Below are 144,179 nucleotides of genomic sequence, written 5' to 3' on the forward strand. Positions count from 1 at the left end.
TAACTTTTTGACGCGGCGCCGCGCCCTCTACCTATGGCGAGAGAGGTCGCGCAGCTTGGCGTAGCCACGTGTCCTCTCCTCCCATAGGGAGAGGGCGCGGCGCCGCGTGAAAAAGTCACGCGCTGACGCGCTGCAACGCGTACGTGTGTTCAGGCCTTTAGGGCACATGCTCGAAGAAAAACCTGTGTTGTTATAATTGGAAGTCACCGCTTTTTATTTCGATAGCAATTATATGGACACTGGAGCCGCCGTATCCGTTATGGACGCAAAACTTAGCCGCTTACTTCGAAAAGTGACGACGCCACTTTCTGGGATGTCCCTCCGTACCGCCAGCTCCCAGAGTATTAGGCCTACAGCAGTATGCACTTCTCGCGTCGTCATTCAGGACGTTCTGTACGACGTCGAGTTCATCATAATTGCTGCATGCTCCCACGACGTCATCCTGGGATGGGATTTTCTCTCCCGCCACGACGCCATAATTCACTGCGCACCAGCCGCCCTCGAACTCTCACCGTTCTCACATTTGACGCCGGCAGACAGTCCATCGGCATTCACCAAGACTCTCGTCAAAGACGATACCAAAGTTCCTCCAAACTCGTCGACGGCTGCGCCAGTTTACTGCGCGGGTCTCTGCGACACCATTGCACTCCTTTCGCCATCTGACCGCGTTTGCACTAGGAAAGGGTTGCTGGTACCTTTCGCGACCGTGCAAGTCACTCAGGGTAGCACCGCTATTTTTGTTACCAACCCATCCCCGCACATTGTTACGTTGGTGCGAGGGGAATGTCTCGGCAGAATGGAGCCCCTCGAAGACGCACAAGTTCTGGACGCACCCGATGACTCGCACTGCACCAGTTCCCGTACCATCAGTGCCGTTTCCACGTCTGATTCCTCACCCGCGGATGTATTTGGTCCCTCCATTACTGACAACCTTACGTCGGTCCAGCGATCCCAGCTTCTGTGCCTGTTGGAAGAATTTCGTTCTTCTTTCGATGTCGGGCAAACTTCTCTCGGCCGCACGTCCGCTGTTACGCATCGCATCGACACTGGCGCCCAACCACCACTGCGGCAACGTCCATATCGCGTGTCTCCCACAGAACGTCGGGTAATTAATGAGCAAGTCGACGATATGCTTCGACGCGACGTTATTCGACCCTCGGACAGCCCGTGGGCGTCTCCTGTTGTTCTCGTTGCCAAGAAGGACGGTTTTGTGCGCTTCTGTGTGGACTACCGAAGGCTCAACAAGATCACTCGGAAGGATGTTTATCCGCTGCCGCGAATCGACGACGCGATTGACAGCCTCCAAGGAGCAGAATACTTTTCATCTCTCGATTTGCGCTCGGGGTACTGGCAAGTACCCATGGCTGATGACGCTCGACCGAAGACAGCCTTTGTCACGCCCGACGGCTTGTACGAGTTCAACGTCATGCCGTTTGGTCTGTGCAATGCGCCCGCGACCTTCGAGCGCATGATGGACACCGTTCTGCGCAACTTGAAATGGCACACGTGCTTGTGTTACCTGGACGACGTCGTCGTTTTCGCTCCGGACTTCTCCACGCATCTTCAACGTCTGCGGCATGTTTTGACGCGTATGACCAACGCCGGCCTCCAATTGAACCTGAAGAAGTGCCGATTTGCAGCACGGCAGCTGACAATCCTAGGCTACGTCGTGTCCAAGGACGGAATCCTTCCCGATCCGGCCAAGCTTCGGGCCGTGGCCGAATTTCCCAAACCTACTTCCGTCAAAGAACTGCGCAGTTTCGTAGGACTGTGCTCCTATTTTCGGCGTTTCATACGCAACTTTGCCACCATCATATCGCCGCTGACGAAGCTCCTTGGAAGTAACGGGCCCCTACATTCGTGGTCGTCCGAATGCGACGACGCGTTCGCAAAGCTCCGTCGTTTGTTGACGTCTCCTCCCATACTACGCCACTACGACCCTACGGCCCCAACGGAGGTACACACGGACGCCAGCGGTGTAGGCCTTGGTGCTGTTCTTGCGCAACGCAAACCAGGGTTCCCCGAATATGTCGTCGCCTACGCAAGTCGTACGCTTACTAGAGCCGAGACCAATTACACTGTCACGGAAAAAGAGTGCCTGGCGATCATCTGGGCCCTTACAAAATTTCGACTTTATTTGTATGGTCGCCCATTTGATGTCGTCACTGATCACCACGCACTATGTTGGCTGTCGTCATTGAAGGATCCCTTGGGCCGTCTCGCCCGCTGGGCACTTCGCCTACAGGACTACGATATCCGCGTGCTGTACCGCAACGGACGCCAGCATGCTGACGCCGACGCACTCTCGCGCTCCCCCTTGCGTGACGACAATACTTCCAGCTCAGTGTCTCACAATGCCGTTTCGTCTATCGACATTCACACCATCGCCACTGAACAGCGCAAGGATCACTGGATTGCCTCACTGATAGCCTTGCTGAGTGATCCATCGGCGACACCATCCACTCGCGCATTGCGTCGTCAAGCGCACCATTTCGCCGTTCGCGACGACCTCCTCCACCGACTCAATTACGGAGACGGCCGCCAGTGGCTACTTGTGATACCCCGAAGTCTGCGTGCTGAAATATGCGAGTCCTTCCACTCTGATCCGCAGTGCGCGCACTCTGGGGTATCCAAAACTTACCACCGCATTTGACAACGATACTTCTGGCGAGGGATGTACCGCTACGTGCAGAAGTTCGTCCGCTCCTGCCTCGATTGCCAACGCCGAAAACCTTCAATGCACGTGTCACCAGTCGGTCTACAACCATTACCTTGCCCTAACCGTCCGTTTGGGCGCGTGGGCATCGATTTGTATGGACCACTTCCTCTGACGTCGGCTGGTAACCGTTGGGCCATCGTCGCCGTTGATCATCTAACGCGATACGCCGAAACCGCTGCCCTCCCAGCGGCTACAGCGCGTGATGTTGCCTCCTTCCTGCTACACCGATTCATGCTGCGTCACGGTCCACCCCAGGAGCTTCTCAGCGATCGAGGCCGTGTCTTCTTGTCGGAAGTCGTGGAAGCCATTCTCAAAGAGTGCCATGCTGTTCATCGCAAAACTACTGCTTACCACCCGCAGACGAATGGCCTAACCGAACGCTTCAACCGCACGCTCGGCGACATGCTCTCAATGTACGTCGCCGCCGATCACACAAATTGGGATGCCATTCTGCCCTTCGTCACCTACGCCTATAATACCGCCCCTCAGAGCACTACTGGTTTTTCACCCTTCTTCCTGTTGTACGGAAGGCACCCGCTGCACACCATTGACACGATACTACCCTACAAGCCGGATCCATCTGATTGTGCGCCTATTTCTGACACAGCCAGGCTTGCCGAAGAGTGTCGCGAGCTTGCAAAGGCCTTTACAACGCACGAACAAGAGCGGCAGAAGAGCCTTCGCGGTGGCACCATCACTTCTGAGTCCACGTTCCTCCCCGGAGCGCTTGTATGGCTCTCGGTCCCTACCACTGCAACCGGCCTCTCTTCAAAACTACTGCCGAAATACGAAGGCCCCTACCGGGTCGTCGAGCGCACATCCCCGGTCAACTACCTGATCGAACCCATCGAACCAGCTTCACACATGCGCCGTCGAGGGCGCGACATAGTCAACGTGGAGCGTCTCAAGGCCTACTATGACCCACTCATAGTAACGAGCTGTTAGGTCGCCGGACGGCTCCCTTTTCGTACCCGGGGCAATTGTGGCGAAGCAATTGGTACTGTTCAACGGTTGCGCTCTCCAGCGGCTCCTAGTGGGTCGTCCTCTTCTAAACGCCTCTCGCGCTCGGAGCCCGTGCTTTCGCCTTGACTGTCGCCATAGTGCATTGTCACCGAGTGCCGTCCAATAAACAGCTTAACAATATAAATAAAAGCCACAGATACAAATAACTCGGAAGAAAAAATTCCGAAGCGCTCGACCGGGGTTTCAAACCTGCGACCCCCTCGCTCCGCAGCTCGCTGCCTTAGACAATTACGCCATGCCTCATTCGTTCTCCAGGATACTAACAGCAGAATACAAACGCACGCAGCGTTGGGTGAAAAACACGGGACGCCACACGTGCCGAAATGAAAATTATGCGAGACGCGGGCCATTATGCATCATTTCCCGCGCTGCGTTTACGTCGTATCGCTGGCGACCCACGCTAGTTTTCCAATTTGGGGTTGTAGCGCCACGCCACTCGTTGCCAGTCAGCCAAGGAAAAAGAAGAGTGGCTTGTGGTGGCGCGAGCTAGTGGGAAGGCTTTGGCTCTTGTAGACTTATGCCACAGGTGGGAAGAAACGAGACGGCTGAACCAGAATCGCAGTATATATGTTACACCGTGAGCAGAATCCTGAAGCTAAAATTGCAGCGCAAGCGCACAAGACACCCACGAACAATATCTCTAAACCGAAACGTGTAACAAGGATGATAGTGTATTAGATACGCGAAGACATGAAGTCATATTCTAATGGGTGTAGGGACAAATAAGTAAAGAAGAAGAAAGACATATAGAAGTGCGTTTTTGCTCGTTTTGTAACAAGGACGAAACAATTGAACATTATTTCTTATCATGTAACCGCTTCAATTTACTGAGGAAAAACATTCTCAAAGCAGCGTTTAATCGTATTAGATTGGATTTCATTACTTCGAATATTCTATCCTTGAGAGCGTCCTCATTAGGTCATTGTCACCGGGATGTCTGTTCAGCTGTACGAAAATTAATTGAATCAGGGCGATTTTGATTCTGAGTTTTTAAATTAGCATTAGTAATATATTCTAACTTTCTATAATTCATTTTCACATGTGACCACTTTTACCTATAAATTATTCGTTTCTTGGCCAATCCCCCAGAGTGGGTGTGAGCCATTTATAAAGGTCATCATCATCAGAAGTGTTTCGCCAGAGTTGGGATGTGCGCCTCCGACTTGTACTTTGACATACAGGGCGTGGTCGACCACGCTCGCGTGCTTATCTGTGGAGGGGGAGTTTTGTACGTCTTGTGCTTTCACCTCGAAGTTTACGTTGAAGCTATAGACCGCCCGAAGGTCGCTTTGCTCGCTGCAGTGGCCGCGTTTGCGAAAGAAGTGATCTGCTATAGTAGTAGTAGTAGTAGTAGTAGTAGTAGTAGTAGTAGTAGTAGTAGTAGTAGTAGTAGTAGTAGTAGTAGTAGTAGTAGTAGTAGTAGTAGTAGCAGCTAGACTAGTAGTAGCATCTTTATTTGTATTTTTTGCAATGATACTAAAGAAAAAGAGACAGAAGCAAAGGCGTTTTATACGCCTGACGAAGGCCTCTGCACCTGAGGCCCATCATTTCCGAAACAAGAGGATATTCACTTCAGTAACCAAGGCTCCTTTGCACGCACATTTTTCCAAACTTGCTCGGAAGAAGTGCGTTTTTAATGATCGAACATCCCATACAATTAACAGCGAATAGTGGCTAACAGTGCACCAATGCGTTCAGGCCCAGAATGAGCATTTGTGATTGGGGTTCATGCGCGTCCCGACACGGCAACGGAAGGCTCGCGCGAAGGGCTCCATGTTCATCAAAGGCACATTGCAGCGCGAACTGGCGGTCGCGTAGCGCGTCGACGTCGTCACCTCTGCAATCCGACACGTCTTCGTGCATCGGCCCACAAAGAAGAGTTGGTCGGGCGTCAGGTGCAAGCCGGGCAGCGTCCACTGTTTGCGGAACGACGGCAGCCTGTGGAAGGCGGCGTACGCAATCGCAGCACCCACGAAGTCCGCCAGGTTCTCCGAATCAATTGTATCGTCGAGCTGCAGATGGCGCTTGCGGCGTAGCACCTATAATATAAGCGTCGAAAAAGAAAGGTCCACAGAACACATAAACGACATAAAAAGAGGTCCGTAAACCAATTTTCAGGCCTCTTCACTAGTATACACCTCAAAAAACACAGTTTACTCTCTTAAGGGGGTTTTACCGCGTTTATAACTTTGTCCAGCTTCGCCCTGTCGCCTTCTTTTACAACGAATCTGTAGACCTCTCGTTGGTCGGAAAATTTCATGGCGTAAACTGAACACGCCAGGTTAAAGGGCCCATAAACCACCAACAGACGCTCGCATGCTCATCTGCTAGCAGATGCGCGCGCTCCTTGCGTTTTCACCTCGGACGCTGATGAAGGGCATTCGGACAGGTGGACAGACGAGCGGACGAAAGCGTTCGCTGTAGACTCGTGCACAACTGCAACGCCACAACTAAATTTCGAACTCTGGGTGGTTTAGGGGCCCTTTAACAATGGATGGCAAACGGCATATCTTTCTTTGCAGACAGGCATACAGCACAGAGCTCAGTATTTGTTTCAATAAAGAAAACCACAAAACAAGCATGAAAACCGCATGATGGATGATAAGGCGCCTGTGAACAATGGGAACACCTTCCCACGCGTTCCCGGTAAAGGTTAGGTTGCAGCTGCTTTGCACTTCACACGAGGGCTTCGAATGACGTCAAACGGCCCTACCCCCCCCCCTTTTATTGCGATAGCAATTATATGGACAGTCTCGGCTGGATTTTGCCGTCGCCGTCGCCGTCATGCACCGTATATGTATAAGTATGTATATATATATAAAAGCCCCAAAGAAAAATAATTCAGAAAAATGCTTCCGAAGCGCGGAATCGAACCAGGGACCTCTTGTTCCGCAGCGAGTGGCGCTATCCACTACGCCACGAAACGCAGATCCTCCACGTAGCTAACGGCGAGCGTTATATACATACCCTTTACCGCTGGACGGACTCACAGACGGCAGGCGATAATAAGCTTTCTTCATTACCAGCGAGATGGCGCTAGCAGCGCGACGGGCGCATTTAAAAGTCGTCGTCGAGCTCGCTCGCTTCTTATATTTGCGCAGCGAGAACATTGCCCTTCCGTTGTCTGCTCGCGCGGTTTTCTCGCGGCGAGGGGAAGAGGAATGTTTCACGCTTTCACCGTGATGTCCGCGCTCATGTTACCGAGCGTGCGAAAGTCACTCGAGCTGAAGGGACGCCGCTAAACGAACAAACAGAAGATGAGCGCGAACTATCAAGTGTCACAGCTCGACAGTTGAAGCACGCTAGTTTCCTTCGCTGCTTCGGCCGCCTTTGCAACAGGAACGCTGTTCAAACTGAGCGTATCCATTGGCGAGCCTCACTTCGTATAGCATTAATTTCTTGCTATCGCATTCATTGCTTCGCCCTTGCGGCGAAACTGTGACTTTTTTGTTTCGAGCTTTCATATATAAAAGGCAGACCGGTCCGTATAGCAACTCATTCAGTTCATTCAAAGACTGCTACGGGTAGACCACGGAAATTAAAGACACCAGAAGCACAGCGTGAATAAAATTCTATACGAAAGGAACAAGTTAGCATTGCTGAAAATGGTCGCGGAACCAATCACGGTCTACCATAGCGAACACAATGCTCTACCATTACTCTAAAGTAATAATAAAACATAGCCCCCATCAGCACGTGTGGTGTTTGATACAGCTTCGCTGGACGTCCATCCACGTTCGCTGAGCGGCCAATTTTTTCTGTGTCCGTTGTTTCTCGCTGTCTGTTCATTTACAATCATGTACCAACTCGCCCAACTATCGACAATGGAATCGACTATCGACAACACCCTTACGCCCTACGGAAAAGACATTTTTCACGAATCAAAGCCCATATCGTAGGTGGTTGTCAACCATTTAACCAGCCTTGTAATTGAAAAACAGTGAAAATTAAAGGCTACAATTACAACAGCATAGTAGGCGCACATACGCGCCCAACCGTACACACATCACCACAACATAGCATTGTAAAACATTATGGAGACAGCGCTCGCACTGCACAGCCATACACCGGCCATCTTGTATACATAGCCATGGTATCTTCAGCCGCCGTTCAGTGCCGGTGAGGGCATTCCTGTTCTACACAATTAAACAATATACATTCACAGAATACACGTAAATTTATGGCGTGCTTGTATATACCCTTAAACAGACAGATCTGTTAATCTAAACCCGTCTAATATTCAACACCTTTTTATCAGCGACTTCCAATTATCAGCTGGCACTCTGCCTTATGGGCCATAGGTGTTTCGATAAATATTACCTCATAAAGTGTGTTTTAGGTAAAACAATAACCCTGGCGCAAGCCGAAAGGCTATTTGGGGAAGCAAAACAAACTTACACCTCCATTTTTGCAAGTTCTCTTAGGCTAAAGCATGTTTTGCTTGCTTGAAATCGCTTTAAGGGTGCAGAGTGGTTGACAATGTAACGTGTAATACGTTATTATTGTGAAACTTCGTCATACAAGCGCACGCAGCAACCCGCTTAGTGCAACGGACAAACCTGTGAGTGGGAGCCGCGTAGGCAGATGACGTTATTGACGTAGTGCTGACGTGACTGTGGAGTGCTCCATGGCCTGAGCTGGTTGTCGTCGTCGTATTGCACGCCTAGAACGTCGTAACCATGAGTAATCTCATGCGCCATAACCTGGAGAAAAAAAATCCATTCGGTGTTGTAGGTACTGTGCATTTGTTGTCTTGTAGTCCGGGATTATGAACGCTCATGACTTTACATCACTGCGCCTCTGTTTTTAGAGGTTCGGAGCTTAAGTTTTGCGAAAAGCGGTATAGTAGAGTTAGTATACAATGTTGTACTCCCTGAAAAATGCTACCCCGTTAATTATGAAATGACACACAAAAAAAGAGAAAAGAGCGGTGTCATATACAATGATGAGGATATGTTTTTCCAATTCGTTCGACGTTACAGAAGGCCAAGCTTGCTTGATGCATAACTTAAAAATATCGCTCGTGTAACAAGATATGGAGAGCGGTTATTGTGATTTTGAAGATGAAATGTTTGTTAAGATAACACCACTGTATGAGCTGTTCCAAGATGGCTTATGACACTGTCACTTCAGTCCTAAAGGGGACGTGAGGCAAGGCGAGTTATGGCCTTGTGCTTAAGACAACGCTATCGCTGAATATGTAAAGAGGTGTAGAGTCTGCGTCGCTTCTTGATTGGGATATCTTTGAAAATGACGAGTTCTTCCACAATTCGCTAAGCATAAACGCCTGCGCAGCCCATTTTCACGAAACAAAGTAAATTCGCGCCTGTATGCCTGGTGGCCTAGAGCAGGCGTAAGGCGAGGATGGTCACTTGAAGGATGATTGGACGGCTAAGTTAATGCAGGGCCCTTGTGTCCGACAACTTGTGCCGGAGAACTTGGAGAGGTTCGTGTATCAGTGTCAATCAGGAAGGTCACAAGGTGTCGAAGGACCGGTGCTGCGGCATGAGGGCTGAGTTGAGTTAATTTTTTTTCGCCATTATAATGGTTCATACCAAGTGCACCTCAGTGGAAAAGAATAACGGGATAAAAGCTCTATTTCAAAAACTTGACAAGTCCTGCTATCCGCACATAACAAGGGCACCAGAAAGCCACGTACAACACTGTTCAACGTAGTGCAAATCCTGTGTTACGAAGAATCTTCGTTTACACATGATATACGAAATAAGCACAACACTAACAGTTCAGATTAAAAGAAGGGAGAAAAAGAAAATTCAGTGAAGAAAAGCAGACAAAACATTCAGCGCAGCATTTGCATTATATCATACTTTGACAGGCAACGTAAGTTTTCGTCTGTTAGTCAAACTTGCTTGGTGTGTTTGGAAAAGGGTAATGCAGGTTTTGCAAACCATAATTTGTACGCGCCCGCGGAACATACCAATGATCATTGGTTGGTCAGCGAAGTACTCACATCCCCGAGGCCTCCGTAGTTGAACGCCTCGTTGCCATTCGGGAAGAAGAATACAGGCTGCAACAAGGCGGCCGGCACAATGACGACGTTGGTGTCACGCTCGTAGAAGGCGTTCACTTTGCCGATGTCGAACAAAAAGTTGGTCTGATCCGACCACCGGCGATGCGTGGACACTGACCGCGCCTTGAGCCAAGGGATGAAGAAGCGGTCGCTCGGCGCGTCTGGGAGCCCCTCTGTATGCGTATATATTCGGAGACAACTTTAGGGGCAGCAACATTCTCACTGTTTTCCTAGCCCTCACCGGCCAGCGCTTATTGCATGCGGATCGGTTAGCCCAATCTGAAAAAAATTGTTGCGCAGAAGTATTGGCCACACAAAATCACATATTGTGGGCCTGCGAAGGCGTTTCATCCCCCCCCCCCCCCCCCCCCAAAACGATCCTGGCAGCTCCCTTAAGATCAGCTTGGGAGGAGCTCATTAAAACTTCAATTACGGAAAACACTTAGCTGTTGCTGCCTGGGACGAAAGGGTCGCTACCTGCGTGGAGACACCCTGAGAATGGAAGGGGAGAAAAACCTAGGAGGGAGCATCACGTGACAGTCTTGAAGCCCAGCCATAAAAATTGAAACAGAGCATGCTGGGAATTGTGACCAGGGCATGGAGCACGAGGGGGGAGCGGCGTCGAGGGAGGTTTGCTTGTGGAACTAGGCGCGCTCACTCGTCCAATTTTGTGTTTGTTTTCTCGTGAGCCCAGCAAAAAGAAAATGAAACAGGAGCATGATGGGAATTGTGACTTGAACACGAGGAGGCAGCGGCTTCAGAGAAAGTTGGCTTGTGGACGTTAGGCGCGCTCCCTCCTGCTTTTTTCCCTCCATGACCCTGAGGACCGCGCCAGCTAAGTAAATAAAGTTAATTCCTCCCTCCTTCCTCAAAGGTGGAGGAATACGCGCGTGCACCGACGGGCTCACACTCTAGATCATGGGTTCTCAAACTGGGTTTCGCGGAAGCCGGGGGTTCCGTGAACGCCATTTCAGGGTTCCGCGAGCGGTAAGAACGAATGCGACCCGCTCGCATTTTGCCGCCATTAGCCCCCAATTTATTGACTTAGACAAGAAATTAAAAAAAAAAAACATTACACTATCTCCCACTAAAGGGTACCATGTGGGGATGCGAAGCAGCGCATGGGTCGACTTAAAGTTTCGTTCATCACGGGCACCTTGCCCGATGTTAACGCGTCCTTGCAAGTGGAGCACACCATGAATTTACTGTAGTTGCTGTTGCTGTTACTCGTCTCGAACTCTTGTTGGAGCACGCCACGCGGGTTCATCGCGCGTCTGCTGAATCTCGTTTCCCGACACCATCACGTGATTGCTGAGAGAGTGTAAGGGGGAGAGGCCACAGCGTCTTATCCAGCCCCTTACACAGGCCTGAACGCGCTAGCGCGTGCCAGCGCGTTCTGACTAGGATACAACGCGTTGGTTCATCGCCCGTCTGCAGAATCTCGTTCCCCGACGCCATCGCTTGATTGCTGAGAGTGTGTAAGGGGGAGAGGCCACAGCGTATTACCCAGCCCCTTACACAGACCCGAACGCGCTAGCGCGTGCCAGCACACATGGTTTTGTCTTCGTTACGCCAAGCTAGGACAGCATAGAGCACTGCACGGGCCCGGGCCGGCCCGAAAGCCCGGGCCCGACCCGGCCCGCGGGCCGGGCCGGGCCGGGTAAGGGATTGTTGGATCGGGCTCGGGCCCGTGATACGGCGTTACGGGCGTAATTAACCGAAAGTATACACAGTACCAGTGAAAGTCGTGACACTGAAAGAAGTTCCTTAAACAATCTCTAGATAATATCTGGTGTGCGGCAGGTATCTTCACAATCACCGAAGGTTGGACAGTGTCTCCTTTATGCTCAAGGTATAAGTAGCTGAAACGGGCCGGGCCGGGCCAGGCCCGAACCTTTCGGGCCCGGGCCGGGTACGGGCCACATTTAAGAACACCGGGCCGGGCTCGGGCGGGCCGGAGCATGGCGTTTTCGGGCCGGGCCGGGCCCGGGCCGGCAAAATCGGCCCCCACAGCATACGGCAGCCCGCGGCCCTAAAGTGCTCTGCACGTATCATCATCAAGGCGGTCGAAGAAGAAGACGAAGAAGACGAAGATGGCTATGCTAGGTGGTAGAAAGCGGACTGTCGCCAATGGATCTACGGACACAGCCCCGAGCAAAAGCTGCTTCGCATCTAAAAAAATTTCATTACATTTTGCATTTAACGAAGGTATCGCACCTCCCCTACCCACCCCCACCTCACCGCATCCGATTGACTTCCTCTTGTTAAGGAAAAAGTTACGGGTTCCGTGTCAGTCTGGAAAAGCTATTGGGGTTCCCCAAGGCCAGAAAGTTTGAGAACCCCTGCTCTAGACTGACGACATGAGCCGGACGGCCGATGAGTCCGCCATCCAGCACACGAGAGGGACTGTTTCTTTAGTTGCAGAGGCACTCAGCGGTTGCGCTTCGTGGGCGGGGCCTGTCCTGCCTTTTAAACTTGTACTCGACTATAGAACCTGCAGTTTAAGTGAACAGATCACTTAAACTGCGGGTCGCTGCAGGCATGCTGATAGGTGTGCTTCACAGCAAAGCAAGCACGGTGCTCCCGCGCTTCAGGAGAGATCATGCAACCCATGTGTGCCTTCTTACGCAGCTTGGATGCGCGGCCACACTGTATGCCCTGGCGCTCCGCAGAGCGCAGCCACGCTGCGCCGTGTTTGTACTTAAAGAGGACGACCCCGCACATGTTGCATTGGTCGCCTGTATATTTTCTAAAGCAGACTTCTCTGCGCTCCAATGTGATTATTCTCAGAAAAGAGAAGATAAATCTGAGACTGGTACGAGAACATGCCAAGTTCTAAGGCATCTCCCATGTTCTCGTAAATAGGAATACGGGAGGTCATTGTTCCCTAATTCTGATTTTATTACGTTTTGGAAGTTGCCGTAACTTAAAAGTACGTTTATTAGTGTGAGCTGAAGTTAAGCTACAGAAACGATATGTGCTAAGATTACTAAGATTCTAAATAGTTTGCCAGCTCTAATCGCATCAAGTACATTTTCATCGAGTCTTATATTGACAGAGCGTTCACTGGAGTACATGTCGGTTCTATGTACGTCAGAATACCGCTTGAAACTCTTCGCACAGCGTCAGCGAGATTGCTTTAGCGTAGTCACCAGCGTTCATCGTAAAAACACTTAAGTGATTTTTTAAAAGAAGATCCAGTATTTAGGCAAAAAAAAAAATAACACGTCGACTCTTTTATGTGTACTCGCTTAGGGAGTTCACTTCACTAATAAAAAAACACCAGCAAGAAAAAAAACAGGCATAAAACGCTAATACGGTAGGAAATTGGGCGAGTTCGGATATAGTCATGCTGACTAGCGCAAAAACAAAACAAAAACAGAACAAACAAACAAAAATCGGCAGATCCCACGCCTCGTGGGAATCGGTTTTATGCGAAGGAGTTAGCAAATACTTTTATGCTGCATTTTATGGCTTCGAGCCAAGCGTTACGTGGTGGATCGACGTGTTTTTGCAAGTGTAGTAGCTGTGTGTACATCGCGGGCTTACCAGGCACGTCGACAAGACTGGCGTTTAAAGCGTAACTTATGGTGCGACGTAACGCCAGCACTCACGTTAGAGCACATACGGCAGTATTATCGAAACTAAGTGCACTTTACGGTGCAGTGATGTGAATACCATACGTAATTTTTGTTAATGTATTCCTCCGGGGTTGAGCAACACTTGAATACAGCTTGTTGAATCATAGGAATACAAATGTAATGCTTATTAGACTACTATAAAAACGGAGCCAACACTGTAACCACAGACGTTAACCTGATATGACGCCTGTATCGTACGAGTGCAAACACTATAGTGTTTATTGTTATCTCATAAAATTAGATAGCCAGCACCACAGCCACAATTGACGTTGCACCGATATTACGCCTGCATAGGCTGTTTTTCCAAAGCAGTTTGTAGACCTGACGTGGCTCTGTGGTATAGTATAGCCGACTGCCACGCAGAAGGCTTGGGTTCGATTCTTGCTGGGATCCTAATATTTATTCTTTGCATTCGTCGGGTCAGCGATTTTCTAAGCAGAAATCCTTCCTTGTCCAGCGAACAAAAAACTATCATCATCATAGAGGGGTATGCACCACAGAAAACAGATACTAAAAATGAAGAAGGCAACAGTTAGCCCAACAAATGGCTGCGAAGCGACTGCGGCGAGCCGAAGACCCCGAGTACGTACAGCGAGAGAATACTAGGGTACGGGAAAGGCAACGGCGGCTGCGAGAAGACCCCGAAGTGACGGAAGGCCTACGCCAACGACGACGTGCCCGTAGATCTATGAGAGGCGCGAACGCTTCGTTTCAGTGCGAGGTTCTGTCTCTGCAGTTTGAACATCCATACTGCAATGTCGTGTATGTGACTGCGCCCGTGGTTTAACTCGAACCTCTCTGCGCTGAGAATCAACGTAGAAACAACCTGCATCACCTAGCGAAGTCCTAGAAACAACCTAGAAGTAACCAGATTTGTCTTCAGAATCGTCCAATTTCGCTGCTTCTAGCCTTGCGCGGCTTAGTGCAAGCTTCGCCAATTTTTTTTTCTTAACGCTCTCGCATTTAAATTACCAATGACTGTTCCCGCCATTCCTGGGTAGACAAACTGACAATCACCTGTGGCGCATACCCATACACCGCGGCCCGTGGTAAACGGGTATGGGCCACACGTGTCTGGAGGAAAGGGTTTGACGACGTACGCGACAGGATTTTCACTTTATTCATGTCACGACCCAACAGTCATACTCGTCAAATCCTCTTACCCTCCTGTGCCGATTTCGGTTTACACCAAGTTAAGGAGGCGATCACGAGAGCACCCAGACGTAGGCGGCTAGATAGATACGTAGATAGAAACACTCTACGTGCCTAAGGTTAGCTAAGGAATGCTTCTCATTTAAAACACGCTGGACTAGAAGAATGTACACGCCTGTGTCGTAGTGAGTAGTAGGTAGTGGGGCATAACCGGTAGTGACTAAGAGTAGCAGACAGGATTCCAAGACAAGGCAAGCGCGCGATGGGGGAGGCAGTAGATTAGATGGGCAGATGGGATTAAAGGAGTATTGACACGATCTTGAGACATCGTAAAAGGGACGTTTTTCATTTCATTGTTATGAAGTGTTAGCGCTCTCCACACACCGGAGTCAGACAACACGTATGAAATATTTTACTTTGATTTTAACGTTTTCGTCGCTGAGCATCAGCAAGCTAGCCCCACCGCAATGGACATTATTCCGACGGTCAACACACTTCCACTGAGTTTGCGAACTCTGCGTCCTGCATGCAGCCTAAATCGCAGAAATCACGGTCGTGGCCACTGGACGATAATTCACTCATCGTTGCTTACGTGTACCACGAGCAGATGACGGATCTGCCGCTAGTACGTCACGATTTGCTGTTTTCCCATGACGTTACACTGCGATGAACGTCACTGAGAAGCCGCGCCCTCTGTATCGAAACCGGAAGCGTTTCTATTAAGGTAGTGGTATTACAAATATATTCGATTCATTCCCAGGCACCACAATACTCTTTTTAGGGTTTTCGACGCCAGTGTTCTTATTTAGAGCGACGATCCGGAATTATTTGGAATTCGTGTCAGTACTCCTTTAAGAATCTTGTGGGGATAACGTGGCTGCATGCAGCGAGCACTGAACCAGTTAATTGGGGGAACATGGAGGAACCAAGGAGGAGGAGCATCTTTCCCTTTCCCTTGGGATTGACCCTCCTCCTCCTCCTATGCCTTCTTCTGCACACCAGCTGCGAATGAGGATAATAATATCTGGGGTTTAACGTCCCAAAACCACGATCTGATTATGAGAGACGCCGTAGTAGAGGGCTCCGGAAATTTAGACCACCTGGGGTTCTTTAACGTGCACCTAAATCTAAGTACACGGGCCTCAAACATTTTCGCCTCCATCGAAAATGCAGCCGCCGCGGCCGGGATTCGATCCCGCGACCTTCGGGTCAGCAGCCGAGTGCCATAACCACTAGACCACCGTGGCGGGGCATGCGAATGAGGATGGGCAATCTGCCAAGCGACGGCGCGCAGCCCATCGATCACTTGTTTTGGCAACTAAACCAGTTACTGAGCGAGACTGGGCTTGGCGTTTGCCGCCCGTGTGTTTCCTTCATCTTTAGTGGTGGACCAGTGGCGAGTAGTGGGGGACATACGAGCTATGAGTTTTTTGCGAGCACCCATAACACCTACGCCGACACGAGTCAGGCAATACAAGCTTCGCTTGAATACTTTTACTCTGGCATATGTACTGAACAGTGTTACATGCCACCGAGATGAGAAAAAAGGAAACAGACAAAACTATTTCTGCGCTCACATTTGACCGAAACCGTGCACTTTTGCGTCTGCATTAGGGAAAAGGTTTGTACCGACAGATTTTTCGTGCCAACTCGACAAATGACGCAATATTACAGAGTACGGGAGAATGCTGACCGTAGTACTGGTCCACGTAGGGCTCATCCCACCTCTGCTCGGGGCCGCCGATAAGAACTTTCATATTGGCCAGCTTTCGCAGGGCCACGCTACGCTCAGTGCCGACAAGCCAGCTGGAGTTCTGTATCGCCGCACCGAAGGCCTCTCTGACTGTGGCAAACACGTCCAAGGCTTTGTGCACTGCTTGGGCGTTCACGGCTGCATGGTGGTGAGAAATTGTTTACATCTGTAAGAGTTCTCATACGATACACGTGTCGAAGTGCTGATTCCATCATGAATATTATCGCGAAATGCATTATTGACATTTCAACGAGACGGTGTTTAATGTTGCGCTCCACCAAGAATTTACCGGCGGCATTTCCGTCACGGAAACGCTTTGTAGGTTTATCCACAGTTGACAAGATCATTCCACTAACATAAAAGAATGCTAATGAGTATATGTCTCTTTTATAAGAATAGGTCATAACACGATCATGTCTACACAAAAATAGTTGCACCTTTGTTCAGTAGACATGCAATTACATGAATTTGTACAGTGTATATTACAAAATGTGGTAACAGAACGAACGCGTCCTTTTGGTATCTTTCCATAGCGAAGTTCACATCTTGGTATCACAGGCAATGCTCTGAAGCACAGGACACGGTGTGTTTTGATGTTCTCCTTTTACCTACTTTCTGCAAGCGGCCATGAGTTCGATTATCACTCCTAACCAAACTTGTCTAAGGGGCGTTCCTTAGCAGGCTTTAAGAGAAAGTGACGTGGAATAATAATATCTGGGGTTTAACGTCCCAAAACCACGATATGATTATGAGAGACGCCGTAGTGGAGGGCTCCGGAAATTTCGACCACCTGAGGTTCTTTAACGTGTACCTAAATCTAAGTACACGGGCCTCAACCATTTTCGTCTCCAACGAAAATGCAGCCGCCGCGACTGGGATTCGATCCCGCGACCTTCGGGTCAGCAGTCGAGCGCCATAACCACTGGACCACCGTGGCGGGGCAAAGTGACGGGAAAACCGGAAATGACGTCAGCAAACGAGCATTGCTACTTTTGTAGCGTCCGCGCGAAATATCGAATTCACTTCCCGTTTCTACTGCGCTTTCTATTTCGACTTAGAAAACAAAACACTTTTGTGGAACATATGTAGAGCAAAAGAAAGTCGAGTTGGGACTTTTCCGCTTGTCCTACAAATTTCTCATTGATATCTCACTTTCATTATGCTACTTGAAAACCTAAATAACTAAAAACACCAATATTGTAATTAGGCGAGGTATGAAAGAACGTCTCACTTGCCTCGAGCGACTGCACAGAAAATCACTTCAGTTTGGTCCAGCTACGTGGCACGTGGCCTCCGCGATTAGCTCCGGCAGCGCGCTAATCACCTGGGTTACGCGTGGCATTGCACATTTTCAAACTTTGGCATGCAAGGCACTATTGGTGTGTGTAAGAAGGATGTATGTATGTATGTATGTATGTATGTATGTATGTATGTATGTATGTATGTATGTATGTATGTATGTATGTATGTATGTATGTATGCATGCATGCATGTATGTATGTATGTATGTATGTATCCAGACCAAGGTGTGAGTGATAGCTTACCTGACTGCAAGTAGTGGCTGGTTAGTGCCAGTTCCATGACTTCGCCGACACGATTGTAGCAGCTGTACAGAGTTTGTTTGCCTCCGGTATCCAGTGGTGGCCGTGCGTAGGGAAGCAGCTGCCGAAAGAGGCTCCAAGCGACGAGGCAGCGCAGCCCAGCGGGTCCCGCGGACGGCAAGCCAAGTAGCTCCGCAAGAGCCGAGAGCAGCTCCTTCTGGTACGCGATCTTGTCGTGCCCGCCGTAGACGCCGTTGGTGTATCTGGAGAACATCTCCCCCCACTGGGCTGCAAATTGCGACGAACGTGGTGCGTACGCTTCGAAATATCATCATCATCATCAGCTTATACTTAGGTGAGACATTGACAGCTTGTCCCAGTTATAAAAAAATTAGGAGACCAGCGGTTATTTGCCTTGAGCTGTACATAACCTACTCCGCTCCGTTTATTTCTTCTTGACGTCAACTAGGATGCCGGCTACTTCCGTTAGCTCTCTAATCCACACCGCTGTTTTCTTGGCTACTATGAATTCGCCTATACACTGTCGCGTTACCACTGAGCCTCAGATATATCTTACAGAGTTAGGTAACAGCGCACGCCCGTAATCTTGGAGGCCATGTAGTACGTGTATACTCACTTTATAAGTCATGAGTAACTTCCGTCATGTGTCACTGAACATTGCTGCCGCTGTCTCGCCAAGTTAGGCGCATTCGTCACGAGCGCGCGTGAGCTTGTGCGCACACACCAGATTCCTTGGGCGCCGATATGAAGCAGGCGAAAAAAAGGTAAACCTCAGCGCTGTCCTTCGCCTCAAACTTTTCTCAGCCTGCATTTGTCTCCACTAATCGTTATTGAACAAACACCACCTATTTACTTGCGAGACTAAATCGCGGAGGCCCGAGTACGCAGTAGACTGTAAAAGGCGAAGCACATAAACATTACACAAGGTTACGCCATGAGCAGATGACTAAAAACAACGTGCGCGAATCACACTCAGTTTTATATCTAGAATGTAAACGGAAACATATATAAACATGAACATTTCAAAAGACTACGCGGTCTGCTCGATGACAGAAAAATCCAGTTTCGCAGCGAAGGCGAAGCAGTGAATGCGATAGCAATAAATTGGAATGTTTTACGTTGTAAGGCTAGCAGTTAACTGCATTAGCATTAGACGTGGCGTAAAACGCTAACTTATGGAAGTGTGGCCGCTGCACCGAGCGAAGCGACCTTCCTGCTGTCTATTTCTTTAACGCAAACACAGTAGAACAAAGCACGGACAAAGGTATGAGGCGTCTACTGATCTCTGTAAAGATAGTGCGCGCGCGACCATGCTTGCTCTATCAGAGTAGGCGGTTCCTGCCGGAGCCACGAAACTGACTTTCGGGGAAGCCATATGGGCCTTTCGCGCGGCGAAAGACGGCCGTCACGTTTCCTCTGCACTTGAGCCTGAATCGTCGGCTGCCCACGCTCGCTCTCACTCTCACAGAGAACACACGACCCGCGAGGCGATGTTATCGCAACTTGGGCTTTATCCGGAACCCCACGGCGACGCCGACGCCGACGTCAATAATCCGCCTGGAGCATCCATATCATTGTTATCGCAATAATAATAATAACTGTGCATGGGCATCACATTTACTATTAATGCATATATACCCAAACTCAGAAAAAATGACAAAGCAAATATTTTTTTTCACTAAAAGTGTACTTCTACCCTCAAAAGAAAAGCACAAGTTCTTTATTTACTGCCAGGTAAACGCAACACTGTGTTTTAAGCCGTCCTATACATATAGGACACTGCATTAGGGGTGCTATGTGCGGGTGTGGTAAGCCATGAAACATTTCACGTGCGCACCGACATTGCACTTCTTACTCTCCACGACGTCTTTCATACAATGCACGCGTTTGCCCGGAGAAAGCGGTCGGCATTTCACGTGCACTTCTTCCTCTCCATGGTGTCTTTCACACAAAGCACGCGATTGCCTGGAGAAAGCGGTCGGCACGTGGCAGCATGAAAAGCAAGCAATGTCTAGGCTTGCACACATTGAGAATGAGGCCTGTTTGATGTGCTGTAGGTGGCGCTAGTCATCAGCTAAAGAAATAGCGATGTTAGAGTGCGTCAAAGGAGCGTCCTATATGTAGGACACTGGGCATATATGGGTTAATTAATGGCCCGCTTGAGTGACCACTCTGCGAAACCTTGCCTTCATAGATGTTTCAGTATGTAATCTGGAATATCATATTTTCCCACCTACGTTATGCAAAGATCTTTTTTAGCGAACTTTTTGTGGTGCGTGCATTCAAATTTGATGCGACAACTTTTGAACTGACGCTGTCCAATGCTGTGTGAAACCGAGATCACTACGCGGTCCAGTATTTCGTTGCACTTCGTCTCTAACAGGATTAAAATTATATCCGTTAAATAGGCTGCAACCCGCGAAAGTTTGTGGCGGTTAGCATAATATTACCGCTCTAACACATCGTAGCCTTTCTGCAGCACTGAATCGCTTTACACTGGTAGTTTTACTTCTTCGCGCGATTTCGCAATAAAGTTAAATTGTAGTACACGCACCGGGCTCTAAGTGTGGTGGTGTCGTGAGTCCCATTTCTTCAATTGTTCCGATAACGAACACGGCGGCGGCCTTCAGGTGCTTGTTGAGCGACTTGATTACTGAAAAAAAAAGATGAAAACCCGATGATTACCATAGTCCCTAATGTGAAACTTGAGCGCAGAGGTAAGCGTGTTTTTCGGGTTGCCAGACAACACAAATCCAAACAGGACAAATAGTGTGCGTTTGCGAACAGGTAATAGATTCTTAAATTTACGGAACAGTGCGAAATTAAGAAATTTGGAGACATAAAATCAGCTGGCACAGGACAGGATAGAAAGTCGTTATTCATGGAAAGTTGCTAATGGGTGATTATGACAGCATTCTATCTCAAATAGCTTTAGAGAGTTGAGTGGCAGGAAAGAAGCACAGCACAAGTAACATTAACTCATATCCAAAAGGGAGTGTCATTCCAATAAAATTTCATTTGATAGTCGTTGTTGTTGTTATTAAAGTGTACTTTGGTGAAATTCATGTAAGGGTGCGCAGGTACTTTTCAAGGCGCGTTACCGTGACTTTATGTTCATACGCGCGACATCAAGATATCGATGTCACATAAAAGAATTGAATTTAACGTAAGTTTAGTCATATTGAAAGAATACTGAACAGAAAAAATATCATTTTTTATCGAGGAGGTTAAGTGTACCGCATTAATCAATTATATTGTGTTCTTTTCGCGCATCAGTTATGCGCACCTCGTATGGCACACCCACTACTCGAAGAAACTTAGAAAATATTTTGATCACAAACAGAGATAATCCTCGTTAGAGCAATGGAACCATATAAATAAAAAAAACACTCAGAATATTCTTGCGAGTTTTACCGATTGAATATTTTTACGAACACGGTACTCTAGCATAGAAAACCAACACATTGAAGCAAATTCTGTGTGAAGTTGATGCACACTTCTAGCGTATATTCAAAATTTTGGGTAGTCCCCGTCAGAGAAACAAATTGTAGCGAACAAATGCTTAGCGGCGCTATACTTCGCCTTATGCGCTTTGGTTACGCCTACGGTGTTAACGTTAAATACGTGAGAAGATCTCAGCTCGTGGAGTTTCTGTCACCATTACTTGACTGTGAAATGCAAAAAACACCTCTGTACTTAGATCAGAATCGGACAAGCGCACGCAAACGAAAATGCCATTATGCTCCATACGAGGGCTCACATTTTCAAGCGAACCTTGTTACGAGTTGCACATTTCGGCGTCGGCGAAATCTGTAAAAACGCACAACGCGGAAAGCACGGCACCGGCGAGTGTACAGAAATGCGGCCCTCAAATTAGTGCCGGTCAAATGCCTATTTGTATGCGCCGTTTTCCAGTAATTTATGCTCTTCTAGATCATGGTCTTGTCGGCGATCGGCCGTTCCGATTTGGCGATCTGACATTTTATCGAGGATACTTTGTCATTTCACGTCGCCACATTTCATTGTTGCCTGGATGTGAACGCATGGCCATCGTTGTTGCGTGTGGCAACTGATGTGTTGCGCTGCTCAGCACGTGGATGAAAGTTCAATTCCCGGCATGGAGGAAGGAAACACTCAGGCGTGAGCATTGCGCATTGCTATACAAAGAAAAAGTGGTACGTCAGGAACGTACATGCCAATCTTCGCTCGCACCCATTTTCCGGATGTGGGAAGGGCCACTGAATTTTTCAGTCAACGTCGCCTTGTTTGCCGAAGGTGCGGTCTATTATTCTGTAAATTTTTTTATTAGCAAAACAAACTGTAGAGGACATCTTACGCCTATTTTTCTGTCGTCGCGGTGTTGCGTGTAAAGTCCAGAAGTAAAAAATACTTTCGCGCGTGCGAGCTGTACGCTGCGCGCTCCAGGGAGCGCGAAAACCCCGCCACGGTGGTCTAGCATGGTTATGGTACTCGAAGGTCGCGGGATCGAATCCCGGCCGCGGCGGCCGCATTTTCGGTGGAGGCGAAAATGCTGGAGGACCGTGTACTTAGATTTAGGTGTACGTTACAGAACCCCAGGTGGTCGAAATTTTCGGAGCCCTCCACTACGGCTTCTCTCATAATCATATCGTGGTTTTGGGACGTTAAACCCCATCAATTATTATTATTATCATTATTAATAATATTAGGGGGAGCGAAAAGGAGGTGAGGTGAGCGCGCGGTAGCGGTGAGGCGACGAGTGTGGGGACCAAGGGCGGGCGAACAAACGCCTCCTTCCCTGGCTAGCCCGGTCAGGTTGATGTGCTAGCTGATCATGTGACTGAGCGGATCGGCGGTCTGCGCACGCTTTCTTGCAGGCTATGTGCGGCGGTCGCAAAAGTCGAATCTGTTCGTACGAGCTTAGCCGCTGTACTAAGCTCGTACTGTACACGATTCCCACCCACGGCAGCCGCATTCCGATGGAGACGAAATGCAAGAACACCTCTGTACTTAGATTTAGGTGCCCATTAATGTACTCCACGTAGCGAAAACCAGTGTGGAGTGTACCCCCTTCCCCATGACGTGCCTCATAGTCACATCGTGGTTTCTTCGAGTAAAACCCCATAATCTGTAATTGGCCTTCTCGTTGTAAATTTTGAATATTTATGGCTTGAATAGTGTCATGAAAGAGGCGTGCCAGTGGCTGTGATACACTTGGCGATGCTTACGCTCGTTCTCGTAGTCAAGTATCTTGTAAGCCAACGTCGCGTTTTGTGCACTGACGCCGTACGGAGCCAGCGCGGTGACGTAGTAGTTTACGGTGTCCTGGATCGATTTTGTAAGCATCCGGTGGCGGTGCATGTACCACAGGTCTTCTACGTAGCTTAACCTGAACTGGAGAAACACGAACATAAGATTCTCGCACGACTATACAATTTTCCCGTCAAGATAGCAATAAATTGAGAAAGATAGCGTGCAATTTTTAGGCCGTGCCATAACTTACTGCCTTTATTAAATTTATTAACGAAGTGACTTATTCACACATGAAGCAAATGATGGGGCACGTTTGTTAGCAGAGGCGCCTCTTGTAGCAGCTGATGCGTGTAGATTATTGACTTTTTCATTATGTAGCATTGGAACAAAGATTTCTGTAATACTGTGTAGACCAGGTTTGTTTTGTTCTATTCGAGTGTTACACAACAAGCGTACAAAAATTCCTTGACGCGCTCTTTAGTTATGTGGTGCGCATAGTCAAATAATACAGGAAATATGGGTCATGTCTGCGTCTTATCATCGACAACCGTTAAGGTCGCTGAGGCTTTAAGGTTTAGAGTTTAGGCAGATATTAAGGCAAATTGTTATACAGGTACATTGACAAATGTTTTAAGTAGATGTTGTGGGTGATTAACTTGTAGAGTTTAAATGCGCGAGATGATTGTGGCATCTGCCATAAATAACTCAATGCAGCTCACGAACGCGTTACAAGAACGTCAAAAACGCGTTTTTCCTGCGTCTCATAACGAACAAATCGAACGTCATAAATACAATCTTCCAGAGAATCGGTGCAATGCCATGCATCATTAGCCAGTATATTTCAAATACTGTAGGACACTACGGAAGTTTTCCATGGATCATAATTCTATTCATGCGCAGCGTCTCTAATGGCTCTCTTTAATTTTAGTCTGCTGGCACGTTTAGTCCTTCAGACAAATGTGAGGTCACGTTCACTTGCCTGTGCTTGAGCGTTGTTAGTTTACGCTTTTACGCGACAGCGTTTATGTTTACGCTATGTAGTACTTTAAGGCCAAGAAACAGGTTCCTTGTAAAGATGATCGGAATCAGGGCCAGAATGTTTTATTTTCCAACACATTTGTTGAGGGGTTCTACTGGCGAAAAGCTCCGAAATTCAGCTTGCATGTACCTGAAGACTCCCACATGACAGCAGTAAGTCTCGCATAGATACGTCATATAAGAAGTGTGGTCGAGCTGTGGTCTGAAAAAGAGGCCGCTAATTTTTGTGACGGGCGCTGATTTCTTGCACGCGTTATTTAGGACAGCAGCACTGGCACCACCACGAGTAAGCGTTACTGTACCCGTGATCATTCACCCCGAACTGCTAGCACCATGCCAGCCTAGGACAGCACTGTATTTTCTCGCCATGAATATAGAATTGTTGGAGCTCATCACCGCATTGATTTGCTGCCTCATGCTATGTTCTACAGCCTTCTATAGCACTTGAAGATATACGCTATAAACGCAAAATACGCGAATTGAAAGTAAAAGTGAAACGCCTCCTAGCTCATAATACCGTATATGGTAAGGTTGACTCGTAGTGCTACTGTTCAATGGCACCTTAATGCTTTAAGCAGTCTGGGTGGTCTCAAGCAATTAGATTAACGAAACAGTCTTTTCACGACTCAGTTCACGGTGTTTTAAAGTACATTCCACGGAAATTTCGTGGACGTGTGACTAACAGTTCTGAGCAAAGACCACTGCACAAATGAGCTGTCATATTCGAATAGGTTTAAGATGGGGTCTTTATCGCCTAAAATTTTGAAGTTTCGCATGACCCTCAATATAATCACGCGCGCGGCACTGCCTCGGTACACATCCTCGGTACTTTCGTTCACAAGCATTACAGAAGAGACGCTCGCCTATTTAAAAACTCTTCCAAAAGGGCTCTAGCATATTGCACTATTGATTGCTTCAAAAGTTTACAGTGAAACCTCGGTGATACGAATCTGACGGGACAACCAAAAATATTCGTACCATCCGAAATTCGTATCACCAGAAAGCATGGAAAATTAGCATGCGACAAAAGAAAGCTGGCGTACATTTTCATTTATTGTTTGTCAGGGCTGCGGCAACGTCACGAAGAATCCTGAATGAATGTCAGTTAAGGTTTAAGATGTCGGCAATCATACCAGCACTCGTAAATATACGGCCCGTACGCGCGCATTTAATTAACCAGGTGCGTTGTGACCCGCGACACTCGGAGGCCATGACGCGTCTCTGACGGTTTATTCTGACCGTAAGAAAAGTGTTTTTCTTACACCGTGATTCTGACGATTTGGCAGTGTGGCGCGCATGCCCACGCTTGCGTTCCCGCGCTCGCACCTGCTTGGCGCGTCTTCCGCGACAGCGCGGACAGCACCTCTTCGTACCTGGACGGTAGCGTAAGTTCGTATCAAACGTCGCTGGGTGAAAATCGGTTCGCAACAACCGTACTCCATTACACTTAGGCCAATGGACCTTGGCCGGGACCAGCGAAAAATTCGTATCACCCCGAAATTCGTATGAGCTGTGATCGTATCACCGAGGTTTCACTGTATTTACAGTTGATATGATCGAGCGGTTATCTTACGCTAGTCTTCCTTCAAAGGTCAAAAACACTAAAGCAACAAAACAAAAGAGACAAACAAATAAAAGAATTTGTATCGATACCTCGATAGACCTTTTGCCTTCGATGAATAAGCGGTCAGACAGCGTCGCATCGAATACGGCGGGAACGCCAAAATCTAGTGACGAGCGCATGACCATGTCCACGGGGTCGACAGAAGGGTCCAAGTGGTTCAGGTCCAGGCCAAGCGACGCTAGCCACACAGTCAAATCGCCCACCTGCAAACAATCGGATCCCTTGCAAGATATTGTCCGCGATAGTAAGGTCTCATGAGTCAAGGTCTCATGAGCCTTGTATGTCTCATGAGTCAAGAAGTTTTCGGCATTTGGCGAGACCTGACATACACCGCGAAACCTTGTCGGCGGCATCGGCGTAAACTCGAGTGCGGCAGAAGAAAAATCTAATAAAAGTCGGTCAAAAGTCACGTGATAGTAAAGTGAATGTGTCTGTGCAGTCAGCGTACCAAAAGTCGCACGAACTCAACGTAATATGACGTCATGGATGACGTGTCGTGATGACGCCGTCGCACAACATCGTTACTTGGTCAAAGGCGGGCCGATCACGGAGCCTGTGCGAAATTATGTAAGGTGTAGAAAGCTTGAAATATCTCAGGTCCCGGAGGCAGTGCAAAACCACGTTAGGCGCAGCAAGCTTTCAAGGGCCGGGGTGGGAGGAGGGGGCGATCACTACAGTCACTTATATGACAAAAAAATATGAAGAAAAAATATGGCTTTCGCCTACCAGTCATTAAGAAAAATGCATAAAGTACCACGTGAGTATTGCAGCATGAAAATTGGCCGCGTATCTGCGTGCTTCGCTGCAAATGTCGAAAGACGATAGTCTTCTGCCGGCCGTACTACAAGAGTCCTCCTCCTTTATGTTGAATGCCGCATCTGGCTCATAGCGTCGCATTTTCAGCGCAACCTAAGAAACATTTTAGGGGCGAAGCTCCTTAAAGTGGCACCCGTTAGTCCCTCGTAGTGCGTAACCAGTCATAACGCTAGTACCAGATCTTGACCTCCAAGGTGGTGCCGGTTGGAGATTTCTCCTGTGCGTTGTTGAACAATAAAAAATTCGCAGCCTGCGCGTTAACTAAAAGCCGAATTCTTCTGTCTCTCATTCCCCATTAGCAGCCATTGGTATGTTCCAGTAGGAAACGTTAGTAGAAGTGTCTAAAAGCCGACTTCCTCTGTCTCTCATTCCCATTAGCAGCCATTCTTTACCTCCAAGGTAGTGCCTGGTGAGATTTCTCCTGTGCGTGATTGAACAATAAAAATTTTGTTCAAAACGCCGTTGATTGATGAAATAAACCAACGAAAGACGCCAGATGTTTTCTAAAAGCAAAACGAAAAGACGCCAGATGTTTCTAAAGCAAAACGAAAAGACGCCAGCTGCTTAACGAAAGACGCCAGATGTTTTCTAAAGCAATGGTTTTCTAAACAATGAAAATTCCCAGCGTACATGTAAAATTAAAGTGAGCTGCAAGTCGTCATAACTCTCATCGAACCTTTAGTATAAACGCGCCCGATCTCACGTCGGTGATGATGTACTGGGCAGAATTCACGGAAGATTCACGGTTTACCGATGAACCTCCGCAGCTTCGCCCACTCATCATCATTCACTCCGTGGATATGCTGTGATTTTTGTCTTTAGAATTACTTATCTATGTATTTTCTAGTAAAGGTACACACCACCTAATACTTACGTATTGATGTTGCGCCTCAGATATGCGTAATATTTGCTTTTTGATCGAAAATACTCACAAGTATGAACGCCCGTACCAGTTCAAGATGGCTGGACGTTCAGATAGTGGTGAAACTTTGGCCGGGTGGCTGAAACGGGTCATGCACATTGTCTATATTGTAATAAGTGTGCGCATGCTAGTTCTTAGTAGCATGCATTAGGGGCACACTGTGAACTTCGACATTTCTGTTTAAACGTTTTATGTGTATTATGTTTCGTCATTTGTGTATGTTAATGTTCTTGTTGTACGGACACTGTTTCTAAATGTTCGTAACGTCCTACGATAAAATAAACTTTTTCTGAACAGACAAACGAAGATTTCTGCGTTTAAGTTCCCCAAGAAAGACTATCGTCTTTAAAAAAAACTTGGAGGATGCTTGAGCTTCGCCTTCAAGAGCAGAACGCGATGGCTTAATCGGGTCCCGTGCGCATCGCTTTCTCAATCGCGGTACATGCCTCCACCGTGCTGTAAGGAAACGGACAACTGTGCGCGTAACATCGGCCGTTTCAAACTATCCTAGAATGCCTACTGCAAATTAAGTGCCCACTGCGCCATAATTCTTCCTTTTGCGAATCAGTGAAGGGCTCAGTGCGCGTCCGTAAGGCAACAGGCAAACCTACGCAACTGATCAAGTTGCTGATGCTTTTACAGCTGATGTTGATCAAATATGCCTGAGCGCTTTGTAATGGGCGGTTCTTTAAAACACCCACTCGTTGCACAATTCACATGTTTTGACGCCTGGCGCGATTCTATACGCTTTTGCTACGCAATATGACATGCGTTAAGGAGACGCCCTCCACCACATGACATTCATATAGTGTTTTTTTGCCGAAGCCGTTTGAAGCAATTGCGTGACTTTGTGGTAGAACACCTGCTTGCCACGCAGACGGCCTGGGTTCCATTCTCGCTCGAACCGAAATCTATTATTTATTTTATTTGCCTCTTTCTCCATTTTTTGGTCACGGACAAGATGACGATTTTTCGCCCACAATCAACGACGCCGACACCGGAATTTGAGATACGAGTTCTTTAACGATGTCGCGCTAAACGTGACCTAATTGCGCTTCTAAGCTGGAGGGCGCGGGTTTGATTCCCGGCCCTGGCGGCCGCATTTAGATGTGGGCGAAATCCCAAGAACACCCGTGCACATAGATTTAGATGCACGTTAAAGAACCCAAAGTGGCTTACGCACATAAGCCCTTGCGTTTCTTTGTATTCTCCTTGCGCGCGGCTGGAAGTACAAAGGAACGCAAGAACGTGCGTAAGCAAGCCGCTTTGGGTCCCCGCATTTCAACACTCTATTGCCTCAGTGTCTCTAGCGAGAAGTGATACCTACCACAGTCGGATACAACTTAAGAAGGGCGGAGGGGCAACTCCCAGATGACCGAAGCGCGGCAGCCGATCGCCTCCACGACTAAAGAAGTAGTCCCACTCATGCACTCAGCGATATTCTCCGAAGGCGGGGTCACCGGCCGTCCGGTGACCTCAGACACAACACGTTCAAAGGTATGAGCCATTGGCTATCCCCTATCTCCTGTAATGATACGGCGCCCACAACGGCTGGCGAACACGCGCGGCTGGTCAAATACTTCCAGCCGGAGCCACGCAGCTACCCATCTGGCACTCCTCCATGCGGTTTCGAGCGACGGAGACGGCCGGCTCGTTTCATCTCTGCTTGAGCCGCTTTTGTCGGCAGCACGCTCGCGCTTTCATTGGCACAGAGAACATTCAACGCGTGGGGCAATGCCATCGATTTTGACTTTATACAGAACATGACGGCGACGCCGACGGCTTCGGCAATGTGCGCTTGGAGTGTCCATGTAGTTCAATAAAAAGAGTTCGGTCGTTTACTAACCTAGAGTGCTACGGGGCCTTTTATAACTTCAACATGGTGGTTATCCAGGCTTGCTGGTGCCAGCATATATTTATGTAAAAGCGCAAAAACAGCACGTAGATTACGGTACACAAGACACAAGTGCCGGCTTTCAACCTTTCATCTTTCGAAGCTTTCTTTAGGTAAAGGCACACCTACCGCTACAGCCTGTCAAGTCTTCTCACGTACTGACCTCGCTATGGTACAAAGAGGCCAGCGTCATGCAGGCCTTGAAGAGTGCCGCGGCTTTGTGCCAGGCTTTCTGTCCAGTAGCTGGCACGGTGGTCGCGTCAATGGCTGCAATAGTGGCGCTTCGAATCAGTGCTTCGGCCTGGAAAGTGAGAGAACGCTATTGCAGGCCTACATGGACAATGTGCACGCTACATAGCACGCTAAATGTGCACGCTACAAAGTACGCTTCATAGCACGCTAAACGGACTTAGGCACGCAATCCTCAGAACACATTCGCAAGCCACAAAGAAAAAACACAACTTCTCGCCTTTAATTAAACTGCTTTATGGCCAGCGAAAATCTACAAGAGCAACGTGCAAGAGTTAAGATATAGAATAAGTTGATGACATACGTGGGTTACGTTGTCTTCGACAGGAATATTCATTTCGTATTATAGAAAACATCATCGTTATCATAATCATCATCATCGTCATGACAACTACCCCTGCTGGAAGGGCTCTCCCGTGTTTCTGGAATTAACCCGGTCGTGTGCTTGCTGCGGTCACTTTATCCACGCAAGCTTATTAATCTCATCTGTCCACTAGCTTTCTGCCTCCCCTTGCTCACTTGTCTTCTCTTGGAATCCAGTCTGTTACTATTAAAACGACCAGCGGTTACCTTGCCTTCTTATCGCTAAATTCTCTGCCCATGCCGTTTTCTTCTTCTTGATTTTGACTAAGTTGTCCTTTGCACTCCTTTGTTCCCTGACCCTCTCTGTCCCATTCTTGTTCCTTAACGTTGCAATTACCATTTTCGTTTCCATGGCTCGCTGCGTATTTATCAGTCTAAGTTAAACCCTATTCGTAAGCCTACAGGTTTCTGTCCCGTAGGTAAGTGCCGGCAGGATGCACCTGTTATATACCTTTGTCTTGAAGAATACTGGTAAAATGTCATTCATGATCTGAGAATGCCTGCCAAATGCGCTCCACCCCATTATTATACTAGTTACTTTCGACTCATGGTTCAGATCTGCGGTCACTGCTTGCCCCATGTAGACGTATTCCTTTCCCACTTCCATTGCCTGTCAACCTAAAGCAAACCGCTGTTCTCTTCCGAGGCTGTTGGACGTGACTTTAGTTTTCTGCATATTAATTTTTAGACCGACCATTCTGCTTTGCCTCTTCAATGCAGTGATTGTGCTTTGAAATTCTTCCCCTAAGTTACTCAAGGAACAAAAAAAAAAAAAAACAAACAAAGACGATGTCCATGTGTACAAGCAGGACGAGTTTAATTTATGGCAAACATAGCTGTGCGCGCAGGGTTCTCCATTACGGGGACGAAGATTCACCACAGCGCCCCACCACCCCCTTCTTCCAGTGGCCGAGCTCGAATGAAAACCGGCTTTGCAATGAATGCGAAAATCAACATAAAGTGATGACGTACGTGCTTCTCACAGCGGCCCGCCTTTAGTCCCCGGCGTAACGCGTTTAAAAGCGGGAGGTAAAACGTGCTAACGGTGGTACTTAGTTATCACTCTGGGCTATTACTGCTTCTTACGTTATCATCCTGACTGTCTCGGCTGCTGTACAGATCTCTGTAGAACTCTTCCGCTACCGCAACTATTCTATCCATATTGGTTGTGACCTTGCCTTCCTTGTCCCTTAATGCATACATCTGATTTTTGCCTATGCACAGTTTTGTCTTCATAGCTTTGAGGCTCCTTCCGTTCTTTAGAGCATGCTCAATTCTCTCCATATTATACTTTCTTATGTCGGCTACTTTACGCCTATTGATTAACTTCGAAAGCTCCGCCAGCTCTATTTTGTCTGTTGCATTTGAGGCTTTCATGGCTTGACGTTTATTAATGAGGTTTTTCGTCTCTTGGGATAGCTTGCCAGTGTCCTGTCTAACGACTGTACCCCCGACTTCCACTGCACACTCCTTAACGATACTAGTCAGATTATCATTCATTGCGTCAACGCGAAGGTCGGTTTCCTCGGTTAAAGCCGCGTACCTATTCTGAAGTGAAACTCTGAATTCCTGGACTTTCCCTCTCAGATCTAGTTCATTAATCGGCTTCTTGCGTATCAGTTTCTGCCGTTCCTTCCTCAACTCTAGTTGAATTATAGATCTTACCATTCTATGGTCACTGCATCGGATCTTGTTAACTACTTCCACATCCTGTACAATGCCCTGGTGGACACACATTCTGAAGTCTATTTCATTTTTAGTTTCGCCATTAGGACTTCTCCACGTCCACTTACGAGTAGCCCGTTTTCTGTAGAAGGTATTTAAGATCCGTAAATTATTGCGTTCTGCGAACTCTACTAGTAACTCCCATCTGGCGTTTCTAGAGCCGATGCCATATTCCCCAACTGCATGATCTCCAGCCTGCTTCTTGCCTACCTTTGCATTAATGTCGCCCATCAGTACAGTGTACTGTGTCTTTACCTTACTCATTGCTGATTCTACGTCTTCGTAGAAGCGTTCAACCAGTTGATCATCATGGCTGGATGTAGGCGCGTAGGCCTGTACCACCTTCATCTTGTACCTCTTATTAAACTTAATTACGATACATATCACCCTCTCATTAATGCTACAGTATTCCTCTATATTACCAGCTATACTTTTATGAATAAGGAACCCCACCCCTAGTTCTCTTCTCTCAGCTAAGCCACGATAGCATAGGACGCGTCCGTTCTTCAGCACTGTATAAGCCTCATGTGGCCTCCTAACCTCACTTAGCCCTATTACATCCCATTTAACACCCTCTAATTCCTCAAATAGTACAGCTAGACTCGCCTCACTAGATAAAGTTCTAGCGTTATACGTAGCCAAGTTTAGATTCCAATGGCGTAATAGCCCAGAAGCAGTAATAGCCCAGAGGAATCTAAAATCCCACCATTATTTACAGGAGAAGTAAAGAAAGCCATAAAGGGAATGCAAAGAGGCAAAGCCGCTGGTGAGGATCAGGTAACATCACACCTGTTGAAAGACGGTGGAGAGATCACGTTACAAAAACTGGCCACCCTGTATACGAAGTGTCTCTCGACGGGGAGGATACCAGAATTTTGGAAGTATGCCAACAACATCTTGATCCATAAGAAAGGGGACGTCAAGGACCTGAAAAATTACAGGCCCATCAGCTTACATTTCGTTGTCTACAAGCTATTTACAAAAGTAATTGCTAACAGAATTAATATGACGTTAGAGTTCAATCAACCAAAGGACCAGACAGGATTTCGCGCAGGCTTCTCAACAACAGACCATATTCATACTATCAATCAGGTGATAGAGAAATGCGCGGAATACAACCAACCCCTATACATAGCTTTCATAGATTACGAGAAGGCATTTGACTCGGTGGAGACATCAGCAGTCATGCAGGCACTGCGGAATCAGGGCATCGACGAAGCTTATATAAACATAATGGAAGATATCTACAGCGGATCCACAGCCACTATAGTCCTCCATAAAGAAAGCGACAGAATCCCAATAAAGAAGGGCGTACGGCAGGGAGACACGATCTCTCCAATGCTATTCACCGCGTGTTTACAGTAGGTTTTCAGGGCCCTAGATTGGGAAGAATTAGGGATAAGAGTTAATGGAGAGTATCTCAGCAACCTGCGATTCGCTGATGACATTGCATTGATGAGTAACGCGGGAGACGAATTACAGCTCATGATTACTGAACTGGATGCGGAAAGTAGAAGAGTAGGTCTGAAAATTAATATGCATAAAACTAAAGTAATGTGGAACAATCTTGGCAGAGAAAAGCGCTTTGCGATAGGGGTCGAGACACTGGAAGTTGTAAAGGAGTATGTCTACTTAGGACAGGTAGTAACCGCGGAGCCGAACCATGAGAGTGAAAATAAGGATGGGATGGGGCTCATTCGGCAAGCATTATCAAATCATGAATGGTAGTCTACCACTATCCCTCAAGAGTATATAACAGCTGCATCTTACCGGTACTTGCCTACGGAGCAGAAACCTGGAGGCTTACAAAGAGGGTTCAACTTAAATTGAGGACGACGCAGCGAGCGATGGAAAAGAAAATGATAGGTGTAACTTTAAGAGACAGGAAGAGAGCAGAGTGGGTCAGGGAACAAACGGGGGTTGAGGATATCATAGTTGAAATCAAGAAGAAGAAATGGATATGGGCCGGGCACGGAGCACGTGGGCAGGATAGCCGGTGGTCAATAAGGGTAACTGACTGGATTCCAAGAGATGGCAAACGCGTGAGGGGGAGACAGAAAATTAGGTGGGTAGATGAGATTAAGAAGTTTGCAGGTATAACATGGCAGTAGAAAGCACAGGACCTGGTTGATTGGCGGAACATGGGAGAGACCTTTGCCCTGCAGTGGGCGTAGACAGGCTGATGATGATGATGATGACTTGGTTATCATTCAGTACCGACACAGGGGCTCCTATCACTGTGCAAGAAAGCGTGGTTGTCACGTTGTCTACATATCTATGCATGGGTCCTGACATGCTGTCAAGTAGTGTACCAGCAGAGACACAAGTGCGCTCACCTCCGAAAGGGCACCCTCCACGTGGCCCCAGTATTTGCCGCACACGAAGTCGTAGAAGTCGTCGCAGGGGTCGACGGAGAACTTGAGTTGCAGTCTAAGGCGCTCGCTCAAGGAACGGCACTCGTTGGTGTTGCATACGGACTCGGTTCCAGTCACTGTCTCGTACGCTGCGGGTCCAGCAGGGATGATTGGCGCGACTGTAGCCATGACTGGCACGACCGTCTTCGACGCAGTGGGAGGCGGTGCTACAGTAAGCTGCACAGAACACACAGAATGAACAACTCGACTTTGAACGAGAGGGCAGACCGACGTCGCACAGACTTATGCCAATTCTTTTACTCACTGCCATCGGCGTGCGCACAGAGGGCGCAGGGCGGGGGGGGGGGGGGGGGGGGGGAGTGGAATTGGTTCGGCAAGTACTTCATCTTTACACTGCGTTTGTAAGGGCGAGGTTGGGAAGAGAGGAGGTGTGGTACTGCGGTCAAACTACGGCCGCTTCGCCCCCAGCCCTCCCAAATGGAGACCCCTACACACGCCTGTGCACACTGTTATCCTGGTCAGGTTACAACGGGAGGCAATAAAATGTGCCAGAGTAGGTGTACTTTTATAGGCGTACTCGCCTCTTATGCTCCATCCCAGACGACTTCGGCAGTTGAAGAGCTGTCCTTTCTACTAACAGCACCCAACTATTGAGCTTTCGGACACTTGCCCTAACAATACCACGATGCTCTGGCCTTTTTTTCCTGCTCCTTATAACAACAGTTCATCTCTTTCCTGCCGGTCAAATGCCTTACGAGACTGGCAGCGCTTGCGGAAAGGCAAAGGAGGGAGGGGGATCAGGGGCGTAGCCAGGGGGGGGGGGGGGTTGGGGGGTTCACCCCCCCCCCCCAATTTTTCAGTTTTGCTGGCGTATATATACACGCGCACATACAAACGCACGCACAAACATATATAAAGTATGGTTGAACCCCCCCGAAAAAAATTTCTGGCTACGCCCCTGAGGGGGATATAATTTTCCTGACAGGGACGCGGCGCAATCAAGGTTGTTTCTTCAACGCCGGAGCCACTCACCTTGCGTGCTGTTGAGAACAAAAGGGAGCCCACTAGTGCGGTAGTGATCAGCAGCGGCACGACTCCGAGCAGGCAGAAAATCACCAGCCCGGTAGTCTGCATTTCGCTCTTTTCGTCCAACTCCCGCCATCTGTCGCTGGACGCGGTGCTTTCCACTCCCATGTGTGTGGGCTCCACAAGCAACTGGCCCTGCGGCTGATCACCGCACCGTGTTACACGTTAAGGGAGAACGTTAGGTCGAACGAGATTGCGATGCCAGACTTGGGAATCTGCTGGACTTGAGACAACTTTTATGTTAGTCCTCGGAAATCGTTACTTCAGCGACCGTTGAATTTCACGGCAATTTGGAATCTCAGGCTGTAGAACGGTTATTCTCATAGCTCACACAGGCGCAACCATGACGGCAGTGCTCTGCCGGTTGTTAAAGCTCGTAGCGAATCATTTGATTGTGCGGTCATGACACAAAGCATTCTCTAATAGCGCAGAATGTCTAGAGAACAAGGTAAAGTAGTGGAGAAGCAACAAACCAGAAGTTGTCTTATTGCGCGTAGAAATGCTGTGTTTCTTTATAGGAATGGCGATTGACTGAGAACGTATGAGTAAGGCTCCGTGTTATGGAGAGGGTAACAGGCTGCAGAATTTTTATCGTCCCTTTATTTAGGCAAAGCGTAAACGAAAGTCAGCACCTCTCCTTTTCAACGCCATTGTTACTGCTGACGGGTCATTAAGCATTGCTTGTATCTAGCGAAAGACCCGATTTTCAAGTTATAGCTTCCACTGAGATGATCGCAATCTATTACTGTCGCATGTTTTTTTTTTTGTCCACTGAAAAGCAAAACGTGGTGATGAAAACAAACTTTACGCACATTTTTATCAGGGGCTGCGATTTGTTTTTCGATGCCTTTTGTTATCATAAAAAAAGCCCCAGGTTTGTTCTGATCAGCCATGTGAAGAATCTTACTGCCACCGCGGAAACGGGCAGTCTCAAAAGATGCTCCACATCATCGTTCGTAACTATTCGTGTTTCTAGACTTTAGTGACAATCGCTTTCACTCCATTTTTTCGGTTTCGCTAGACAGGCTTTTTTATTTTTGGTGCCGCGTGGGAAGAGAGAGCACATTTTAAGGACTCACCACAGTATGAGGGAGGAAATACTGGGACCGATCGATGGGCCTCATGATCAGTCGTTTTCTTCTTCACTTCTCGGAATTTCCCCCACCGCGTGCAAATGTACGAATACGTACGGTACGACTGCGAGCACTTGGGGAAATTATATAAGCTTAGATGATCATATAAAAAACACAGCGCTGATTTAAACATGGGCAGGGAAACATCACACGATGACGGGCGCTGAAGCTTAGGTGAATTGTGTTTGCCCCGAGAGCTATTTTCGAAGCCTAATTTGTGGGCAATGATGAACAAAAAATGTTTAAGGAAAATTGGAGTTCAGATATAAGGACAAAATCTTATCTTGTGATGTTCTGTCAAGACCCACTCTTGCTCACTCCCATAAATACTTTAGGCAATAAGAGGAAGACGAAGATCATCGACCAGGCACTCCGTACAGAGAGTGAACCAGCGAGGCTGATGCACAAGGCCCCGGTGTTTATCAGTGGTTTAATCGCGACGCTTCATTAATATCTTCCTCAATTATCAGTTACGTGCGTCCATAAATCTTAATTTGTGTTTGCAGCCCGTGTGTTCCCTTCTTCCTTTTTAGTGAACCAGTGGTGATTAGGGAGAATTTGTGCAGTTTCTGTGGCACAAACGCTTTTACCCGCTGACGACTTCTTCATTTTTAGTGGACCAGCGGGGCTCGCCCAAGTTCTGTGGCACATACCCACTAGGAGTAGCAGTGGTAGTCATATAAATCTTCTTTCTTAGTTTTGCTTGTGAAGTCCCGGGATCCGGCCGGGATTCGATTCCGCGACCTTCGGCTCAGCCGTCGATCACCATAACGACTAGACCTTTTGTTACATCGGCGCGGACGTCAGCGACAACCGCGTCTGGAGAACAAAAGAACGGCCGCCGGGACAGCCGGCGGCCGTTCGCTTTGTGACACATATCCACTGTTAGACCCAATATGGTAACGTTACACGAAGCGCTAGCTCCACTGTTTGACCGAATATGGAGGCGGCGTGGAGAATGGGTGTCACCACCCCGTAATATATACATTTGTACAGCGCCCCCTGGGGCGAAGTATTGGGGTCGGAAACCGAAACCGAAACCCATGATACCACACCTTCGTGGAGAGTGTATGCTCAGTGTATTGCTGTTATGTAAAGTATGGCCAAACAACAAGAGCCTCCTTTTTGAGCCGAGTCAAACACGCTCACACATGTTTGGCTTGGCGCATTGCCGAAGCACGAGAACGTATGGAAGAAAGAAGACGAAGAAGAACGCAACAAAATTCGGTCACCGCGAACACAAATAACATTTTCGCTTACCTAAAATTATCTCTTGAGAATTATCCTTTTTTTTTTTTTTTTTTTCACTCACACATCCTACTGCCGCACGATTCGTGGCCGATCCCCCGTGGTGGGTTGTGCCATTCCTCTAGGATCAACCAACCAACCAACAGGAGCTGACATCCAGTCCGATTGGAGCCTCAGGAGCAGTCGCTGGTGCCGCGCACCTTGACCGCCTTGACCTATCAACTCGTATATGACGCACATTCAAGTGCACGTCGCGAGAAAGGCCGCTGGCTTCACCGCCGGTAGTCCGACCACGAGTCACGAAGACTTCGTGAAGCATCGTCAGAGAGCCAGCGATTCGGACGACTCATTGGAGAAAGAGGCGCCTCGACAATCCTCCAGCGACTCGGACGAAGCCGGTAATTCCAAGGCAAAGCGAGCTACGCCTCCGCTATCGTCAAGCAGTTCAGAGGACACGGCACGCGGCAACAAGAAGCCAGCGCACCGGGGATCAGGCAGCGACTCGGAGGACGTCAAGGCAAAACACCCGAAGACCACTGGGTTCGTCGTAGCGGCACACGATCTACACGCAGGCGGGCACAACGCCACTAAAGAATACGCAAAGGGAGCTACGCCGCAGCTATCGCCAAGCAGTTCAGAGGACGACATAGGCGAGAAGAAGAAACGCACACAACGGGGTTCAGCCAGCGACTCGGATGACGCGAAGGCAAAACACCCGAAGACCTCCAGGCGTCGCAAAGTGGCCGAGAGTACGTTCGTCGTTGCGGCACACGATGCAAATACAGACGGGCACAACTCCCCGCATCCCCAAGCGACGAGCGACGTAAGCGCCCTTGACGCGGATGACGTGGCGAAAGCCGGAACTGCTGTGGCGGCCGCCGCCGCAGCTGCTGCCGTCGCCATGCGCCTAGCGGACCAGCGGTCAGTCGAAGAGCCTGACGTGGCGCAGCGTGCGAGACAGTGCGTCGAAAACCCTCACGTAGCCTGCATCGTGGTTGCCCTAGGTGTACTTCTCGTCTACTGCCTCCTGCGAAAATAGCCACCCAGTCGACGGTGCAACCTTCGGCGTATAGCGCTCGTTGTCCCGCGGCTGAATACGCTGTAATTAAATGTGTGGATACGGTGAATCATCGCTGTGTGTCTCCGGTACTGGTAACCACTGAGCTGGCTCTAGTCCTTAGCGCTTTCCTAAAGCTGTTGCCATTTTAGAGACGAGAAATTGAACGCATTAACTTTGCACGAGCTTGCTGAAGGTCGCGGCTAGCGTAATCGTCACGAACATATGTGGACTGACTATTGCGCTACAATATATCGAGAATGATCTAAGGTTGGAGTAACTCCGCTTGGTGTCCGCATGAACTCGACCGGGTATGCGCCACAGGATTTGGGCGAGCCCCACTACCGAGTACAGCACTTGCGAGGAAAAGCAGACCGTGGAGGGGGAGAGTGGAGCCAAGGAAAGAGATGGAGAGGGATGTGGAAGAAGGTTGCAGCTTGGGGTGGGAGGGAGTAAAGCCTCGTAAAACGAGGAGTGCTCAAGTGAGAAGGAGGAGGGAGGCGAGCGTTAAGCGAACACTCTGCTTGGAGAAGTGGAGAGGAGGAGGGGAAGAAAATGAGAAATGGAGAGGGTAAAGCATAGAATAGCCATGTACACTGCAGTAAAGCAAGTGGATGGGAAGGGAAAGTGAGGGTGAGGAGGGGAGAAAGAAGGAGAGAAAGTTCCATGAGGTGGAACGCTGGGCCAATTGGTGCAACTTATTGTAGATTGCATGAGCGGGAAATAGCAGGAAAAAGGACGAAAGAACTTGACAAGACAGGGTCTCTAAATAGTCTTTCTAAATACGCTTTCTAAACAGTTAAAGCGCGGCACATATCAGTTCGGATAAGTAATCTTCCTGTTGGCCTTGTCTTTCTTGTGATAAGGTGGCTGCACATGCGCGATTTCGTGCTCTCGTGGGAAAAATTTTTTCAATAAATTTCAGTTGAAAGTTGAGCTTCTGTCCTGTCAAGTTCTTTCCTGCTTTTTCTGCTGTTTTCCGCTCATATAATCTACAGTTAGAGGAGGGAAAGGCCCCCAGCTCTGTGTCTTCAGCGTCTTCGGACCAATTTCTTTCCTGCCAAACGAAAATTCTAATCAAGTTGTTATCTAAATATCAAGTACGTTCTGCTCATTCCAATAATCTGTCACGCAATGCGCAGCTATCTTCGCAATTACTTACTACGTGTTTCGCTTTGTGCTACCTTTGAAGTTCCCCTCATGTGGCCCCGTTCCAAATTAGTACAACATTGAAGATTGAAGATGAGATTGAAGGGTGCCGTCTAAGGAGCATTCTAGAGGGGAAAAATGTTTTGAAATTACTTTATTGCTGGATTTGTTAGAAGGATTTAACGGGCCGGTAGCTATGGGGCCTGCACACAGGAGCCAATATCTTCAAAGATGTCGCCACTCCCACAATGATTTACTTCTTGCGGGCAAGTGCACATGCCCCATCTGTGAAATCGGCGTCGTAGAGTGTGTTCGCGCGAAGAAACAGCATCTAGAGCCAAAGCGAAGAAAGAGAAACGACGAAGCGACGAAGCATCGCCGACGAGGCGCGTGTCAGCCAATAACGACAACGCGGATAGGCAGATAATACAATCGACGGAAAAGAAAAAAAAAAAAAACGCCAGGCCTGCGCGGAAAGCGCAGCACAGTCACAGCGAAAGCTGGAAGAGCGGCATTTCTAGAGCCCGTTCTTAACTCTCTTGGAGCTACTAATACAAGTACACTAGCAAGGTACCCACTACGCCATAAATCACAATTTTTGTGAAGTTGGGAAGCACCTACTAAGCCAATATTTGTCATTCTGCGGAGAAGCGAGGTACCAGCTACACGTCTGTAAGGCATTATGTGCACTTTGTTGACGCTACGAATGAGGACGATGAAGAATTATGGCTCAGTCCTTTGTAATGGGTTGGAAGCTTTAAGCGGTCCACCAGTTATAAAATTTGCATTGGGTGACGCCCGGTCACTATTTCTCTCTCCCGCCGTGCTGTATAACATACGTTGACGAGAGAGAGGGGGGGGGGATAAAGAACTTTATTGAGACCCCTTGGAAATGAATCATGCGCCTATGGGCTTCCTTGGAAAACCAATACAAGTGCACTTGCGAGGAACCCACTGCGCTATAAATCATTGTAATTTTTGAGAAGTTGGGAAGCAGGCACTGTGCCATTTTTCGTCATTTTACGGAGAGCCGTGGTACCTGCTGAACGCATGCGAGGCATTATGCGCACTTTGTTGATGCTGTGGCTGATGACGATGAAGAATTATGGCGGAGCCCTTTGTAATGGGTTGGAAGCATTCAACAACCGACTCGTTACGCAATTCGCATTGTGTGACGCCTGGTTACAGAATTCGCGTTGTGTGACGCTTGGTGCTTATTTTACTCTTCTACCACGCTATATTGCTAATGTTAAGGCGGTTCCTTCCCGACATGAAGCCTGTATAGGACCTTTTTGCAAAGCAGCTTCAAGCACCGGCATGGCGCAGAGGTTGAATACTGGGCTCCCACGCAGAGGGCCCAGGTTCGAACCTCGTTCCATCCTTAAACTTTTTCTTATTTCGTTTTTTTTTCTTATTTCGAGCGATACTGGCTACGGACACCGGCGGCAGCGGCGGCGGACAACTACAGCGCCAAAAACGGCCGCTGAAGTGATCTCATAACAGCTTTCGCTGTAAAAAACTTGGAGGACGCTTTAGCTACGCCTTCAAGAGTAGAACGCGATAGCTTAATCGGGCCCCGTGCGCATCGCCTTATCACTTGCTAACCTAGCTTCTCGGTGCATGCCTCAATTATGCCGTAAGGAAATGAACGACTGTGCGCGTAACATTGACCGTTTCAAAGTAACCTAAAATGCCTACCGCAAGTAAGTACAGTTAAGTGCCCACTACGCCATAATTTTTCCTTTTGCGAATCAGCGAATGGCCCACTACGCGTGCGTAAGGCAACACGCGATCCTATGCAGCTGTTCACTTTGTTCATGCCTTTGCTGCTGCTGCTGCTGCTGATTACATATGTCTGAGCGCCTTGTAATGAGTGGGCCTTTAAAACACCCACTCCTTGCGCAGTTCACATGTTTTGACGCCTGGCGCGATTCTACGCTTCTGCCACGCAATATAACATGCGTTAAGGATACTCCTTCGACTGCATGACAATTCATAGAGTGTTTATTTAGGAAGCAGTTCCAAGAAACAGTGTGATTCTGTGGTAGAACACCTGCTTGCCACGACGACGGCCTGGCTTCGATTCTCACTCGAACCTAACATTTTTATCATTTATTTCATTTGCATCTTTCTAGATTTTTCGGTCACGGACAAGATGATTTTTCGCTCACAACCAACGGCGTCGCCGTCACTGACGCCGGCGCCGGAATCTCTGCGAAATAAGCTCTTTAACGCTATCGCGCTAAAATTGGGGCAGCTAGATACTAGTGGCATGCATCTTTATTGCACTATGCACCTTTAGTGCAGATATGCACCCAAACCTAATTTTATTACAATGCGAACAAATAGTCCAAGGTTGATAAATGCGTGATTCCCGAAGGATGTAGGCTTACCTTTATTGGCAGATATGATCCCAAAAACAATTTTCTCTTATGCGACAAAAACAGTCTACGTATACAAATACGTGATTTACAAAGGCTATAGACTTGCCTTTATTTGCAGATATGCGCCCTAACCTAATTTTATTATAATTCGACGAAACAGTCCAAGGTCGATAAATATGTGGTTTCCAAAGGCTATAAGACTTACCTTTATTGTAAGACATACATCCAAAACTAATATTTTTATTATTGGACGAAACAGTTCAAGATCGATAAATGCGTGATTTCCTAAGGCTATAAGGCTTACCTTTAATGTAACACATGCATCCAAAACTATTTTTTTTTGTTTTGGCAAGAAACTGTTCAAGGTCGATAAATACGATTACCAAAGGCTATAGTCCTCTTTATGGTCAGACATGCATTCAAAAACACTTTAATTATAACGGGACGAAATGTCTAAGGTCGATAAATACGTGATTTCCAAAGGCTATAAGGCTTACCTTTATTGTAAGACATGCATCCAAAACTAATTTTTTTGTTTTGGCACGAAACTCTTCAAGGTCGATAAATACGTGATTACCAAAGGCTATACGCTTCTTTATGGTCCAACATGCATTCAAAAACACTTTAATTATAACGGGACGAAATGTCTAAGGTCGATAAATACGTGATTTCCAAAGGCTATAAGGCTTACCTTTATTGTAAGACATGCATCCAAAACTATTTTTTTTTTGTTTTGCCACGAAACTGTTCCAGGTCGATAAATACGTGATTACCAAAGGCTATGTGTTTCTTTATGGTCAGACATGCATTCAAAAACACTTTAATTATAACGGGACGAAATGTCTAAGGTCGATAATTCGTGATTTCTAAAGGCTAACGCTTACCGTTATTGTAAGACATGCATCCAAAACAAATTTTTTTATTATGGGACGAAACACTTCAAGATCGATAAACACGTGATTTCCAAAGGCTATAGGCTTGAGAAATGCATTCAAAAATACTTTAATTATAATGAGACGAAACAGTTCAAGGTCGATAAATAGGTGATTTCCAAAGGCTATAGGCTTACGTTTATGTGAGACATGCATCGAAAACTATTTTTTTTATTATGGGACGAAACATTTCAAGATCGATAAATACGTGATTTCCAAAGGCTATAAGGCTTACCTTTATTGTAAGACATGCATCCAAAACTAATTTTTTTTTTGTTTTGGCATGAAACTGTTCAAGGTCGATAAATACGCGATTTCCAAAGGCTTATAAGGCTTACCCTAATTGTGAGACATGCATCGAAAACTATTTTTTTTTTATTATGGGACGAAACAGTCCAAGATCAATAAATACGTGATTTCCAAAGGCTATAGGCTTACCTTTATTGTCAGGCATGCATCCAAAACTAATTTTAGTATTATGGGACGAAACTGTTCAAGGTCGATAAATATATACGTGATTTCCAAAGGCTATAGGCTTACCTTTATTGTAAGACATGCATCCAAAACTAATTATATTATTACGGGACGAAACAGTTCAAGATCGATAAATACGTGATTTCCAAAGGCTATAGGCTTGAGACATGCATTCAAAAATACTTTAATTATAATAAAACGAAACAGTCCAAGGTCGATAAATACGTGATTTCCAAAGGCGATAGGCTTACGTTTATGTGAGACATGCATTCAAAAATACTTTAATTATAATGGGACGAAACAGTCCAAGGTCGATAAATAAGTGATTTCCAAAGGCTATAAGGCTTACCCTAATTGTATGACATGCATCCAAAACTATTTTTTTATTATGGGACGAAACAGTTCAAGATCGATAAATACGTGATTTCCAAAGGCTTACCTTTATTGTCAGATATGCATTCAAAAATACTTTAATTATAATAGGACGAAACTGTTGAAGGTCGATAAATGCGGGATTTCAAAAGGCTATTTCCTTTATCGGCAGACATGCACCCAAAATCAATTTTATTATAATGCGCCTAAACACTCCAAGGTGGATAAATAAGGATATAGTTCGAAAGGCTACAGGCTGCCTCACGTTGGACGTCGTGTAACTAAAGTGTCGGAGAGTCCGTGACGTGAAAGGTGGCACAAATGTTTTGCTCTCATCATCCGCTGCACTTGATTGAGCCATTGTTACGAGTCTTGCTGCTCGCGGTGACTGAGTGAGGTCTCATAATAGAATCCTGCTTGTTACCTTTACATCATGCTTGCTAACTTGATTGCTGCTTGAATGATCACTGCAGTGCGCACGGGAGACAAAACTACGAGCCTCACTTCAAGTACTTTCTTTAATAACAATTCTGTGTTGGTGTGAGTATAACGTCTTTCAGGCGAAACTGAAGCTTCGGAAACTCAAACTGCACAGTCTAATACGCATTTCGCAATCGCAGCAGCGTGCACATATCATAAATCTTGAGCGAAGCGCTCGAGTGTGATGGTAATCCACATTCGAACATGTCAAACAACAAGTCCTCGCTCTTTGTATTGGAAAGCATATACTTTCAAGGCCTCAAGCGCGCTCGATGTGGCGAATTACGCAATTTTCTTCGACGTACAGGCGTTCTGCAACGCCGCGTGGGACAGCGGTGATTTATGGCTCGCTTCGATCGTCCAAACACTTCTGTATTCGAGGAATTGTGGCCCACGCCCTTTGCTGAGAACACGAGGCACAACGCATTCACTCGTTGGTTGTCCAATACTATAATAATTCTTGCGAACGGCTCAGATTTTACAGGCTAAGCGATTTTCTTGGGTTGGAGCAGTTGCAGAAACGGAGGAAGCTTCAGACGAATACACAAGTTCAGACGTACACCAGCGCGCGATCCTTCTGACGCGAGAAGTATGGTCTTCCTTTAAGGCTTGATTGGTAGTCGCGGCAGCCAGTTGCACTGATGAACTATGAGTGGTCTGCAACGTATCCTAGCACTAAGGGAACGAAGTTTGCTTCTTGCAAGATCTCGTTAAGTTTACGAGCTTCCCGAGATTTCCTCATATGAGAGACATTTCCCTGTCCGGAAATGTCATTATTAAGTACTGTCGGGTTGCTAGCGACTGCGGGTATGAACGCCAGTGAGACGTATGACTTAAAATCTGTCAATACTGAAATACATAACCGTAGTTTACGTAAGTTCCTTACAAGGCTTCCGAGAATTCATCGAAAATCTTGCTCATGTATTCGTAGTGCAATTAGGATAGGCTTAAAATACACCAATTTCTTCTGCTTTGGATGTGCAACTAGGAAGGAGTGAACAGAATCAGCTGAATATTTTTATAGCTCAGTTACAAAGCTGCAAACGTGAAAGTGGGATTGATAAAACAATAAAATAATTTTTAGTTTTTATAAAAGTCACCGAGCTGTTCAGTTCCATAATAAGAATGAACTTTTTATGTGCAACACTTGATCCCATATAATTGAGTGCGGTACTCGCTGGGAAAAAAGTTCTCCGTTCCCATACATTGCGATGGTATAGTCCGCGAGAATTACTTTTTCCCTAAACATGAGCGCAGGCGTGCGACCCTCAAACAATGGTTTCGCCGTAAGAAAGCGCGACAAGTTGAAAGAATCGATACACTGGAGCTTCTGCTAACTACTTGTTCACATCAATATGTAACACCTACTGACTATACAAGCAGCGAATACCCAGTACGTCAGATACAAGAAACGCGTGACGCCGTTGTCTTGACTAAATGACTACATCTTTATTAATGATTGAATGTTGTCCTCCTTTACTCACTGGGAACCTAAATTATCATTTACACCATCTGCGTCTGCACAAAAGATACACAAGAACACAAGCAGGCGAGGACCTCTTCCCTCCTCCGATCTCGTCCTCGGGATCTCGCCCCTCCCTTCGAGGCAGGCCACATACCTTTAGCAGCCCGTATTAGCGGCTGCATTTTGTTCTGGACGAGTATAATGCGGTAATAAACTCGCTCAGGCAAACTTCCAACAACGTGGAATAACGTAGAATTATTGCGCATTCGTCACTACCTCTCCGCGATGGGGCGAAGTCGTACGGGCCGTGCTTACAGCGCTTTTGTGTGACGTCATACAAAAATTACGCGACCGTCTCGTTGCATAATGGCTGTTTATGCACGATTCGGTGGAGTGTAGTGTAGAGTATTGTGGACCCTAGAAGCAGTGGCTCATACCCACACTGGGGGATTGGCCAAGAACCGGTTAGTTCTAAAGGCAAATTTGAAATCGAAGTTCAAAGTTTGTTTAATTAATACGGAAAAAGTATAAGCGCATTAGAATTAAGATAATAATAATAATAATAATAATAATAATAATAATAATAATAATAATAATAATAATAATAATAATAATAATAATATAAAATAGAATTGAGGTGGAACATGGAAGAATATATTATGATACTGCTTCTACTTCGCCACCAGTCCTTCGACATTGGTCAGATATTTTAAGAGCGAAGCTGCTCTTGGACTGGCCTTACATGTCCATGATCAGTGATAAACCTTGTGGGCATCGTCAATTGGTATGCGCCACAGACATTGGGTAAATCCCACTACTCCCCACTGGTCCACTAAAAATGAAGGCAACAGTTAGCCCAGCAAATGGGTATGTGCCACAGAAATTGGGTAAGTTCCACTACCATAGTCACACCGCTTTCACGTGATACTTTGTGGTTATAAAAGGTGGGGCTATACTACCACCTCAAAGCTTAACAAAGAGTGTTCAATAAAGAGCAGTGACACAACATATCGGAGCATCTTACGCGAAGGCTTCTTTGTAAACCAGTATGTGAGAGTGGTATGGTCAAGACGCAACAAAACTATACTGCCACCTCAAAGCTTAACAAAGACTGTTTATTAAAGAGCAGTGATACAACATAGCTGAAAGAATTGAAAGACATAGAAATGCGTTAGCCTGACGAAGGGAACGCCACCAGCTGCGCTGTTTCATCGGCGTCCGCGAAGCGGAGCTGGTTGCGTTCTTTTGAGTGTGTGCTGGAATCATCTGCCTGTCCCTTGATGCCGCAAAACCGCGAAAAATCGCAACGTCAAAATGACGTACACGCACTAAACAGCTAATTTATATGCCGAACAACACCTACGCGAACAGGAAGACAGTTCCCCACTCTAAACGGAATAGAAGATGATTGCCTGCCGATCATCTTGGCAGAGGTTGCTCGTATCTGCTGTCAAAAATGAATTTATTTGCTTACAACTAGAATTCTGAATGCCCCGCCACGGTGGTCTAGTGGTTATGGCGCTCGACTGCTGACCCGAAGGTCGCGGGATCGAATCCCGGCCACGGCGGCTGCATTTTCGGTGGAGGCGAAAATGTTTGAGGCCCGTGCACTTAGATTTGGGTGCACGTTAAAGAACCCCAGGTGGTCGAAATTTCCGGAGCCCTCCACTACGGCGTCTCTCATAATCATATGGTGTTTTTGGGACGTTAAACCCCAGATATTATATTATTATTAACTAGAATTCTGAGTGGCGTTGTGACTCAGTGGATCCGACTTTGACCTTACATCGCTCAGTGAACTCTTCTTGTCCTGAAGATACATTTTTTAGTGGCTTGCTGGAAGCTGGCGCGATCGTTGCAAGCCACCGCACGATAACCAATGGAAGCAAAACCAATCAGAGACCCAGGCGCCACCCTCATTTCACTCTTCAGTTCTGCTGTTCAGGGCTGCTTGTGTATATGCTTGTATGTATGCTTGTATACATGTGGTTGCTTGTTTTCAAATAAAAGATTGTTTTAAGTCAGCGCTCGTGTGTGTCAAGCGTCTTCACTGTCCTCGTGTTCTGCGCATTTGCCCTGTGTCATGCTATAATAAAACCATACTGTTACCTCAAGCAAACAAAATGCTCCCCACTTTTGCGCAATTATCGAGTTATTTGAGCAGGTAGATGATAATAAATTGCGTCAAACCAACGAAAAGGAAAAAAATCGCCTGTAACTTCAGATAAAGTAATACGTATTTGCGAAAGCGATAACAGTGACCGAGGAGACTGTGTGCACTTGATTGCAACCTTAATTTGTTTGCGAAGTGATGTGTGTACGGGGGCTCAGATAGGGAAGCCCAGCATTTCACTTAAATTATGGGCTAAAAGAATGCGCTGACCAACTAGAAAACAGTTTGCTATGCTGTTCCAGTAGCCGAGGGGTAAAGTGCTCGCTTCGTAATTGAAGGGGTGGTGGTTCGAATCCCGCTGTCGACCTCGTTTCGAGAAGACACGAGGGCCGCCTTTGAAAATCTTAATTTTTTCGATTTTGTTATGTTTCGTCTCACGTTGATGAAGTATATATAGCTGATATTTTACTACTATTCACACCACAGCGGTAGCAAAGTGGCTGGGCATCTGCTTCCAAAGTGGGAAGTACGGGGTTCGATACCCAGTGCCGACCGGACACCCACCGGTTTCCCAAGGGGTAGAGGAGCACCCCGACCAGGCTCTCGGTCATTCCTGGGTACTTACCTCACCGGGCACCTACCGGTAAAATAGGTACAGGCGTACTTCGTGGTGGTGCTACGGCAATACGAAGCTTTAGTCGCTTGGGGGGGCACCCCACACTGTGGGAACTTGGCGGCATGGGACCACCGGGCCTTGCGGTCCCATGCCGTTAGTAACGTACCCCCTTTTTTAAAATTGAGAAATGATATTTTCCGAAAAAAAAAGAAAAAGAAGGTGATTTGGGTACTCCGTAGCCTACCCTTTGTTTTAAGAACCTGTACATACATTGCTAAAGCCAAGGTTCACAGATCACGTGGCAGGCACGTACGGTTCAACTTCGGCGGCAACATCACAATATGACTTTATTGTATCCTATCTATGCCAGCACTGGTATTCGAACCATTAACCTCTTGGTTACGAAGTGGACATCGTACGCAATCACCAACCGGCACGGCACATCTAATATTGTTTAGAAGTTAGTTTGCTCATTATTACAGCTCATTCTTAAAAATAAAAATGTACTTCCTAGTTCTAGCCTGTCTACCCACATCATGTCATGGCTTTTTTTCAGCAGTAGCAGGACTGAGGTTCGAACCACCGCTATTTGGGTTGCGATCCGAACACCTTACCACGCGAGCTACTGGAACGGCACAGAGAAGAAAGTTTAAAAGTTGGTCTGTACCTTATGCATCCCATCCTTCAGCATTAAATGTTAAGTGGGGGTCCGAGCATGGGTACACGCATTACTTCAAAAATAAATTTTGCTGGTCATCCCAGACAAAAACGGTATGGTCTTTGGAAATCTTCCATTTTTCGATCTTTTGTTGAAGTTTCATCCCACTTGAATAAAGTAGATTTTTGATTGAGTTCCAACCAAAGTGGTTAGGCTGTAATTTTTGGAAAATTTAATTTTTGAATATTTTGAATATTAACTTGTTCTGGATAAAAAAATTTTTGAGGTAATTTCCAGCCAAAAGATAAGCATTTTGGAAAACTTAAGTCTTTCGATGTTTTTCGAGTTTCATCTGAATCAGATAAAATAATTTTTTGGGTAATTTTCACCAAAACTGTAAGGCTATACCCATTGGAAACTTCAGTTTTTCGATACATATAAGGTTCATCAAATTTTGATGAAATAAATTATGTGGTAATTTCCAACCAAAAAGGTAAGGCTATACCTTTGGAAATCTTCACTTTGACTATAGTTTGAAAATTCATACAATTTGAATAATGTAAATTTGTGGTAATGTCCAATCAAAGTTTAAGCTATAACATTCGGAAAATTTCAATTTCTCGATATTATGAATGTTTATCCACTTCGATCAAATAAATTTTGGGGGAATTTCCACCGAGAGAGGTAAGGCTATACCATTTAGAAATCTTCAGTTTTTCAATCGCTTCAATATGATAACCCTATAGCCTCAACTTTTCGGTAAAAATTCCACCTAAATTTGTTTGTGAACTTATGCGTGCACGGGGGGCGGACAGGGAATCCAAGCATTTAATTTCAATTATGGGCTGTGGGAACCCCACACTGTGGGAACTTGGCGGCATGGGACTGTAGCGAGGGAGAGAAGACGAGAAAGACGTCGTGACGGCAGCCGACGTGACCGTGCCGAGATCTCGCCACTTGGGAGGCGAACGACCTAGGAGAGCGACGGTGGCTGCAGGCGTTCAGACCGCCAGGAGCCACAGCTCGTTCTCAACTGCTCACACCTCGAGAGCCCAGCATGAGCTGCGCGAGAGGCGCGGCGCGTAAGTGGTAAAAACGATGATGATGATTGTGAGGGATGATGACGCCGCTACAGCGACGTCATCATCCCTCACAATCATCATTGCGTTCCCATGCCGTTAGTAACGTACCCCTTTTTTTGTTGAGACACGAAATTTTTCGAAAAAAAAAGAAGAAAAGCTGATATTTTGGGGGATCTCGAGCCTCTTCTTTTTATGAAGAACCGGTCCGTACACTACTTAAACGAAGGTTCACAGTCTTGTTGCGGGCACGTACGCTTGAGCTTTGGGGGAAACATCATTATATGACCTCCTTATGCACAAGCAATACCAGCTCTGTTATTCGATCATCTTTTGGATTACGAAGTGAACACCATGCGCACTCATCTAACGGGACGGCACATGATATATTGTTAAGAAGTTGGTCTGCTCATTACTGCAGCTCATGTTCAAAAAAACAAGAATGTGTGCTTGCTCGTTCTAGCTTCGGTACCGACGTCGATGTGTGGCTTTTAACCCGCTATGCCGACACCGAGATTCGAACCACCCTCTCCGTTACGAGCTGAACACCTTACCACCTCGGCTATTGAAACGGCACAGACAATAGAGTTCAAAAGTTGGTCTGCACCTTATGCATCCCATCCATCAGCATTTGACGCGCCATCCTTCAGTAATTAATGGTAAGTTTGTGTCTTCGCGCCTGGTTACACGCATCACTTCATAAATATATTCGTTGGCCTTCTGGACTAAAAAGGTAAGGCCTTTGGGAAGCTTCAGTTATTTCATTTTGTCACGTTTCTTCACATTTGGACAAATTGAATCTTGGAGTAATTTCCAACCAAAAGGATAAGGGCTTTGGTTAGACGTATAGCCTCCAACCGACGGTAGATCCTTCAAAAGTCTCTCAATTTTTCGATATTTTGAAGATTCATGCAATTTGAATGAAATCAGTTTTAGGGTGATTTCCAACCAAAAAGGCCATTGGAAATCTTTCATTTTTATATTTTCGAAGATTCATCCAATTGGGATCAAGTAAATTTTCGGGTGATTTTCGACGAAAAAGTTCAGAGTAGAGCCATTTAAGATTGGTCAATTTTTTAATATTTCGATGATTCATCCAATTCAGATAAAAGAAATTTTGAGGTAACTTCCAACAAACAAAGTTGGAAACAAGCTTTCGGTAACCTCTCAATTCCTCGATATTTCGAAGATTCGCCCAATTCGGATAAACCAAATTTTGGGATGGTTTCTAAGCAAAAAGGTAAGTCAATTTAGAAAACTTCGCCCCGCCATGGTGGTCTAGTGGTTATGGCGCTCGACTGCTGACCCGAAGGTCGCGGGATCGAATCCCGGCCGCGGCGGCTGCATTTTCGATGGAGGCGAAAATGTTTGAGGCCCGTGTGCTTAGCTTTAGGTGCACGTTAAAGAACCCCAGGTGGTCGAAATTTCCGGAGCCCTCCACTACGGCGTCTCTCATAATCATATCGTGGTTTTGGGACGTTAAACCCCAGATATTATATTATTATTAATTTAGAAAACTTCAATCTTTCAATTGTTGAAGTTTCATCCAATTTGGATAAAATAAACTACGATTTTTTGATACTTAGAAGATTAATCCAATTCGGATGAAATAAACTTTGTGGTAATTTCCAACCAAAAGTCTAAGACTCTGGAAATTTAAAAATTTTCGATATTTTGATTATGTATACAATTTCGATAATGAATATTGCGAGAATTTTTAGCCAGAAAGGTAAGACTATAGCTTTTATCAATCTTGAATTTTCGACTTCTTGAAAATGATAGCCCTATAGCCTTCTCGTTTTGTTAAAAATTGCACCCAGGGCTGGCAGTATCATAATACAAAAGTATCGTGGTAGTATCTTAGAGATACCTTTCAGTATCTGTATTGCTGTATCGAGACACATTTGAAAAATGTTTTCGTATCTCAGTAGTAAAATGCATTTACGATGTATTGGATATATCGCGATACTGTGCGGGACACGGGTGTCGGGTTATTTTGTCAGAAATGAGGTGACTTGTTTCCAAGGGGGAAACGAAGACTTTTTTGCACAAAGGCGCACCGCCCGTGGTGATACACGGAGGGCGGCGAAGGCAGCCGAGAAGAGATATCACCATATAGCAAGACTTTCCGACCGTGAAGGCTAAAGACGATAGTCTTTCTTGGGATGCTCACAAATTTCTGTCTGTCTGTCTGTCTGTCACACGATTCAGCCACCCGGCCAAAGTTTAAGCGCTTGCTGAACGCCCAGCCATCTTGAACTGGTAGCTGCGTTCATACTTGTAAACATTGTCGATCAAAAAGCAAATATTACGCATATCTGAGGCGCAACATCAGTACGTATGTATTAGGTGGTGTGTTCCTTTACTAGAAAATGCATAGATACATAATTCTAAAGACCCCAGTGTTCCTTAGGCTGCGCTGAAATTGCGACGCTGTGCACGAAAAAGCCCTCTGCCGACGATATGGCGCTGCCACCTGGCAATAACTCTGGGAATAGCTTCACGGTTGGCCGCGGATGAGACCAGTACTCGTGTAGTACGGCCGGCAGAAGACTATCGTCTTTCGACATTTGCAACAAAGCACGCAGATACGAGGCCAATTTTTTATTAGATATAAAACGAACGTGTGCCAATGTGTACGTGTAGGCAGACATTTCTCGCTCGACAACGTCGTGTTGAGAACCAACAGACGCTGTAAAGAAGCCAGCCTACTTGAGCAGCTGCTGTTCCTTAAGTACAGTTAAGGCAACAACTTTCTCAGCAAAACAGATCTTGTGTGCAAAATGAATCGATAGTTCTTCTTACCTCACTGGGATTAGGAATTCTAGCGTTATGCATGACTTGCAAGTTTCTAGGCGCTGCAACATTGTTCACAGTATTATGCTTCACCTAATAATGGTCTTTACGGAGCACCAACATCCCCGCAATAAAGAAATAATCTAGGATCTGTATTCTTGCATCTGTATTCCTGTATTTGTATTCCGGGATACTTTTCTTCTTTTTCAAAAGTATCCCAGAAATATTTTGTTCCGTCAGACAGAAGTATTTCAGTATCTGTACTTCAGGCTTCGAGTGCATCTATTTCGACATCTGTAGTCCGGAATACTTTTCGGGGTATCTATGCCCAGCTCTGATTTACAGTCAACTGCAAAAGTTTACGGACCGCAGGATCTCTATATATAATTGGGGGTATTACGTCCCAAAACGACAATATGATTATGATGGACGCCGTAGTGGAGGGCTCCGAAAATTTTGGCCGTACTTTAACGTGCACCTAAATCTAAGAACACGGGCCTCAATCATTTCGCCTCCATCGAAATGCGACCGCCGCGGTCGGGATACCACAGGATCTCAGAAAACGTTGAATTCAGAAGCAGCCTGCAGCAATATCCAGTAAAACTGTACACCACGATGTTATTATATTCTAGCCGAGGGCTGTAATGCAAGTACCAAGCGGCGTTGTGAGGCTGCAGGGGTATTCAACATTTACTCAGATTTCATGGTCCGTAGTATTTTGTGGCACACTGTGCATGAATATGTACTCGAATACGTTAGGAGCGGTTGGAATATTTTGCCAGAGACAGCAGTCAGAAAAAGAAACCCTCATGGCGTGAAACCCTTTCCTAAACCTTTATGGTTTAGGAAATGACTAATTTCAAACTATTACTAGTGGTCTGTACAATCGTGTGTTCACGAAGGTGAATTGGCTTGTTTATTCATATTCCTTTTAGCATCGACTTCACAGAATGAGAACCCCTTCGCTTTTTGGAAAGTTAAATTTCCTGACTAGTCAGAAACCTCAGAAATTAGAACGCTTGCCTTAGGGCTAAAGTTTCTATTTCAGCGACCACCCGAATGCTTAACTATTAAATTAAAGGGAGTTGTCTAAGTAGGACGAAACTTTGGGCGCTTCGTATAATGAAAGAAGACATTTTTTTTAATATCAGTGAAAGTTTTTCAACTTTGGCAGAAAAACATTTCCATTATTAGCAGAAAGTAATTTGCGTCGATTAAACGGAGCAATGGCGGCACACACAGCACTTGGGATTATAATTTTTCTTCTGCAGCAATCTCTATTAGGCCAAAGCCTCTAATGATCAGAGGTGCATTGCATAATTCTGGCGGTGCAGAGTGAGTGACTGATGTCCAATTTCACGGAACCTTCTGCGCGACCTATATACTTGCGGCGTAATTTTCATTACGTAGCTACATAATTTCAAATGTAGTTGTCGTGCCTTTGCCTTAAGTTAGCAAGGTTCTGGTGCGAGTTAGTTAGTTCATAATCTGGGGCAAGGTTTTTTTTTCAGCGGAAAACAGATGAAGAGGAACGACTGAGAAACAAAGCTACACAGAGAGCGCTAGTCTGGCTCTTTTTGTTTCTTGGTCTTTCGTCCTTGTCTTCTTCGCGTTGAGAAACACTTGCTCAAGTGACCTAAATATGTTTTCCAAAGTCAGGATGGGAGCCGACAGAAGGAAGCACAAAGTGCGGATAGCTTCAACGAGCAGGAGAAAGTGCCGCAGACAAGCTGGCCGACGTTTCGATAGGAGGATCTATCTTCGTCAAAGATAGGTCCTCCTATCGAAACGTCGGCCAGCCAGTCATTGGCACTTTCTCCTGCTCGTTCAACGTATCCGCACCCTAAATTAGTTTTAGCATTTGATTCATTACCGAAATACAAATGATTGGAAAATGACATCAGTTTCACAGAGCTCTCTGAAATGTCTCTCATAGTAATGCTCCGAGTTGTTACTTGGCAGTGCATGTTGTTTATCCCTTGCATTTAAATAACAACTACCAATGTTTCCGTCGTTGAGTTTTTCGCAAAGTGTTAATTTATGCACTCACGTGTATAGAAGCACGAACAGACACACATACACACGGGTACTTGGAAATACAAATACAGTGACTTCATAATTCACATAAAAATTACGGCGAGCAGTGCATATGTGAAGAAGAAAAGTTAACGTATATTTCTGTATTTGCGATTATAACCTAAATGCACTTATGCTTTCTCGCACACAGAGCGATCAGATAAACATATGCTTATGCACTCTGAACTAAACTATGGCATTTCTTACGTGAGAGCTCCGCCACAATCTTCCGGACCCACACTCCCTCACATAAGTACCTGGAGGCAGATGAAAATAAATGTTTAAGTAAGTCGTTATTCTCACAGTCTCACTGTCTTAGGGCCCATTTTATTTTACAACAGAACTGTTATTGGCGAGGTTTGTCATCTGTCGTAGATATAGCATCATCATAAACCGGCTCGCGCTCAACCCCCGCCCAGAAATTCTGTACATATGTTTACCAATGGAAGCCCAAACGTGCAGGCCCGGTGTTTCCGGCGGTTCGTTTGTCTCCCTCAATTATTGGTTATGTCTGTACGGAAATCTTAATCGATGTTTTCCACCCTTGTCAACTTTTAGTGGACTAATGTAGTGAGTAATGGGATTTGCCCAATTTCTGTGGCACATATGCGATGTAGAAGTTTTACAGCTGAGATGTTATGGGCGAGGTTTGCCGTGTGTCGCGTGGATGACATAAAGCATTCGGGAACGGAAATCCTAGGAGTGCCGCAAGGTTACCAGGAAAGCCACCAGAAAAAAAGTACACACACAAAAGTCCAAGGAAGCGCACAGCGCTACAGTTCTGTCAGTAGTAGGGCCATGGGCAGAAGTCATCGCTTAATGGTCAGCGCGGACGTTCAGAAACGCGGCAACAGTCCTTGTCATTCTCTAACAGACGCGAATGAAGACGGACACAAAGACGAGGCAGACAAGGACAAGCGCTGTCCTTGTCTTTGCCTGTCCTTCGCTCCCTCGTCCTTGTGTCCGTCTTCATTTGGCCTAATTTGAGTTTGTAAAACTGCAAAACCATCTAGTCCAACAGTCTTTCTTACTGGAGTTCTTGTCATAGAGCCATAGAAGTTGTACAAGACAGATCACACATGCATTCGCGTCGGTGCTGAGTAGACCTGCGCGGTTTAAAGTCCTATGGACGGCAGGGTCCGCCTTCACATCCTGAGTGGACCAAAGCTCTTATGTACACAGCTCAGATATAGTCACTGCTATTGCACAAGAAACAATGACGACATGATGACTGCATAAACCCCCTTCAAAGCTCGATAGTTTGCTGCCTCAAGGGATGGAATACTCCACAGAAGGCACGCTGTCCCCTCCTGCCCCTGACTTATCACCAACCCAGGCAGTGCGATTATGTGTTATTGTTGCTAAGGGCTCTTCAAGAGGCAACCACTGTGCTTTCTCCCTTTGACGCCACGAATGATGTCTCTTCCGTCACCGTCATACTCGTATTGACACGCATTACATCTTGGTCCGGTAGGGTGCCATTCACGGGTGCAGCCAGGACCATCCCCGCAGAGGCGTTCCACGACCGGGACAGTTCGGGAACCTTGGCCGTGCTGGTGGGCACGGGAGAGGTCCTCTGGAACGTGCTAAATGATTCGAGTTTCGGCTTGTCCAGCGGTGACCGCAACACGCCGTTGACGCGTATGGGGGTGGCCTCATCGACGCTGTAGGCGAACAAAATGTGTGCCTTCTGGTTGGAGCTCCGAGCTAGCGTGGTAACCGCGCTTCGCGAGTAGTATTCGCTGTACGTCATCGGGTCGGGCACGCTGACACTGTTGCCTCTGATTCGGTGCTCCTGACCAGCGTATAGGTCGGGTACGAGAGACGTGACTTGGTTTTCGGAGGAGTAGAACTTTTTGTGGTTCTGCATGGCGCCGAGTTCGTCGGCGACTGCCTGTAATAGATAAGCGCAAGCAATGAAATAAATGCTCAGTATTTTTACATCGCTCAATTTTGCTTGAAATGAAATACATCAAAGCATAAAGAATGTTACACCAGCCGAAGAGATTTGTCTAAAGCATTCATGTATTGTGCCATACTGGAACGCTACTTGGGAAAACTCTAAACAAAGGAAAATTCTAGGGATTTACGCGCCAAAACCACACCTTAAGAAAGAAAAGCGTATCGGTGAGTTCTGACTTGCCACGTATATGACTCTCTTCAAAGAGACACGTGAACTCTCTTTGGATATCATTATACTCTCGTCGGTGGGCATGGTGTGATCCTTCAAGGCGCGTCGTAGAGAATTAACGTTGACCAGCTGATGTTTTTAACGCACACATCAATACAAGTAGACGGGCGTTTCTGCATTCAGCCCTCCTCGAAATTGTGCTTTCTTGACAGTGGGATTCGAGTTCAAGTTCTGGCTCTTACCAGCGCCGCACTTTAGTCACTAAGCTACTAGAGCGGGTGGGAAATATTGCACGACTACAGTAGTGTGCCTAAGATATTGCAGGAAATTTGCCTGGCCCTGTAGCAGATATATCGTTCACTTCGATATTTGACACGTACGTATACCATGAGTTGAACTACCCGATATCGTGTGACAAGCACTGTATTTACACAATCAGATTATGGAGGAAATTAAGTGACCGGCAAGATTCTGTGAACGCCGTGGCACCCAGAAATAGAACTGCCCAGTCAAGTTAAGCAGCGTGAAACGTCGAGTCATAAAGAATGCATGGGCTCGTAGCTTAAGTCTGCCGTCACGCAAAAGTAAATGGGTTTGTCTCAGTGCCTGACAACTCACGTACGACGGACGACCCCTACGCGAGCCCTGTGCTTGAACAATTGATAACGGCGTTGGTTATGTGTGCAGTGTTTCGGGATCAGTCTGTATGTGAAACGACGTAGATTTCAATATTGCATCCGGCATGAAACTTTGTCTTCAGAGTCCATGGGCGATCACGTATGCGGTAAGGGCACTTGCGATTTCCTGAATAGCGAAACACTGAAGAAGAACCAGAATTAGGATGAAATGTCACTGTTATATTTCCTAAGATAGAGGACTGGTACTGTTCATGTAACTGTAGCAGGGCAGATGCAGAAGACGCGCTTCCAAATTTATTGAGATCCCAAATTTATTGGGAATCCAAAATTAGTGGGATTGGCACATGTTGCTTTGTGCGATGACTCGCAAAAAAATGTTAAAGACGCACCTTGGAGGAGGCCTTCTCTTTCCTATTAAGAGTGCTCGTATTTTTGTCAGCCTTCTGCAGGGTACAGTTCTTCAGCAAGCTGCCGACGCTGGAAAAGCGAGAAAGTCTCGTGGGACAGTCATGGGCACTGGCTGAGCCACCGTTTCCGACTCCCTTGCTCCACATGTTTCTGTTGAACACCACGGTGCTCGTGCTGTCCGCACTGTTGGAGGTGACCCGCACCACAGACGAGTGACTGCTGCGCTTAGGATCGGAGTAGGCGCACCACGGTGCCGCTGGCTTTGCGGCGCCGCGGTTCTTCTTGAACGTCCCCGTGGCGGCGAGCCGAGACCAGGCTGTCCGGGCCTCCGGATACCGTAGCACCCTCACCACAAAGATGAGGAAGCCCTGTACCGAGTTGCACACGCAGAAGACGTAAGGAAACATTTCGCTGGATTCGTTGACGGCGAAAACGACGAATGTCCACGTGACGCCGAGAAGGGCCATGACAGTAAAGGCGCCGCGGACTTGGGCCACGGTGATGGGGAGAGAGTTGGAAACGCTGGAACCGGAAGCTGAAGACGAGTTGTGGTTGGAAGACTTTGAGATGTCTCCGGCCATCCGCGTCTTGAAGAACACACGCATCACCATGATGAAGACGAGTATATTGAATGAGAAGATGAGGCAGGATGCGCCCAGGAATGCGATGTAGTAGATGAATGGGTTTCTCGATGATATCACGCAGCTGCAAAAAAAAAAAGAATAAATGAAAAGGTGACAAACGCGACAATGCTTTTTCAGGGCGGATACTACGAAATCGCGTAACTGGTTCAGTTGATTCGATGGGAAATGCTGTTAGCTATAGTGAGGAGCACTTGTGAGGTAAGGTCATGCAACATATATACGAATGAGATGATAGCAGCGTCTAAGGAACAGCATTTGTGTGCGGTGACTTACTAAGCATCTTGGCTTCTGTAGGGTTCCAAATCTATAGCCATGCAGGTGCCAACGATGACCGCTGGAATACCTGTAACACAAGAAAGAAAGCAGCAGTGACACAGATAAGTGCTGCGCAAATTATCATTGATATTAATCAGGCAACTTATCAAATTTGTCAGGTAAGCCTCCACACGTTTCGTCATGCGAGTTGAGAAAGGAAGTCCATTTGCTTGCTAACAACATTATTGACAGGCCTGCAGAACTTTCGCCGACCGGGCCTTAGGTTTCCCACATGGGGACGTCGAGGTCTTGCCTCTTCACCGCCTCGCGTGCCTGCTGGACAGCCCAGAGTTGGTCGCTGAGGCTGGGGCTGCGCAAGGCCGCGGTCCATCGCGGCGGAACGATTCTGGGGTTAGCACCGTGCGCGTTTTGCGTTACACTCATAGAGCAAGTGAGTTAAAGTGGCAGGCCTTGGATATATTTGTCGGGTATGTACCAGGGTAGAGTCGGTACGTATTACGGGGGTAGAGTCGGTACGGGATAGGGTACGTGTGCGTCTGAAGTTGTATAAGGTCCCTTCTGGCTTTAATTTAACATGAATGAACGCACTGAAGCCAAGTGAAGGTATTTCATCGAGCCGCATTGCCACACCGTTTCTTAAGATCGTAAAGTAGCTATCTAATTCTAACACAAGTTTGCCGAGGCGTTCCATGCCAGGAGAAGTATTGTTGCTGTAGCTTCAGGGTGCTATACGTTCGTACCTAAAACGATACTAAGTTATTCGAAAGTGCCCGTGTGTTCGAGTTGAAACGCTTCGGCTAAAGCCGAAGGTTTGAAAGACAGGAGGTACTCCTGCTGTGTTCTTTCTTTTTCGAGTTTTGTTCTGCTACGATATGTTTAGCGAAGGCTAAAGCCGAAGGCCCACGAATGGACGTTATCGTTGTTTTTGGTATGCTAAGCAGCTTTGTTATGCTTTATTAAGCTTTGTTATGCTGAGTACCTCTACGGCGAGAGAAAATTCACCGCCCATAATCCGAAACCTATTAGCGTAAAAGCCAAAATGTGCAGGGTCACGTCTTCGTGGGGCATGGCACATGTTTCCTCAAGTTTTTCTGTCAGCCTTCATCGCACAGGTTTGTCTCACGCTTTAAGCGCTTCCTCTTTTCTGTCGCCCGAACGTGCTGGAAGCTACACAGGGAGGAATGACACGGGAGAAAGAAGCTGTGACACGCGTGTGATGACCTTAATCACGCGTCATGACACATGATTTCATCTTCCAGGTGTGATTCCGGAGTGCGCTAGTGTTACGACTATGTAATTGTAACAGCGCGACGCCTCGCACGTGGCGGTACCCCTTGGCAAGAAGCCCACCTGGATCAAACGCTTCTCTTGGTTTATGTCAGCTATCGACCAATAGCAGCAATCCGTTGTGTGACGAACAATCTGCTGTATGGTAGTCTTCAGAAGATCGTGACTACGGGGCTTTGTATGAAGAGAGGGCAAGTGAGAAAGTGGCCACATTGCGCTCCGCTTGTGACCTGCCCTTGCCGCGTACGATTGCAAGATTTGGCTGGGCAGTTCGAAACAGCGTCTGCTTTACGCTTTAACCACCCCTCGTGTTCAACGAACACGAGGGGTGGTTCAGGACTATTTTAAAAACCGAACTGGCTTAAGATTTTTTTTTCAATCCTCAGAGAAAATTTCACTTGAGAACATCTTAAAAATGGGCCACTACACATTAGTGGTAAGAAGACTGAGGAAACAGTCGAGCTGGCAGCGTTCCCCTCCTCCTCACCCTCACTTTTCTTTCCCAGCCCTTGCACTATACATTTGGCTATGCTATGCTTTACTATCTCCCCTCCTTTCACTCCTCGTCATCCTCACTTCCCGTTACTAACCTCCTGCTATACAAGGCTATGCTATGCTTTACTGTCTTCCCTCCTCCTTTCTCTCCTCCTTACCCTGTCTTCCCTTTCACGCCCACTTGCTGTACTACACTATACAAGGCTATGCTATGCCCTGCTAGCGCGCCTGGTTAGCCGAGTGGTTACAACGCTCGCCTTCGGATTGTCGGTACGTCTGTTCGAATCCCGCCTGGCGAAGAAATTTTTTCGTTAGGAATTTATCCATTTCTCTTCCTTTCTATCTCTTTCTATTTTTCCTCTCTCTCTCTATTTCTTTCTCTCTCTCTGTACTCTTTCTCTCGCCCATCAGAGTTGTTGCATCCACGCCGGAAAAACCGGCGCACTTGTTCTGGCAGCGAAGCAGAAGAGGACGAAGAGAGCACGTGCTCGTTCATGATAATAATTTCTGTTCACGACTAACGGCGCTTCCTTGAGCTTAAATAGCTCCGCTATTATAAGGAAATGCGCAGAATCCACGTGACGTTGATTGCCTAAGTTAGCGCAAAAGCCGGCTTTCCCTGGCCACCCTTTTTCCTTCATCACTGCGGCGGCGTTCGACAGAAGCATGCAGTCGATCCCTTCCTTCTGCTTGGCATGCTCTTCCTTAAACCCTCAAACATATTGCAGTAGCGCAAAACTCGAAAGAGGAAACAGAATGAAAGGCAGAATGAAAGACAGGATGAAAGACTCGTTCTGTTTTCTTTCTTTTCGTGTTTTGCGCAACTACGATATGTCCAGCAAACACCAACTCGCTCAAGAAGTCATTCCGAACTATATTTCTGGAAGCCATTTCTTACGCCTTCGACGCGTCCCTTCTGGTTGTTATTTGCAGTTCCACGGGTATGATGTCACGCGCTCAGAAGCGCATGGGACCATCTGTTTACTTCGGCGCACGCATTACAACGCAACCATTCCCGCTGTCGGCGTGGCGCCGATGTGCGATACTTGCCCACTATGCTACGGGTGCATGATTAAAATCTCGTAAGCGAGTTACCAAGTGCCCTTTCATACTTGCGATCAAGTTCTGGTGCTTTTAAAGTACGATAATATACATATCGACCATTAAGAAAAACAATTAGAACGTCCATAACTAGCTTATATTTCTGACTATCAAGCCTGCTCTAAAACTGAGTTGCTTCTTTTTCGTATTACCCAGACATATCGCTAATCTATCTCAAATTCACTTTGAACAGCGTATGCCTTTAACAAGCAAGAAGAGCGCTCCCTTACCCCAGGCAGTGAGGACGCGTTTAAGCATGAAGCATGTCTCTGAGGACGCGAACGCGTGCAACAGCAGCTGGTACATGTTGGCCGCCTCGACTCCCATCCAGGCGAGGCAGGCGAGCAAGAAGTAGTGCGTAGCCACTGCCGCGCCCAGGCAGAGCACTTTCCCGGGGAAGCTTTGGTGAAGCGAACCCAGAAGAAAGGACACGTTCAAAAGCATCATGGCCGAGCACAGGTTTAGCAGGATCTTTCCAGAGCGATCCTTCCTGAGACACCTGCGAGGAGTAAGTGAAGGAAGGGTAGACATTTTCTACTGGTTAGGCCTGCGTTTATGACGCAGCACTTGAGTTCATTTAGAAGCGTAACTTATGTTGCTTACTAATAGACTAGCAACGTGCGTGTGTCGGTAAGCAAACGATTGTTTGTTTGAGTTCAGCGTGTCTATTTACCGCTTTCAAAAAATATTATCAATAGCTCAGCAAGATACACCTTCAGTTTTTCCACTGGCATAATATACAGTTATGTAGCATTTCTGATATAAAGCGCTTGAAACACCACACATTAAAAATAACTAAATGTAAATAAAAACACCTCAGTAGAAAATCAGCGTAGCAAGTTCACCTGAAAAGGGAGTAGGTTAGTATGGTGAAGGACAATCCGACGATTGACATGATGCATCCAGCGTACGATATATGAGACAGCATACAATTGTTGTAGGGCGCCAGTGATGTTGCCGGTAGAGGATCCTAGCACAGAAAAAAATGCAAGGATCGATTAGGACCTAAACGTATAGAGCTTCAGGCAAATAAACCAATACAGAGAGCATTTCGTGAATTCTATTGTTGTAGTTTATGACGTGGCGCTCTTGTGCGCATGCTACACTTTCTCGAAGAGATACAGTATGAATGGATAAACTAGTATTGATATCTATTTTTAGAGAACTAGTATGGGTGGCTAATAACTAGAACAACTCGTATGGTACGCGAGTTGTCCATTGACATATTTTAAAAGCGTGTTCATCTTATTTCTTGGTTCCCGCAGCATTACCAACTTAAGATGAATCATGAGCTAGGGTGCTCCTATCTAAATGCATGTGAAATAAGAAATTGTTTCTTTCGTGTGAACTAGGCACATAGTTTGATTAGTGGTTGTACAGTACTCACGGATTGAAACAGGACAATTTAGGGCTAAGTAACGCGCATACTTTCGTTTCCACCATCTTCAGTTCAGGTCATGTCGGTGTAATTTTGGCTCGACCGCGTATGTCAGAGCCAACATTATCTTTAGAGACCAGATTCGTTGCGACAATGCGTGGTTATCTTGAGCAATGGCGCATACCAGTCCTTACACTAACGCATTTAATGTCGCATTTGAATCCGTGAGTACTGTACATATTGGTTAACATTGAGCAAGAGCGATAAGGGGACTCCTTATTTAGACCATCGAAAACTTTATAAATGATTACTTAAATTGAAACTTGCGTTGTGTAAGCGGGTTTATAACTCAGAAATTAAGATTAGCACCACATGTTAGTAAAGTCACCCAACGATGAATCTAAAGGGGACAGAACTGGTCTACCATATAATATTTTAGAAATTGGTCACCGACTTGTGAGTTTTTCAAGCTCCTGGTAATTAAGCACTGTCAATATTTCACGTAACCTAAGCACTAATACATCAAGTTTGTCGACTTGAAGGACGTTGCGAGTGAAAAAAAAAGAACTACATTACTTTTTCGGGCAGAATGAAAAATTTGTAGACTGTGTCCATACAGCGAAGCTGTATGCGGCTAGGGTTCCCTGTATTTCTCCTGTCCGTCAACAAAAAGGTATCTGCCACACAAAATTTGATATGCCATATCAAAATTGTTCAATATGTGTCTACTTTAATCGAGCCATCTGATATTAAATGCAGTTTATTACACTCGTTACTGTTGGCAGTTGGGTTTTCAGGGCACTGATTATTTATTTACCCTGAAGGCAAATAACATTGCTGAGGGGAGTGGGTAAGGATCATCGGTGTAAATCCGGAAACGTCACATGGGGGACACACATCTTGCAATGGCTGCCATTTTGTTGTTAAAAATATGCTTCATTTTTAATAACATAAGAACTAGCATTATGCTTTCACATAAAATAAAAAAAAGTCGACCAACCCGCCATGGTGGTCTAGTGGTTACGGCGCTCGACTGCTGGCCCGAAGGTCGCGTGATCGAATCCCGGCCGCGGCGGCTGCATTTTCGATGGAGGCGAAAATGTTTGAGGCCCGTGCACTTAGATTTAGATGCACGTTAAAGAACCCCAGGTGGTCGAAATTTCCGGAGCCCTCCACTACGGCGTCTCTCATAATAATATCGTGGTTTTGGGACATTAAACCCCAGATATTATTATTAAAAAAAAGTCGAGCGTGAGCGTCGGCACCTGGGCAGGAAAATAAGCACTGAGCAGTATTGAGCAGAGTATATAGGCTTACGTTGAATGGCAACGTTATTATCTAATCATAACGCGCAGACAGACTAGCATTTTTCCAGCTATGTCATTCGGCCTAAAGCATAAAAGAAAAATTGTAGCACTTTCTGTGCGCCGCGTAAGCGTACACCTTATCTTTAAAAGACCCCCAAATCCACTTCGGGTTCAGAAACGGGAGAGTGTTTTTTTTCTCGCCTTAACTACCCTTTCCACAGAAGCTATCTCCTCCTTGCCACTTATTTCTTCATAAAACACGCGGGCAATGTCATCACCGAGAGTTGAGCTTATCAGGAATTTGCGCTTTTAGGCTACACGTTGTTTATGTTCGCTTCCACAGTCGAAAACTTCAAAACGAAGTCAAATCAGCTGGTCAGGCACGATAGTAATGCAAGAAATGGCAGAACAGGCGTGCGACTGCACTGCAAAGCACGGTAAGAGACAATTCACAACTGATGTCACTCGTATATGAGCCAATCAAGACCTTACTTCGTCATGACGTCACGAGAACACAGCGCCGGCATTACGAATTGTGTTAAAAAGAAGGAAACACCAGGAGAAAATAACGCGCCCGTTCTTCCTATTTTCAGAGATTGTTTAGGGGCCCTTTAACTTCAGATCCATACCACATTGCATACCTGTTAGAAGTAGCCTACCACGGTTTACCCCTGGAAACTTCCTTGTACAGTGTTTTTATATGGTTTTTTACGTTAGTTTTATGAAATGCAATACGTAGCTTATGGCGACAGCCAATGAACTGGCACATATGTTGTGCCTAAAAAATAAGTGTGTAGCGGAGAATGCCATGATAGTATATGTTATGAAATAAGTCCAAGTGGCAAAATTTCGGTGCGCTGTGGGAAAAGGAAGAGAAAGGTTGCGTGTATTTGTGGAGTGAAATCGAAGACGATCTAGAAATACCCCTTCGTCGCACAATATTATTTTATTAAATAGACAAACTCTGTACCAAGGGTGTCGGAAAGCTCTTGCTTCATTGACGCACATAACAAGAAGGATTAAGATGTGGGCCGTGTCTACTGCGCCAGGCCCGTTACTGTTTCCGTAGTCTTGAATTTCAAATGTGTCACCAGTTGTCATTTCATATATAGCACGTTTTTACAGCTGCCAAAAACTTTTGCTCAAAGCAAGTCATCATTGTCTTTTACCTTACATAGACACCCACATTATTCAACCAAACACATAAGGTGTTTTCTTTTTAAACATGTGAGTATTCATCGTGATCTAGATTGTTCTTGAGACCATTCACGTAACGCGCTGTCGACAATTCGAGCGTCCCCGTGTAATCTTTCAATCTATCCAGGCATCATATGTGATGAAGGAGATGGTGTGAAAATGTAAGCAGTGGAGAATAGTGCAGGGACTACGAAAGTACGATGGAAAGGCATGCTATGATTGCGGGCAATTTTTATAAATCTTCCTGACAAAGCATCGAGATATCAAAGATTCTGTTACGTTTTCACGCTCTCCCACATAACTATACCTTTGTTTCTGATCAAAACACAGGAACAAACTCTTCGAACGCAGCTTTGTTTTTTTCTAATACAACAATCAATTTATACATGGTGTGTCATACACATTCACAAAGCAACCGCTATGTAGCCTAATCAGTCGTATTTATGTACACGCCCAGACGCACAACTACGATCAAACAAGGTAAATCGCTCAAATGACATACCAGAAGCAGTGAAAACGCAGTCATATGAGTCGACGCGCAAACGGTCATGTTTCCCGATCGATTGGTCTTTACGCCGACGGTAGACCACTCTTTACCTGAAAGGAAACAAATTTTCTGAGATTCTTAAAAGAGAACCCGGGGAATGTAACGAAATTTGTTCCAAGAAGAGAGAGACAGAAAATAGTATATAAGACGCAAGCGAGATACACATTACAAATGCGGAAGTGTCTTTGTCGTTCGGCGAGGCTCGCTGACTGTACAAACTTCACTAGCACCTTCTTCGCTTTCAGAGGTGTACATTGTACAATTACGACACGTTATGGTGAATTCCTGTGAAAACATACTCGCCTTCGAACCCCTTCCTACAACTCCGTAGTCGATAAGGATTCTTTCGAACAGAAAAAACAAAAGCTCACACCATCTCCCGCTAAAGGGGACCGTGAGGGGATGCGAAACAGCGTTTCGGCATGTCGAGCCCGCGTTTCAGAGTGCGGAGGGGAGCAGAGGAGTGGATAGGGAAAGGGGAAAGGAGAGTGGAGGGGGAGAAGGGGAGTGGAGAGGGGGAAAGAGGGAGAGGAGGTGTGGGGAGAGGCTTGCGCATGCGCAGTAAGGGTGGTCACGCCGCACACCACCACCACCACCACCGGATTGAACTCCGCCATAAGATGTTTCGCATCTAGAAACTTCTTTGACATGGTGCTTTGAGTATCTCGAGAAATAAATGCTAACGTTGTGTGCGTTAAAACGACGATGTCCTTTCTTTTTAGTGACAGTACGATATGTTTCCGCATGTATTAGCAGCGATTTTTTATATAAGTAACATGCGGCTTCTCGAGTTCGGCGCACCAGAGCACTGAGAAAAGCTGCCCGATACTCACGACGCTCATCCCAGAATGCACAGACGTATCTTTCGGAGCTGTAGGTAGGGTACGAGTAGACCAAGGGATCGCGCAGATTTTCTATCTTGCGGTCTCCAATCTTGGCCGACAGCACAACTTGGCCTGCGAATGATAGGCGAGGGTGCATGGTGCTGTAACATCAAACATCGCACTGCGGAATGGTGTCAGTTGCTTTGCTCATGTAGCCATTGCGACCTACATTGCCCAAGAAGTATCAGCTACGTAACACTCATTCACGTGTCGTACTGACTCACTTTTATCACCGTTAGGAATGCACTCTAACAGTATTATGACGCACTCTTTGATTCAGCATTTATAAGTTTGAAGAACGACGGCTCAATTGGAGAAAACTTGTCGTAGAAATACTCCAGAGCAAAATAGAAACACAAAAACAAAACGATATGCTGCCTAAAATTTCCCTAAACGTCATGTTTGGGCCCTCAGTTTCACGACACTGCTATCCCAGTGGGATCTTTGCGTCGATGGTTCTGTGTTGCGGGATATATGTGTGCGACTGTGTGTGTGTGCACATTGAGTTAAACGCTGTCATGCTAGCATGCTCAGTGGGCCTGCAGGCAAACATGTGTGCGTCAGAAATCCCCCCCCCCCCTGCACCCCTTGCTTCATTGTCCTACCAAAAAATGGCTCTACGTCATATTAACATGGAAATCAAAAGTGACAAGGCCACGGTCACTTATAAAAGTGAGGTCGGCGTGGAAAACAACGTAGCACGCTGAAGTTGCGCTATATGGTGTTAATGATAAGATTTTTCGTTACTGCGCATCAGTAAGTACGTACTGCGATTATCCAATTATGCACAAAAAAGACACGCAGGCAAAAGCCATTCGAGCCCAGCGATTTTCGACTCATTCACCTGTGCTGATAAGAGAAGCCGGACGTTGGCGAGTTGGCCGGAAGAACTTGTCGCTTCGGTAGGAGATGAACGCGATGCGTGGTCCTTTTTCCACTTCGTGGATGGGACGGTACGCCTCGCCAGCGGCTAAGATAGAACGGTTGATGGCCACCGACAGCGCCTCCAATGGTATGGTGATCACGATGTTCTGTGCAGCACCGTGGAAAATAAGAATGCACAATTACTACATGGCTGTACTTGTAGCGGTTTAGAAATACCTCGGCATTTGCTTTAATATAATTTCCGATGCTCGCAATATAATGTGGCATGTCTTTCTTTCTCGCGGGTAAGAGGACAAGATACAGAAAAAAAAAACACAGATAGGACTAACGCCGAACTGAAGTTTACTGCGCTGTAATACACAAGCAGCTGATGCTGCGCAGAAGTGATAGGCCACATAATGCTGCTTTGCACGTCACCAAGCACAACCATCGCACACTTAATGCGTGCATTTTTTTTTGTTTTTCTTATGGTGCAGATTAATACAGAACAGCCTGAGCTGCGCAGAGACGACATAAAATGTTTCTGACGCGCATGATAACGCTTTATACACCATGCGTGAAAGGGAAACACACTCTGCGTAATGGTAACGCTAGCTTTACTTCCATGCAGATTGCGTAAGCAATGACTGCGTAGTGACTGCTGCAAACAGTGTATGACGTCACTGTTTTTCCGCACTGCAACGTAGCAAATTTGACAAGTCTAGGCATGAGCAGCTAAAATTTCGCCTTCAGTTGAATCATTAGAGCTGCGTAATTAGTTGGGAGATTGTGCGGTGCAGAGCGTGTGCATCAAAGGCGAGCGTTGCGTTTCATGTACCCTTGTTACGCACGCGCATTGTTCCAGGAGGCAAGTGTTGTGTGGTTTAATAAATCAGTTGTTAGTCTGCGTTCGTCCTCTCTGTTTCTCGTCTCAAGAGTAGTTTAACACGGGAGTGTTCAGGTTTTAGGACGGAGTTTCCCAATTATTGTGATTGAAAAACTCTGGCATTGACAATGGTACGATACTAAGCTGCGCTAAAGTGGGCCATTGAGCACGACAGAAGTTTAGGAAGCACAATACACTATTCCGAACAAGAAGAATTTCAGGAGAAGGTGGATGCTTAAAAGAGACAAATATTCCTGAACATCGGTTGTCCGCTGCAGCCAACGCTTAGACAAGCGGTCTTGTCATCTTGAAGGCAGGACAACTGGTCGAAACCTTGGCTCCACCGACACTTCGTGTACAAGCATATTCACGCACTACTCCGCGTGATACTACCAATGCAGTAGCATAAGTACACTTAAGCCCCGTTCACACTGAAGAATTTCCGGTCGCTCAACAAACAGCTCGACGCGTCGCGTGACGTGAATTCAGCGACCGGGACATGGCTGGACTAGAGAGGTCTAAGGGCGTTCCTGCGCGCCTCTCCGATCCAGCCATGACCGGAAAAAGCCCTCATCGGGCCAATCTTTCCAAGACCAATATTCGTCAAAGAGAGAAAAGCATTGTTGTCCCAAGCTAATCAGAACGCGAGTTTACGAGAGAACGAAGGAAAGAACGGGTAGAGCCAAGGATGGCGTGGAAATGGAACCCTGTCAGCGTGGCCATTGCTGTCATGTCATCAACGGACTGGAGAGGCGCGGGGGCGTCTCGCAACTGCGCGCTTCTCCAGCCTGCCATGACCCGTGTATCTTGCAAAAATAACTGGAAAAGAGGAGAGACGCGACACGATCGCTTGCGTCTCCCTTCTTCTGCGGACATGTGCAGAGCGTCTCGGGAGAATTGGCATATATTCTTGCGACCGAATGCAGCAGTATGAAGACAGCTGTTTTGTCGTCGATGCTACCGCGCCTACTCGCTAGACAGAAAGCTTTCCGGTTTGAACGTGGCTTAATGCTCGCACTCACGTCGCCGTCGTCCTGGTCGTCCCCGTCACTGGAGAAGTCCTCGTGGAAGTGGCGGTTCCCATACGAGCGAAGCGAAAAGCTGAGGAAGTCTTGGCCCTGAGACAGCAGCCTGGGCGACCAAGCCACCGCCTTGACCACGAGGTTCTCGTTTTCGATGATCAGCGCTCCGGGTCCGAGCATCACCTCAGATGTAAACCGCTCCACCACCGAAACCAGCCTGCACGTCACCAACTAGTGCGCTGCGTAACCTTGTTACGTCAGCTCGCTAGCGCTTGCTCCGCCCCTCATTCGGAGCTGCAATCCTCATGTATTACCGCAGGGCAAGACTTAAGTACCAATCCCCTGACAAGTCACCAAATAGGCACCAGTCGACAACGCGGCGATTATTACAGAAACGCACATTCCCCACACCGACGCTGTATCTGGTCAGACGTTTCTGCACTACAATGCAAAGCTTGCGGGGCGGCTCGCGCAAACATCGACCACATTATCTGCGTATGTCCCGCAGCGTCCACACAGCATTCATACATTTAAAATAACCACGCCCGAGCAGTGGGACGCTATGCGGCTCAACGCGTGCCTGCGGAGGACCAACTCTGGGCAGTCCGGCTAGCCGAAGACACCGTTAGGACTCTAGGTCTGGCCGCCGCCTGAGGAAGGGGGACCCCAGTATAGCTGCCCTAAGTAGACGTATTCCTTTACAACTTCCAGGGCATCCCTACCTATCGCAAAGCGCTGTTCTCTTCCGAGACTGTTGTACGTTTCTTTAGTTTTCTGCATAATATTTTCTTGTCCAATTCAGTATTATGAATTTCATTTCGTCCCCTGAGTTACCGGCATCTAGATGCAACTCCTGCTGAGTGCGAACAAGGCACTTTACTAAGTGTCGAATATGTATCGTGGACATTATTTTCTACGCACACTGCAATATTGAATCAGCACCCATTAAATGCCTATGCATTGTTCCTTTCGATGCGGTTTCCTGCGCAATAAACTTACTTTTATTGGTGCATGTGTGGAAATTTCTATTTAAATATCTGAAGCGCAGTATTCTGACTGCGCATTTGAAGACTGACGTGAAAAGTGCCACATGTGGTGCACTTGTAATAGGCAAGTACGAAAGCTGCACTTTGACATCCCTGTAGTTCGGCCGCTAGTGTCCGAAAAATTCGTCTAGGAACGTTTCTTTAAATTCCTTTTGTCTACATATAACCTGCTGCCGGTGATGTCAAATTCGTAAAATATATGTAGGTCGATGTGACCTTTAAATTGCTCACTTTATTTCGCCTTAAGATTATCCGGCACTATTTTTTATTAAAAATTCAAAGGTAACGTGAATGTAATGACGCGTTCCAATTTTCAAAATGTAAATGGAACGAGTTCCTTTCGCATTAAAGGAACTTGTAACGGGAACTCGTTCCAAGATTGGGAAGGAACGAAGAATGAGCTTTCGTTCCTGTAGCAGAGGAACGTGTACAACACTGGTTTCCGGTCACCAGGGCGCCGAAGAAAATGAGGCGGCACGCGGTGCTGCCCGCGAGCGTATATGACAGGTTTCTTTCATCCCACACCAGGCGAGCAACCAAGGTTGATGACATCGCCCTAAACTTCTCGGAGTTTCTGCAACATTACCGTCTCATCCGAAGAACGTACCCTTTAACCCATATCAACCTCAGCAACGGGGAAGAAATTCATCCTCCGCTGCTCACAGAGAGTACCTATGTGTACAGAATAATTATGCACACGCAATATCCTATGCGAATATACCAGTATCCTATGCAATATCCTATGCAGTACACGTACACATGCCTGCGACCAGACTTGGCAGCAATGAAACCAGTAATCAAATTACTGTTTGCTGTAATGAATAATGTAATGAATTAGTTTTGAGGGCTAGTAATTTAGTAATGTAATGAATTATGCCAAGCGAGTAATCTCCTAGACAATTACTCATTACTTTCTCAATTACTTTTGACTAAGTTATAGCATGTCCAGGTCGCCTATGGCATAGAAAATTGGCCGATAAAGCAAATGAAGATAACAGATTAGTTAATCTGAGCACCAAACCTCAAGGATTGCCAGTTGAACAAGGACATATCAGACTTCAAAGCACATGTGTTGTACATAACGTTTACATGAAACAGTGCATGAATGATGAACTTTGTTTAAGTAATTCCAAAGTAATTTGAAGACTTTTCAAAAGTAATAGTGTAATTTCAATATTATCGGGCAGCGGTAATTTGTATTTAACCTAATTCCATTTTAGAACATTCTAGAAATGTAATTTAATTGAATCACTTTAGCAGTAATCTTGCCATCTCTGCCTGCGGCACATCGTCCGGGAGAGTGTACAGCGCGACACATCCACGGACCACACCTGAAAAGCTCGACAAGCTGGTCCCGAATGATCACGCCTCATAGAAGCACAAAATGAGCACCCGAACTCAACATTCTTCCACACCACCACTGAAACGTGGGAGCTTTCCTCTAACAAACCGTACGAACAGCGTAGCTTAATTCGTCGCCTGGGTGAAGGAGGCAGCCCAAGCCACAGCGTTCCTGCAATAAAAAGAATCAACCCAACTAGGGCTAACCGATCCTTCAGCCAAAATGCCTTTTCAGAAGAATAAAGGTGTAGCTTTTCCTCTCTTTTATGTCATAGACGTGAATTGAACCTGAAACACGCAGTCAAGAGGAAGATCTTTTAGTGGCCCGAAGGACGAGTAATACTCTTCTTCCTGTTCCAAGCATTTTCCATTTGCAGAATGTACAGATGTATTTTAAAAAATGCAGCTAGTAAGAAATCCACCGTTGTGGTTCAAGTTCCATGTGTTGTGGTTCAATCACCATGTGCCATGTTCGCCAGTTATGTATATGAATGTTTTTTTTTTCGTCACCACTCCTGTTTGGGCCCGAATGTCGCCTGCAGTATGTATAAATAAAAAATAAAAAAAAGAGTTATTGGATACATATGATATCGGTGCATAGGTTTACATAATACGTGGGCCAATTAACTGTCCGAATAACTAAAGGAAATTGAATGAATGCGTTCATCGAAAGAGCAGACGTTTTTCGTGTGAGCAGCTCGGATCATTGTGGCACCTGGCGGCTTCTTTCTATGTGGCCTCAGAGGGATTCTTTCTATGTGGCCTCTTAGATCCGCCTCGGCAGCGCACCAGGACAAAGTAGGGTCACCTCCAGATTTTCTTTGTTTTTGGGGTGCCGCCATCCGAGTGCAGAACGAGCATTTCAGAGCTTATCGGCAAACAACTGCCCTGCACGTACGAGATACCCGCTTGCGATGCTGGACACGCCTGGAATTGTAAAAGTTGTCGGGCAGGAACACCCCCCCCCCCCCCGAGAACCGTACAGAGTTGTCACTTACTTTTCCACAGCGAACCCGTTGGCGTCGCCTTCTTCGATGACACTGTCGTTCAGAGCAAGGAAGTTGCTGATAACGTGAATCATGGCTTGCGCGATCTGAAAGTGCAGAAGAAATGAAGCTACGTAATTGGCTAAAGTGTGTTCGCTTAATAAAATACTTCGCCTTATATTTGTACCGACACGAGCTGCTTCTATTTGCATAACCGATATAGTAGCTCGCATGCGATGCGTCATGCCAACTAGCCAAGGTAATTCTGTCGTTATTGAAGTTGACCTGCTGAAAGCCAACTATAGAGGGTTCTATTGTTAAACAATGAAGGATGCTGACCGAACTAAAAAAAGGCATTTATTGACGTTTCAGCTCCCACATGGGAGCCTTGTTCCCAACAAGGCTTCCGTATGGGAGCTTGGTAATGGGGTTTAAAAGAGCAAGTGCACGGTGCTCTATCTGCCTTTGGAACGTCGCTATTCTAGAGGCAAAATGAGATCTCAGCGTACAAGATACAGCTTCAGTTAGGGTGCAAAAAGAAACATTAAGAGCAGCTCTGAAGCAATATATTTTGTAATTTGTTTGTACCGCAGCTAGGCTTTGTAATGCGGTCCCGTAAAAACGGTGACTGCCAAACACCACACTTTTTAAAACTTTTGAGTTGATTGCCCGGATGTCTCGTTGAAGTCTCGCCACAATACTCGTATGTTCTCGTTGAGCTTCCCGGATGTCTCGTTCCAAGTGCCCGAATAACGCCGCTGTATTTTGGTTGAACGTCACTTGAAGCCTGCCGACAATGCGAGCTAAAAGCATTTCATGCTTAAAACAGTAAACATTACCCGTGAATGGCCCGTGCGAATCCTCTGTACAGCCGTAAGCACACTTAGCGTACAGCACGGAAGCGCGTGCCATACGGTGCTACCGTGGACGTCTACCTAACCAATGTGAGGCTTCGCAAGAGCGCAGTTTGTTAGAGGCAACGCTTATTTTATCATCGCTCTCACCGCGTCACCTGAGCGCACCTTCGTGCAGGGCACTTACCGATGACGTGGTGTGCGCGGTAATACTATAACCACGCTGCGAATGGAATGCTAATGTGCAGAGCTTCGTGTTTATAGTACCGTGCGGCACAAGCTGCCGTATTCACACGAAGCGTGCTGTAGAAGTAATCGCACGCGCCTGGCCTGTGTTGGGTGTTGTCGGACGGTCTGCCGAGTGAGCGCAATAGCAAGAGAATTGAAACGGAGGTAAGCGAACGCGGCCGACGAAATCGCGTTACAGATCTGCAAGAACGAAATGGAAATTGATCAAGGGCTCGTTTCTTTGTTAGACACAACGCAATGAACAACAGACAGCAAGCCAACAGACAGCTTTGAGCAGCATGGATGGAATCATGGCGTAAATCGGCACGCGTGGTGCTTAAAGTCTGGTGCTTAAAGTGCTTAAAGTCTGGCTTCATCAAAATGGGTCTCTAGCGATTCGAGCAAAGATAAAACGTAAAATATAGAGGGAGAGAGAAAAATGGGGTCATAGCTTGTTTTGCTCATCGTTTTTAAAAACGGCCGAATAATCTTTAAATGTGATAATTTTTTTGTTCAGTTCCAAAACGGTTTTTCCGCCTTGTTTTTGGGGATGCTGTAAGCGTCCTTTACTCCTGTAGGTGAGGTGACGGTGAGGTCCTGTAGGTCACGGTGACGAATAGAGACTATGCACAGTGTTTCCCGCTGTTGTGTAGACATTGAGCAGTGTTGTCAAAGCGGGACTGAGTGAGTAGGGACGAGTTTCACGTTTTCTTCTGAACTTTGTGTAGTGCTACCGTTTTCAGTTTGCTTCGTTTTGGGTTTTAGAAAACGTGGGAATAGTTCTTGCTAAAAACCACGGTAGAATTTTCAAAATAATAGAAAAAACATGTTCCGTCCACCATAGTAAAGGAGAACAAATGGCTCCCCGCCTCGGATTCATGCAGTCCCTAATTCTAGTAAAGGGGGTCTCAGATACGTTGTCGGAATTGGTGGCAGGTTTAAGAGGATTCACTCGCAGTGGAGAAAAAGAGCTAGAAGACTTAACAGCAAGTATACGGGTAAAAGTGTAAGCGTTATGGCAACGAAGTGCTTAACGCGAAAAGTCAGCACAATCAGCAAATAACAAAGCGCAAGACAGACCAGCACACAAGTACAATGTAGATAAAGGACAAAAGGACTTGCGTGTCAGTTTATTTTACGCCTAGATTCCTTTTGTCATCATATTAAGCCCACTACCCCGACAACTGTTGTTACGCGAGCTAAGGAGTGCGCATTGTTGCCGAGCCGTCACTGTATACTGCATTGAGTGACGATTTACCTTGATGTCCTTGATGGCGTAGTCAACGATCGACTCAATTTTTTCCGCGAAATCACGCAGCTGGTCCGGCCTGATGCTGCGTGGATCGTGAGTGAGGTACTCCAGCTCGGAGGTGATGTTCTCCGCCGCCTGGAAGCTCTGCGCAAACAAACAGCCACGGATGATCACTGAGCATTTCGGCTCGAATATAGAATCGATAGCCGACGAAATTCTCTGCTAACGATTTCCACAACAGCGAAAGAAAAGGAAGATGTTTTTTGCCTTGTATCGGCAGTGCTGTGCCGAAACCTTCATCCAGCTGGTCTGCCCGTCAGCCAGGAGGCGGCACTTCCGACGCGCGTACTTGAATTCGCTGGCCGGGTTGTAAGTTCCGTACGGACACTCAACTTTAGCCACAGAGCCATGCGGAAGGGGTGGCCAGTGAAAAGTGCCCTTATCCGTTTGCTGTAGTTCCTCTGGGCAGGTGTCTATTTTGGGCAGAGCAGTAAAAAGAGTTGAAGTTTTGAGCTGACGCTAAAAGAAACATAACATACGCAAACGTAGCGTATATGCAAACCTACGTAGTGGTCAAAGGTGGAGCCCGGTAACAACGCTATGGGGCACTTACTCTGATGCAGACAAGTCGGTCACTATTGATCCGCTATTGCTGGTCACTTGAAATGCAATGTTTATGAACGCTTTTGTAACGCTGCTTTAACTTAAAAGCCACACGGTAAAGTATGCATTTGTCTAAGACGAGTGGAATGCGAAAGCCATCATCATCTTTACTCCCCAGTAGATTCTTTAGTGCGGCAATGTTTTAGCGCATCACGTTATGTTTTATAACAACCAATCACCAGCTGTATTTCTTCCGAGTGCGTGAAGCAGTTATCTAGTATTATACGTCACCTTTAAAAGTACATAATAAAAAAAAAGTTCGGTCTGATTGTGTTTTTTATAATGTAATCACAATACTGTTATTCGGTGTTAAGTGGCAATACTGGCCAGGATGCACTCGCCCAAGTGTCGCTTCGTTTCACACAAGTCGTTAATAGCAACGACTGAGGAGCACTTTTCGGCGGCCCGGTGGTAGTTCGGCTTGGTCGACCAACCTCTGAGCTCACACAGTGAACCGCCGTAGCCCGGTGTGCAGCGACAGGTGAAGGTGTTTACGCCATCCTCGCAACCTCCGTGGTTTTTGCACGGGCTCGACAGGCACTCGTTGATGTCCACCTCACAGAGATTACCTGGAAGAAAAGATAAGCAAGCAGGAACACTTTCATACAGCAAACCCCGTTTACCGCAGCACTTATTTAATTTAACCAGCACCTGAGGACTTGCATCTACATTCATTTGCACTTCTTTCACACACACACACACACACACACACACACACACACACACACACACACACACACACACACACACACACACACACACACACACACACACACACACACACACACACACACACACACACACACACACACACACACACACACACACACACGCACACTAATACTGCGATGGGATACTGCCATGAGACTAAACGATGCGAAACGCAAAGTGCTTTTAAAGAATTCTTGCGTTGAAGCTGTCGCAACATCTTATCAGCAAAGGCGATCCAGCACTTGGATCTGCTTTGCCTCAAAAATCGCCTCGCCGAGTCGCACCCGATTACAGAACCGCGTGCTTTGATTCTATAAATGTGAATGTTAGGTTGCTTACAGAAGAAGCGATAGTTGTTCCCGATGGAAGCACTTTGTCTAGATTGATACTGATGGCATGTTTACAAAAAACTGCCAGCAATTTGAAGGTTCTTACAGAGCCCAAGTACGACAAAATCACACGTCGAGCAGCCACCACTCGGGAAACAAAAATATATTAGCCACCCTAAAGTCGCATAGGGGGTGTGATGATCGAGCCGCTTTATCGTGGCGGCGGGCTATTGTTCTATCGTTTTCCTCGCAAGATAGCGGAGTTTGCACTCTACCTTCGAACCCTTGTTGCTCCTCCAGCAATGTTTTGTCAACCTTCTTTGCCGACAGCAAACAGGGCACTCACCGGTGTACCCTGGGCGGCACTGGCAGCTGTATGTCACGTCCGACTCGTTCAGGCAGCGGGCGCCGTGCAAGCAGGGAGACGAGAAGCAAGGGTCGTGCTGGTGGCACGTCTTGCCGTAGTATCCGTCCACGCAGAGGCACGTGAACGTGTGCGACGAGTTGGACTCGCACACGCCACCGTGGAGGCAAGCGGACGGCTTGAGCAGGCACGGGTTGAAGTCCGAGCAGTTGCGTCCTGAGAAGCCCGTGAAGCAATCGCAGCGGTACTCGCCGTGGCTCGTGTTGAGGCACGAGCCGTACGTCTTGCAGGGGTTCTCCGAGCACGGGTCGAAGTGCTTGCACACGTCGCCGTAGAAGCCCGGCTCGCAGACGCACCGGTAACCCGGGGCCGCGTCGGTACCCTCGCAGGAGCCGTGCTGGCAGACGTTCAGGAGGCAATCTACGACACGCGATAAGGAATGACGCTACTGAGAACAAGATCACGTTGACGGAACGTGACTCTGTGTGTGTGTGGCACGCACTTGTTTTCGCTGCAGAGACTGCGAGTGCATTCCGCAGCTTAGTAGTACCGATGCACTGTCGGCGTCAGATGAAATGCGAGCACAAGAGCGCGTGGCCCAAGCATTAGCGACAATATTTTGCGCGCCGTCCAGTCACCGCCATTGACAGGCGCGCGTATCCGATAACCACTGCGCGATCCCCCTGCAGTGGAACATTTGCCCCCCTCTCTTCTATACTCAGTTTCATACATCAGGTGCTACGCTGTGGAAGCTATGCAAGAAGTTCGGCCACGAAAATGTGTGAGTCTCGTGCGTCTTGCGCTTGAATCTCGTCGTTGTAAACTTGGCCTCCGCGATTGGCACCGGCGGCGCGCTACCGAAAATAATCGTGGAGGCCACAGTACGAAAACAAAGACAGAGACGCTAAGCGATCCAGAACGACCTATTGACAACCGTATGAATAATGTGATTTGTTTATTTCAAATGCACAAAGCATCTTAAAAACGAAAAAAAAGCACAGTACGGATGATGAAATCCCTGAACAATTTCTTGGTGCGAACGCATCTACTAAAAGAAGTATCGCGATCTTCGACAGCGTTAATTGTACCTGATGTATGAAACGGAGTATAGTTCTGATATTTGGAAGGAAGAAAATAAAAATAAAAGAAAACAGAAGCTAACATACTGCAACTGACGGTGAGTATAGTAGCACAGTTCGCCAAAACCATGAGTGCTATCGGAATGGAACGCCAGCAGTGGTGCGCGTGGTACAGTTTGCACCCTCATGATTAGAGACAGATACTCATGTGGTTTGCCGATCGTGCGCTACATTCATGCTTTCGATCTCTGAGTGCTGCCAAACCGGATGTGCGCGCCTGTCATCGGTAATGACTGGATGATGCGCACTATACCGTCGCTAATCATTGGGTCACGCGCTCCGCTGTTCGCGTTTTATCTGACGCCGATAGTACTCAGGGAGTCTAAAAGCAGAGTGGCCAGGGAGATAAGTGAAGCTAGGAAGTTTGTGCGAACTGAACCAAGTGCATCAGTGACTCCTCGGTAGCGCTGAAAGAGAAAGAAATAGGAATTCTTAATAGTTAAAGTGGCAGTCATTAATCAGTTCTGATAAAGGCGGTTTCATGTTAGCTATTCTTCGTTCCGGCGTGGTAACACCTTGTGATAAGCTTGGCTGCGCATGCGCGACTCCGTGATGTTGCAAAAGATTTCTGAAAACTTCCAATAAACATTAGTTGTAGGTATAGCGTCTGTCCTGTTATTTCCTTTCTGTTACTGCTGTTTTCCGCTCTTAGATTTACAATATGCTGCACCAACTGGCCCAGCCCAAATACTGGCCCAAATATGCTACACCAACTGGCCCAGCACACCAACATCTTGAACTCCTCCTTCTCTCTTTCTCTCTTTACACTTCTAACTTTCAAAGTCCCCCGTTGATTTTCCCGGCTTCGGTTAGCATATACCCGTTATCCCAGGGTGATTATGTCCCTGCCTTTCTTTTCTTTCCTATTTTCCTTCCTTTAAATGGCAGTACACTTTACTTGCATTTTAATTTCCTTACATGGTACTCCTTGTTGAGTCGGCAAAATTTTTTGTAGAAGTTAGGAAGTAGACTTTCAAAGCAATTATTCATTCAGATGCCATCTTATAAAGGAGCGAAGCAGAGTAACAGAGGAAACAGGCAACTAACAAACACCCCGTGTTAGCTTAGCGGCTAGCCTACGCTGCCGCTGAACATGAGGTTGTAGCTGTAATTTCAGTTGCAGAGGGCGAAATAAAAAGAAAATGAGAAGAAACATGAATTGAAAAATATAAAAAAGCTTTTTTAAAGTGAAGCGCATTTAACGAGACAGAAAAGTGAGACGGAAGAGACGAGCGCTCGCAATAAACGGGACAGGAAAGATGAGACAGACCGTCTGCCTCACCTTTCTGTCCCGTTTATTGCTCTTCACTTTACCAAGTACGCACCCCAACTGGTCCACACTTCTACTATTATTAAGAATCTTTTCGGGATTACGTGGACGCAGCAACCACTAGACCGGGTTAATTGTAAAAACTTGACAAAGGCCCTTGCCCTGAAGTGGGCGTTGTTAGGCTGATGATGATGAAGAAACATGCCACGACGTATCTTGCAGCCCCAGTGCCCGTTTGGGACATTCATGTGAATCAGTCACTCACTCAGTCAAATGTTTTCACACTCACAGTCGATGCGCGTTGCGAATCGGTCGACGGGAGTGCCGATGCCCTCTTCCCGGTCGTTCCAGGCGTGCACATGGTACTCGTACTCGGTCCAGGAACGCAGTCCGTGCACCAGAACGCACGTGTCGGCGACATCAGTGGTCACGGTCACGGTTGAGGTTACGTTCTCCAACGCCGCCCTATACTTGACCATGTAGCCTGACACGCTGCCGTACAGGGGACGCTGCCAGCATATCCGCACGCTCGTCTCGTTCACGACAACAGCGCGCGTGTTCTGGACGTCTGGAAACCATTAGGGAGCGTTCAGGAAATACTTGAAGGCAGTGAAAGAAAACTAAATATGTGAACGTTCCCACCTGAAGAAAAAACAGTTGTAAAGACGATGAAACATGGGTAGAACAGTCACACATTCATCAGAGCAGAGGTCGGCAAACTCATTCATTAGTCTGCTCACTAGGATTCAGACCAACGTGTAGGTCTGGTTCTTAGTGATCCCGGATGAGCAAAATTTTTGTGTATTAGTGATGCCGGCTTAGCAAGATATTAGCGGTCCTGAGGCCAAGTTATCCAGGAACAGCTGAATATGGGGGATTGTGAGGCCGGGTCATTCCGGCTGAGTGACATTTTGTGAGCTTGTGCACAGGGGGTTTGGGTGAGCAAATTGTTTGTGGGCTTTAGTGTAGGTGAGCCTGTTCAAGGAAGATAGCTAGTCAATCTGAGTCCTAGTGAGCCTGGTTGATCAGATTATATTGCTGATTTTGAGTCCAAAAGTGAGGCCAACAGAGTAGACTTTAACCGAAGCTGAGTCCAAGTGAGGCTCATGCAAAAAATGTGATTGATGAGTTAGCCCGACTGAGTTTCATTCATATTGGCAAATTATTCAATGGAAGCAAAGTGTGGTATTGGGCTAATTGGTTTTGCATGATTAAGATACTGCGCTACCGTTACAGGGACAAAATAAGTCAAGCAGGACACACACTACAAAGTGGACACGACAAGCGCTAACTATCAACTAAATTTATTCAAAAAACATGAAGGAAAAAAGAAAAATTCGGGGAAAGGAAATAAAGAGTTTATGATGGAGTAGGGGGCAACAATGTTGCCTAACTGTCTTCTGATGCTACACGTGGCGTGATTACGGAATATGGCGTTGACTCATAAAGTAATTTTTCGAGTTCTCTGGCTCAATTGCTACATGTTGCTTCTGATAATGCTAATTCTGGCGGGGTTAGCACAATGGAGAATTCGATATGTGGAAAGCTTCCCATATTTCGCGTGTGGTCTTATTCTTTGATTTTGCCCAAACTTTATGAGTCATCGCCATATCCCGTAATAACCCCACGCGTAACATCAGAAGACAGTTCGGCAAGATTGTCGTCGCCTTCCCCGTCGAAAGTGTTCATTCCCTTTCCTCGAGTTCTTTCTTTTTGCTTCATGTTTTTTCAATAAATTCAATTGATAGTTTACGGTTGTGTCCACTTCGTGTGTTCCCCCTAACTTCTTTTGTTCCTGCAACTGTAGCGCAGTATCTTAATCATTATGCAGTGGAGTAGTTCCTGAACTAGGTATTCAAGCGATAGCTACCACGGAAGGTCGAAACCCGTGTTAACCACTTAGAAAAATCGAATAAAATATTGACCTTAGGCTTATGTTCTACTATGTAAGGTTCTAGTGGCTCGAACCATTCCGCCAACGGAATCACACTTGTGGGGCTTGTTCGTGAAACGCCGATATCAGACAAGAGAAAAAGACGGATAAATCAGGATGACACCGGGACAAAGCCTAGGTTTTCGACGTATGTTCTGCCAATATGCGGATTAGACACACATTAATCCATTAGGAGTGTTACTTGGGCTAGCTGGTGAAAGATAGCTATCGGATACATGGAAACCCCGGATATGTTGTGGAGCTCAGCACGTTCATCTGTTGGCCTGTTCCTCAGGCCTCTACCTTCAACGCCTAACATTTGAATCGTTTCATTGGTCACAAAGCGCGCTGGTTGCTGCATTGACGCAAATATCTGTGCGGAGAAGTATACCTTGTGAGCCATTCTATGCATTTGGCCAATACTTGCTATTGCAGTTGAAGGAATACACCGGCCCTGTAGTAGACTGATTTAAATGACAATGTAATGAACTTCAACTAAATTAGTCGCGCGTTACTGAATGCTTAGAAGTACTCCGTGAACCTCCTGAACTTGCCGGTATCCGCTTCTCCTTTGTGGAGCTGAAATTTATTAGTAGATGATGGCTCATACCTTCTGTCATCCTGGAGTCTTCGTGCTCCTAGCAAGCACGATGATGAATAAACGTGGGAAGCAAACAATAAAAAAGAATTCCTCGACAGCATAAACTTAACAAATGAATTTTTTTAAAGGTGTGCAGCGTATGTAAAGGTTGTGTATTCACGTGTGTGCGCTCGCAAGTGTGTATAAGCCCGCGCCTTTCGTGTTCATGACCTGCGCGTGTATTTGCGTGTACTGCATGTAGTACGCTACGGGTGTGTACCACAGGGCGTATTCGTATATGCGCGTGCGTTTGTGTTATGTGTTTGTGTCTACGTTCCTGTGTGCACGAACCAGCGTGCCATTCAGGGTATCTGGTTGTTTGCACACGAGCAGATGGGTTGCACTGACCGGCCGCTTCACTTGCTACGCCTCACTATAGTGCGCCCCTCCCCTCATCCTCCTCTCCCGCTTTCCCTAAAAGATGCGCCGGCAGAACAGCGCTGGAGTTTCTCCCGCCGAACTCTCCTGCCCACTCGCTGTGCGTCGCGGCTCTCGCCACACAACAAGCCCTAAACCAACATGGCTAGGGACCCCAGCAATCGTTCCAGGCCGCGCATCCTGCAATGGAATTGTCGCTCGCTGCGCCGCCGACACGCCGAACTTGCGGAGCACAAAGCTCTGCATGAATTCGACATTCTCGCCCTGCAGGAGACGCACGCGCGCGCCGAGGACCTGACGCTTCACAACTTCATCGGCTACAGCGGACCGACGACGTGCGCGCTGAGCAACTGCTCTGATGCGCCCTGCACCGACCCCGGTCATCCCCTTGGCTCGCCCCGAACTGCCCTGTATGTGCGCGCCGCCCTCGCGCACACCTGCATTCCCTGTGAACGTTTCTGTGATGACGCAGTGGAGTGCCTCGCAGTGACAGTGCGTGTGGGTGGTGTGGACACTTCGGTTGCGTGTGTCTACGTCCGCCCGAACCTCCGTTGTGATTACGCGTTTGTCCCCCGCCTCGCCGCGGCGCTGACAGTTGACTGCATCGTGTGTGGGGACTTCAACGCTCATCACAACAGCTGGGGTTGCGGACTGACTGACCTTCGCGGCCGGTGCCTGTCGGACGCGATCGCCACCACAGGTCTCTCCATTCTGAACACTGGTGAGCCAACGTTTGTGCGCCGCAACACACGCCCCTCCACGATCGATCTGGCACTGGTGTCTCAGTCCTGCTCGTACATCTGGACACGAGCCCCAGACACTGCCGGATCGGACCATTACCCCATCGCCCTCTCGCCCAGCCACCCGAGTCGCGGGGCGAAGCGCGTGTACAGTGTCGTGAGGTGGCGTGTTTTTCGTGAACTTTGCGCGAAACCAACGCTCGCCAGTGACTTTTTCACTCACATAGCGGAGTGCGCGCGTTCAGCCACAACGCGCTGTGTTGTGCCTGCCGGCTCCCCGTGCCCTGACGTGAAGCTGCTGAATTTGCGCGCCGCTCGCCGACGTGCACAGCGCATTGCGACCCGCACGGACCGTGTCGAACATTGGACGGTGCACAATCGCATAGATGCGGTCTGCAGACGACAGGCACGGCGACTCAGGCGCAACAGCTGGTCCGGCGTCTGCTCGTCTCTCAGCGATCCACGTCGCCGTAATCGCGCCTGGCCCATCATGAGAGGACTTCTCAACCCAAGGGCCCCTCGCCACCCTGTGCTCGCGATTGCGGTGGCCCGCGGCATCACGGAGCTGGAACTTTCAGAGCTCTTAGCAGACGCTTTTACCCCAGCCCTCCCTGCGCCTCCAAGCGTGAGTGCCGGCACTCTCGGAGGCCACCGTCCGACCTTATCGCCCTCTGCGCCGACAGACGCGGCCGTCTCGCAGCAACTCGCTTGCCTGTGCGACGCCGAGTTCACTGAGCACGAACTCGCTCGTGTGCTCAACCGCAGACGTCACCGCAGCGCGCCGGGGCCGGACGGCATAACACACAGCATGCTGCGGAACCTCAACGACGACCAGCGCCAACTCTTGCTCGTCGCCTTCAACGAGGTCTTCAACAGCGGCTCCCTCCCGGATACCTGGCGTACAGCGTTGGTCGTGCCGGTTTTGAAGCGCGGGAAGCCACCGCGCAGCCTCGCCTCATACCGGCCGATATCCCTGACATCGGTGCCGGGGAAAACCATGGAGGCAATGGCGCTTCATCGCCTCCAATGGATAGCCACTGCGAGCGGCACCTTCCCTCCACAACAGTGCGGCTTTCGCGCCCTTCGCGCCACGGCTGACGCGATTGCCGCGGTTGTTGGCACCCTGGAACAAGCGCTACACGACCGGGAGACAGCCCTGCTACTTCTGCTCGACGTGCAGTCAGCTTTTGACTGTCTCCCCCACACGACGATCATCCAGGCGGTCTGTGCGCTTGGTGTGCAGGGCAAACTCCTGCGCTACATTGAAGCCTTCCTCGCGGACCGCTCACTGACTGTCCGTGTGGGGAGGGCGAACAGTACGCGCCGCCCTGTCACCACCGGAGTGCCACAAGGAAGCGTGCTGAGCCCGTTTCTTTTTAACTTGGTTCTAGCACCGCTCACCGAGTGCCTTCCCAAACAAGACGCTTTCACTGTGCACGCGGTCACCTACGCGGACGACATCGCCCTGTATGTGCGCGGCCCCACCCGATGCCTCGCCAGGGTGCGTAAGTGCCTCCAGAACGCCCTAGAGGCGGTCGCCGGGTTCCTGGACAGCATAGGACTGCGCATCTCGGCCGCCAAAACAGAGGCACTCCTCGTCCACCCGCGTGCCAGTGAACGGCGTACAACCCGCCCCATAACACTCCACGGTGTTCCGCTGCCCTGGAAAACCCACGTCCGCTATCTTGGTATCACCATAGACCATAGACTAAAGTGGAACTTGGAGGTGAGCCGTGTGAGACGTGAAGCACGCCGTGTCGAGGGTGCGGTCCGACGGATTCTCGCGCGAGGAGCCGGATGCCCGGCCTCCTTCGCGATGAACATCTACGAGGCCATGGCAATGTCCAAAGTGCATTACGCGCTTCCTCTGTGCAGCCTTCGCCCCATACAGTGGAGTGCCATCGACGCTGACCATCGCCGAGTTCTCCGCATGTGTCACGGACTCCCGCGCGGTTCGAGAGTGGCTGCCACGCTCGCGGAGACAGGCGCCTGGCCGGCGTCACTCACAGGCGAACTGCGCGCGCTCTACCACCTCGAGCGCCTCCAACGTGCACCGGATGGGGCCGCCATCCTGTCCCAGTTGCGGGCACTGCCCAACTCGCGTGTCGGAACACTATTCGACACGTTCGACTCTATCGTCGTGGACTCCGCACCCGAGATTCCCCCGTGGCCCCCCCTCACCAAAGAGTGCCGCTCCCCATCGGCTTCGAGCTCTCAGGCGTGCGCTCGAAGCGCAACACACCGGCCTGTGCTATCGCGCAGGAAGCCGCAGCCAGAATGGACCAGGACCTTGATGGAAGGACACAGTTTTTCACTGATGCCTCCGTGCTTCGGGACCACTCTGCGGCCGCTGCCTGCGCGGCACCACAGCTGGCATTGAAGCGCCAATGCCGGCTCGCCTACCGCGCCTCCTCCACCACGGCTGAGCTGGTAGGAATACACCTTGCTGCCGACCTCATCCGCGAAACGCCGCAAGTCACACGCGCGACAATCTACACTGACTCGAGGTCAGCCCTCCGCCAGCTCGCCAAAGAGGAACGCGCCCCCCCACTCGCACAACGTGTGGCGTGGTCACTCCACAGTCTGCGCGAACACGGATGCGACGTGGCTCTCCAGTGGATACCGTCGCACGTTGGCATCGCAGGGAACGAGGCTGCCGATGACCTGGCAAAGACAGCACACGACCCAGCTGTTCCTCTGACAACGTGCGCGCGGACTCCGTGGACTCAGCGCGCCGAAACCTTTGGCGAGAGCTCGTGCGAAACCACCCCGACAAGCGCACGGCCGCCGGCTCTCCACCACGCACTCTATCGGAAAACGTGCTGACCAGGAAAGAGCGGTCCCTCCTCCTCGCACTGCGGACAGGTTCCGTCTGGCCTGCTGAGCGCCGGCACCGCCTCCGCGGTGCGCCCTCGCCCCTCATCAGTGACTGCGGAGAGAGGGAAACCGTGGCGCATCTCTTCCTTTCCTGCTCCGCCCTCTCCACCCACCGCGAAGCGCTCGCTCGTGCCTTCAAGCAGCTGGGACTTCCGTCTGCCACGGTAGATGACATTCTGCACCCGGTAGGATCAGCCCATCGCGTGCGCCCTGCCCTGCGCGCGGTCCTCAACTACACCGAAGCCGCGCAACTGGCCGACCGTCTTCTCTGAACCACGCCGACCAAGCCCCCAACAAACGGAACTTCCGTGTTTTTTTTTTTCCGAATCATGTGTTTATCGCGTGTGTCCCCCCCCTTTTTTTTCTTTCTTTTTCCCCCTCTCCCCCCAGTGATGTATTTAACTCCCCCAGGCCTCCTCCTCCACTATAACTCTAACTTCTCCTATACTTTTCTCCCCTTTCCCCCAGGTGTCGCGGTTGTGGTGTCCTCGCCTGAGAGACAGTTACTGCGTCACTTACCCCCACTATTCACCTAATTTTCTCAAATAAAGAATCTCTTTCTTCTCTTTCGAAGAAGCCGCACATCTGCAGGCCCGCCATCAGTGCCCAGCAGTGCTTTTTGCCGCCAAGATAAGAAAATGGGACACGTCCGAAACAGCACCGCTAAAGACTTGCGTTTGTCAAAATTTACGCGTGTACGTCTAGGTAGTAACAAGTTTGAATTAAGTTAACGCGAATTTATCTTTTTCTTTAATGTGCAATGTAGTTACACCTTTATCTCTTACAGATAATAAGCTCATATTTCCGGTCAATCCTCTTCGCCAAACACGCCGCACCTTCAAGAGGCGTAAAATTTCTCTCGAAAGCCGAGCGGCCGTACGGATGTAGTAGGCCTAGGTATACAGCGATGCCAGTGAAAAGATGTACACAGTGCAATGTGCGCGCGACGCACACACAGGAATAGTGAAAGAAGAGCAAGCGTCAGCAACGGATGACTCGGCAAACAAGAAGCACCCGACGTCTCATAGGAACAGCGTATACCGAAAGGCCGCGTGGGCTCAACTGTACTCGCGTTGCAGCAGAGCGGTGTAGTTATGTTTCCTTTATTATTTTTTAACACGAAAGTGTTTTATGCCGGGGTCCACCAAGTACATCCGTCACGGATATGACGTTGATAAAATGGACGCCAACGGGTGAGAAAGAAAAAAACCAAGAAAAATATACCCCGCTGGGAATCCAACCCACGACGTTGCGGCCGCGACGGCACGCGCCCGACGCGCTACCGAGTAAGCTAACTCGGGAGATGCTGGACCCAGCGCGAACGCGCCTTATATCTTTCGAACATTCTCTTTCGCGGCGGGCGGAGCGGGGCGGTGCCGCCGTCTGTGAGGTGTGAAAAGAAGTAATGCTTCACGATCGACACTTGCTAGCGCTTCCTCCGAGATTGCACGCGATATCGGAGGTAATGGTTAAAGCGTCTCGATACCAGAGAGGTAGACTGGCCGCGCTGCCGTCGCCGAGGCACGCTTGACGCAGTTACGTTCTTTGCCTTTGGCTTCGTGTTAGCGTGCGTCGGCTCAACGGAGTAGCTTCCACGTGCACCAACGGGATTTCTCCGCGGCCGACTGCTTCAATTGCGAGAGCACCGACTAACAAAACTGCTGCAATATGCGTTGCAGAAAGGACGCGATTTCGACGGGCCAATGTCGTGCCTTGGTGGAACGAGAGCAGCGCCTGCGAGACAGAGGCCAGCGGGACGCACGCGTTTGCGGCTCAGGCTACGAACCTCTACCTCCCGTGTTGCTGAAGCGCAGTGTGTGTTATGTATGCATGAGCACAGGCGTCGGCTACCCGTTACTAGAAAGCGCACACCGTGCCGTTTCTCTCCTTAATTGACGACGCTTTGAAGAAGCGCATACCGGGTACCAGTGTTGATTATGAGCTTGTTGATATCATCTTTACGCGGGATTCACGATTCGCTGTGTCGAAATATCACATCGTCAGCTACCACAACGGTTTGATAATGATCATGGGCGTTAGTCGTCGCGATAGAGACATGCTGTCAACATGGGTGCATCCACGTCAAACGGTGCTATAGCTGCCAAACACGAATAGACATTGTACAAGCTCTCATACATCACTACACAATAAGCACTACTTCTGCGAAGACACGTTTAACTTTCGTGTTATACCGATTCCTATGACGGAGGGATCAGCCATGTTTTTTTCGTCTATTGCATGCTTTGAGCCGCTCCTCTTTCAGCAGCTTTTCTGCTTGAGTTACACTTATTTTGACGCAGGCACCGTCGGTCGGACCTGCTGTTTGCTCTTCAACAAGGCAGCATCCCCAGAGTCCCGCAATTTTTTCAGCGGACAATTTTCTGCTTATTTTTTCGAGGTTCTTTTTCCTTTTACCGCTTCTTACTCTCTTCGCAGCCATTTTTTGTTTCTTCCTTCTAAAAAGCAGAGTGTTATCAAGTCGAAATTTGTATCACCTTTTACCCGTACAGCCCGTTTCTTGTCGCGGAAAATCTGCAAACGCATTACAGATTACTGCTGACATTGTGAAAGTCAGAGCAAAGTAGTGCTAATATGTTCACCGTATCTTTCACTAATCATCGAGAGGCATTACCACTACGCGAGAAGAGATTTATTATTAACACCTTCAGTGTTTTATCCTATTCGCGGTTCCATTTTCGCGATGTCACCGTGCTGTCACACATACGTAAGATAGAGCACTTATTTTCTGTCGTGTGGTGTTACTGCAAGTCCTGTATTACTGCTTCGACCACATTGGCGTTTGTGTTTCGTCTTTCTACGCTGGAACGAAAGAGGGCGGATTGATCGAGGGCTCGTTTCTTTTGTTAGACACAGCCCAACGAAACAAACCGATAGTTAAGCTATGGAAGACGTAGGGAACATTACTTGTATGCTTTACCTGTAGCGTATATGAATTATGACATTAGTGGGAAGGAATGAAAGTGAACACAAAATAAACTTTGCCGCAGCTAGGGACCGAACCTACAACCTTCGGATAACGCGTCCGATGCTCCAACAATTGAGCTACAGAGGCGGTCGCTTTCCCATCCACTTTATTGGTTCAGGGTCTGATGCTGCTGCCATGCGTCGAATGATCGCAGAGGACATCACGCACTCCACACTGAATACAACAAGTAGCCAGAACTATCGGCAACACCAAATGAACGCGTTTTGCTACGGTCTCAAATTCCAACTGAACTCCGCCAAAGAGAGGTCAGGACTCCGCCACTGCATGTGCTATGTCGATTATGGTTAAGAGTGGCTTTCACAAGGTCATTTTCGTTTCGTATAGGGATGGCCAACAACCACAGGCGTGCGCAGGGTTCCCCATCAGGGGGGGGGGCGAAGGTTCATCGCAGCGCCCCCCACCCTACTAAGTCAATGTATGGGGCAGATTTTGCACCCCCCCTTTTAGGTTAATAGAAGGGTCAATGTACGGGGCAGATTTTGCGCCCCCCTCTTAGGTGATTAGGGGGGGCGGCGGCCCCCCCTGCCCCCCTGTGCGCACACCTATGCCGACAACGCTCGCACACACAACCTGGTAGGACAACGGGGGATACGCCCCTCGTCCCACGCTGACTGATAGCAAGAAGTTACGCGAGGGTAGATGTGCGCGTCGCGTTCGCATCTTGCCCAAAATGTACTGATGGGCTAGTTAGTGAGCCATGATTTTCCAATAGGCAGCGCACAAAAGGGCAACGAACACGTACACAAAAAAGATGCAACAGCGCTTGTGTTTGCGTTCTTTTTGCGTACGTGTTCGTGGCCCTTTTGTGCATCTTGCCATTCGAAACGTGTGTGACGCTTGAAGTATTCTAGGTAGGAGAACATGGCGGCCAACTCCAGCTGCATGTGAGAGGGGGTCGAGAGAGGATGCTGATACCACTACTTAAACAAAAGAGAGAAATCTAGGGAGCTAATATCGGAATAGAGAGAGAGAGGGAGCGAAGAAGACGATGATCAGGTGTCAAGCAGGGAGAAGAGGTTCTTGATGGAAAAATGGAAAATAGAAAGGTGGGGGAGTAACACAGTAACTGTCTCTCAGTAGAGGACACCACAACCGCGTCACCTTAGGGGAAGGGGGGGGGGGTAAAATGGAAGGAGGAGATAGATGGTGGGAGGGAAGGGAAGGTCACAACAGGTAGAGGGCTGGGGGCAGAGGAAGGAGGAGATCCGTCGTTGTCGTTGCTGGTCAGGCGCTAAGCACGGCCTAGAGGCGGTCTGCGAGTTGCGCGGCATCAATGTACTCGAGCACCGCGCGTAGGGCACCGCGAACGCGGTCCATGGCTCCGGCCGGGTGCAGCACATCGTTCATGGTCGCGCAGGGTAACCCTTGCCTCCTGAAGGCGCGCGCGAGGTGCTCCCGTTGAGGAGCCAGAGGGGTACAGGAGATGAGTAGATGCTGGAGTGTTTCTTCCTCACCGCAGTCGCCGCATAGGGGTGAGGGAGCACCGCGAAGGTGGTGCCGGCGCTCGGCGGGCCAGACAGAGCCGGTCCGCAGTGCGAGAATAAGGGAGCGCTCCTTTCGGTTAAGCATTCCCTCCGGTAGATAACGCGGGGGGCATCCGGAGGCTACGCGCGCATCAGGGTGGTTGCGAGCGAGCTCTCGCCGGATGTTCTGGCGTGCTGAATCTACGGAGTCCGCGTACGTTGTCAGCGGAACCGCGGGGTCGTGTGCAGTCCTCGCCAGGTCGTCAGCAGCTTCGTTCCCCGCGATTCCAACGTGTGACGGTATCCATTGAAGAGCCACTGTTGAAAATAGAATAGTGGGTCATAGTCTTGGGGGTAGGGACAGGGAGGAAACGAGGAGGAGAACGAAGAGGGGATTCGGAGCTAGCCTTCTACGTCTACGTCTACGTTCGCACGTCTACAGCCACGGATCCGCTTGGAACTTTTGGAACTTTTGGGCGGCTGCTCGTTCTAACGTTGGTGAAGTCGCTTACGGGGGCTTTATAGGTTCTGTAACCGGCGGTTATTTTAATATTTCTTGGGTGGTTATTGCCTGCTTTGAGTTTTTCGCGCATTTCATTGTAGCTTCAGGTTTTTCTTGATGTCGGTCTCATCCCCAGGCCAGAGGGCTTCCCTCTGGTCTGCATCTATTCCCTCTCAGGATGTACCCTTGGAGCTCTTTCTGCGTAGCGGAATCAACAGCGTTCCCGTTGCTTTGGTGCCGACGAATGGTGGAGCTATTCGGATGAAGAACCCCAAGGCCATCCAGACCGAGCTTCGCACGGTGACCCCTCACTTTCTCCAGATTACTGAGGTCCGGCAGTTTGGTCGCGGCGGTATTCTTTGCTGCTCACCAGACCAGGCCTGTATCCAAGACCTTCTAAAGTGTACCTCTTTTGCCAATCATCCGGTGAGCTGCTTCATTCCTCCCCACCTTGCTTGTTGCAAAGGTCTAGTCCGTGGAGTTGATGCTAGTCTAACGCCGGCGGAAATCTTGGATATTTTTGCAGATGCAGGGGTAGTGTCAGTCTACCGCTGTAACAGGCAATCCAATAATGTGCGGATTCCCACCGAGACAGTTATCACTACATTTGCAGGAACATCGCGTCCATCAGAGATAAAGGCATGGCCCCTAATCTACAGGGTTGAACCCCTTGCTCCACGACCTCTGCAATGTAGCAAATGCTGGCGATATGGTCACAGCTCTAACGTGTGTCGCTCTAATGTCAGATGCCGTATATGTGGGTCTGAACATAGTGTTGACGACTGCAAATCTGATATCCAGACATGCTGCCTGTGCCAAACTAATCGCCCGGCCGACCACCCCGATTGTCCTGCTAGGGCTAAAGAAATGCAGGTTCTCGAAGTCATTGATAGAAGGCGATGTTCGCGCAGAGAAGCTCTAGCTGAAGTTCAGAGCAGGACCCAAGGATATGCAGGAATTACAGCCCGTCAGCCTCTTGCTATGGATACATCAGTGGCACAGTCCATTACTTCAATCGTTGAAAAAGCAGTGGAAAAGTCCCTAGAAAAACTCCTATTGAATTTATCAGAAACTCTGGCACAAGTAATATCCATGCAGTTGAATGGGTTTTCGGAACAGTTAGCCAAAAGTATGCAGAATCCTTTCAGTGTAATTCATTCTTCCTCTGCGTTTCAATCAGATGCTGCCAGACATAAGGATAAACGACCTTCTAATACCCAAAGCACTGACCAAGAATGTCTGTCTGAGTCTAGCTCACAAGAGATTCAGGATATGGATATGGATGCTAGACTTCCTAAACGCAATAGGTCACCCTCAAACAAGAATCAGATTTCTAATTCTAAATCAAAAAAGTGTGTGAAGGAACCCTTGAACAAGAATGATTTTTTAAAAGATAGTATTTTGGATCAAGCAGTTGCGGCTGCTTGCCTATCATCAAAATAGGTCTTCTTAAGGTTCTTCAGTGGAACTGCCGGTCTATACTGTCTGCTACCACAGATTTACTATACCTTATTTCCCAACAGTCCCCTCACGTAATTTTGTTACAAGAAACTTGGCTGTCATCGGATCATAATTTTCATTTACAGAATTATAAATGTTTTCGTTTGGACAGGAACTCTAGAGGTGGAGGATTAGCGTGTTTTATATCGGCAAAATTTTGTCATAAAGCGAAAGTTGCTTATCAGTCAATATCGGGCGAACACGAAGTTTTGGTATTGGAATTAGCTATACCAGGCTGTGCTCCACTTTCTATTGTTAACAGCTACTTTCCGATTGGCGTACAAGATGAAGGTATTCTTGACATCACTCAGAGCTTTTGTAGACCAAACACATTTTTTGCAGGAGACTTTAACTCGCATCACGTCTCTTGGGGTTACCGCACAGACTCTCCCGGTAAATTATTGTGGAACTGGATAAGTAAAAACAATTATACTTGTTTAAATTCTAAAGTAGCTACATTTATTCGATGTAATACGAGATCTGTTTTAGACTTGTCATTCGCCAGCTCAAGCCTTTTTATCTCTTCTTGGGCTGTGGTTGATGCTGCAACAAACAGCGATCACCGTCCCGTAGTTATTGACATTAATATCCCCTTGGTCCCAACGGAATGTCAATCGCACACTTTTGTAAATTACTCACAATTTAAAAAAAGCTTACAGTCAACGCTATCCTCTCTGACTAACACTGAAAATGAAATTACAGCCATGAGTTTGTGTTCTGTTTTAAAAAGCACTATGAAAAAATCACAGTTTACGAAACCTTCCACAAATGGAAAGTCTGTAAGTGCATGGTGGAATTCTGATTGTGATCGAGAGTACAGGCGCAGAAAGGCTGCATGGAAAAAACTTTTAATTAACCAGAATCCTACTAATTGGAGTAATTATAAATATGCCAAAGCTAAATTTAAGAGAATTGTTTCCGAAGCTAAAGCTAAACATGACGAAAATCGTTATACTTTTCTATCTAAAAGCAAGAATAAACAAGCTCTTTTTAGATTTCTTAGATCTCGTAAGGCTATTCCTTCTCCTATTAACGTAGAATCAGTTGTTCCAACCCCAAAAGAATTGGCTGATTTATTAGATGATATTGCATTGGGACTAAAACAGCGATTTGCCTCTCAATTACAAACAAAATTCCAAAAACCTTTAGATGTGAATGATTTCATTGACGTAACCATAGAAGAACTGGCGCATGCTGTTCAGTTACTCCCGAATTCAACCCCCGGTCCTGACGGTATTACGTCAGGCATGTTAAAAATATTATTTGATGTGTCTCCTCAGAACCTTCTTAATCTTGTAAATCACTCACTTGGAAATGGTTGGATCCCTCCAGACTGGAGACTTGCAAAAATAATTCCCTTGCTTAAGAAACAAGGAGCAGGTATGCATATTGATAATATAAGACCTATAGCATTAACTTCGCATGTAATTAAATTAATTGAAAGAGTATTATACATCAGAATCATTAAATTTATTGCAGATAACTCGTTATTGAGCCCATGTCAGATAGGATTTAGACCTGGATACTCCATATGGCATGCACATGTAGATTTAGAGGGACGTATTAAGCTTGCTCGCCACAAGCGGCAATTGGCAGCATTAGTCACTCTAGATTTGGCTAAGGCGTACGACAGTGTCGAACATGTCATCTTGCTCAATTCCTTAAAAAACTTGAATTTTCCGGGATATATTATCAATTGGTTGTATGAGTTCCTAAACGGTAGGAAATTTTATTGTTCCCAACGTGGCTTATCATCCTCAAAATATGATCAATCTAGAGGGGTCCCTCAAGGTTCAGTTCTTTCCCCTGTTTTATTCAATATTCTATTAAGCTCAATTCCTTTGAACAATAACGTTACAGTTTATGTATATGCAGACGACATTGCATTCTTTGCTTCGGCAGGTGATATTCATTCACTGTATGCAGTATTACAATCATACTTGGGAAGTTTAGAATTCTGGTTTGAACAAATTCGAATGACTCTAAACGTTAGCAAAAGTTCCTTGATTGTTTTTCCATTGAATGCTCCAGTTAGAATTTCCCTTCAGTATCGCCAAGAAGTAATTCCCCAAAATGACTGTGTCAAATATTTAGGAGTTTTTTATGATGAAAAACTCAGCTGGCGCAAACACATTGAGCACGTCAAATGTAAGGCAACACGCGCTGTTGGGATGTTACGTAAGCTTGGTCACCACCCTTCTGGGCTACGCAGAGACAAGCTACTTATGATTTATCGGATGTATGTTCGACCAATTTTAGAGTTTGGTTGCATACTATACTCAGGGGGGCCTGCATACAAGTTTCATCCCCTGGTTCTCATAGAGCGAGAGGCCCTTCGAAGTTGTCTAGGGGTACCAAAATTTACAGCAAACAGTATTCTATACCTAGAAGCCCGAATCCCCACTCTAGTTTGCAGATTCCGCATTCTCACCGTCAAAACATATTTAAAAATTTTTGCGTCCTCACAAAGTCGAGTACAGTTTATATTCGTAGCTGAATCGTCAACGTTTTTTAATGAGCCTTGGTCTCGAATATATAAACCACAAGTTTTGTTCGTACAGGACCAACTAGAATCATTAAATGTTAACATACGCGACATCGTAGCAAACGATAAATCATCGACCATAGCAAAAATTGAATTTGATGATATCTTCCCATCTAATGCCAAACTTTTACCTTCAAGATATTTAATAGGATTGTTAGAGGATCATTTACTTCGATTGGGCATAAATAACATAATTGCCACTGATGCATCCATGCGCGAAGAGAAAGCGGGAGTGGGCATATTTTCAGAGGCTTTATCATGGTCGTACTCCTTGCGCCTCCCAGATTATACTCCCATATTCGAAGCTGAGCTCCTCGCACTTATATTAGCCCTTCGAAAACTACCAGTGAATGAGTCATCAGTTGTTATAGTTACTGATTCGCTGACAGTATGTACATCTTTATCTTCTACTGCTTCTGAGTCTCCCGTTCTAAATGCATTCACTTCCTTAATCCCAAAAAATTTGAATACCGTGCGATTGGTATGGGTCCCAGGTCATTGTGGCATACTAATAAACGAGATGGCAGACACTCTCGCGCGGTGGTCTCTGGGTGGTCCTATTTTGTCCATTGTACCTGATACAGCTTTTATTACTGATTCGAGATTTCGGAAGTATTATCTAACTCAAGATGCCAAAAGTATGAAAGTACCAGTTCCCGAATATGGTCATCTTTCATTCGGCTGGAATAATAAATGGTGTCCCACTCGAAGACTGGAAGTGGCTATTACAAAATTGCGATGCCGGATACCTCCACTTAATTTTTATTTATACAGGTCTGGTCTGGTGCCATCTCCTATGTGCTATTTTTGTCAGGAATCTGAAAACATTGATAATTTCTTGCTTACCTGCCGTCGATTCATTAGGCATAGAAAAAAGCATTTCGAAATTTTATTCAGAAACTTAAGAATTAATCTGAATTCTCAAAATATTCTTTCCCTTGGGGCGTCTTCTCTTGGCTGCAGCAACGGGAACGTCTGCTCAGCCCTATGCGAATTTCTCGGTGAGACACGAAGAATTCCCTGCTAACTTATTCCTTAACAAAATTTGATACTCCAGAATTCCTTTCATTCATTCGGTAATTGTTTCTCATATTGTGGTATTATTCTCCTCCTTATTCCATATCGACTAGTCATTCTTAAAATTTCGTTTATTCCTGCGGCAATTGATTTATTCCTCATTCTTTAAAAAAATATTATTAAATTAACCGCCGGTTTCATGGCCGATCCCCCGTAGTGGGTAAGAGCCAACAAACGGGCACAAGCAAGCAAGCAAGCAAGCTAGCCTTCATGAAGTAAAGACGTGTTCCTGATCTACGACCACGGGTCCTCGTTATTTTTTGGTGCCGTGAAACCCGGGAACTGGTCAGTGCTGGACAACGATGTCTTCGACCGAGCGTCTTCGGAAGGTGCGTGGAACTGTCAGGGCCAGCGTCTTCCGGAATATTACGCTCCTGACAGGACTGCTGCAGAACCCCGACACCGAGGCGCGTGAGGTCAATAGGCAAGTCGCTGTTTTAAAGACGAAAGAAGCTGAGCTCCGCCAGCTAGACAAGGACATTCTCGATCTCACGGAAGACGAGGCTATTGAAGGAGAAGTTGAGGGCGCAAACGACTACCACGAGAAGATTCTGTACGCGATTGCTGATGCGCAGTTCTTCCTGTCACAGCGTCAACAGGCGACCGGTCTCAGCGGCCCGTCTAGGAGTGAACCCAATGACGACCGGGTAGCAGCCACCCACAGCAACATCGGATCTGCTGGAGCGCCGCCAGGATCCGTCAGTACGCCACGCTACCGGTCGGTCGCGCTTCCGACGCTTCAGGTCCCGACGTATGCCGGAGATTTACGTCAGTGGCAAGAATTCTGGGACCATTACAGCGCCACGATTCACGAGAACACCGAGTTGCCACCCATCGAGAAATTTAAGTATTTGCTGACGTACCTGACGGGAGCGGCCAAGCGAGCTATCGAAGGCATCAGGCTGGCTGATAACAACTATGAAATTGCCGTGACAACACTGAAAGAGCGCTTCGGTCGACAGGAATTACTAGTCAACGAGCACATCGACCAGCTTCTTGCATTGTCGCCCGTGAGGAGTTCCAAGGAAGTGGAGAAGCTTCGGGTGCTGCATGACACCGTGCGTTTCCGCGTAAGTGCGCTCGAAGGTCTTGGTGTACCACCTGAACAGTACACTGTGGTGCTGCATCGGGTGCTAATGAGGTGCTTGCCAGAAGACTTGGCGATAATGTACCGACAGAAGAAGAAGGAGGAAAGCACGCGCGGTACTAACGCATCAGCAGAGCCCACACCACCTGAAGCGAGAACGCACAAGGCGACCGACATTTTAGCGTTCCTGAAAATCCAGGTTGAAGTGCGTGAGGAAGGGAAGCAAGAAGCGGCGTCATCGTATACGCACAACTCGATCACGGTACCTGGTGACATGAGCTCGCCGAGAAGATCTTCACAGGGCATTCCGTCGGCATCCGCGCTAGCGGCGACGGAATCCCTACAGCAGCGCACGCCTTGTGTACTGTGCGATAGCCGAGGTCACAGCCTGGCAGAGTGCAGGGTCGACTTACCCGCCGACGAGAAACGGGCCAGATTGCTTAACGCTCGGTGCTGTTACAAGTGCGGAATGCGCAATCATGTCGCACGGTTTTGCAGAGTCTCCCTGAACCTTACGTGCAACAAGTGCCAACGCCGACACCTAACGGTCCTTTGCGAGCTGTCACGAGCCGTCACCACGACCGCTGCTCCTGCACCAACAGTACCGAGCGGCTCGTCCGGCTCTACCTCACCGACGGTAACTACGGCGTCAACTGGCGCTACAGAAGCCAAGTCGGTGCTGCTTCAGACGGGCCGTGTTTGGGCTGAGAGCGGACCACGACAGCTCCTGGTGCGTGTGATGCTTGACAGCGGCAGCCAGCGATCATTCATACGCACCGACGTGGCCAAGAGATTGCAGTGTAAAGTCATTGGCACGGAAGAGCTCTCACTGGTAACGTTTGGAAATGCCAAGCCACGGAATCATTTACGTTGTCGACGCGTCTCTGTCACGCTGCGTGGACGATTTAACGGCAGCACCATCACATTGGAGGCACTGGAAGTCCCCGAAGTGTGCACCGTGACAAGTCCACCGCTGAACATTGAAGTGCTCGAGCTGTTGAGCGCCCGGAGGTATGGTGCTGCGGACATGTTTGACCCGGAAACTTGGCACCCAGAGGACGTCAGCATATTAATTGGCTCGGACGCTTATTGGAAGGTCGCCACTGGAAAGATTGATCGCCTCAACGAGCAACTCACTGCCGTGGAAACGTCGTTCGGGTGGACTGTGCAGGGCAGTAGCTCGCACTACGAAGCTACAGCAACCAGTGCCCTTTTCTTATCGGCTGGTGGTTCTCATCAAGAGTGCAATGAATCGGCTATGTGGCGCCTCGACACTCTTGGTAGTGAGAACCGGTGGTCAAGTACGGTAAAAGACAACCCTGACCTCGACATATTTGAGCACTGTCTGAGCAAGCAAGCTGGTCGTTACCAAGTGCCCCTGATGATGCAGGAGCCTGGCATTCCGGCCGGTAGTGACAACAGACAGCTTGCAGCACGTCGACTAAATATGCAGCTGAACCGATTCAGGGAGCAACCCGACCTGCTGAAACAGTACGACGAAGCCATCACTGCTTATTTCAAGGATGGTCATGCCGAAAGAGTTGATCAAGAGCAAATTCCAGGCCCTAACATTTATTACATGCCGCATCATGCTGTCATCCGCCGCGATGCAGTGACCACCAAGCTCCGGGTGGTTTTTGACGCGTCGTCTCATGTCGTCGGAAAACCGTGCCTGAATAACGTTTTATCGAAAGGGGTGAAGCTTGGTGTTGACATCGTGCAACTATTGCTATCCTTTCGTTGCTACCCAGTGATTCTTGTGGCAGACATCAAGAAAGCCTATCAGCAAATGCTCATTCGTCCAGAAGACCGCGATTTGCTACGCTTTCTATGGGTTCAGCAACTGCCAACCAAGGAAGAGCCCAGCCCACCCACTGTCGCATGGCGGATGACTAGGGTCCCTTTCGGAGCAGCATCAAGTCCCTTTCTGCTTGCCGCCACGATTCGCCATCATTTAGCGTCGTGTCGGGAAAAATTTCCAGTGACAGTGTCCCTCCTGGAGAAGGCGTTTTACGTGGATGACCTCATCCTTGGGGTGTCCACGGCGGAACAAGCCATGACTGTATACCAGGAAACACGCGCCATATTCGCTGACGCCTGCATGGAGTTACGGAAATGGGCATCGAACTCCGACCTGCTAAAGCAACAGTTTATTCAAGATAACGTGGCCATTGAGACTGAAGCAGGAGATGACCATCTCGTGAAGGTTTTGGGCCTGCCGTGGGAGCGTAAAGGCGATACCATCGCGTTGACAGTGCGCAACGCAGCCTCCTTCGCCGCAAACAGACCGGCCACCAAGCGCACGATCCTTCAAACCGTAGCCAGCGTTTACGATCCGCTTGGTTATCTCTCCCCATTCACCGTGAAAGGAAAGCTAATTTTCCAGGACCTGTGGAAGCGGAAGCACTCCTGTGACGACACGCTGCCAGATGAAGTACAAGCTGCATGGAACGCGTGGTGCACCGAGTTGCCAGATGTCCAGGCACAGGTTCCTCGCTACGTGTTTCTGCACGACTGCAGCGTAGAGCTGGCATTTGAACTGCACATATTTACTGATGCCAGTCCTAAGGCTTATGGTGCGTGTATCTACGTTCGGGCGCTTTCTGCGGACGGGGCATGCGTCACACGATTGCTCATCAGCCGAAGTCTCGTCGCTCCGCTCAAGACGATGTCCCTGCCTCGACTGGAGCTGATGGCCTGCGTTAGTGGAGCACGGCTAGCGGAGTACGTACGGTCCGTGCCATGTCTCCAGCAGGCATCCGCTCATTTTTGGACCGACTCTCTCGTCGCTCTTCACTGGATCCGAGCAAAAACAAGAAATCGAGATCTTTTCATCAGCAATCTTGTGGCCGAGATATCTAAGCTCACTAATCCCGACACCTGGGCGCATTGCAGCAGCGGCGAGAATCCTGCCGATCTACTCACCCGTGGCGTGTCTGCTAAAGCGTTTCTGGAGTCGGATAAATGGTGGCACGGTCCCCCTTGGATCTCAACGCCAGGACCGATTTCCAGCTTCAAGCTGGATGAACTTCCGAACGACAGAGACATTGAGCCTCTCTATAAGACAGCCACGACGATCTATCCATCGCTTGTTTCATCGAGGACTTCAATTGTGCGTGCGGAAGATTTCAGCTCGCTCAATAGGCTTTTGCGCGTTACTGCTTTCGTACAGCGCTTCGTCCACAACGCTTCGAGAAGGAGCCCTCCCCGCAGTGGAACGCTCACGACTTTAGAACTTGAAGAGGCCGAGCGTTATTGGCTTAGAGTCGTGCAAGATCAGTATTTCGGAGCCGAAATACGACTTCTTGAGAAAGAAAAAAGGCTGCCATCAACGTCATCGGTTCTTCGCCTGGCCCCATTCCTGGATACGAATGGACTCCTCCGTGTCGGTGGGAGGCTCGACCTGCTTAACGCCAGTCCTGACATCCGGCATCCCATTCTGTTGCCCGCCGAACCCAAGTTGACCACACTAATTGTTCAGGCTGCTCATGTCCGCACGCTTCATGGTGGCATCGAGCTCACCCTGACTGAAGTACGGGCAAGATTCTGGGTGTTGAAGGGCAGGAAGACAGCAAAAAATGTGCTTTCGCAGTGTTTACCGTGCCGAAAACGACGATTGACGGCAGTGTCTGTTCCAGTAGCACCATTGCCACCAGAGAGAATAACCGAGGCTCAAGCATTTTCGGTTGTTGGCATCGACTATTGCGGGCCACTTTACGGTCGCACAACTGAGAACTCAAACAAGTCATACATACTGATATTTTCATGTGCCGTGACACGAGCTATTCACCCCGAGCTGACCTCCGACATGACAACGGCGACCACGATTCTCGCTTTTCGTCGGTTTGTTGCGCGGCGAGGTGTTCCAGCCGTGGTGTACTCGGACAACGCCCTAACGTTTCGCTCTTGTGCACGGAGTTTCAAGGCGGTCATCCCTGCGTTGCAAGAGCACGCCACCACCACGCGCATACAGTGGAAATTTATTGTGGAACGAGCTCCTTGGTGGGGTGGATGGTGGGAGCGCCTTATCCGCACTACGAAAGACGCTTTGAAGCGGACCTTGGGGCGTAGCAGCCTTGATGTAGAGGGCCTCACGACCACTTTATGCGAAGTTGAAGCCGTCATCAACAGCAGACCCCTGACCTACCTGGAGGATGACCCAAATGAATTGCAGCCTTTAACTCCGGCGCACTTTCTGCTCGGAAAGCGAGCCATCGCCATGCCGGAGCCGGGTGTCACAGCTGAGACATCAACTCACGCCTAGCTACAACGACGAGTGCAGTACCGGAAGCGGATCAGCACAGAGCTTTGGCGAAGATGGAAACATGCCTACTTACTACAGCTGCGATCAGCGCACTGCCGCCAAGAACAAGGTTCCTCACCGATTCACATAGGCGACGTTGTGATAGTGAACGAGGACAACACTGCTCCGATGTTCTGGAAACTCGGGCGAGTGACGTCGCTGCATCCCGGCCGAGACGGGGTAGCTAGAGCCTGCTCCGTACGTTTGGCTACGGGCCACGTGGTGAACCGGCCGGTGCAAAAGCTGTGTGCAATGGAAGCCGCAAATGACTGATGTAACGTTTTCGTCCTCTCCCCCTCGGAGGATGTTGAAAATAGAATAGTGGGTCATAGTCTTGGGGTAGGGACAGGGAGGAAACGAGGAGGAGAACGAAGAGGGGGCTAGCCTTCATTAAGTAAAGACGTGTTCCTGATCTACGACCACGGGTCCTCGTTATTTACAGCCACGTCGCAACCGTGTTCTCGCAGTGCGTGTAGTTTCAGGGCTACACGCTGTGCGAGTGTGGGGGGGGGAGGCTCCTCTTTGGCGAGCTGGCGGAGTGCCGACCGCGAGTCCGTGAAGATCGCGGCGCGATCGATGTGCGCCGATTCACGGATGAGGTCAGCAGCGAGGTGAATTCCGACCAGCTGCGCCGTGGTGGAGGACGCAAGGTAGGCAAGCCGGCATTGGCGCTTCAATGTCAGCTGCGGTGCCGTGCAGGCAGCGGCCGCAGAATGGTCCTGGAGCACGGAGCCGTCAGTGAAAAACTGCACTCTTCCTTCCAGGTCATGTTCCATTCTTGCAGCGGCTTCTTGTGCGATGGCAAAGGCGGGTGTGTTCCGCTTGGAGCGGACCCCGGGAGCTCGAACCCGATGGAGAGAGGCACTCGCCGATGAGGGGGAAGCCACGGGGGGATGCTAAGTAGTAAGCCAACACGGGAGTCGGGCAGTGCGCGCAACTGAGATATGATGGCTGTTCCATCCGGTGCACGGTTGAGGCGTTCCAGGTGGTAGAGGGCGCGCATTTCGCCTGCGAGTGACGCCGGCCAGGCGCGGGTCTCCGCGAGTGTGTCCGCAATGCGCGAATTGCGCGGAAGTCCGTGGCACATTCGGAGCACTCGGCGGTGGTCGGCGTCGATCGCATGCCACTGGATGGGGCGGAGAAGGCACAGAGGCAGCGCGTAGTGCACCTTGGCCATCCCAATGGCCTCGTAAATGGCCATCGCGAAGGAGGCGGGGCATCCGTCGCCTCGCGCGAGCATGCGACACACACAGCACTCAACACGGCGCATTTCACGGCGTACACGGCCTACCTCGTTGTTCCACTGGAGTCTGTGGTCGATGGTGAGGCCAAGGTAGCGCACGTGTGTTTTCCACGGCAGTGGGACACCGTGCAGTGTGATGGGGGCAGTGGTGCGGCGAGCACTGGCGCGCGGATGCACAAGGAGTGCCTCAGTTTTCGCAGCCGAGATGCGCAGGCCAATGCCGTCCAAGAACCCGGCCACGGCCACGAGAGCACTCTAGAGGCACCGGCGGACGGTATTGATGTAGCGAGTGGGACCGCGCACATACAGGGCGATGTCGTCCGCGTATATCACCGCGCGCACAGCAAACGTATCACCTTTCGGGAGGCATTCAAGGAGAGGTGCGAGGACCAGGTTAAAAAGGAAGGGGCTCAGCACACTCTCCTGAGGCACACCGGTGGTGACAGGGCGTGGAGTACTGGACACCCTCCCCACACGGACAGTCAGTGAGCGTTCGGTGAGGAAGGCCTTGATGTACCGGAGGAGTTTGCCCTGTACTCCTAGCGCACAAACCGCGTCGATGATAGCAGCGTGTGGTAGGCAGTCAAAGGCCGACTGCACGTCGAGGAGAAGAAGCAGGGCTGTCTCACCGTCGTGCAGTGCCTGCTCAAGCGTGCCGACGACCGCGGCTATGCAGTCGGCTGTGGCGCGCAGGGCACGAAAGCCGCACTATTGTGGTGGGAAAGTGTCGCGTGCAGTGGTTATCCATTGGAGGCGATGAAGCGCCATCCCCTCCATGGTCGTCAAGCAGGGAACGATCTGTTTCGCTACTCCATGCTGGGGAAGGGAAAAGGTTATCGATAGCAGGGAGAAAGAGGGAAATATATGCTCGAAATAAATAATGGACGTTCGGCTCTCTGGCCCCGCTATTCATTCAATATCTTGTCGCTGTACTATTTCAACGTATTCTGACAGCAAATGAAGCCAGTGAGGGAGGTAGACGAGACAACACGCGGAAACATAGGATTTCGACCAGACGAGCATTCGGTGTGTTAACCTACCAGAAGGTAAGGGAATGTTAAATAGGAAGAGAAAAAAATAGAGTGAGTCGTGTTGTGCGTCTTGAGAGCCGAAGTGGTGCTTTGCTTTACAACGGGTAGATTGCAGCATTTAAAGAAAAAGCAGTTTCGTATCAATCAATCAATCAATCAATCAATCAATCAATCAATCAATCAATCAATCAATCAATCAATCAATCAATCAATCAATCAATCAATCAATTTTTATTTCAAGTTCTCTTATTACATGAAAATACACAACACTGATTAGACCCATAGCCACTGGCTAGCAGGGGGTTTAAATAAAGATGCATTTAAAGGAACAGATAACAAAGCAAATATTTTATATGTAGACTTCAATCATAAGAAGAAAAATGGAGCAAAATATAAAGAGGACACATATTTGTGACAGGTAGATTGCAGGATCGTGCAACACGTTGCATGCATGCAAGGGATTGTATGTATACAATACAACAAATATAAATAGAGAGAAGTACGTAAACCATGTCAAGTATGATTTTGTTAGACATATAACCAATATATAACGAAGCAGAGATTGCAACAAAGTGTGTGCTAGTGTTCCTGTTCATTTTTCTGAAGAAAGTATTTTTTAAGCGCACAGGAAAAGCTTTTGCTTTCTTTTATTTGACCGAGCATTGTGAGCGGGAACGGACGAGGTCCGCAAAGATCACGCGGGAGTGATCGTGAAATGCTACATCTTGAGTAACACAGCGCGAACAGACGAAGCCCAAGAAGAAAGAACAAAAGGGCAACGGCTACAGACCGTTTGCATAGTGTCACTTAAAGCCGACGCTACACCAACTCGCCCAAGTGTGATTACTCTTGCGAAATCCTAATCGCATCATGGACAAGATAGAGCTCACCGGAAATGGTCTTGACGAGGATTTCGACCCGGGCCCTGCCTTCTTTCACGGGCGAGCCTCCGTCCTCGGCGACGACTGTGAGGGCGATCACGCCGTCCGCCACGTCCGACAGGGTTCGACTGAGCGTCACTTCGCCCGTGATGCCGTCCAGTGCGAAGTACCTGATGCAGGAGAGGTTATACACGTAGAAGTCAGCGTTCTTCCACGCAATAGCACATTCATTCAATTCAGTATATTTTGTGCTACGAGTCTCAATTGAAGCATAAAGAATTTATTGCGTTTTCTCTAGCAGGCCTGAATGTAAACCGTAGTATCAGTTATACTAGGCATCAAGAAGAGTAATATATCGGTAGACGTCGACTAATGACTACATTGTGAACGTGAGGAGTGTAAGTTTGTACGTGTGTGCTCCCCTCCTACCTCTTTCTCTCCCTGTTTCTCTCTACCTGTAACTTTCAAGCTCCGCCATATCTTTCCCCAGTTTAGGGTAGCGTACCAGTTTTCCTATACTGGTTAACATCTCTGCCTTTCCTCCATCTCCTGTTCCTTCCTTCCTTCGAAGGAATTAAGATACGCAATCGTTAACACGCATTAAGTACATTCTACTGAATAAACCGCAAAGGAAGAGTTTGAGACTTTGTGTAATCGGGATTACACAAAAACATTATTTTGAAAGTCATGCCAGGTACACACTAGCGTTGGATATCATTTTTTTTCCCACTTACAATGCAGTCACGCATGCGTGTTGGCACAGAAGCTGTACATATGTGTACGTAGGTCCATGTGCACACGCTAGTGTATGGTATGTATGTGTGCGCGTGCCACTTAACCATATGATCACTGGCCCCAGGAGAAGTTGAAATTTGTCGCCTAGGTCTTCCTTCGCAGCAGCAGTGAAACCTCGTTTTGTTGAAATTACGGCTAAATATGCTTTGTTATAATTAGGTTCAAAATACACGGTGTTCTACGGGAAAGCTGTATTTAAAAGTGAGATACTTCGTTATATCGAGAATTTCGTGATATGTAATATCGTTTTTATCATGTACTGCTCTCTGCACTGCTAATGGTCCCGGTTGTATCAATCGCATCTCAGATTCTTTCTCCACAGATGTCTAAGCTTATCTTGATTATATTAGCTACTGACTACTTAATACTTCGACCCACTTTAAGATACAAGGCGTCCGAAAACCTCAATTGGGAAAACCGTAGCGCTGCCTGTCTGGCAGCAAAGGACGGTGAAGGCACAAGTTACATTGTTCGGTGGCAATCCATTTGGTTTTCGCTTGGGGTATGGAGACCAATCACACACAAGATTCTCTTCAATTAAGCAATTTATTGCTACAAAAACATCAGTGCGAGGATTTTTTAAAAATAAAAGTAAAGAACGGTGCTGCAGTGCACCACTCCTCAATCGGTTCTTCGAACATAATTTGTATTTCCGATCGTATACATGTACGACGACATACTTTAGCGAAGGAACCGCTGGACCATGTATTGTCTAGCGATTATTACACAGCAATTCCCACGCTTCTCTATAGAGAACAGCCGGTACCACTGTGCAACAGGTGCCTATTTTTGTGTTGCATGTATTCGTTTCACAGTGTATTACATTTTTTAACTACAGCTAATGAAGCACCGTTTGATCTACTATTGCGATAAATTGTATGGACACTCCATGTGCATTTTTGCCGTCGCCGTGATGTTCCGCTTAAAGTTCAAGTCGAGAAAATCGCCCCGCACGTCGTAGTTCCACGCAGGAGTGAAAGCATGCGAGCGCTGCCAAAGGTCGCGGCTGAAGCAGAGATGAAACATGCCGGCCGTCTACGTCGCGCGTAAGGCGCATAGTGAGGAGGGGGGGGGAAGGTGGCGTGCCGGAAGGGGTGGCTGCGTGCCTCCGGCAGGAAATGCATAATTTGACTAGCCGGTCGTGGTCGCCAGCGGTCGCCCTCGCCGTATCATTGCAGGGGATCAGCCGACGGCTCATAGCTTTGTACGTGTTGTGTTGAAAGTTTGTTTCGAAGCCATGAACAACACGATGGTTGCGCTTCTCCTCGTGTGTCACCTTGTCCTAGTTCTCAGTTCACGCTGTAGTAGTCATCACGAAGGTCGTTTTGCTCGCTGCCGCGGCCGCGTTTCCTTACGCCAGCGTTTCCTTTAAGTTACTCCCGGTCTCATTCTATATGAGTGAGCTTCTAGCCTTACTTCGGATGACATTCGAGTTTCTTGCTAACGGAGTAATTGCTTCGCCTTTGCGGCAAGACTGTGACTTTTGATTGTAGAACAAAGTTTTCAATCGGACGCAGTGATATGATAGATGATAGATGATAGTAGATGGTATAGATAGATTATCATGACGATAGATAGATAGATAGATAGATAGATAGATAGATAGATAGATAGATAGATAGATAGATAGATAGATAGATAAGATCATGATAAAAGATAAGCTAGATGATGGATGTATCTCACTTGAGCGCCCTCGTATACTCCGGTGCAGACTCGAGGCGGTAGTAGACTTCGGCATTGTACGTCACGGGGTCCGGGTCACGGGCGCGCACCTGCAGAACCCGGTACCCTGGCCGCGTGAGGGTTTGATGCACCTCGGCACGGTACACAGGCTGCTCGAACCTAGGCGGGTACTCGTTGGGCACGGTCACCTCGATCCGCATCGTCTTCACCTCCGTGACACCTTGGCTCACGGCGGCTACGATCACCTGAATTTGAGTTGAGAACAATGGTATCCATCAGTCTGAGCTCCTCATAAAAAATATACAAGGACAATGATGTGGAAGCCTCAAAAATTACAGAAAATAAAGCGCAGCTTTAAGAGAATACCGGCAAAGAGAATACCTACCAGCAAAAAGAGAATATTGGGGGAGCATATGAATTGCGGCCATTCTTACTATATACGCGTGATGGGCAAGTTACCTATACACCAAGAATCAATGACGTTCGTAAATAGAAATGGTAGTAATAGAAACACGACATCATAGACGTGAAGCTGTACACATCAAGGAATGGACAAGAAATAAAAATATTCAGTATTTTTCTATCTGTAATGAACTAATGATGAAATACAGGGTTCGACGGAAAGCCGTCTGGTTGGGAAAATTCATGGCGGGAAATAGCAAGCGCCGATCAATCGTTAAAACAAAAAACGAGAGTGACGTTTCGGCCCCACTACGGGGGCCTTGTTCACAAAGAATGAAAATATTTTTGGGGTGTTGGTTTGATGATGTGACGTAAGCATCGAATGTGTAAGCATAATGATAATTTTACGCACGCAACACGAAGACACAGACGAAAAATTCACAAGGACCAGCACAGACTATCAACTGACCTTTATTCAATAAGAAACCACAATATATACTCGCTACACGCACCTCATGATCACTGCGCATGAGCAGAACGGCATAGTGTATTCCTCTACATTAAAAACAATACAACCTTTAACAGACACGTTGCACTATCACGTCTTGTTTAGCAAGTCAATTTCGCTATCATTCAACGTTACGGATGGATGACTGACACACATGTCTTGAAATCTAGAGATGTTTTCATTCAGCTCTATCAAAAACGTGCAAACACAAGGTAACAGAATCTTTCCTAGGGCAGAAGTTACGGCTGGAAAAGGCTGGATACCCTACCCAGATTCTGCTAACTGAAAGCGAAAGGCCACTGAAGAAAATGAAATCCGTGGAAAAAGAGGTGCAAAGAAGCCAGGATGCTAAGAAAATTTCGGTGATCCTCTACATGCATGGTTTTTCCCATAAAATTAAGAAGGTGGCGGCTAAGTATGGCTTCAAGGTAGTTTTCTCGGCAAAGAACAAAGTAGGGAGCATGTGTCCTGCTGTGAATAATCTGTACGAAGACAGGCCTAGAGATATCAATAATAAATGTTCCAAGCGTGCACATCAACGCGTGGTTGAGTGCAAAAGAAATTTAATTTATAAAATTCCGTTCAAATGTGGCCGGTGTTATGTCGGTCAGACTGGTCGATGCTTGAATGTTAGGTTAAAAGAGCACTTGGCCAATTTGAAGGGAAGGCCGGAAACACATTTAACAATGCATTGTGCGCATTGTTCTTTGGGTTCGTGTAGTCCTTTGTGTAACCAAACTGATGTTTTGTATAGTCATCCTAATCAGACAACAAGAGATATTGTAGAAGCTTCGCACATCTCTAGACTTCCAGACATGTGTGTCAGTCATCCATCCGTAGCGTTGAATGATAGCAAAATTGAGTTGCTAAACAAGACGTGATAGTGCAACGTGTCTGTTAAAGGTTTTATTGTTCTTTATGTAAAGGAATGCACTATGCCGTTCCGCTCATGCGCAGTGATCATGAGGTGCGTGTAGCGAGTATATATTGTGGTTTCTTATTGAATAAAGGTCAGTCGATAGTCTGCGCTGGTCCTTGTGAACTTTTCGCCTGTGTCTTCGTGTTGCGTGCGCAAAATTATCATTATGCAGCGAAACCAACTAGCCCGCCTTTCCGTTTTATTGCAGGGTGTAAGCATCGAGGGTCACATCAGAGCTCACCTCTATCTTTCCCATCCCTTGCTACACTACACTATACATGGCTATACTGACTGTCTATTTTTGCCTTTTTTGTGTCTGTTTCCATCTATCTCTGTCTATTTCTTTCTTTGTCTTTCTATACTTTTCTCTCTTCCATTTCTTTCTGGCTATTTTCTCTTTATTTCTACCTGGTTTTTTCTATCTTTTTCTTTCTCTCTCTTTGTACTCGTCCCTCCTCCTCATCCTAAAATCTGTCCTGTTCACCCTCACTTTCTTTTCCCACCTCCTGGCTATACTATACTGTGCAAGGCTATGGAGACACGCTCTGCTAGCGTGTCCCCGGGGGCAAAGACTTTCTTTTTAATTAAGACGCACACAGGTGCTCTTCCTGTGAAGACATGGCAAAGGACTAATGGACTCTTTATTACCTAGGAGGTAAATTGCAGATTGTGCAAAGAGCCTCAGACTATTGATCACAGTTTTGTCGAATGTCGTGACGCAGTGCCCTATTGGAAGTTTCTGCAGCGAACACAGAAAAAAGACTTTGAAATAAACCCTCTCAGTATTAGGTACCTTGATGCGACAAAGGACAGGACATTACACTATGACCTAATCTTTCTTATTGGTCTGCATAGTCTCTGGAGAGCAAGGCTGATTAACAGAAATGCTCGACCTCCGCGATCAACAAAAAACATCTTCCAGGAACAAGTAATTGAAACTCGCGGGATATATGAACGTTCTAGTGACAGCCTAGACCGGATTCCGATGTTTTAATTGTGTTTAAAGTGCCTGATCATCAATTTATTGAACATTAATCTAAGTACAACGGTTTTCTTCCCTCCAATGAAGAAAAAAAAAGTGCCAGGACAGCCGAGTGGCTTAGACGCTCGCCTTCAGGTAGTGGGTACGCGGGTTCGATTCTCGCCTAGCCAAGAAACTTTTTCCCTTGGAATTTCTCTATTTCTCCATATTTACTTCTCTTCCTCTCTGTCTGTACTCTTTCTCTCGCCCATCAAGGTTACTGCATCCCTCACCGGAGAAATCAGCAAACGTGTTCTGGGAGCGAAGAAGTAGAAGAAGAAGAGGACGAAGAGACCGCATGGCGGTTCATGATGATGATAATTTCTGTTCGATCTGCATTTTCTAAGGGTCCGCTGTTAAAGAAAAAAGATAATAAAGTATATGCAAACTGTGGTAACTCTGAAGATATTTGACGAGATACACATTTAAAACCACCTCCCTACACCCCACCTCTTTCCCAACGCGCTAGCACAAAGTTTTCAAAACACCTCAAATATCTTCTACCCAGCGCCTGGTTTTGACAAGGGCGTACATCAAACGAAATTACTCTTAAGCTGCGCTGTACCTCACACTTTTAACGTGCATACGCTCGTCTGCCTCACAACCTATGAGCGCCTCGAATGCCTTGTCGCATGTGTCCCACCTACATGGTCGTGTACGCATGTCATCGTCGCCATCTTGTACGCGGGTCTAGGATGCCGCTGAGAGAGACAAGCTGTCAGCAAAAGGGGACGCTTCCTTCGGCCGAACCTTGCCCTTCTGTAACGTCATAGCGGGAGCTGAAAGTTATAGCGCAGCGTGCCGGCGTACAAAGTAAAGGTCTTCAGGGCAGATGCCTATGCCCTCGCTTGACAGCGTGAAAAGTGGAACGTCGTGTCGAGGGAAAGATGTTAGGAAGCGCTGGAATCCGGCAGCGTTGAACGTGGAAGTTTGTGGAGGAGGGCACTCGTTTGGGGAACGCTGAAAGGTCCCGAATTTTCATCTTGACGCGAGCAAACCAAAGAAAACCGCAGCTCTGGTATATGTTTGCTCAAAGTTCATGTCAAACACAGGTACGCCCACTTGGAGTGACAAGATACCTGTTGTAAACTTAATTTTTAGATTTTAAAATATAACAAGCACCTTCAGTGGCCCTACAGAGAGCACCTGTTATTGATCGGGCAGAGGAAAGCTCGAAAAATAAATATAGACAAATGGCAAAAGTTGCCACTGCTTAGGACCTCTAGCTACTGCTCCGGTTCCGTGCTCACAGTTCGCGTCCGTTTCATTAATCGAAAACGTTGCGCATGTTACAGAAATACCACGAGTTGACTAAAAGTGCAGGTAGCGTACAGCCTCCAGTCAAGCGCCGCATGCGAACGCGATTCATTAGATATTCATGAAACCGCAGACAAAGCGCCGTACGTGTGGTCAAAATTTCGCCCAACATAAACCGATATAATACTTCATTAAGTCATCGTAACAATATAATAAACTGGTGTAATGTTTGGCTAATGACTCTCAACCCCACTAAATGCAAACTCATGTCCTTATCTCGTCGTCGCAGTCCCTCTCGCGTTCACTATTTTATTTGTATTTCATTTATCGAATTAGCAGAATCATACAAATATATAGGAGTAACCCTTTCTTCTAATTTATCATGGCGCGCCCATATTACGAACATCATTTCAGCATCGAACAAACGCTCGATTTTTTTAAACGCCATCTTTGCCTTTCACCACCACATGTTAAATTATATATACTCGTATATAAATACCTTATAAGACCAAAATTAGTATACGCATCTACCATCTGTAGCCCGCATCAAGCACATCTAATCACTGCATTGGAAGGCGTTCAAAATCGGGCCACCCGATTCATTCATTATTCATATTGAGATCAGCATTTCACCTTAGAAAGCTGAATCCGGCCTATCACTCCTTTCTTATCGTCGCCGCATCGCTAGCCTTAGCCTTTATCACAAGTTCTTTTATTCTTTTCTCAATCACGCCCTGATTATATCACAGACGCATCACGCATTTTCCGCCGAACCAGTCATCCACTTCAAGTTGCCCGGCCACCATCGTGGACCACTACGTTTTCTGCTTCATTATTCCTCAGAGCAGCTTCAGACTGGAACGGCCTGACCTATGACATTGTCACCATTGCCTCATTGTATACCTTCCAAGAACGCATCACTGATCATTTGCAATGTTAAATGAATGTTCGCTGTTTGTCTTTTATTTGTATTCCTACCCCTTATGTAAGGCCCCTTGAATGGGGGCCTTTAAGGAAATAAAACTTAACTGAACTGAGCTCCTCTGTCAAAACTGGTTATCGGAAAAGGACGGTGATGATTGGATATGATGCTATCAAATCTCAGCTTTAGACGCACAACGACAACCAACGCTTCGCTGAAACAAGTTCTCGGCACTGCGTCAAATTTGCGTATCAGTTTTCGCAGCCCCTTCGCAGCGATCGGGTTAACTAACGTGTGCCCATCACCGAATGGAGCAACCTAACAGAGATGTAGCACAGAGGCAAAGCGTGCGTCACTTCTGAAGAAGCTCTCAATAACCTTCTCTTGAGTTTAAATATTTCTTAACCGAGACTGGACGTAGCTTTCCGCTATAGATCTTCAGAAGGAGAACGGTGATTTTCGGTTAGTGTTCTGCGCATCTTTACAGACAGAACCGCCGCTGGGAATTGATTGGATTAAAGAGTTTCGCCCAGTTCTGCCTAAAGACGAAGGGACTGCGTAAAAATAAGTGGTTCTGGACAGCGCGGTTTGAAATCCGGCGTGAGCCCGTTCTTGGAGAGCTTTAAGAAAAGTCGCCGGCCGGCTGGCTAATTGGCAGCGAGGGATATGGGCTCGCACGCTGCTGTTCTGCCTGTCACGAACAGTTGGCGAGTGTGGGTGGGAAAGCGGCGTGAGTCGCACGTTTTCGCAATATTATTCGGCTAACCTGATTAGAACATCGATTTCACTTAAGCAGCCCGAGTTTAAAGCCAGCGCCTTTTACTTGGAACAATCTTTTGAGTACTAGATGGCTTAACAAGGCGTGGACAGCTACTTCCAGTTCAAGTAATAGGAGCCTTCCATATTAGATAGAAAGCTGTTGGGCAAACTTTCGAAACTAAAAAAAAAATCCATGAAGAGTGGTAAGCGCGACTAGACAGGGACGAAGAAAGAAAACAGACAAGGACACTTCGTCCCTGTCTAGTCGCGCTTACCACTCTTCATGGATGCAAACCAACTAGCCCGCCAACGTGTTTAAAAAAAAAAAAAACAAAAAAAATCTAGAGGGGTGTGTCAACTTGCTGTCGATGATAGTAATGCACATGTCGTTCGTAATGTTTCGTTAAGTACTTTAAACCATTTCATACCTTTTCATCCTTTTCTTTATTACCTTCGACGCACATGCATACAGTATGCGTATCCCAGCGAAAAACAAAGAAACAACCTCTAGACCATTTGATTTTGTGAAAGTGTGTAACCAGCGGAGCTGACGGGCGCACTCCCATCTCCGCTCTCGTAGCCGCTCTCAATGAATTCCAATGCTTCTCCCCACTCCCCTAAAGCTTTCTGCGCCTCACGTGGTGTCGCATCGCCCCCGAGATCGGGCAACATTCGACCGATTTACGACGTAAATTGATGACGACATATATTGATGTAACGAAGACGGCACATTGTCGATCTACGACGTCCTTGTGACGTCACCTGAGGTTTCCGTGTGACGCAATGGCTGGCTTGGAGAAGGTCATGTGGATTTTTCGTTGTTCGTGGACGGATGCAGGCGGACGCCGCCAAATCAAGGAGGTGTGTCATTGGCAGGTTGAGTGTATCAAGGTAAACAACTCAACAGTGCTACGTATTCTACAATATAATTGTTGGGGTTTGACGTCCCAAAACGACGATACGATTATGAGGGACGCCATAGTGAAGGCCTCCGGAAACTTCAGCATCTGGTGTTCCTTTACCTGCAGGTACAGCTGCCCAAATCTTTAACTATCGTGCGCGAGCGCCGACTTTTTTGTGCGTCAGCGCCGTACGACGGAGCCAAGTTGCAAACAGGGCGAGAGTAAGCGAAAAAAAAAAAAACATTTGCGCCGCCAGATGACGGCCGGGCTCAAAACACGCATGTGGCCACATAACAAATGAACGATCCACATTTGTCGGCTTATGTCATGCGCGCGGTCGTGTGACGTCTGCGGATTTCATTATCTCGGTCGCTTGCTGATCTTCGGAATATAAGATACGAGCAAGACGCGCTGACTGTTCGTCTGAACAGAGTTAATGCAGCGTGACGCTCCTACTAAGGAACAACCAAGGAGACGATGGGCCCAGCTGAGCACGCTTCGAGGGCATGCGTTTACTCTCGCCCTGTTTGCAACTTGGCTCCGTCGTACGGCGCTGACGCACAAAAAAGTCGGCGCTCGCGCACGATAGTTAAATATTTGGGCGGCTGTACCTAAATCTCAGCACATTATTCTCTAGCATGTCACCTCCATCGAAACGCTGTCGCCGCGGCCGGGATTCGATCCCGCGACCTTCGGGTGAGCGGTCGAGCCCCGTAACCACTAGACCATTGTCGCAGGTACTACGCGCTCTACCACGGGACGTAGTAAGCCGTCCCTATACTGAGGTGGCTGCGGACATGAAATAGATGCAACTGTCTTTCTAAATGTATTTAAAATATGTTTGACATTTAGAGAACTATCTACTCTACTATGGGAAAGTGGTCTTAACGATGATCACCAGCTTTTACCGGCTCGTGCTCCGAAAAAGATGGAAAAATGTAACATTTGATCAATGCCTTTTTTTTTTCGTGGTTTAAAGCATTATACGCAGAATATCCTTTGGGAGTTGCTTAAGCGATGCATAGGCGTATACTTTTATTGAAAGTTGCGGCATTCCCTAGAAATTTGTTTCCGAGTGGCACTGCCGCGGCATTATTTATCGTCTTTCTGGGGTCCGTGAGTGTCTAAAACCGCCCCATGGATGGTGCATCCCACGACCACCGAAACATTTGTTTGACCAATGCCTCCTTAGTTTGGCATCAAATGTTTGCGAAGTCGGAATTTTCCAGATGTGTACGATCCTCCACGCCGGCTTTCAATCTTTTTGCGTAGAGGGCTTTTGTTCAACTAGCACGAAATTCAACAAAGCCTTCACAGAGGGTGTTCACCATTTACGCTCGTTTTTCAGGGCGGTTACAGCACATTCGTATGGTTAAGACATAATCACACTCTGGAAGTCTTGGTAATACTCTTACCTTTGGAGCGTGGGGTCGTCGGTATAAAACCAGAACCGCGAAGGAAAAAAAAATTATTTTCTTTAAACATTCATTCCGTTACAGCTATGAGCATCTACGGCTATGAGGTAGGCAGTTAAGTGGTTTATGCAAAATATTTACGCATTTAAAATGGGAACCCTTTGGATTTCGTCGCATTCTACCATGGCAATGGTGCATACAGCTGTCTCTTAACCTTGCAACGCGAGTGTTGAGAACAAATTAGTAACGATTTGGGATACTGCGTTTAGATAAATGTGTTGAATGAAGGAAGGAAATTTTAGAGGGCTCGTTTCTTTGTTTGACACAACCTCAATTACAACCAGGAGAAAATGAGGCCAAGGACAGCGTAGGGAGCGTTAATTCTACTGTTTAAATGCATTGTAATAATTGTGACGTAGATGTGAAGAAAGTAAAGTGGACGATAAGACAACTTGCCGCTGGCAGGGACCGAACCTACGACCTTCGGATCAGAATGTCGCAGCTTCGGTCCCTGCCAGCGGCAAGTTGTCTTATCTTCCACTTTACTTTCTTCACATCTATTACAATACATTTAAAAATTGGGGAATGCCTAAGCTTCGCCTTTAAGAGTTGAACGCGACAGCGATATCCGGCCCCTTCCTCATCGTACTCTGTTTCGCTTGTCATTATGTTCAGTCGCCCGGTCACACACACACACACACACACACACACACACACACACACACACACACACACACACACACACACACACACACACACACACACACACACACACACACACACACACACACACACACACACACACACACACACACACACACACACGCACGCACACACACGCACGCACGCACGCACGCACGCACACGCACCCCCCCCCACACACACACACTCGACATACCTATAGTAAAGGTTTCCGCCCTCTTCAACAGCGCTTTTATGACAACAGTGTACTCACTACGTGTGTGTAAGAGAAGGCGCGCACTAACGTGAGTGCCCTTTGTAATGGGTGACATGCTTTAAACCAGCAGCAATTACGCGCGTGATACTTTTTCAAAGTTGCGATGCACCCACTACGTGTTTGTAAGGGAATACTCGCAGTAATGTGTGTGCCTTTTGCAATGGGTGGCCGCCTTTAAACCACCAACTCGTTATGCAGTTCACATGGTGTGACGCCCGATGGCAATATACGCGTGTCCTCCGTTTTACTGCGATGTTACATCCGTAATGTGACACCTGTACACATGACGTGTATGTTGGAAACATTAAAGTTAACTTCAGTGCAGTTCCAAGCAATGGAGTGGCTCTGTTCTCTGTTCTTTGCCGGTATTTCATGGACTACTACTCCTGTGCGGAACTTAGGTGTTCCACGGGAATATTATTGTGACAGTGAACCGTACTGGCGGCGTCAGGCCGCTGAACTACGAGAAAAAACTCAGAAATTCAAAGGTTCTCATCTATCAATTTTCGCCAGAGCAACCTTTTGTAGCATATTTTTGGTTAGTAAGCTCTGGTACGAGCTTCAAGTACCGCATTGTTCGCGTGTGAATGTACAAAAGCTTCACCGAATATTTGCTATTTTCTTGTGGGGTTCTTCTTGGGAGCGAACAAGTGGAGCTAACCTTTTCAGACGGGTTCGCTCTGGTGGCCTTAGTCTGTGTCATTTGTGTCTGCGTCAGTTAGTTAGCCGGTTCATGTTCTTCGGAAATAATCAGGACTCGTTAATACGTACTGTTATACAGCTTAGGCTTTGGAGGGTGTTGCCGGAACTAGCGGTGGCCTCTGGCAACATGAAAACAAACGTTAGAGGTTACCTGAAAGAAGTAGCTAATTCGTGTCTCTTTTTAAAAACGCGTTTTTAATACGAAAGTGTTTTATGCCGGGGTCCACCAAGTGCATCCGTCACGGATATGACGTTGATAAAATGGACGCCAACGGGTAAGAAAGGGGAAAAAAAAACAAGAAGAATATTCCCCGCTGGGAATCGAACCCACGACCTTGCGGCCGCGACGGCAGGCGCCCGACGCCCCACCGACAAAGCCAACTCGGCAGATGCTGGACACGGTGCGAACGCGCCTTATGTCTTTCACACATTCTCTTTCGCATGGTGCTCTCTGTTGGCGGTGTAGGTAGGCGGGGCGGAGCGGGGAGGAGCGGGGCGGTGCCGCCGTCTGTGAGAGGGGAAAAGAAGTAATGCTCCACGATCGACACTTACTAGCGCTTACTCCGAGATTGCACGCGATATCGGAGGTCATGGTTAAAACGTCTCGATACCAGCGAGGTACACTGGCCGCGCTGGCGTCACCGAGGCACCCTTGACGCAGTTCGTTCTTTGCCTTTCGCTTCGTGTTAGCGTGCTTCGGCTCATCGGAGTAGTTCAGCTTCCATATGCACCAACGGGATTTCTCCGCCGCCGACTACTTCGATTGCGAGAGCACCGACTAACAAAACTGCTGCAATACGCGTTGTAGGAAGAATGCGATTTCGACGGGCGAATGTCGTACCTTGGTGGAGCGAGACCAGAGCCTGCGATACAGAGGCCAGCGGGACGCACGCATTTGCGGCTCAGGCTACGAACCTCTGCCTTCCGTGTTGCTGAAGCGCAGTGTGTGGTAGTGTATGCATGGGCGCAGGCGTCAGTCACGCATTGCTAGAAAGCGCACCCCGTGCCGTTTCTCTCCTTAATTGACGACGCTTTCAAGAAGTGCATACCAGGTACCGGTGTTGATTATGAGATTGTTGATATCATCCTTACGCGGGATTCACGATTCACTGTGTCCAAGTATATGTTCACAACGTCAGCTACCACAACGGTTTAATCATGATCATGGGCGTTAGTCGTCGCGATAGAGACATGCCGTCAACATGGGTGCATCCACGTCAAACGGTGCTATAGCGGCCAAACACGAATATACATTGTACAAGCTCTCATATATCACTATACAATAAGCACTACTTCTGTGAAGACACATTTCACTTTCGTGTTATACCGATTCCTATGACAGAGGGATCAGCCATGTTTTTTTGGAATATCTCTGTTCTGTTTCCCGTGAAAAGTTATACAAAGATCTAGTATATACAATTCTTTCTGCTCCTCTTTATAGAGCAATGTACCGTGTAGGCCCAGGTCAGAATGTCTTAAGCCGAGTAAAAAAATGGAGGTAACGCCCGGAGTAAAATCCTCTTTCTTCAAATTACACAGTGCAACATTGCCCGTCAAATCATGGATGCAGGAAAAGGGCTCATTCGTTCCTTGGAGAGACCAATGTTTACTTTGCAGGAAGCCGGAGACAATCGAGCATGTTTTTCTTGACTTCTGGTATGCGGTCTTTTTTTGGGACGTCCTTCAACGGACTTTAAAAAAGGATTTACCCCTTGACGCCTACGGCATCAGATTTCTCCCGGTTGAAAATAAGGAAGGGGTACCGTTCGATCTAGTTATGTTACTGGGCCTGCACAGTATATGGCAGTCTGGAATGGCGGTGCGCCATGCTGATATTAGTGCACGTCCGGTTCGACACCACTTCTTTGAATGTATATTTCATTTGTGGAAGCAGAAAAGGTCCAGCAAGATGTACCCTAATGACTTCATGATGTAGAAAGCCTTCTACAGATGAAGCAACTTTAAGAACCTGCAAATTTTATTTTTCATTTTCTTTTTTTAACACAAAAATGTTTTATGCCGGGGTCCACCAAGACTTCAGTGACGTATTTCCGCCACGGAAATGACGTCAAGAAACATTTACACGATCAGATGGCAAAGAAAGAATGTTCCGTCAACGGGCATCGAACACACGATCGCTCGGTCCGCAGCAAGAGATGCCGGGCACGCTATCCACTGCGCCACGGTCACAAACTCTAGAGGCTTTACATACGCGCCTTTTATATCTGCCACTCTAGTACCGGTCGGAGGGGTAGTGTTGCCCTCTGGGAGCGGTAAAGTAAAGTAATTCGTCATTAATATGGCCTCCGCGATTAGCACCTGTAACGCGTTACACGTCCGTCCCATTCGGCGCGTTTTCAATAGAAGTTCAATTTTGTCAATGCCCTAACACACCGCGAGGTGGCGACCTTACCCCAAGCATTGTAAAAGCGTCGGCCTCGCCCATAGCATCACGCTAATGCAAACCAAAAATAGCTCTGCGATGCGCGCCGGCCTCACCTGGCCGTAATCCCACGTTCCCCGCTGTCGCGCTCGCCCAGCTCGCCTCGAGAAAAATCGCGGCCGGGCTACCGGGGCGGCACGACGCCCTTTGCGTTTCCCTCTAGTCCGGCCGTGGGTGTTCAATCACATTTTAACATGCCGCGGGATGGCGACCAAGCTCTGCGTCCAATATGCGACGCTCTTCTGACTATCAACCTCGTTCTCTGATAACGTTTTCACCGTTAACTACTACAGCTACCAGAAGGGTTTGTTTAATCATTTAACATGGACGTTAAGTCGTCGGGATGGAGATGTATTACCAATCATCAAAGTCGGTGTATCCACGTTAAAAGGTGCTATAGCTGCCACATACATTGTACAAACTGTCCTATATCGATGTATAGTAAACATTCAGTAACAATAAATGTATGGTAAACATTCACTTCTCTAAGAGCACGCTTTACTTTCGTGGTTATTCCGATTCCTATGATAGAAGGATGAACTATCTTTTTGTTTCTTTGTTCGGTATATATTTGTTTGTCACTGCTGTGTGCATGTACATAGGCAATAAAGAAAAAAAAATGGAGTGGCTCTGTGGTAGAACACCTGCTTGCCACGCAGGCGGCCTGAGTTTGCTTTTCGCTCGAACATAAGATTTTTTATTATTTATTTTATACAAGATGATGATTTTTCGCTCACAACCAACGACGCCGACACCGAAATTTCTGCGGAACGAGCTCTTTAACGCTATCGCGGTAAAAAACAGTAACCTTCCTTGGCTTCATTATCTGCGGGTTTTCATTAAGAAAAAAAAATATTGTATGACAGACGATTAACATCAATAACAATTCAAGATAACGCTTGCTTGCTAGACGTATGTTTAGGAGAATGGGATGTCACAAAGACCGACTGTTCATGGAATCACACATGAGAAGACATTTTAAACACATGCCATACTAAAAAGCCCTCGTACTTTGTCTGATTTGCTCGCACAATTTTGTCCGTAGATCTAATAAACTGTGTAGTTGACCAAATCGTACACATCTCATGACGAATATCGTCAGAATTCCTTCTGATCTTTTACCCAAAATCTTCTAAAGGAACTATTGATAAGCCTAAAACTGTGCTCTGGAATTTCTACTTTCAAACAGATATCAAGAAATGAAGGCGCAATATCGAGGTTGTGCTTTGTGCCGTAAAAAAAAATGCCCCCACCTCCCCGAAGGGAATCGTGAGGAAATGCCAAGGAGGTTCTATAGAACCTCTGGAGTGGCAGTCCCGGCCGCCGCCAACGGGAGCAAGTGAAGCCGCCGGCGGCCATGTAGCTAGAGGAAAAACGGGGCGCGACCGCCATAGACGGCAATGGAATACGCGCGGCGCGCGCGTTGGTTTACAGTCCCACAATCAAAAAATGAGATGGAAACTGCTTTAAACCCACGAACAGTTGCCTCTTCTCGTTTATGAAACAAATTATGTCATACAACCATTGTCAGCTGCAGACTTTCAGAATAATCTGTTGTCGAAGGGGTGCTTCGTATATCGAGCGCGCTGGAACACTGTAACTACATATGTGTTACTAGGAACTGGGTTTTTGTGATGTAACGGCGTCAGTGTTCAAGGGGTAACCACAAGCTAACGTGGAACGCACTTATTCTCTTTACATAAGCACACATCTATCACGCGAACATTTGGCCAGAAGGAGGATTCGCAAGCATTAACCTACGTGGGCGACGTGTGCCATCACGGCAAGCGCAGCGCGCACAGCCTCAAAACGAGGTAGCTCGCCCTCTCAGACTAGACGCATAAAAAAGTAAAGCAGCCGCGTCCTTCGGTGTTTCGGTTTCGGTTTGGTCGGATTTCAAAAGAGTTACATCTTGCTTTTGCCGCAATTTCGTCTTTTCGTAACTATTTGTGTTGAAGCTACGTCAAGGAGGTGGAAACTAACAGGCTTTTGTAGATGCGCTGTGAAAGCAGGAAACATTGTAGGTACACTGCCAGGCCGTCTGCCCCGTTCTGTCGAAGCAGTATTCTGCGAAGTGAATAGAGCAGAGGTGGTTGGTTGGTTGGTTGTTCCTTGGCAACCTGGCGCAACCCACCGCGGGGGATCGGCCATGAAACGGGCGGCACCTTATTTTAGAGATAAAATTGTTTTACATGGAGCAGAGGTGGTCAGAGCTGGTCGAGCTGGTCACCGTCCTTAGCTCTCTAACAACTTCTTCGACCGGCACGTTCCCAGGTAGAACGCTGCGCGCAGTCTTTTGGAAACATGTAACACGGATAATCACGTCATGGAATGTTGCGTTTGCCAATTCCTCGATAAACATGCATCAAATTCGATATCCATGCACCGGATAAATATGCATGCACGCTGCCAGTCTTGACTTGCAAGAAAACACCAGAAAGCTCGGAATTCTAAGGGCGTTCAGACTTCCTACTCGTAACAATAATGCTCGGTACGTCCAGCTAGACTGCACCCACTTCGTGTATACACTTAAAAAGCACGTACAACGTCGTGTCAGCGAACATTTAAAGCGTAAAATTTTCGTCGCTACAACTGTACGCATGTATTACATGTATGCGCACCTTTCAAATTGTTTCCAGTTTAACAGCATGCACGAAAAACAGACAATCGTCAGCAAACGAAATGAGGACACTTACACGTGAAAAGTGATCCCAGGCGTCTTCTTATTGCGATTTGTGCAGCCATAAACGACGCACGAAGTCACCATGGCCTCGTAAAATGTTTAACTGCTTTACAAGAGCATGCCACCGTCCCCAAAGACAACTGCGACGGCGGGGCAACGGAGCGCACTCCGTCGTCTGCTTCCGAGTTTTTCCTTTTGCAATATGGCGGCGACCGGCTTCACTTACGGGGGCGCCACCTCCACTCCAGAAGAAATAGTATATAACCTCCTTGGGAAATGCGAATGCATTTCTTGCGCCGAGAGTACACGGCGTAGTAATTTTAATGGCGTAAAGCTGGACACATCGACGCGCTCAAGTGTCTCCCTTTTGGGCGCCTCTTTCAACGAACGCTTCCTACGTGCGTTCGTAATCACCTCATGGATGTTGCCACCGCCTTCAATGCAGCACAAACGCGTTTAGAACGCGCTGTTTTCAGGCTGTGCCAAGGCAGCACAAACGCTACAAGCGCGTTTCAAACGCACTGCATTGAGGCGGTGGCGCAGGGAGGAGAGAGAGCGAACGGCGAGAGAAGGAGCGGCGAAGCACTGCACCTACCCTCTCCTACACTCTCTCCACACACGCGGGAGCTCCGCCGAGCTCCCACGATGCGAGCGCCTTCGCACGCCAGAGCGCGCTCCTCCTCTCCAATCACTCTCCACTACTCCGCCCGCACCACCTGCTCCGGTTGCCAGGGGCGAGGATAAGCGCGCGTGCCCGCAGCTGTTGCTATGGGAGAGGGAGTGAGAGCGGAGAGGCGCGCGGACAACGCCGGATGCCTTACATAGCCCGACTAAGAAATACATTCGCATTTAAAAATATGTAGCATAGACAAAGGCATGTTTGGCATGAAATTTTCGCAAAGCCGTAGCTTCCCTGATGCGTAAAGTTCTCCGTCTCGGCTTTATATGTTGTCCTGATGAGGGATCTTATTCCACCAGCAAGAAAAGTCAAGGAAGACTTCCTAGAAAGTGCTCTATATATACAGTCACTTTGCAAAGCGGGTACAACGCATTCCTGTGGTTCAGAGTATATTCACTTTCTACGAGCATATGGGTTTGTACCCTGGTGGCTAAGACACTCGCTGACGGAGCGCGGGGGCCCGGATTCAACCTCAGCCCTATTAGGCACATTTACTTTGTTTTATTCATTTATTAAGTTGAAAGCCTTAAACGCCTCATAAAGCGGGAAAATTCACGGGCGTCCCGCGTCGGCGTCAACACGAGTGATGCAAAAACCATCATCACGCGATTACGTCACCGCATGACGTCATATTGATGTCACAGATCGCCAAAGTTTGTGACGTCATCATGACGTCACATGGTGATGTCATCACACGGCATCCTTTCTTGTTCAAAGGCGGGCAGATCACGGAGGCGGTACAAAACCAGCTGAGGTGCCTCCGATCCTGGAAGCAGTGCAAAACCACGTTAGGCGCAGAAAGCTTTCGGAGGATGGCGAGGCAGGATCAACACATCGAGTGAGAAGAAAAAGGAAAATGGCTTTCGCTTTCGATGATTGCATAAGGGGATTGCATAAGGAACCCTCCGATTTTTTTCCTTTATTCCCCTCACGTTTATTCAAATGCACGTTTCTTCCGCAACTCCACAGAGGGCGCCTAAGACTTACTTTATTGCTCCAAAATACACTACTGCTCCACAGGCGGCGCTCAAACCAACTGTGCCAATAAGAAAAACATATGCAAAGCAAATACTCCTATAAGTAAAATTCCGCAGAATGTCAAGCCCTGCCGTTGCAGTCACCAATACTGTCAATAATATTATTTAAAAGAGTGCCCTTAATTTACCTCGATTTCACTGGCCGTGGAAGTGAGCCTCAAATTGTCAAGTCACTTTAATGACTGTACCTATTTCTTTATTCCCATTTGGCTGCGTGAAGGAACGCGACACAGTTAGGTTTAAGACAGAGGCAGTGCAATCTTACCTTGCTAAAGCACGTGAAGTAGCACAAAACCGCGCAGCTCACTACATCTTTTAAGATTACTCATTTCACATCAGTTTTACAGGACTAAAATCAGAAGCAGATCTTGATAACCTGGAGCTAAGACGCCTTAGAACTAGGTTGTGCCTTTTTCACATTCCTCTCTTAGCACATCATTAACCTTGCTTGCTCATCATCCGTCCCGCCGCACGAATATCATCAAAACAGTGTACCCGCCACCGGCACAGACCGCTGCGCACCTGAAAACTGCAGTTGACTGCAACGGACTTTCGAGAGACGCTGTGCTCCACGACAACCCGCAAGTCTTCAAGTTCTCCGCTGAATCATTGTCACTAAACACCTCCCGCTAAAGGGGACCATGAGGTAATGTGATAGGTGATTCTGTTCAGAAATAAGAAGTGGGGTTTGGTGTGCACAATAACTGTCTCTCGAAGAGGACACCTCAACCGGTACACACACGGGGAAAGAGGATGAAAAGGAGACAGAGAGGAGGAAAGACACAAAAGGAGAGTTTGCGGGCAGCGTTTCCGCATGTCGAGCCCGCGTTTCAGAGGGGGAGGGGAGAGAGGGAGTGGAGAGGAAAGTGGAGAGGGGGAAGGGGAAATGGAAGTGGAGAGGGGAAGTTGGGAGAGGAGGTGTGGGGAGTGTTTGCGCATGCGCAGTAAGGGTGGTCACGCTGCAACACCACCACCGGACTGAACACCGCCATAAGATGCTTCGCATCTAATAACCGCCCATCCCTCATGTAAAACCCCAAGCTGGGGTATTTGAGGTATTCATAATTAAAAAAAAAGTGAATAGGTTTCCCTGCCTACGTTTACACGTTTTACATATTCAAGCAGGTGACGTCGACCAAGACACCAGGAGTATGTCATTGTTATCAGTGGAGAGAGTGTCGGCGAAAACGAAGGCTGAAGCGAAGGTATTCGGTAGTGACGGTTGCATTGGATTATTAGCGCTTACCTCTGCTTGCGGTGAGTTCGGTGGAAGCGATCGCTAGAGGCCAGTGTACTTGGATTAGGTGAACTCCAGAGGGTTAAAATTTCCGGAGCCCTGCACTACGGTGTGCCTCATAGTCGTATCGTGGTTTTGGCACGTAAAAGCCCATAAATTATTATTATCAGCTTGTACTGACTGTGCAATCATCACGGCTTCGTGCGATGAAAAGGTAAAAGTACTGTCAGAAAACTGTTCTCCTTAAAAAGACACTAGTGAAACAACGAATCGGCTTAGATTGATAAATTTGATTCTGAGAATTATAATACTGTTAATTTCACCATCGTATGTTTATTAATAGAGGACAAAATCAAGTTCAAAGTATAACTTCTAAATTTTTTTCCGAAATCTCAGCGCGCGACGTCATGGATTTCAGAGCGCATTTTTCGCAATTTGGCTACATTGGCTCAATGAAATTTCTTGAAATATTGTATCTTAGGTCTATGGCCCCCTCCGAGGACAACATACTTCATTTCTAGGGATTAAGAACTACATATGACCTAGTAGAGGCCCGTCAAAATATATGACGTCATGGCGTTTGATGCGGGAATTTGAAGCTGGCGTCGCTAGAGGGATTTTCTTTTCATGCGTTTTCTTGCTTAGCAAACTTCTTCTCGCGGTAAGAGCGTTGTTTTCCGTATTGTGAAATTGTAATTTACTAATGTGCGAAAAATCATTTTTCTATTTAGTTTAAACAGAGTTCCATATCAAGAACGGCTAAAACACCTTGCTCACTTTATTATCTGGATTCGGACGTATATTTAAAAAATACAAAAACAACAACAACGCGATGCTATTGGAGTGGTAACCACAGTATCAATTTCATGAATTATTTAGCAATCGGTCGTCCAAATTATCGGAAATTGAAAACTCTCCAGCTTATGAAAAGTGCTTTCTTACAGTTTATGCTTACATTTGCATTGTGTAAATACAGTTTTACCAAAACATGCTACGCTTTTATCAAAAAAGCGTAGCATGTGATGCATTGCGAGCTACAGTGTTAGCTAACAAGAACTGCTATTACGAGCACGTTTACTTAAAAGTTAATTTAATGTGGAACACGAAACGAAAAACATGCGAAATGTTTATACCTCCCCAACCCCCCCCCCCCCCTCTCCTAAAAAAATGGTCTGGCATGGAAATAAGGAAGCGCAGCGAATCAGAAGACGCGGCATATTAGAAAACAAAGCTTGAAGAGAATGACTATGCCGAAGCCACGAGAACGCACACGCAGTCTGTCTTGGTTCAGAGAACCGCTACAAGCAGAAAACAACCTATATACGATACCATTGTTACATATGTGCAGGAACAATGGTATCGTATAATACTACTAAATACAACTACTTGGGGCGTAGGCAATTCCCACTACCACACGTAAAGTTGAACAAGGCTCAGGCAGTCACGCTACGTTTATGCAAACCAAGACGCACCCCACTCCGTATTTAGTAATAAAGTTCACCCCGAAAGTGAAATTAGAAAAGAATGTGACGCATGCGATGGCATCATTGAAATAAGACACATGCTGGCGGGCTGTCCCGCGACTCTCGCCGACGTAGAAAAAAATGGCTTCACTGGCAGAAGATGATCTCCAGCTGTTCATATTAGGATAAACTACGGGCTGTCCAGAGGGTCCAAGATGGCGCCATAAGACTCGGCCTAACGGTGCCGACGTGGACGCGGCCCGCCTCGGTCTGAAAAGACCGGGCTTCAGCACTCATAATAAAGTTTTGTGAATGAATGAATGATACGATTGTTGTTCTAACTACCCATGTACTTACCTCGTACTTTTCGCCCACTTTCCTGGTGATGGGCCGAGCCGTTGTCAGATTGCCCGTCAGGTAGTTCAGGTGGAAGTAGGCGGAGTCCTTGACATCCAGGAGACTGTAGGCGACGGGCTTTCCGGGAGCCGACTCGTCTAGGGCACGAACCGTGGTCACGTGGACGCCAACCTGGGCGTTCTCGTGCACCCGGGGTTCATGAAACGGAGACCAGAACACCAGCACGCCTGCACCGGAAACGCGGCAAACAGGTTAAAACACTTACAAAAAAAAATGTTCTCACAAAGTCTCGCAGACGGGAGCGCCACCATAGCCACTTAATGTTTAGCCTTAAAGGGGCCGTGCAACACTTGTCCAAGTAATCCCCGAATGGCTTCATTATTGGAGTTTATTGCTTCGCAAATCGACTGCCGCTGAAAATTCTAGAATCCCTCATATACGAGCGGAGTTACAAGGATTTGCTGCACGCTTAAAGCGCTTTCTACCTCCTTTCCTACTAGCGAGAGCGATGAAAGCTACGCAGCGGGCACATGACAAGGGGCAAGAAGCAACGCTCGTTCGAGAGCACTCTTGATAACCTTCCGCACTTTCTTTCCACTTCGAACGCGCGGCTTACTTTCACTGTGGTCGCGAGAGAGCGCGTGGGCAGGCCGCGCCATCCCGCGGCGGCCGCGGTATCTACGCAGCTCACGATGCTCAAATCAGCCAGCGGCCGCGGACGTTGGATTTTCGGCATCATTTGTCGAGAGAAGAGCGAGCGATTTCTAGCTGACTTTGAGAATTAATTTTAAATTTCAGGCCGTATGCTGCGCTATAATGTTTGGCTGACATGTTCTAAGGAGCCTCAACTACTGATCGGCCGTGTTATCTGACCATGCTGAAAAAAGTTTTGCAGGGCCCCTTTAAAAATGCATTCCCCGGGTCCAGGTCTTTTGGCACAAGTGTAGTGCTTTACCAACAGGTAGAACAAGACAGCGTTTAAAAAGAGTGAAAGAATGGATGACCGACGGGCGGCTTTGAGGAAAAACCATGCGTTGCAATATCAGCCCTCTCTCCAGCAGTTTGTGCCTATATGAAAGTGACATAAAAGCAAGAGTCTAAGGTTAAAGATGATCGGAATGCACCTGGAAGTAACAATATATGCTGTTGCATGTGTTGTAAAATAAAATAAAAAATAATAACATATGCAACCGAACTCCAGGATTAATTCCGGATGAACATAATGAAATAACAGCTGGCGTGAAGGAGTGATCGCAATACGCAGAAAGTAAGACAGCGTTTTGGTGCATCGAACTGGGTTATGTATGACGAAGAGGGAGCTCCTATAATATATGACATCAACGCGAAAATTATATGCTGATTGTGATACTGAAACTATTATGAAAGCACCGGCTCACAAGGACACGGAAAGCGACCAAGAGTACGAAAAACCAGGCGGCAACACCGCCGAAATACTAAACAGATGGTACCACGAAAACATTATAACTAGGCGATCAAAGACCGAACTGTAGGCCTATGACGTCAAAGAGCGAGATAGCAAACACGTAGGACAATGCTGGAGGTACAATAAGGAGAATAAAGGAGATGTAACCATAAAAAAAACAGAAGAAACTAAAGAAAAGGAGGAAGTAGGCATTCAGATGTGTCGGGTGCCGTGTTGCCTACACCAACTAGAGCGCTATCTTGATCATGCATAGCAGAATGGTGCGGGTACACCGTCAACAAGTTTCACAAACCCTCAAAGTAAGGAAAGCATAAAATAAGTGTTCCGTATTGTCGAGAGACAAGCAGCTCTTCTGCTTTACTTTTTTCTCGTTTTTATTTTTTCTAGTATTCCTGTTTGTGTGTGTGTCAGCTTTATCCCACCGGCTCCTTCTGCACCGACGGAAAACAGAAGGTTCGTTGGTTGCTTATCTGTCTACTGGCGTTACCAACCCTGGGGGATTAGAGAGAGAGAGAGAGCTCTTTATTAAAAGGCAGAGAATTTAGCCGGCGTGTGTAAATTCGCTGACTTGCTACTCTGCGTGTGGAAGGAGATTGGGGACTGAAAGACACAAAGAGAGAGAGAGAGAGAGAGAGAGAGAGAGAGAAAAATATAAAAAGGTAAAATAGAATAAAACAAAGGTAAAAGCACAAACTGAGTTTTTTGTCTCTTGGGCGGGGACGTATGCTGACAGTGACTTATTACGTGCTCTCAAGGTGCCATTAAAATGGTCGAGTTGACCGAGGCTCTCTAAATATCTGAATAGTACTTTCATCGCTTGCCTCTGTTGCGTGGCGCAGGGTAAAGGGCCCAAGACACAGTCAACTGATAAAGTTCTTTTGGTCAGCACATGCATGTAATGTTCACAGAGCGCACGCTCTTCGGCATACGCTCTGCACTCCAACAAAATATGTTCGACAGTATCTATGGAGCGGTACCGTAAGCTGTTTTAATAAGCACTGTTCAGTCGAAGACGATGGTACAAAGTTTCCAGATGTCGAGGAATTCTGCATGGGAGTTTTGTTCTTAGATGTGGGTCGACAGTAGAACACTGCACGGGCCCGGCGTGGGCCCGGCCTGGGCCCGGGAGTACATGACCGAACCCAGCCCGAGCCCGGTCCGGGCCCGCTAGAGGATATTAGTTGTTGATGATGATCATTAATGCCTTGCGCTTTGTAGCGGGCAATCCGACGGAAAATCCAGTGTGTACATGCATTGAAATGTTACTTTGCCCGCGATGGTAGCTCAGCGGTTAAGCTGTTTCGCTGTTAAGACCTAGGACGCGGGTGCGATCCCCCCGGCCACGGCGGGAATCGCAGCCGCGTAGAAAAAAATCAAACTTCAACTGTTTTTCTATTTTCTTTGCTAAGCTTTACTAAGAGGCAGCTCTTTGCACGTGTCACTTCAGCTTGGCACAGAATGCCTTAGACCATGCAATGCATAACGTTCGCATGTGCGCGAAGTCCCGCCTTAGGCCTTTTAATGAGCGGGCCCGAGTCCGGCCCGGCCCACAGCCTCAAGCCCGGGTCCGGCCCAGGCCCGCACTTTCAAGCCCGAGCCCGGCCCGGGCCCGCCGGAAAACGCTTCGGGCGGCATGGCCCCGGCCCACGGGCCGGGCCGGACCGTCGTAGTGGATTGATTGATAGATTGAAACAACTTTATTGAGATCCTGCGGAAATTTCGACCACCTGGGGTTCTTTGATGTGCATGGGCCTCAAGCATCTTGGCCTCCATCGAAAATGCGGTTGCCGTGGCCTGGATTTGATCCCGTGACCTTCGGGTCAGCGGTCGAGTACGATAACCACTAGACCACCGTAACGGGTGCAGCGCACCAATTCCATGGCAATTGTTTACCAGGTGAAAGAAATTCCGAGAAATATAAAAAGAGAAAAAACTCACTGTTAAGTAGGCAAATCAAAAAGGCGAGAAAGAAAAGTGTTATTCTTCACGTTTATAAGGCTTTGTTTATCAGCTGGTAAAAATTAGCATTCGATTTGTACGTTCCACATAGGCGCAATGTGATGGCCGTGCGGTGGTCCAGGACCCGTAAAGGGCCCAAAATCACTCGCCCAATAAAGTCTTTCCTTCCTTTCTTCAGAATACTGTACTTAAGCGTCGAATAAAAACGTCTACAATTGCCTCACTTACCATTTCATAATTCAGATAGTACTTACTTAATAATACGACAACTTAATATGCCTAACAAAAATGCAATTAGGCATAAAATTGTGGGGAGATGCTGCGATATACTGCAAACAATGTCTTTTAAATATCTACGCGCGACATCATCCCCTTCTTTATATTTAGGTTTCCGAGAGTTGGGAGCCCCTTTAAAGAGTAAGAAATCAGATTACCGCAAATATACAGAATGCAAGCTTAAAGGGTAGTGGCTAAAAAAGCGTTTATTTGGACATAAAATATGCTGTCTGCCAATCCTATATGGCTCATCTCCAACCTTTCTTATTGACGCCTCGCAGGTCTCAGCTAAGAGTGTCATGATTGTCGGGGTTTTAGTACGTCTCAAAATTACGATACCATTATGATAGGCTCCGAAGTGGAGGGCTCGGGAAACTTAGACACACCTGGAATTCTTTAACGTGCATTTAAATCTAAGCCCCGGGCCTCTAGCACATGCCCCCGTCGAAATGCCACGACCTTCGGGTCAGCAGTCAATCAGTATAACCAATAGACCACCGTGACGGTTCGAAATTCTCTGCTCTGAAGCTATTATTTTCCTGAGTGAATACGTTTTTCCTCTGCCATCATTCATCTTGCTAATATATTGTTAGTTTTTTTCCTTTTTCGATCATTCTTTCCACAGCTTTGACGCCGAGTATCTGGCTAGAGCAACGAGCTTAAGGCCTACATTTGTCGACTTTCTGATCAGTAATCTTTGGTTTTCATTTTATCTCTTACTGTGAGGGATAGTAAGAAAGCTTAACGGGCAGAAGAACTAAGAGGTTGGCCTGAGGTACATTTCTTCGACCAGTGTTCGCTAAAGAAATAACAAAAGAAACTGCTTTGTGGATGATTGTGGAAACGGCCGATGTTGTACAAAAAGGGAGGTGGCGTGAAGGCACGTCAAGTTGCTGTCAGAAGGCTTTGTGTTTTCCTTTTCTACGCGCAAGATAACAGAAGCTCGCGTTTCAGCTGCTTGTACCATTTCTGCGGCAGTTTTCTGGTGAGGAGAATTCCAGCGGAGTTGAGGAACGGGTGCGGGAGGGAGGTGGGGAGGTCGTAGGGGGCTGTGTCCAGCCGATGAAAAATGACTTGCGGAATCGTTTCCGAACACGCACGTATGAACTGACTGTGTTTCTCTCATGTGCGGTAAGCACAACCTGTGGCCTCTAATTCTGTGGGATTTTTTCTTGTTTCCCTAGCCCCTTCTTTCGACAGAAAACTCTTTGTATCCGAGTTTCCGTCGTTCATAGAAGAAAAACATTTGGCGGAACCAACTGTATAAATGGCCGACGCACTTGATCAGCACATATGCACCAGGAGGAGGAGGACGATGTGGAAGGAAAGGCAGGAAGGTCAACCAGACGCGCGTGCGGTTCGCTATCCTACGCTGAGGGAAGGGGATTAAGTGAGGGAAAGAAAGGGAGTTAGAAAGAAGTGAGCATAAAAGAAATTCGCGTGAGCTTAAACAACACTGTTGCGTTGCATAGTACTGGACGCAGGATCTCGGGCGTATTACATATGCGCCCGTATCCACAAAAATGCCTTGCGCTAAAAATTGTCGTAAGACATTATTTCAGCCAATCACGATGCGGGACATATCGTTATCGAAGACGGCTGATTTTGCTGTGCCTTTTCGTTGTTGTTGATACGTGCTGTGTATTTACCGTGGCGTAGGAGCAATAAGACTCCAGTTAGTCAGCGCCTGTGCCCTGTGTTCCCTCCAGGCCCGTAGCCAGGGGGGAGGGAGCCCTAGGCCCCCCCCCCCCCCCACGGAGAAGTATGCGTTTTTAGCAAAAATAAATGATAAAAACAGGTGTTTTTCCTGAAAAGTCAAAGTTTTCAGCAAGTGCCCCCCACCCCCCCCCCCCCACCCCGAAAATCATTCCTGGCTACGGGCCTGGGCCCGTATTCACAAAAAACGTCTTACGCTAAAACTGTTCGTAAGAGCATACTTCAGCCAATCGCGATGGGGGACATATCATTAGCGAAGCCGGTTGGCCAATGGGAAAACGCACTTACGAAAGGGAAATTTTGTGAATTCGGGCCCTGGTTCCCTCTGTCCTCTGTCGTCAAGTGTGCGCTTTTTTCGCCTCGTTATGATCAACCAACTAGCTCGAGATGTGTTAGTCCTTACGAGATAGAAGTTTTGCGAATTCGGCCCCAGGTTTTCGACTACCGACGACTGTGCTCGCCGGTATTGCCTAGCTTCACGCGTTAATTCCTCTTGCTGGGCCCACATTCGATCAATGAAGAATTGGATCTTGATTTGATGCCTTCGCTGCTGACGCTATCACTGTCCCACCAACGTGACAATATCTACAGTTGTGTTCGCACTGTCGAGTGTTCATGTTGTATGGTTCCCATTGACATATGCGCATATGAACATGTGACATAGGAACATATGACGTATGAACATATGACGCATGAACACAACACATATGAGCATGTCTTGTATTCATGTTGTTCGTATCTTGTGTTCATGTAGTTCGTAGTTTTCATATTGTCGCCAAACAAATTGCTCCATCTATTTTGCCGACGTGCATCTTTTAATATTCCGGTATCCGAAATCGTTCACCGAATACACCTTATCACGTTCATAGGCACACAGCTACTGCAACCTGAAAATACGACCTGAGCCCATGCGTTAAATGAAGGAAGGTGGCATAATAGATGTTAGATGGTAAGATAACCCTTAAGGGCTGCAAATCATTTTTTCATGTTGTGTAAGTCGCGTAGGATAATAACTCTTGCCATGCGTAAAATGAAACTCTCAAGGCGCCCTGCGGCTGCCTCCGGTCATAGCGAAACCCATGCAAGATACCCTCTAATGCGTTGCTATGGCAACAAATACAAGATGGAGGAAGATAAAAAACGAACAATTTTACTTTTTTGTGCTAGAAAGAAGCTGTCCTGGAGAATCCTCGCAAAATATAATTAATTCCCGACGCCTGGGCACCAAAAAAAAATTTCACGTGATTTGTTTTAAGTCGAGCAAAGAGGAGCACATAAATTATGGCAGGAGTAAGGAAGAGATATATTGAGGTATGCCGCCCGCGAGTGTACGACAGAATCACACGTATGGTAAATGCTGCGCATCTCCACAGAAAAAGGATTGGGCAGATTTTTTTTATGAGCCAAATTTTGTAGGAGACGGAGATAGAGACTCCTAAATGAAAATTTACGAGAATTGTTGGATGCGCGCGTAGCGTGCTGCATCTGGCTCAAATGATGACGAATTGCAGAATGAACGCATGTAGGGCTTCCTGTAGTTTCCGAACTTAAGAGTGAAGTTTTGAGAAATACGTCTCGTGTCGGCAACAGGTCGTGCGATTTGGGGTGATTTCTTTCTCGGAATATTGCGCCCTCATAATTTTTATATTAGTGACAACTTTTATGTACATTTCTTGATATCAAGTCAACATAAAAAAACAGCTGTATATTAGAAAGCTTCTGCCGAAGGTGCCCGTGTTTTGTAGCGTAAGGTGTGTGAGCCCACAACAGCAGATTTCGATGGCGTAGTTGTCCGCGCCGCCGGTGTTCGTAGCAGTTACCGCGTTCAATAAGAAAAAAAAAATGGGGTTTGGGGCAGATTAGAACCCACGCATTCTACGTGGCAAGCATGTGTTCTACCACCGAGTCAAGCCAGCGCTTAAAATTTTTTTTTCAGAAAGGGACCCTATACATGCATGGCGACAAAAGGCGTTATCACATCGGGCGTCACACCATGTGAATTGCATAAAGAGCGGGTTGCTTAAAGCTTCCCATGCCACAAGGACTAACCAGGCAAGATGAAACGTGCATTCACCGGCTGAGACTCGACGTTGCCTATACGAAATACTTCAAGCACAAGATCAGGCAGTCGGGCTCACCCACGTGCCCCACATGTAATACTCGGGAAGGCTAAAAAGCACGTACTCTGCGACTGTTCCCGTTACGACGCCAAACGACAGATTCTGAAGGCAGCACTTCATTTGCAACGCGGCTCGAGCTTGGAGCTGCGGCACCTTCTCGGCTCGTGGCAAGACAGCGGTTGCGCGATGCGCAACACAAAAGCGCTGTTGGTGTTCTTGAGGAACACTCGACTTAACGAAAATTTGTGAATGACTATTATGTGTATATATGTGCGTTTGTGGCTGTACGTACTATTTGAGTGTATATGTGATCGTTGTATATATGATAGTCATCACCCGACACCTGGAGTAGCAAGCCAGGCGACAAACCAGGCTAACCTCTCCGGGAATTTCATTAAAGATTATTATCTCTCTCTCCATTACAAAGGGTTCAGCCATAATTCTTCATCCTCACGATTATCCCCCACAGCAACAATAAAGTGTGCGGCTACGTAAGTGCGAATATTGCCTTACAGACGCGTAGTGGGTGTTTCGTTGCTTGGCAAAATATGACGCTTATTTGTGCAGTACACTCGAAGAGATTTTTTAGGGGCGAAGCTCCTTATAGCGGCACCCATTCGTCCCTCGTAGCGTAGTATGTAACCAGTCTTACGCTTTGACCTGCAAGGTGGTGCCGGTGAGAGATTTTTCCTGTGCGTTGTTGAACAATAAAAAATTCGCAGCGTTAGCGAAAAGCCGACTTCTTCTGTCTCTCATTCCCATTAGCAGCCATTCTTTACCTCCAAGGTAGTGCCTGGTGAGATTTCTCCTGTGCGTGATTAAACAATAAAAATTTTGTTCAAAACGCCGTTGATTGATGAAATAAACCAACAAAAGACGCCAGATGTTTTGTAAAAGCAAAACGAAAGAACGCCAGATGTTTCTAAAGCAAAACGAAAAGACGCCAGCTGCTTAACGAAAGACGCCAGATGTTTTCTAAGCAATGGTTTTCTAAACAATGAAAATTCACAGCGTACATGTAAAATTAAAGTGCGCTGCAAGTCGTCATAAGTCATCGAACCTTTAGTATAAACGCGCCCGATCTCACGTCGGTGATGATGTACTGGGCAGAATTCACGGAAGATTCACGGTTTACCGATGAACCTCCGCAGCTTCGCCCACTCATCATCATTCACTCCGTGGATATGCTGTGATTTTTTTCTCTGGTTTGACTCTTTTTGAGACTTCTGGCTTGCCACGTATATGACTCTGTTGTGTTCCGCGCAAGCCTGGCTTTTTTTTGTGAGTGTTCTGAATACAAAATTACTTGTGCTTACCTGCTAAACAACATTTCGTTAACTTGATGGTAATAGTAACGATGCAAGTTCGGTAGGGCAAATGCAAAGATCACTTGTAGCGTCATAATGGAACGGCAGCGCAACCACACCTCAGTCCGTGTGTGGTTGCGCTGCCGTTGCATCATGAAGTACGACCAACTAGCCCAAGGTTCAGTCTTACCACTTGCAGCACTGGTGTCGCGTCACAGCTTCCATAGTTGGCTTTTTTTGTCTATAAAAAGACACCACCTATGGCCGGAAACATTTAGCAAGCCAGCGCCACCGCAACGGACATTATCCCGACCAGCCAACACAGTTCCATTGAGTTTGAGAGTTCCGCGTCCTGCATGCAGCCCAAATCTCAGAAATCACTGTCGGGGTCACTGGAGCATAATTCACTCATCGTTGGTTATGTGCACCACGAGCGGATGACGGATCTGCTGCTAGTACGTCGTGAGTTGCTGTCTCCCCGTGACGTCACACTGCGATCACACGTCACTGAGAAGCCGCCCTCACGATATTGAAACCGAAAGGGGTTCTTTAAGGTAGCCGCATTAAAAATATATTAGGCGCATTCCCAGGCACCATAATACCATTTTTAGGGATCTCGACACCAGTATTTTTATTTAGAGCGACAATCCGAAAATATTAAAAATTCGTGTCAGTACTCCTTTAAGCGATCGCTTATCGTTCTTCTTCCAGCTCCTCCACCCGCCATGCTAGCTTAGCAGCTGGTGTGTTACGCTACTGAGCTCCACGACGTGGCTTACATTCCTGGTCATGGCGGCCTCATTTCGATGGGGGCGGAATGCAAGCACAGCCGTCCACTTAAATCTAAGTACACTTTAAAAGAACTCGGGTGGTCTGAACTACACCGAGCCTAATAACCATATCGTGGTTCTGGCACGTAAAACCCAGAATTTTTTCCCACCTTTTCTAACTGCCACTTTTCTAATGAAAGCCTCGAAAGAGCAGAAGAATTAGTTGTTTCCAAAGTGGTAACATGAAAGACAAAACAACAAGAACAGTATGGATGGAGGCACTGAAGTCAGAAAGGGTATATGTCGCTTAAGTTTAGAAACCAGCATCGGATTCCGCGTCGACCGCATGCGCGAACAACGCGGGGAAACGCGAATTCGCTTGACGCGCGTCCTTTAATTCAGAAACCAAAAGCGTGTAAATGGTGGGAATGAAACGCACGGTGCAAGAGACAGACTGCAGTGATCGTGAAAGAGTTGCCACAAATGTATGCCGTGTGTGAGGAGAAGATGGGAAATAGTGAGGTCTACTGGCAAAAATCATGGGGGGGGGGGGGGGTGGAGGGGTCCGGGGGGTCCTGACCCCCCTTGTGTTCAGGCTGGGGGTATAACCCTTGCATGTGTCCCCCCTTGAGATTTATCTTTCGAAGGCCATATACTTGAATTGCTTGAGAGGTGAGCAAAGTGCAATAAACTTTTTTTTTGTTAATGCCTGTTTATTTTGTTGTGTGTAGGCCATAGGTCGGCAAATTCACTCATGAGTCGACTCACTCAGACTCAGTTAGAGCTGTGAGTCTGAGTCTGAGCGAGTTCGGGTGAGTAATATTTTAGTGAGCTTGAGTCCGAGTGAGTCCGGTTCGGAAAAAATGTTTGTCAGTCTGAGTCCGAGTGAGTCGGGTTGAGGAAAATTTTGGTGAGTCTGAGTCCGAGTGAGCCCTAAGCGCAAAATGTATTCCTTGAGTGAGTCCGAGTGAGCTCCACATTTTCTGCTGACCTATGGTCCTGTCTACTGAATTTCAGCGTTACTATTAGCCTTATCTCGGCTCACGTTTATACTCACGTCTACTCACACATACATCAACGCACTAGCGTTCGCACCTCAGCTGAATATTTATTGATCAGAGGCGAGGGTTTCCGAAGGGGGGGGTATGAGTATTGATTCCCCCCCCCCCCCCCCCCCAAACTCTTCCACGGGAAGTTCTTGATAAAATTACCCCGTGCGATTCACCTCTTTCAATAAACCATGTTCTTACTATTTTGCAAGTACTGATAACTCGTATCTGAAGGTACGAGATCAAATGGCGCTAAATAACGAACCGATTATGCGGATATTGGTGTTAAAAGAGCATTGACACCATGGTCGGAAAAGCTGATTGTACGCTGACAGACTCATGAGTCGACTCACTCAGACTCACTCATACTTAGATCGAGCCATGAGGCTGAGTGAGTTCGGTTGAGAAAAAGTTTGGTGGGTTTGAGTCCGAGTAAGTCCGTTCGAAGAAAATTTTAGCGAGGCTGAGTCCCAGTGAGTCCAGTTGATGGAAATTTTCTTGAATCTGAGTCCGAGTGAGCCCGAAGGGCAAAATATGTTTCATGAGTTAGTCTGAGTGAGCTCCATATTTTTTCCAAACCTATGGTGTACGCATTGTGTTCAATACCATTCAACTGTGTGAGACTACTGAAATCGCAAATGCCGTTTGACCGCTTTCGGAGAAGAGACAGTAGAATAATGCAATTACATGAGCTGGGAACCCACTCTCGTTTTTTAAATTTTATTTCAAAGCACGATTTTAATTTTTATAAAAACAAAAATAAGAGCAAAATGGCCGTCATGGCAGGATGCGTGTCCCCCCTTGTGATTTTTCTGGATTTACGTCACTGGTGACATCTGCAGCCACATACACATAAATCATATACACACACGCAATAGGAAGAAACAGCTTCCCGTCATCACCATTAGAAGCTCATTCGCTGGAGACGGAGCAGCTCTCGAAACGCCCGTCAGTGGAACAAGATAAACGCCGTCTGTCCCGCACTGCGATCTTCGAAAGGTAAGAACAAACACGAAGAGACGATCGAAATGATGGGCACGCGAAAAGAGAAGCGCCAGGAGTTTCTTGATTGCTGTCAACAGGAGAACAACTGTAGCTGAGCACATCGTAAATAATAGGTCGGCGAGTCGATACCCGTCGCCACCGCGTGGCATGGCGGACCCCAGTGGGAAGCAAGCAAAGCCGCAGTAAGCGTATACCTAAAGGCTGCGACGTATAGTTAGTTAGGATTGTAGGTTAAGCAGGGGTTGAACTTGACCCATTTGGTAGCTATTAATAGCTAATGTACACTATTAAGCACGGCGTGACTCTCACTGTTAGAGGATCCTGAAGCTGTTCTACTTGGTAACAGCTGCTTGGTACCCTGAACTTGGTAACAGGAGGGATGCACGAAATAAACTGAACAAGGCAAGCAGATTTGGCGAGGTAGTAGGCTTCTATGATAATATGAAACAGCGCTTAATACAAGGGAGGAAGCAAGAAGTGTCAGGGGGTACGAAAGAAAGGTAACAAGACCGGCAGCATGAAGAACGGTAAATTTCGGCGCTATGACACAGCCGGTGATGGTGCTGCACATTCACATACGCAGTCATTGTCCCACTGAGGCATATGGCACACAAGTACGAACCAGCCGAGAAGTTGTGCTCTGACGTTGCTTAGTGTAGGCACAGCAGTGCTCTGAGTAAACAAGCGCCGTGGTAAATTTTGGTTGTGTTCGATAATTTTAGTATCTTTCTTGACGGGCCACGGCTCAGTTCAGGAAGGCCTATTCACACACTGACTTTCAGCTCGGGCCTGCAACTGGTGACCGAGATCTCAGAGACCATCTAGCATTAAATGGTATCAATTTAAGTCGCCTATAAATGATAAGAATAACGTCTGAAGATATGAATATTTCTGAACAGGGGGTTTCGCTTGAGCCAACCTTTCGAAAAGTGGCGTTTTCTTCAAGACTGCAATACGTCGTCTTGTCTTCTTCAAGGTTGCCGCCTTGAAGAAAACAAGACGCCTTGCCGAAACGTTGGCTCCGAAACAGCCCCTGTTCAAGAATATTTATATGTTCAGCATCCCTCTTCTCCTGTCCGTAAGACAAAATGAATCCGGACGTCCGAGCAATAGCAAGCATGTCTGCCTCAGCCGAAGCATCCATGACCCACATATTATACTGAACGGCTATTTATGTTTTTAACCACCCCTCAAACACTACCGTATTCGCACGATTCTAGCGCGTTCCTGATTGCAACGCACCGGCAATTATGCATTGGGAAAACAAAAAACGAAAACTTGATACCAGTTTCGCTTTTCATTCCGAATGTAATGCGCATGCGAATTTCAGGGCTACAGTTAGCGAAAAAAAGGTGCGCGTTAGAATCGTGACAATACGGTGTCCATTGGAGGTTTTACGGAAATGACGTAAAGCCAGCTAAAGGATGGGGGGGTAATACAAAAAGAAAGGGGCCCTGATGGAACTTATCCTATCGAACGCCCTCAAGATAGCCTTAAATGAAGAAGAACAAGAGCCCGCAACCTTCGTAACTGGTTCCTTATAACGAGCCATATACGAAGGTTGTGGGTCTGAATCGAGGCCACGGCTGCTGCATTTCGATTGACGCGAAATGCTAGAGGCCCGTGTACTTACATTTAGGTGCACGTTAAAGATCCCCAGGTGGTCGAAATTTGCGGAGCCTTCTACTACAGCGCCTCTCATGATCATATCGGGGTTTGGGACGTAAAACCCCAGCAAATATTACGAGCCAGACAGCAAAACACTGAAGAGCCGATTAACAGCACACGACATCGGGTGATCTAGTTTGCTATCTCTACGGCGTCTTTTGGCACAGGACCCCACGTGGCAGGCGGTTCACGCTCTCAGCTATGGCTACGGCGAAATGAGTGTCGTCCATTAGCGCCTTCAGAGCAGGGCGCACTCGCCGCACGTGCAAGAACCACCACAAAAAAAAGGGAAGAAATAATGAACATCGCGATCTGTTGCAGACAAGGGTGCGGGGAGTGCAGATTGACGTTGTTTGCGACATCAGTGTTGAATGGGTGGGGAGGAGGATGTCGTGAAGAACACTGTGCGAAAGGCTGAGCTGATTCAAAATCGATGCCTGTCGGGATTCCTTTTTGTCCCTGTGCGCTTTCCCGATAAGGACTGCAAAGCTCCGACGAAGAGGGCAGCGAAGGTTTTCCGCGTTGGTGGCGGTGTCCGGACAGTATAAATGGTGAGAGAGACTGGAGGCGCGTAAGTGGTTGTAACGATATATCGGTAATGTCGCAGCACTTCGGGGGCCAGCCGTCCACGATGAAGAGTAAGAGAGAAGAGGGCCTGGTTGTTTGGGCACAGGCTTTAACGGCTGTCCCTTCCTCCATATTTTTTTCCTTTCTGTTCAGCTTGCCTCCGTAACCGTATGGCGTGGTTCGTAAAGCGAGCTGTCGACAGATGTCTTACAGCAGTTCCGATTTCTTGTCCTTTTTTGGTCTGAGCCAAAGCCGACGCTGGCACAAAAGCAGAGTGCCAGCATGTCTGCTGCAGTCCAACGGGACAAATGCCACCAGATGCGTCCGTGGTCTGCGTCACTTTGTGAGCAGGCACATATATCGACTGAATCGCACTCGCAGAACGACCGAAAGAAACGAGGAAAGATACAGTAAAGGAATATCCAAGTTCCTCTGTGGTTCCCGTTCTGTAGCACAATAGATGGCATTGGAAAGAGATGCGGTTGGACATAACGTGTTGCTTCGGCAAGCGCCTCTGGCCTCGTCTAGTACAGAAGTGAGCCTCACGAAAGAAAGCTCTGGATCAGTAAAGCCACCCTGTTATGTTAACGCCCTCGTTTCCTCGCAGTGGGCTCTGCGCGTGCTTCGAGCCAAGTTCCCCATTTACAGCACGTGTTAAGACACTTTCTGCTTGTTAAGGCGAAGATCTTACATGGCTGTCCAAGGGCGAAAATTGACCGTCGGCGTCTTGCGTCGGCGGCGTCAGCGCGAGTGAGGCAAAATCATCCTCACGCGATGTCGTCAACATATGACGTCATAATGACGTCACAGATAGCAAAATTCTGTGACGTTATCGTGACGTTAGATAACGTGACGTCACGTGATGGTGTCCTCACTTGATATCTCGCTTGGTTAGAGGTGGGCCGGTCACGGAGGCAGTGCAAAATCAAGTGAAGTGAACAAAGCTCGCAATGCATCCGATCCTGGAGGCATTTCAAGACCATTTTAGGCACACAAAGCTTTCGGAGGGAAGCGGGGGATGATCAATACACAGATTGACAGGAAAAAGAACACGAAGATGCTTTCGTCTTCGAGTCGTCTTAGAGGAATGTATAAGGGACCCTGTGAAATTCTTTGTTATGTTGCCTGCAGTAGACTTTTCAAGAAGCGTTTTTCTGCTTCGTAACTTCCTTTTGTTATTGTATGTTCTCTTTTCTATCAGTATATCTGCTCATGGTATAAACTGTCGCAATTGCACTAGTTGTCAAAACGCGCGCATGCTCTTTCACACACACACACACACACACGCACACGCCGCCGCACCACGCTGCCTCGTGTGAAATTTGGATGCCCTAATACGTCTCGACGAGCACTTTCAAGGGGCCTGGGGCCGTTGTCCGGGAAAGCCGCAGCGCCTGTGGTCTCGGTGAAGCCGAGCATTTTTATTAAGTGCCCGAACAAACATGAAAGAAAGAGAGAGTGAATGAATAAGGGGTTCCATTTCTTCTATGAATGCGTTTGCCGCCGGAGTCTTCAGACGGTATAGGCGAGGCTGACACACTTCCCTGATCTCCAAAACCTACGCGTTTCGTTCTAGCATTTCGTTCTACATTTAGTAAAAAGCACTCGAGAAAGCAATCAGAGCCGTGTTGTCTGTTTGAAGCATGAAGGAGCAGAACTTCTCATAATAAATACAGTCTTAGTAGGCGGAAAAGACGTTAGAACAAAAGACAGTTTACGATGCCTTCTTTAAGTTCCGTTGCCGCAGTCATCGTCGTCGTGACCTTTCTGCCTTTATCATTATGCCATAAATCATTGTAGTCGCGTAAAAGGCAACATAGTGCGATTAAACCAACGCAAGCGGACAAACGATCTGGCCAATAAAGCTAGCGCTATTATTTTAAAGACGCACTTTACCGGATTACCCTAGTCCGGTAGCATGTTCCTTCCTTCCGAACGAGCTTTGGGGCATCCAAGATTCGGTGCAGTTCTCGAACAAAAAAAATGATATTGAAAACATGAAAGAACACAACATCCAGCAAAAAAAAAGTTTTTAATAAATATATCAAGCGTCTGAAACGACGTGGAAAGCCAGAATGCCCATTTGAACCGGCCATATAATCTGGTCGTGAAATTTGCATCGCGCGCACCATGAATACAGCAGGATCGAGGTCGAGTTTTACGGCCCGTATATCAGTGCAAAGGAGCGTTCGACATATTTTACATTCTTTTTTCTTTATTATTGCTCGCGTTCCGTTTCGATACCGCGGCCCGAGGGTACAATGCTGAACGCAATACCTTATTTTTTACAGCGCTAGAAAGAGGGCAGCGCTGGCAGTGAACAATCTACGCCACGGGTGGGAGAGGAGTCGCAATACAGTGCTCATCGTAAGCCGCCCGCTCTATAGGGAGGCGACCCTGCGACTATAGGCTGAGCGGGTGTGTGAATTTTGTAGATGAGCCACAGTTACGCAGTTTCCGAGAA

At 47.4% G+C, this 144,179-nt stretch overlaps 3 protein-coding genes across 3 annotated transcripts; 1 reads left to right on the forward strand and 2 right to left on the reverse strand.

Annotated features, from left to right (window-relative positions):
• Nucleotides 1-5,436: 5,436 nt before the first annotated feature.
• On the reverse strand, nt 5,437-36,329 carry LOC119406489 (neprilysin-11-like). The gene is made up of 12 exons (XM_037673231.1): nt 36,285-36,329; nt 35,152-35,340; nt 34,081-34,335; nt 29,571-29,708; nt 25,805-25,978; nt 23,089-23,254; nt 20,436-20,534; nt 17,864-18,148; nt 16,260-16,457; nt 9,714-9,946; nt 8,302-8,445; nt 5,437-5,781 (listed from the first exon to the last, which is right to left on the reverse strand). Exons 1-12 carry the CDS (start codon nt 36,327-36,329, stop codon nt 5,437-5,439), a joined length of 2,271 nt encoding a protein of 756 aa, XP_037529159.1.
• Nucleotides 36,330-56,118: 19,789 nt separating this feature from the next.
• LOC119372126 (adhesion G-protein coupled receptor G6) lies at nt 56,119-83,038 on the reverse strand. The gene is made up of 17 exons (XM_037642589.2): nt 83,029-83,038; nt 80,775-81,053; nt 79,518-79,537; nt 78,059-78,521; nt 77,107-77,241; nt 76,277-76,482; nt 76,016-76,153; nt 73,688-73,782; nt 70,303-70,519; nt 68,375-68,561; nt 67,480-67,602; nt 66,602-66,696; nt 63,063-63,187; nt 62,448-62,716; nt 59,332-59,401; nt 58,396-59,119; nt 56,119-57,131 (listed from the first exon to the last, which is right to left on the reverse strand). The coding sequence occupies exons 1-17, from the start codon at nt 83,036-83,038 to the stop codon at nt 56,610-56,612; spliced, it is 3,678 nt and encodes a 1,225-aa protein (XP_037498517.2). The 3' UTR covers nt 56,119-56,609.
• A 539-nt stretch (nt 83,039-83,577) lies between these two features.
• On the forward strand, nt 83,578-102,498 carry LOC119406491 (uncharacterized). Its single transcript, XM_037673233.1, has 5 exons — nt 83,578-83,815; nt 83,909-84,333; nt 92,203-92,407; nt 97,438-97,476; nt 97,529-102,498. Exons 1-5 carry the CDS (start codon nt 83,578-83,580, stop codon nt 102,496-102,498), a joined length of 5,877 nt encoding a protein of 1,958 aa, XP_037529161.1.
• Nucleotides 102,499-144,179: the final 41,681 nt, after the last annotated feature.

The sequence above is a fragment of the Rhipicephalus sanguineus genome, chromosome 10 (assembly GCF_013339695.2).
Source record: "Rhipicephalus sanguineus isolate Rsan-2018 chromosome 10, BIME_Rsan_1.4, whole genome shotgun sequence".
NCBI lineage: Eukaryota > Metazoa > Arthropoda > Arachnida > Ixodida > Ixodidae > Rhipicephalus > Rhipicephalus sanguineus.

Coding starts and splice junctions, on each gene's coding strand:
- LOC119406489 (XM_037673231.1), bottom strand. CDS start 36,329: ATGAGGCCCATCGATCGGTCCCAGTATTTCCTCCCTCATACTGTG. Junction 20,535..23,088: donor ACTTGACTACGAGAACGAGC/GTAAGCATCGCC, acceptor TTTTTTTTTCAG/TAATCAAGTCGCTCAACAAG. Junction 8,446..9,713: donor ACTACGGAGGCCTCGGGGAT/GTGAGTACTTCG, acceptor TTTTTTCTCCAG/GTTATGGCGCATGAGATTAC.
- LOC119372126 (XM_037642589.2), bottom strand. Junction 79,538..80,774: donor ATTCGCAACGCGCATCGACT/GTGAGTGTGAAA, acceptor CTCTGCTTTTAG/ACTCCCTGAGTACTATCGGC. Junction 66,697..67,479: donor TGCATTCTGGGATGAGCGTC/GTGAGTATCGGG, acceptor GTTTCCTTTCAG/GTAAAGAGTGGTCTACCGTC.
- LOC119406491 (XM_037673233.1), top strand. CDS start 83,578: ATGGCTAGGGACCCCAGCAATCGTTCCAGGCCGCGCATCCTGCAATGG. Junction 92,408..97,437: donor CTGCTCACCAGACCAGGCCT/GTATCCAAGACC, acceptor GGAACTGGTCAG/TGCTGGACAACGATGTCTTC. Junction 97,477..97,528: donor CGACCGAGCGTCTTCGGAAG/GTGCGTGGAACT, acceptor CGCTCCTGACAG/GACTGCTGCAGAACCCCGAC.